Source organism: Peromyscus eremicus, chromosome 9, assembly GCF_949786415.1.
Source record: "Peromyscus eremicus chromosome 9, PerEre_H2_v1, whole genome shotgun sequence".
Lineage (NCBI taxonomy): Eukaryota > Metazoa > Chordata > Mammalia > Rodentia > Cricetidae > Peromyscus > Peromyscus eremicus.
In genome coordinates, this window is record NC_081425.1 from 52,448,351 (window position 1) to 52,581,487 (window position 133,137).

Consider the following 133,137-nt stretch of genomic DNA (forward strand, 5'->3'; position numbering starts at 1 on the left):
ACATGTTCACTAATCCCTGATCGGACCTCGGGTTAAAGTTAAGGTCAGCCTGACCCTCGGGCATACACGACGCTACTTAGGGGAACCATTACGAACCTGCATTGTTCTGCTTCTGAAACCCCAAGGCTTTCTGCTCCCCGATCAAACCGAGAAGCCATGGCAATACACCTTTGCCCCATTTTTGTTAAAAGTTCATATCCTGTCATGCTTGCCAACAGTCACCGCGTCAACGGAAGTACCGCACCTGTATAAACCCGTCTTTACCCGGTCGGGGCCGCCTCTCTAGACTAGTAGTGACAAGATTGCGCGCCTTTGGCCGGGGCCGTGTGGCTCAATAAAAACTTCATATTCATAAAGAGCTCGTCCTGGTCTCCTTTTGGGTAAAAAACAGCCCGGCTAACAGCACTACCTCTATTACAACAACAATTTATTCTCAAGACTGAAGAGATTTTGTGAGACTCTTCAAGACCGCAAAGAAATTAAAGAACAGGGTCTAAGAACCTTTCACTATATATATTTTTTTTGCAGCACCGCTGTCACTGCAGGACACTTGCATAGCTGTCTCTCCTTGTGGGAAGCAGAGGAGTTGGAGATAGACGCTATACTGGAAGCCCGGACAGCCCGGGGTTTCAGGGGAGAGTCGGAATGATGCTGGTTTCCTAAAAGACCTGGCAGGATGTGGATTTTCAGAAGAAAGCGTACACTCCAGAGCAGAGGGCAGGAAGAAAGTGATAAGAAGCATATGTAGTCCTAAAAATGTGTGCACTGTCGCGGACCTTGCGGACCATGTCTGTTTATCGGCTGACATTTTCAGAGAAAGGAGGGGGTGTCTTGGACGTTCGCTTAATGTAAAAGCTCCTGGACTAGGAGCGGTAAACCAGATTCAAGGCTTGAGAACCACCTGCAGCTCCGTAGCCTCAGCCTCACTACCTTAAGCCCAAACCACCTGGGAAGGCGCAATCGGTGGCCTCTCTAGACCACTTCGCCGAACTCTATGGTCGCGGTGCACGCGCAAAACCCTTCCCGTCGCACAAAGGCCATGAAAGGAGGGTTCTGCGCCTGCGTCCTGCGTCTCCCTGGCGAGAACGCCCTCCTCTCCTACGCCTGGTGCAGCGCTACGCCTGCGCCCTGAGGACTTGCGGGACTTTTATCACGCTGGCGGCGGCGGTGACGTGATGGCTGAGGAGGAGGGCGTGAAGGAGCGACGGAAGCCGAGAGGGACCTGGGGCGGAAGGGGACCCGGGCCAGGCTTGTGTTCGGTGCCTTGGCGGGGCTGGGGTTCCGATGTGGTCCCCGGGGCGGGAGGCCCAGGCCCCGACCGGGGGAGACCCGGCGGGCCTCCTGCCGCCCGAGTGGGAGGAGGATGAGGAGCGCATGTCTTTCCTGTTCTCCGCCTTCAAGAGGAGCCGCGAGGTGAACAGCACCGACTGGGACAGCAAGATGGGCTTCTGGGCGCCGTTGGTGCTGAGCCACAGCCGCCGCCAAGGGGTGGTGCGCCTGCGTCTGCGGGACTTGCAGGAGGCCTTCCAGCGCAAGGGCAGTGTCCCTCTGGGGCTGGCCACCGTGCTGCAGGACCTGCTGCGGTGAGGACCCGGGCCGAGCGGGCCGAGCGGGGGGCGGCGCCCCGGGGCGGACGTCAAACCTGCCCTTTGACAGCCCAGACTCAGCGGCCAGGGTTTGTTCAATGGGTGGAGGAGGAGGAGGACGGGGAGGCGGCTCCACGGACGTCTGGAGAGAGAGAGAGAGAGAGAGAGAGAGAGAGAGATCGGGGTCGGGGTGGTTGGAGTGACTGGGAGAGTCGGAATGGTCCAGACGAGAACCACCCTCCTGGCGGCAGAGGAGTCAGCGGCACACTTGGACTGGGATCCCGTTATGCGGTTATTTCAACAGGAACCTCTAGATTTGAATGACCGGTGCAGCAGATCTCCGAGATGGGTACTTTGAACTGAGAAAGAACAGAGCTAAGGAAGGAGTGCTCCTGGGGTTATAGACATCTTGACAAGGGAACTCTGGCACAAGTCATACAATTAGCATGTCCGGGACTGAGACTGTTTGGATCAGAGGACAGCAGAGTTTAACTGGGTATCTGGGGTCCCTAGAAGGGCTTTAGGTGAGAAGCGTGTGTGACAGGTACAGTGTTCAGGTCGTGCTTGAAGAGGTGACATGTCTAATAGATGAATGGTACTTCGTGGTTTCAGATACTGTCATACTCCAGTCTCTGGCCTTTTCAGTAATCCAGGGCAAGGTAATACAGTTCTCCTCATTAAAAATAAGAAACAGAGTGTGCGAGAGATCACGTAACCTACCAGGTTACATGGCTAGAGTAATCCCAGGACTGGTCCCTGGTCTTTGGATTCTAAATCATTTGTGTTTCACACTGCACGTATTATGCCCAGCCCAGACTAGCATTGTGTCTCTTTCAATAAATAAAGAGAAAGTCAAGGAAGGCTGTTGTGTTTAGCGTAATGTTTTCTCAGTAAATGGTCACCCTTCTTTACTTCTGTTCCCAGTACCTTTCATTGCCTGACTTTGACCTAAGAAACCTTTCTGCAGTTCTCTGAGAAAGTGTGCTGTGGAAAAAGTTTTACCAGATGCCTGAAGTGGAAAACAGTTAAGTCAGTGAGGGACGGAGGCACCGAAATGAGCCTCTTGATGCAAAGACAGTCAGGGCCCATGTCCAAATCCTTTAGCACCCTGAAACCTCCTGTCCTGGCTGCTGATCCTTGAAGCTTCCTGGTGTCTTGTCCAGGTTTGTTGTCCACATATCCACAGCTTTGCTTGAGGGCCACACCATTGTGCCCAGATCCCAGCTTTACCATTTTCTAAACTGTGGCCCTGCATAGGTAACATGCCATCTGTAAGCCTTTGACCAATTGTCAAATTACAGTAACAACATTGTGTGGGTTGACTGTGAAAACATGAGGATCTTTATAGCCCTTTAACACAGTGATTACCCAGGGCAAGCAGTTAGTAGACTTGGCTGCTGTTGTTACCACTACCAGGAAATACATCTCACTTCCAGCCTAGCTTAGAGATTGCATAAGACCCTGCTCTGTGTAGCTTTGCTCTCTTCCCGAGGTCCTAACTGTTGCACAGGATTTTCATTTGATTGTTCCCAGGCCCATCGGTAGAAGAAAAAACCTCAGCATGGGCCCAGGGAAGCCTTTTGTGCCTCTATTGTCTTAGTGGGACACTTGGATTTTTGGAGCCAGACAAATTGGGTGTCATCTGGCCCTCTTTACTGTCTTAGTCTCCTCCTTAGTTTACATACTGGTCTATTGTGCAGAGTGGTTAGGAGGCTGAACACTGAGTACAGGTGACACTGCTCTGAGTAGCCGGTGCAAAATAGATAGATAGATGATGATGATGATGATGATGATGATGATAAAATGCCTCTGGGGGTAAAGGGGCAGGTATGGATTAGGACAGGCCATTGCATTACATGTCTCTACATGCCTTTGTCTCTCTTTCTCTGCAGTCGAGGTGAGCTGCAGCGAGAATCAGACTTCATGGCCAGCGTGGACAGCAGCTGGATCTCCTGGGGGGTTGGAGTCTTCCTGCTGAAGCCCCTCAAGTGGACTCTTTCTAACATGCTCGGGGATAACAAAGTTCCAGCTGAGGAGGTGCTCGTGGCTGTGGAGCTGCTTAAGGTGGTTATGCAGAAGGCGGGGCCTGGGTGGCATCAGGTGTGACAGGGTCACCACAAACGTTCTTAGGAACGTTTGCCAAGTAACAGGACTAATGGCTGAGTCTACGTGATGTCTTTTGCAGTGAACTTTTTAGGGTTATGTACTCGTTAGGTTATTTTTATATTTCAAGGGTAGGCTTTGTCTAGGAAATGTCAGTAACAGACAATTCCTGACAGTTGGGGGGATTAATAATAAGCTATAGTTTAGGGTACTCTGCTTTCTCTGGTTTACTGGCAAGAAATTCCCAGAATTTAATTAAGTGACGTATTTATTGTTGACCTTGGGATTGAGCCTAGGCTCTCTGTGCATTGGGCAAGCGCTCTGCTACTGAGCTCTAGCTCAGCCCTCCTTACCAGCTCTGGTTTCCTGCCCTCTGACTGCTCTTTTCCCTCCAGCTCACCAGGGACTTGCTTCTTCTCACTGTCCCCGCTCTTCTGCCTGGATGAGGCCAGCAGGCGCCATCCCTTCCTACTCTGCTGCCCAGTCAGCTTCTTCACGTACTGCCTTCTCCTCCTAGCCCAGGCCACATACTGACTGCAGGACAGATGCCATCTCAGAGCCCTGAGCAGCCACGCTTCTCTCCTGTTCCACACCAGGAGTTGGTGGAATTCCGTAGCTCTCTTGGGACCAGCAGTCCCTTTCTAAAGCAATGGAGTCAGTCTGGTCCTGTGTCATAGAGAAGCGGGCCTAGAGCTCCACAGGGCACAGTACTGATTCTGTGCCACCTGCTGTTACTAAGCAGACGACACTTCATGTTCCATTTGGTGACGTCTGGTTTCAAACATATGATGAGTCCTGTTTTCTCAGAAGTAATGGGCTCCCATTGGTAACGAAGAAAAAGGTGTTTATAGGGAGGAACTTGTAGGGAAACACTGATTTTTTTTCCCAAGGCTAGACGAAGAAATCAACCCAAAACAAAGCAAAACAAAACTTGCCCATGATTTTGGTATTAAAAAGAAAAGGATACAGAGAAGTAGTTTCCTTTCTGTTGACCCATACCTACTTTGGCATAAGTCCCTTTCCCATTTCTATGCTTGTGTACCTGTATGTCCAGATCTCTTTTGTTACTTTAAGTTTTTATTCTATTTATTTATTGGCAGGGGTGGGTTGGGTTGGGGAGCTTACCCTGTTAATGCAAGAGAACACCTTGCAGGAGTAGTCCTCTCCTTCCACCAGGAGGGTCCAGAGATTGAACTCAGGTCCTCAGGCTTGGCTCAACAGCCTTAACATGCTGAGCTATCTCACTGGCCCAGATGATTTTTTTTTCTTCAGTACTGGGAACTGAACCTAGGGTTTTGTGCATGCTACGCAAATGCTCTATCACCCTCAGTCCCCTTTAAAAAAAAGTTAAACAAATTTTCGTTGTATAAAGGTTGTCATGAAATTGTAACAACCTTTGTGCCCAGTTACTCTCCTCTCCACAGAAGGCTCCTCTTGACTTCATCTGGTGGTTGATTGCCTTGTGCGCCCGCCAGCCTTTTCCTCAGTCGTCTTCTTCAGCTGACTTCTCGGAAGTCATTGCTGAGGAACCCTGCCTCGAGCTTCCTGTCAGAATTCGTTAAAAATGATGAGTTATGATAACCTCCCATGTTACCTCCAATCCTGCTTCCCATGTTGTCTCTTACACCAGCTCCCGGGTCCTACTCTTTTTCCTTAAGGACTTCTGCTGTTGTTAACAGAGGCTCCCTAGCACTACTCAGTAAAGTGGTTTTCTGCACCTTCATTGGATCCAAGCTTCCTTTTTCTGTCGTGTTCACAGAATCTCCAAGCGTAGCACCATAGCCAAAAGCATAGCATCATAGATCCAAAGTTCTGAGGAACTTTGCAGGGTTTTCGCAACTATTACAGATCCTTCGTTGTTGGCGTTCTTGATAAAGTCGTTGCAGGGATTTTGAGTGTTCTAATTTCTATGCAGTATTTTTAGTCTTCATCAGCACCTTACAGTCAGCAGCTGGAATGCACCAAAGCAGAGCACAGCATCTCCCAGGCTCCAAACTGCCTTCTCCAGCAGCTGCTCTTGTGGCGCTGAGGGCATCTCTCACTGTCCTTTCAGTCACTTCAGTACCCCATGTCCACCCCCCGCCCCCACCCCGCGCAGTCAGCCATCTGAAAGCCCTGCCAGTCGCTCATCTAGTTTTGCCTTTAGATTCACGAGTTGTGAAGCCGAAAGACTCGTGATTTCTTTAATTTTTTCCAGTGAGCTTTGTTACCTTCTCCTTTCAAAAGCGTAGTAATATTTTCGGTGTCAGTGACCCTCCAAATGTTCTTTTATAGAAAGATTTCTTATTCGTGTTTGTGTATGTGTGAATGCAGATGTGTGCATGCCACAGCACACGTGGCAGTCAGGAGGCCAACTTTTCAGGAGTCAGCTCTCTGCTTTCACCTTGTTTCTCTTGTTTCTGCTGCTGCACTGTGTACACGAATGAGCTTTTGGGTGATTGTGCTCTCTCTCTCTCTCTCTCTCTACACACACACACACACACACACACACACACACACACACACACACCGTTTTCACATAGGTGCTAGGATTACCAATAAGCACTACTGCATCCTTCCTTTTGTAAGTCCTAAGGGTGAACACCTTCAAGATTTGGGGTCAGCTTCTCCTCTTTAATAAACATGGCACTCCAGTAGCTATCTCTTAAAGCTGATCCTTTCTTTTGTTACCAAAAGCCAGAACTATGCCTGCTACAACTTGGGGACCAGCTTTTGGCTGTTTAAAGCCCCTTCATAGCATCTTCAGTGATTGTGCCCGTGAGTCTCTGGTAAGCAGAGGTACAGTGGGCTGATGCTAAACATTTTCTTTTCACTCAGTAGATGATAGGTGTCCTGAAATCCACATTTTGACCTCCTGATGTGTTAGTAAGGTATAGAGAGTATATCTTTGATCAAACTGGATGCCTTTGACAATTTCCAGTTCATGTTCAGTTTTCTCCACCCTGTACTGGGATGATGCCCTTTCTTCCAACCTTTTTTCATTGTATCAAAAATGCTGCTGCCAGTTTGTCTCCGTTTTCAGAAACTGGCAGCCTGAGCAGTTTCTTCAGGGTTACCACAGATTTAGACTTCTTAAGATGTGCAATTACAGTATCAACACCTCCCCTGGTTTCCATGGGTTAGCACCTTTGCTGGATCTCCAAGCATACTTTGGCAGGAGAACATGCCATACCAGTCACAGTAGTTTTGGTGGTGCTGGCCTGGCCATGGTTTGTGACACACACACACACACACACACACACACACACACACACACACACACACACACGGAGCAGGCATCTGGGATAAGTTAGCTCTAATACTTTCACTTTCGAGTCAGTTGGCTTTGTAACAGTCACATTACCCTTTGTTCTTTGGGACTTCTAACTGTCCAGTCATCAGCGTTCTTCACTTTGGACACATTGTAATGACTTGGGCGTAAATGTCTAGTATCTTGAGCACTAAGGCTCAGGCAACTGTACCAAATTCCGTATCTCTGGCACAAGCCCAAGTGAGATAAGGAAAAGGTGTCCTAGATGCTGGGCTTATCTGGGGAAGGACTATGGGAAGGTGAAGCATTTCTGGGGGGTGTGTGTGTGTGTGTGTGTGTGTGTGTGTGTGTGTACACGCTCGCGCGCGTACGCGCTATATACACAGTGTGGCAGGCCATCAGAGGTAAAAGGGACAAACACATTTTTCTTATTAACCCTGCTGCTCTTACTTTCAATTTTCTTTTTTTTAATAGTGTGCGATATACAAAGTTTTCTTTGTTATTGATGTGTGTGTACACGTGTGTGTGTGTGTAGATATGTATCTATTGATGTGTGTACGTGTGTGTGTGTGTGTGTGTGTGTGTGTGTGTGTGTGTGTGTGTAGATATGTATCTGTCATGGTGCATGTGTGGAGGTCAGAGACAACTTTGGAGAGTTGATTCTCTCCCTGCACCTTGTTTGAAGCAGGATTCTTTGGTTTCTGCCCTACTGTGAACTCCAGGCTGCAGTTCTCCTGGAACTGTGTGTTCTGTGAACGTGTTCACGTACCTACTCAATATCGGAGTGCTGGGATCTGGGGTCACAGATGCACACGCTCAGATCTGGCTTTTTCTCGGGTTCCTGATGTCAAGTTCAGGTCATCAGGCTTGCTTTCAACCACTGAGTCATCTCTCTAGACACATTGTATTTCCTTGTTAATGTTTACTACTAACTGAAAAAGCCTGCATGTTTCCTTGTTTATTGTCTGACTGTCCTATTAAAGGGATTCCACGAACTTCAGGATCCTGAAAGATGTCTAGTAATAAATATTTGTTGAATTACGAGTATACACATATATGTACACACCTCCGTTCCATTGTTTTTCTAGAAATAAAATGGCTCCATAGCTTGTTTTTCTTTCCACTTTAATATGTTGGGAGTATCTGGGTCCTACACAGTGTAAGTCTAGTTCATCCTTTTTTGACCGCTGTACAGTAATCTGTACATCTGCCACTGTTTATGCCCTGGTTGCCCCACAAGTGGACTTGAGGTTATTACAGTTTCTCTTGTTTTCTATCTTTGCTAGGCTTGTGCACACACATCTGTGTAGTTTTGTTCCTTCTACATTTTTAGGGTTTGGGGACACAGCTCAGTTGGTTAAGTGTGGACCTGAGTTTGGATCCCTAGCACCCACATAAAAAGCCATGTGCAGAGGCTAGAATGTGTAATCTCAGTGCTGGAAAGCAGAGGTGGGAGGGTCCCTGTGGCTTGCTGGCCAGCCAGTCTAGCTGAATTATACACCTGTCTTGAAAATACAGGGTAGAGAGTGATTGTGGAATATACCAGATGTTATCTCTGGGCTCCACATGCACCCCACACACATACTTACATACATGTGCACACACATGTGAACACATATAATGGTACACACATACGAAATAATTACCTGGGTTTTTGTGGTGTTGAGACAGATTTTCACAGTGTAGTCTACGTTGGTCTCAGTTTGTGGCAATCCTGCCTCAGTCTCTCAAGTGCTAGAATCACAGGCATGAGCTCCTTGCAACATCGTTTACTTTTCAGGACTTTGTACTAATTTTACTTTGATCAAGAGTGTCATAAGGGGGCTGGAGAGATGGCTCAGTGGTTAGGAGCACTGTCTGCTCTGTTAGAGGACCCAGGTTCAATTCCCAGCACCCGCATGGCAGCTCACAACTGTCTGTAACTCCAGCTCCAGGGGATTTAATATCCTCACACAGGCTACTTGCAGGCAAAACACCAATCCTCACAAAATAAAAATAAATCATTTTTTAAAATGTGTCTTAGGAAGGTAACTCCTGCATCCTTGTCAACATTGGATGATGCCAACCTCTTAAACTACTTTCTATCTGTATGTCTGGCACTTTTAAAATTTATCTTTGTATTGCTGGAGATCAAACCCTGAGCCTTGGGCATGCTCGGCAAGCACCCTACCTCTTTGTTATTCCCCGTCTCGTCTCTTTACCTGTCTTGTCATCATGTACATAGGCCCTTGTGCAAATTGCCTATTGCTATGTTTTGCCTGTTTTTATACTGTATTGCCTATTTGTAGGAGTTCTTTATGTTTTGGGGTAGATACTTGTGCATTTGGCATCAAAGATGTAAAATTCTCTGTGTTATGTGTGCTCACACAGGCGTGCACACATGTGGAGGCCAGAGGAGGACGTCGGGTGTCCTGCTCTATCACCCTCTGCCTTATTCCCTTGAGACAGGGTCTCTCACTGAACCTGGAGCTAGGCTGGTGACCAGCAAGCCAAGTGAGCCTCCTGTCTGCCCTAAACAGTGCTGGAGTTACAGATGTCCGCCATGGCCTGCTTTCTCAGTGAGTGCTGGGGTCCGACTCAGGTCCTCAAGCTTGAGCAGCAAATGCTCTTGCCCACTGAGCCACCTCCCCAACCCCAAAGATGGAAATACTGCTCCCTAGATTGTCTGTGTAATTCGTATGTGTGATGTCCTTAAACAAACAAACACCATTCATTTGTGTGTGCCTGAATCCGCGTGCATGAGTATGGATGTGCTCATTATGGGACACATGGACGTCAGAGGACAGGAGTCACTTCTCCCTCCACTGTATGGTCCTGGGGGTGAACTCCTGTGGGCAGACATGGCAGCAAGTGCCTTTACCTGCCGAGCCACCTCGCCAACCGTCATGATGTCTTTTACAGAAGTGTTCGTATTTCTGCAGTGAGAGCATCCAGTTTCCTTTGGAGTACTCATTGTTGGTCTTGCTTGGGAAGACATCTTACGCCTCAAACAGAACTGAATATTGATTCTTTCTCTTTGGTGCTGGGGATTGAACTTGGGGCCTTGTGTGTGCTAAGCAAGTGCCGTACCAGTGTACTGTATCCCTAGCTTCTCTTTTGTTTTACTTTGTGCTTTTATTTTTTTCCATTAAAATTTCAGTTCTTTTTAAAATTTATTTTATTGATTATATTTATTTTATTTATTATATATACAGTGTCCTGTCTTTATGTTTGCCTGCATGCCAGAAGAGGGCATCAGATCCCATTATAGATGGTTGTGAGCCACCATGTGGTTGCTGGGAATTGAACTCAGGACCTCTGGAAGAGCAGCCTGTGCTCTTAACCTCTGAGCCATTTCTCCAGGCCCAAATTTCAGTTCTTGAGAATTTATGTACATGTGGTGAAGGAAAGCCCTTCTTCCCTAGCCTTTTTACTAATGCTATGTACTGAGTCTTGTGTATGTCTGTCACACTGCTCTTGGGAATTGTCGATATGAATGGTGAGTCCTTCTGGGAGGGGCAGTCAGGTCTAACGGGAACTGTAGTCTCTGTCTTGCTAGACTCTTGTGTGCTGTCTTGGATGTGGTTGACCGCTTGCTTCGTATATTGGTTTCTTCCCCTGGATTTGTTCACAGAGAGCTGTGGGTTCTCTTTGGTACCCCCAGACAGTCCTGTGGGTCACCTCACTGTTTCAACATGGGCCTTCCTTCGGTTTGCCACTTTTCCCTGAATCTCCTGTGTTCTCTCACTCACACGTGTGATCTTGACTGCCATCTGTGTGCTGGGGACTTGAGGGCTCTCTTTGCTCTTCTGCAGTCTCCTTTGAACTTGAGGCTTGCACATCTGATTGCCTAGCTTGTCCAAAGTGGAACGTTTGGTGTTTGAGACAGGCTTCTCCTGTGTTCTTCTATGAGTCACCTCAGCCGTAGGCAAGTCCCTTTCTCTGTCAGTCCTTGTTCAGACACCCTGGGCTGCTACTTTTGTCCTCTAAGTTTTGCTGGGATCTAGCTCATCTCTCTGTTTCCTACATGCTCTCCTCTTCAGAGAGGTAGTGATGTCTCTTCTTGCATTAATGGCCTCCCTGCCTCTAACGCTCCTCTTTAGTCCATCCTTTGCCGCTGTTTGCTGGCTCTATGTCAGCCTAGCCATGGCAGTTCCTCCAGTGACTGCCCATCCTCTGCGGAACAAAAAACAGGAGGTGAGATGTTCACACACACACACACACACACACACACACACACACACACACACACGCACGTGAACTCACGCTTCTGTGTCAACATTGCCTGTTGTTCTGTGACACCTCTCTCTACCTCTTTCACTTAGTAATGATTCACCCTTCAACACTGTGATCAATGGCCTTTTGTTTTGCTTCTAAAACCCCTCTGGGTTCCCGTGTCCGAGGGAGAGTGGCATTGTTCCTTGGCACTTGTCTCTTAGTTTTCTCACTGGTGCAGCCTGCCTGTCCCTGCTGTCTGTCCACCACGTGTTTTCCCTCCTGACTCTGCAGGCACACTAACATTCACATCTGCGCTTTTGCACAAATGGAGAAGCCAGGATGGAAAAGGGATTTAGCACCGTCTACTCAGTTCATGTGCAAGAAGCTGAGGATCGTGAGACTGGCAGTTGCAGGGTCCTGGGCTGAGTTGGACGTGAGGTTTGGATCTAGATCATGGATCATCTAGATCCAGTTCCACTTCACCCCTCAGCCTTGTTCCTCCTGTGAGGAGCCTCAGGCCGGGTGGGTGCAGAAATGCACAGCCCAGGTGGACATGCCAACATGGAGCTGGCACTTTGTACATCTTGTTTTATATAGTCATCTGCTCTCCCAAAGTTTAAGAAGTATACAAATTGTTTTCCTTGTGTGTGTGTGTGTGTGTGTGTGTGTGTGTGTGTGTGTGTGTGTGTGTAGAGGCCAGAAATCGACATTGGATGTTGCCTTCAATTGTTCTCCGTCTATATTTTTTTTTACATTATTATTTTTGTGTGTGAGCACACACCCATGTGTGTGTATACCATGGTGTCCCTGTAGGGGTCATGACGATCTATGGACTCAGTTCTCCCCCTCCTCCATGTGATTCCCAGTTGTCAGGCTTGGTGGCAAGTGCCCTTGCCTGCTCAGCCTCTCACTGGCCCCACCTTATTTTTAAGACAGTCTTTCACTGAATTCAGAGCTCACTGTTTGGCTAAGCTGGCTAACCAATGAGCTCTAGCTATCTGCCTGTCTTGGCCACAGTGCTGGGGTTACAGATATGTGCTGCCATGCCTGGCTTTTACCTGGGTGCTGGGCATCCACACTCAAGTCTTCATACTTGCCCAAGAGACACTTTACCAACTGAGCCATCTCCATAGGCTGCTTTTGAAAGCTGACACTGGATGCTGGGTGGGTACTCCCCAGGTCTTTCTTTGTGTACTTATGGCTCTGACACTCAGGGTCAAGGCTTGTGTGTCCTGAGGTGGTAACCAGGACTTTGAATCTCTTTGCCTTCCCTGCAGGAAAAGGCTGAGGAGGTTTATCGCCTGTACCAGAACTCACCCCTCTCCTCCCACCCTGTGGTGGCCCTGTCAGAGCTGAGTACTCTGTGTGCCAACTCCTGCCCAGACGAGAGAACCTTCTACCTGGTGCTGCTGCAGCTGCAGAAGGAGAAGAGAGTCACGGTCTTGGAGCAGAACGGAGAGAAGGTGTGGAAGCGTGCCTGTCTGGGTGTGTGCTGGCCTGTGTGTGTGTGTGTGTGTGTGTGTGTGTGTGTGTGTGTGTGTGTGCGTGTGCATGGACTCCCAGGGACTTCGTCTGCACTCAGATGCCCACCCCAGGCCTGCTTGTGAATTTCACAGCATATGTGGTAGGGACTGCAGTAATCTGTCCCCTTCCCCCAGATTGTGAAGTTTGCCAGGGGACCACATGCCAAAGTGTCTCCTGTCAACGATGTGGATGTTGGGGTCTACCAGCTGATGCAGAGTGAGCAGCTTCTCTCTCGAAAGGTTGAGTCTTTATCCCAAGAATCTGAGAGGTAATCTTTCCTGCCTGGCTGCCCTGGAGCCCCAGCATGAGTGGGTCTCTTCAAAAGAGAAAAAAAAAAAAAAAACAAGGCTAGAATATGTCTCCATCTGTAGAGTGCTTCTCTAGCATGCATGAGGCCATGAGTTTGCCCCCAGCACTGCAAGAAAAGTTATGAACTAATTACACACATACTAGGTACCCCATGTAGAAAACAGAAAATAAAGGAGAAAAATGACTATTGTCCCTCCCGTGATTACAGCTGGTAATACCTTATTTAAGTTCTTCTGAAGCTGGTGTTGTCCACAGGTGGGGAGATAGTAAGGTGGATCTGTGCCTTCACAGGCCTTTGTAAGGATCTCTTGCTCTTCCTTGAGATGCTACTACAGGGATCCTTGAAGGCAGCCATGGACACTTCCCTGAATTAGAGTTCTTCACTCCATCTCTCAGAGAAATAGAGGAGTGTTAGGAGGCTCAAAGGCATGGCCAGGGTCTTTAATGTGTAGGAATCAATCACATGTCTTGCAGTGGAAAGATGTGTATAATTGTCTCACCTTCAGGCCTGGATCCCCTTGCCTTGCCACATAGAGATGCCAATCCTCTGTTGAGACTTGCTCCAGAGACTGGCATGGGTGGTTGGCCATCACTGTGACTGTGGGGTTCAGGGAATTGTTGGCCTTCAGGTCTGAAGCTGCTTTCACTAAGTGCTCTCAGGCATTCTTTGAGACCCTGCCACAGCACACCCTCCTTCATCCATCCTGCATTCCACAGGTGCAAAGAGGAAGCCCGCCGAGCATGCCGAGCTGGAAAGAAGCAGTTGGTAGGTTCCCTTCCTCTGCAGCCTAGGAGTGGCATCCTCCACTGTCAGGGACAGGGGCCCAGCAGTTCAGAGAGAGAGCGGCTTGATTGGGGGTCAGGGTGCATCTGCAGGTGTCTCAGGCACCACAGTTTAATTTATAGGGAGAAGACTGGGATGCTCTTGTGGTTTGAGCAGGGCTGTATGCTTTGCCCTGTGGCCTACCATGTCCCATCCTGATCTGTTTCCATACCCACCAGGCACTGAGGTCTCTCAAGGCCAAGCAGAGGACAGAGAAACGCATTGAGGCCCTGCACGCCAAGCTGGACACTGTTCAAGGCATCCTGGATCGCATCTATGCCTCCCAGACAGACCAGATGGTAGCCACGCCCCTTGGTGCCCTGTGGTCCCAGGCTCCCACACTGCATCTCCCTCCCCTGTGGCCTGCTGTTTCCTGAATCCTGGGTTCTTCCAGAGTGTGGTTGGGTTCCCTTCTCTGTTGGGAAGTTTAGCTTCTATGGGTATAAGGTGAATTGACCTTGGGTGGCCAAAGAACGCCTGAAGCTAGCTTTGGAGATGAAGTACGGTTGTCTATATTTTGGCAAGTGTTGCATAGGTAACTTGGTCTTCTCTTTAGGTTTTTAATGCTTACCAAGCTGGTGTGGGAGCCTTGAAACTCTCCATGAAGGACGTCACAGTGGAGAAGGCAGAGAGCCTTGTGGACCAGATCCAGGAGGTACAGGGGCCTGGGAGGGTCCATGAGAAAGGAGTTGTAGAGAACATGGTTGACCTGGCTTTGTGCCTAAGAGGAACCGTTCCTTGATTGTCGGATCTCTGAGACCCTGAACATTTTCCCTTCAGAGCTTTGTGTTTGTCCCTTACAGCTGTGTGACACGCAGGATGAAGTTTCTCAGACTCTGGCTGGCGGGGTAACCAATGGTTTAGGTGAGTTGACAAGGACACTCTCCCCTCCTTTCTGAGAGACCTCACTTCCTGGAACAGGACAGGTCTGATCATGAGCTTGGCCCTCTGTGGGGCTCACCTGCTTGGGTGGTTGGAGGGAGTTGACGTTACCTCCCAGATAGTGGTTCTGAGGGTCTTTTGTACTCTAGCATCCATACTGACAAAGCATCACACTGGCAGTCCTCAGGGCAAAGGGAAGCAGGACCCGATTCCTGGGGTCAGTGGACTGTACCCAGCAGACAGCCCAGCTCTGCCTGTAGAGAAAGAATATTTGCCTGAGGGTACCCTTTGCCTCCTGACTAATGTGACTGCCAACCCACAGAGGGGCTGCTGGGCTGTGTAGTTGAGCTGTGCTGGGCACATGGGTTCATCTCTTTCTTTCTGGGGTTGACATGCCATCTCCCTCCCAGATTTTGACAGTGAGGAACTGGAGAAGGAGTTGGACATCCTCCTTCAGGACACCACCAAAGAACCTTTGGACCTGCCCGACAACCCCCGTGAGACGCTTTATACCAACAGTGTGCCTAAGCCTAGGATCTTGGATGCTGAACTTGAAGCTGAACTTGAGAAACTGTCCTTATCAGAAGGAGGTACGGAGCTGTTTCCCATAGATCCTGGACATGTGACTGGGTGACAGAGGAGCCAGGCACAGAATGGATAGATTCCTCCCAAGAACTCAGTGTGCCTGCATTCCAAAGCCTGGCAAGGGCGGGGTGGTGATGTACGTGGAGACCCAGTTGCTGAAGCTCTGGGATGCTCTGGTCGTAGGACTTCCCATTGAAGGTTGTCATTGCTTTTTGCAGGTTTGCAGGTCCCGAGCAGTAAATCTCCGAAAAGGCAACTGGAGCCGACTCTCTAAAGCCATTGCAGGGACTCAAGGGAAGGACCCTCGTGTAACAGAGGGACGACAGCCTTGTGTGTACATAGTTATTTAATGAGAACCACTGAGGAGTTGTGAAGAGGAGGAAAGCACCACTCCTGACAGGACAGATCCGGCTCCTGGAAGCCATGCTGTGAAGCTCCCAGCTGCTGCCGTGGACCTCCTTCTCGTCTTTCTAGTGCCACAATTTATACAGTCCCGTGTGTGACCTTCGTCGTCGTCTCTGATAGCCTGCAGTTCCCGCCCTTGGCTCCGTTAGGTTTGTCTTCACCCGCCAGCTTCGTGCCGGCCAGTGGAGGTGAAAGGTCCGCAGCTCTGCCCACCACAGCCAGCCCTGTCTTCCGCTGCTGAGGTCTTTAAAACCAAGTTTTGTTATCTGCGGTGCCATTTCAGCAGCTCCCCTGCCCTCTGCTTGTTGGAATTAAGAGTGAGAGACCTGACAGCTGATGTCTGGAGAAATCTCGTCCACAAGATGTTTCTCACATGCTTTGTCAAATTCTCTGGGTGTCCATGCTCTGAGTGGTTCAGGGTCATGGCAGTTGCGGGGGTGGCTTGTGTCGTTGGGGGCCATAACCTCTTCCATCTTAGGCAGATGCAGATCTGCTGATGGGGATGGGGAAGGGTTAATCTCTCTTTTGAACCTGAGCAGGAGAAACCCAAGTCAACCACAGGCCCCACGGTGTAAAAGAAGCTAAGTTTTGCTTTGGCCCCATCATAAATTACATGTGTTTTCTGGAACAGGCCACGTGGTGCCACATTCCCTGTTTCTTGAGCCTGACACTCGCTGCAGGCCCCTCCCTGTTAGGATCTGGAAAGCGGTTTACCTCTGTCCAGCACTCAGGGCAGGGGGCCTGAGCCAGGATGTGCAATAGGAGGAGGTGACCCTGACCTGCTGCATCTGCTGTGTGCTGCCACCGGCCCAGCTCTGCCCTGTACCTGCCCTGCTCTGCCCTGCACCTGCCCTGCACCTGCCTCCTGCAGGCGCATCTTCTTTCTGTGAACTGCAGGGCAGGCAGGAAAGGGTAGGTCCGAATGCTCGGATGGCAGCGTGGAGAGAAAACTGACGGCCACACTGCCAGCCTGCTGTCCAGGACGATGACTGCCTGGATCTCTTTGCACTGCCCCTCCTGCTTGAGGTAGCACAGAGCAGAGGGGAGGACTTTGCTTCCGGCCAGGAGCACGAATCACTGTTCAGCGAGTCTCTCCCACTCAGCTTTGGCGGACGGAAATATTGGGGGTGAAGAAAAACAATCACTATTTTTTCTTTTTTAATCTGGTAAATAATTAAAAGAGAAAAACACTAGGTTTTGTTGTCTATTCTTTAGGTTGTGTCAATTTTCTTTCTTTCTTTTTTTTTTTTTTTTTGATAGGTCTCATGTAGCTGAGACTGGCCTTGAATTCTTGAAGTGCTGGGATCACAGCTGTGTAGCACCATACACAGCAGGTTATATCATTGTGTCAATGTCTTGTTCCTTCCTATCTCCCAGAGTCCCACACATATCCACACTTAGGCTCTTTTCCACCCTGAGCCCCTGAAAAATGTGGAGCAGCTGAGTAGTAGGGACTGAGCTGCAAGGAATCCTGTCTCCGTCCAGCCCTGAACTGTATTTCTGGTTGTACTGTCTCCCGGGTTCTGTTCTCCAAACTGAGAATGACCCTGCACATGTGATCGTTCCACCCTGTAGTTCTCTGCCCGTTCTGTGCATGCTGTCTGCTGTGTCTGTGGAGGAAGGAGGCTTTGAGGCTGAGAGCAGTCAGCAACAGTGGGTCTGTAGCTCCGGCTGACGGCAGGTGAGCCAGCCAGGAAAAGGTGTAAGGTGCGTTAGCCCAAGAAGCCTCAGGATCAGTTCTGCACTATTTGTTGTGTGTCTCCGCACCTCGGGCGGGCCTGCAGCCCCAGAGTGAGTCTGGTCAGCTGGCACTGATTGAGTCTGGTCAGCTGGCACTGATTGACGAGGGATGCAGAGAGGTAGGGTGGAGCCGATGGAACTCCTGGAAGGGCCTGCATTTGGTGAGCCCTGCTACATGGTTTTGTGTTGCTCTTTGTCTCTGTTGTCTGAGCTACTGAGTTACCCACCCAGCACCTGCCATGGGAAGGCCAGAGCACTAGGGCACAGTTTATCTTCGCTGTTCTCAGTGTGCTGCTGGCCCTGCCCCTGGGCTGTGGCACCTAACCACCCTGTGCCAGCGGGACCGCTTCCAACATCCAGTGGACTTAGGCCTCGGTCTGGCGGTCTTCTGCTTAGCAAGGCTTGCCAGGCTTCTGTCTCTTTCCTAGGCTGTAGTAGAAATAGCCAACTTCAGCCGGAGTGTCCCACTGCAGGGACACACCTACCGTCCCCTCTCTAGTGTGTTGAAATTAGAGCACGACAAGTTACGGGCTGTGTGACATTGGCCTCTTTTTTATTTTTTAATTACGTAGGAGTGGGTATGTACACGAGTGCGGGTACCCATTGAGGCCAGAAACATTTGATTCCCCTAAGCTAGAGTTACAGCTAGTTGTGAGCCACCTGACGTGGGTGCTGGGAACTGAACTTGGGTCCTCTGGGAGAGCACTACATGCTTCTAACTGCTGAGCCATCTCTCAGCTCCTTCCTACCTTAGTTTCTGCATCTGCAAAGTGGATGTCAGAAGTACCAGCCACCACCTAGCCTGTGTCAAGAGTAAATGAGCCGAATGAGGCCGGGCACAGCGTGCCAGGTATTGGGAAAACGAGTTCATGGCTGGCACCAAATTGGAGATCCTCCTGCCTTGATCTCCTAAGTGTTGGGATTACAGGCAAGTAACACCGCACACTGTTTACTCTGGTCCTTTAAGAAGGCCTAGAACTCAGGCTAGGCTGGGCCAGTGGTCTCCTAGAAACTGAGGAACAACAGCAACAATAAACAATTGGGGTTTTGATGATACCTACAGAAGATAATCAGGTAGAGCAGGGAAGGGTGGATTCTTCATTGGCTTCTCCCTGTGGCCCCTCTGTCTTTTCCAGCCCTTCCTTTCCCTCTTTTAGCCTTTCTCTGCGGCCTTCACTGTCTCGGCTGTTGTATTCTGAGTGTGAAATGTCCTCTCCCCCCCCCCCCCCACACACACACACACAGGTCCCTCTCTGAACACTTGGTGCCCAGCGGACAATGCTGGCCTGACAGACTGTGTGACCTATGGGAGATGGCGTCTCCTGGAGGAAATGGGTCTTTAGGGGTGGCCCTTGTGGTTTTCAGTCCAGCCCCACTTCTGGCTTTTTGTCTGCTTTCCGACTGTGACCTGCTTCCCACATTTCTGCTACCAAGCCTTCCCTGCCGTGATGAACGTGTCCCTTCTTAAACCCTTCCCCCCTAGGCTTCTTGTTGATGCGCAGAGGCACTTGATTGCAGCGAAGGGAAGAGAATGAGTAATCCACTCTGCCACACACCCCACCCCACCCCGTTTCTGGGGAACATCTCTTGCTTACAAGTATTCATAACTGGTTTTCTTGGATTTGGGGATTAAAAAAGTATTCTACCATCAATACTGATTTTTAAGATTGATTTTGTGTACGTGTGTATGTGCATGCCGCAGTCCACAGCAGAGATCAGAAGACAGTTTGGGACAGTCAGTCTTTTCCTTCTGTGGTGTGGGTCCCAGCAATCAAACTCTAGCTGTCAGACTTGGCAGCAAATACCTCTACCCACTGAGCCATCTCTTGAGACTTCAGTGGTAATTTAGTTTCCTACACACACACACACAACACCACACCCCAACAGAACCCTTCCACACACACCTCACAAATACACCACTCAAACACTGCAACACCCTTGCATGAACAGGTACACACACCGCACACAATCTCATCAAATTCTTCAAGTTACTTGTTTCTATTCCCACTGTGTGTGTGTGTGTGTGTGTGTGTGTGTGTGTGTGTGAGAGAGAGAGAGAGAGAGAGAGAGAGAGAGAGAGAGAGAGAGAGAGAGAGAGAACTTGTGAAGAACAAAGGTGAAACAAGTTCTTCCTCAATCACTCTACTTTTTTTTTTTTTTAAGATTTATTCATAGCCAGGTGGTGATGGTAGCACCTTTAATCCCATCACTCAAGGCCGAGGCAGGTGGATCTCAGTGAGTTCAAGGCCAGCCTAGTCTACAGAGTGAGTTCCAGGACAGGTAGGGCTACAAAAAGAAACCCTGTCTCAAAAAAAAAATGTTTTAATTATTCATTTTGTGTTATACCTAAGTGTTTTGCCAGCATGGATGTCTGTGCACCACATTCATGCCAAATGCCCAAGGAGGTCAGAAGAGGACATTGAATCCCCCGGAACTGGAGTTATGAATGGTTGTGAGCTGACATGTGGATGCTGGGAACAGAACCTAGGTCCACTGGAAGAGCAGCCAATGCTCTGAATTGCTAAGCCATCTCTCCAGCCCCTCCACCTTATTTTTGGAGACAAGGTCTGTCATTGGACTTGCAGCTCTCTGATTCAGGGAACCTGTCCTGCTAGTGAGAGCCTGGTAGCATCCTGTCTCTACCCCAAACCCCACCCTCCCCCTGTTGGGATTACAGACATGCTTAGCATGTGGGTTCTAGAGGTCCAAGCTTCGGTTCTTGCGTTTATCCAGCGAGTACTTTACCAAATGAGCTGTCTCTCTGGCCTCTCCCTGCCTTTTATGAAGTCTCTGAGATTTAATCACGGGGCCTACACTCTAACCACCAAAGGTTCTTTGTATACCAAAGTCTGACACTAACCTAGAACTTTAGGGGTTAAACTTCTGCATGAAGCAGGCCATGGTGGTGCATGCCTTTTTCCCTAGCACTCGGGGAGGCAGAGGCCTATGGATCTCTGAGTTTGAGGCCAGCCTGGTTTATAGAGTGAGTTCCAGGACAAGCCAGGGCTACATAGAGAAACCATGTCTCAAAAAAGCCAAAAAACAAACCATTAAGCTCTTATATTAGTCAGGTGTGGTGGTGCATGTCTTTAGGAAGCAGAGGCAGGAAGATCTGTGCATGTTCGAGGCCTGCCTGGTCTACAGAGCACACGCCAAACCAGCCGGGGCTACACAGTGAGACCCTGTTTCAAAAAACAAACAACAACAACAATAAAACAACCCAAACTCCTCCTGCATGAATTTAAAGGAGTAAGACATTTTCAAGCTATAGCACTAAGTCATAAGTATCCCCACCAAGGAGGCCATCATTAGATTCTTATTGGTGAATCAAAAATGAGAATGGCTCATAATTTATCACAGGAGAAGGAGGAGAAAAGTAGAGAAAGGCACCAGGCCAGGAGGAGAGAACTTTGCTTTTTCCCATGGTGGCTAGTTCACTTTCATCTTTGAATAAATTGACTAGGCCACTAGGAAAAAAATTGCGGCTATTTATGGATTTTGCCAAAAGGTTTGGGAGATGAGCTTTGTGTGACATGTGGAAGGTGTCTCCACGCTACAGTGCTTTGTCCCCTCCACCTTAGGCCAAGCGAGAGTGCCCTGTTGGTTTCCATGTGGCTGCAGATTTGAGACTGCCTATCAACACCGCAGCTTATAGAATTTTCTGGTGTTAACATGTATTTCCTTTAAAATTCCACAGACATTATTCCATTTTCTTCTGGCATGTGAATTGCTAGAGAAATATACAAGGCACTTCATTTTCTCCTCTTTGGCTTCTACCTAGAGCATTAGACACATATTTGTTGGTGGTTGGTTTTTTTTGTTTTTGTTTTTGTTTTTTAACTTTTTTGGCTCTTTTGGGGAGGCTGCCACATGGAGGCTTATTATTTTCTTATGAATGCCCAGCCTTAGCTTGGCTTATTTCTAGCCAGCTTTCCTTAACTTAAATTATCCCATCTACCTTTTGCCCCTAGGCTTTTTCCTTTTCTTACTTCTATGTATCCTACTTTCACTCTTACTCTGTGGCTGGCTGCGTGGCTGCGTGGCTGTGTGTGTGGCTGTGTGGCTATGTGGCTGCGTGGCTGTGTGTGTGGCTGTGTGGCTGTGTGGCTGCGTGGCTGTGTGTGTGGCTGTGTGGCTGCGTGGCTGCGTGGCTGTGTGTGTGGCTGTGTGGCTATGTGGCTGTGTGGCTGCGTGGCTGCGTGGCTGTGTCTGTGGCTGTGTGGCTATGTGGCTGGCCCCTAGCGTCCTCCTCTCTTTGGTCTCTTGCTCCTCTTCTAATTTATTCTCTCTGCCTGCCAGCCCCACCTATCCTGTCTCCTGCCTTACTATTGGCCATTCAGCTCTTTATTAGATCAATCAGGTGTTTTAGGCAGGCAAAGTAACACAGCTTCACAGAGTTAAACAGATGCAACATAAAAGAGTGCAACACATCTTTGCATCATTAAACAATTGTTCCACATCATAAACAAATGTAACACATCTTAATATAATATTCTACAACACATATATGTTATATATTACTTTACAATCAGAGGCAACCTTTAAAATAATTATTTTATTTTTAACTATGTGTATTTGCACATATGTGCACATGTGTGGTACATGTGCTTATGAAGGCCAGAGATCCCTGGAACTGGAGTTACAGGCAGTTGTGAGCAGTCTAATGTGGGTGCTGGGACCTGAAGTAAGGTTCTCTGGAAGTGCTCTTACCCACTGAGTCATCTCTTCAATCCCAAAGGAAATATTTTTTTTTAGCATAATCTGCATCAGCCATTAGTTTATTTATTTTCTGGAACATCTGTTGTTGTTGTTGATGTTGCTGTTGTTATATGAGCTTTGGCGGTATATTTTGTGAACCTGATGTTTGGTGCTTTCAGATTTAGAACTTGGTGGATTGACTCTTTAACCAGATGTATAATTCCTCTGTGTTACATAGGAAGGGCCTGGACCTTACTCCTACCTTCTTCTCTGATACCGCTCCAGTAGGGGACCAAGGGGTGGAGTGCAACCCCATATAGCTTGGATTCAGTCCTTAATCTTTCAATCATGCTTCCTATTTTGGGTAAAATTCTAGAATATTCTCTCTCTCTCTCTCTCTCACCAGATTCACCCAATTTTACCGAATTTTTGGCTTCTATGCCTTACTCTTGGTCACTGTGTTAAAACTCTAAAGGTGTTAGGTTTTTATTTTTATTCTTATTTATTTATTTATTTATTTATTTATTTATTTATTTATTTATTTATTTATTTATTTATTTATTTATTTTTGCTTTTGGAGACAGGGTTTCCTCTCTTGAGCCTTGGCTGTCCTGAAACTCACTCTGTAGATCAGGCTGGCCTCAAACTCAGAGAGATCCAGCTGCCTCTGTCTCCCAAGTGCTGGAATTAAAGGCGTACGCCGCCGCCGCCGCCGCCGCCGCCGCCACCACCACCACCACCACCTTCACCACCACCACCCAGCTCAGATGCTGAGTCTTAATCATAGCATGTCTATAAGCTATGGTTTGGCAAGCAGGCTAGATCTGGATTTTTGACACTCAACTCTAATCCGAGTTTTAGTGACTACTGCACCCAGTTGCCTATGTGGAACACATCTTGTCAGTGGGGTGTCTCTATGCGACAAGAGGTCTTTGAAGATCTCTCGTGGAAGGAGGAGGAAAGATTCAGCGCTTAGAAACTTAACAAAACATATGTGTGTGATTGTTTTGTCTGCCTGTATGTCTATGCACCACCTGGTGCCCGTGGAGTACAGAAAAGGGTGTTGGGTCGAGAGGAATTGGTGTTACCCTGGTTCTAAGCCACCATGTGGGCGCTGGGAACTGAACCTGGGTCTCCTCAAGAGCAGTAAGTGCTCTTAACAGCTCAGCCATCTTTCCAGCCCTTTAAAAAACAAACAACAAAAAACCCCATGTATTTACTTATTTGCATGTGTGTCTTGCGCGTGTCCACGTGCTGGTGTCACTGGGAATGGAACCCCGAGAGCAGTACACCCTCTTCACCCCTAAACCATCTCCCCAGCTCCAGCTTCCCTTTTCCTTCCTCTTTGTCCCTCGGTTAGGTACCTGGCCAAGAGAATCTAAAATTAGAAATATATAATGCCACCACTATCTAGCGTGTAGTAGTTGTTCGCAAGTTTCTGGTGAATTTCATTGGTTCGAAAAGAAAAAGGAAATAACTGACTTTGGAATCAGAACCACTTTTGACTTGTGTAACTCCAGAGAAGTCATTTCACCCCTTTGGGTCTCCATTTTCCCAAAAGTATAATCACTTAGTCCTGTCTTTGCGGGGGAAGTCCTATGACTCTGGCTTACTCCAGCCCCACCTCTAAACAAGACAAGAACACGCCCCTCTGCGGCAATGCGATACCTCCTCCCGGCCGCACGATGGCGCTGAGCCCGCTGGAGAGCAGGGGGGCGGGGGACCCTGAGCGCGGCGGCCACTTTCCGGACGGCCGCGGTGAGTGAGTGCTGCGGGGGTTGGGGGTTCCCTCCTGGGTCCCCTGATCGCGGCTGAGAAGGGCGTCTGGGTGTCGCGGGGCAGTTTCAGTGGGCTGCGCCCGATAACTGGAAAACCCAGGCAAGGCGGCGCAGGGAGCAGGGGACCCAGCCTGGCCCTGGACGTGAGCGCCCTCGGCCCCGCACTCACGCGCCTCCTCATCGGGCTCCGCAGTGGCCAGGGATTCAAAAGTCGCCAAAGTCCTTGCCGCACGGACACTTGGGGCTGTGGGCGGTCTCCGGGCTTATATTCTTATCCCGGCCTTGTTCATTGCCCCTACAGGCTCTGCCATCTGTCACCCTGGCCCTTCTCTGCTTGGACGGTGTCTTCCTCTCCTCGGCCGAAAATGACTTTGTCCACCGGGTCCAGGAGGAGCTGGATCGCTTCCTGCTGCAGAAGCAGCTATCCAAGTACGGGGAACAAGGGGGCGGCTTTAATATTAGGGAGGGCAGGGTTTGCCCCTCCCCCAGGTTCTGTGCCCAGGTAACTGGCTGGTCCACTGGCCAGGCCCTGCCTGACCTGAGCCTTTACCCTCTGCCGCCTTGTCCAGCCACATCTTTCCTTTGTATCCGAGCGTCATCCCACTCAAGCAGAAGTACCCATCCTCTTCGGAATGATGGGAACTGTAGCTCCCTGAGATCTACTTTGCAATTAGGCGGGGACGGGTTTGGGCACAGTGAGCCTGGTGTGAAGCTAACCATAAACCTGGGAGTGGCGTCCGTGGGAATCAGGCCCAGAAACTGGACCCGCAGCTCCAGCTTCGGCTTAATACTCCATTTGGTCTCTTCCCAGGGTCCTTCTTTTCCCCCCAGTCTCCAGCCGACTGCGGTACCTGATCCATAGAACAGCAGAAACTTTTGATCTCTTGAGCAGCTTCTCTGTTGGGGAGGGCTGGAAGAGGAGGACAGTCGTCTGTCACCTGGACATCAGGTGTGTTATCCTACCGCTGGAGGTGTGTTATCCAATTGCTGGAGGGTTCCCAGCAGTTGGTGTGTGTGTGTGTGTGTGTGTATGTGTGTGTGTGTGTGTGTGTGTGTGTGTGTGTGTGATGGTTGGGCTAACTAGCTAGCCCGGGAGGGCAGAACTTGGCAGGACCCAGGGCCAGGAACCCCCAGTTGTATGAAGTTAGGGTTGCCTTTTGCTTCATCGGGGGTGCCCTGACTTGGCTAAATCAGCTGCTGTTCATGTTGGGTCAAAGGGAAGAGAGTGCACACAAGCAGTGGGACCAGTAAGGGTGGGTCTGTACCCCTCTCTTTGTGAGCACGTGGTGCAGAGAGACCTTGCTTCAGGGGAAGAACCTCAGCCTGTAGTCATCCCTATTCCCGTGTGCATCTCACAGGATGGACATCTTATCATTGTGACTCTGAACCTAATAACAGCTCCTAAATGCAAATATTAGCCATCTCTTGTGTGTAACCAAAGATTCAGCACCCACTGATTTGATTGTAGTGTTCATAAGGAAGATCCTTTGAGTGTGCCAGGGATGGCGTTGTTTGACTTTGCCACAATGCCTTGTAAGAGTTTTATTCATTTATTTATTTTTGAGGGTCATTTTGGTTGTGACCTTTGCTTAATGCTGACTTGCCAGTGTCGACCCAGACATGCTCTGAAGCTTCTGTCCCTACTCCAGGGTACCCAGTTCAGATGGCCCCTCTGGGCCCTGCCGCCCTCCTGCCTCCCATCCCAACAAGTACCGTGGTCCTCGGTACACCTCACATCAAGGAGCAGCTGCTGGTCCCCGAGGTGCTCCTGCTGGCAGGTGGCATCGAGGACGGAAGCCGGACCAGCCTTTGTATGTGCCCCGGGTGCGACGAAGGCAAGATGAACCGGTAGCACCCTCCGTCCCAGGCCTCAAGGGAGAAGACCCAGCTGGTGGAGTTTCAGAAGAGCCTAGAGGGGCTGGGGACCCTGAAGCTGATCGGGGAGTCCCTATGTTGGTGACTCAGGGAACAGAGCTCCAGAAGAGCCTGGATTCAGGCTATGCAAATGATTCACAGCTGGAGCTGGGTGACTCTGAGTCCTCTGAGAATCCTTCTGAGAAGGAACAAGGGGTAGAGACAGTCCTGCAGCAGGGGTCCAGCCCACAGCTGGCCGTGGAGGAGGAAAATAGGAGTCATCTGGTGCAGAGCCTGGTGGACCAAGAGGAGGAAAAGGGAGAGGGAAAGAAGAGAGAGATGGTGGGTGAGGAAGAAGAGGAGGTAGGCAAGCAGAAAGGGATGGTGGATGAGGAGGAAGAGAGGATGGATGAGCAGAAAGGGAAGGTGGATGAAGAGGAAGAGAAGATGGATGAGCAGAAAGGGATGGTGCATGAGGAGGAAGAGAAGATGGATGAGCAGAAAGGGAAGGTGGATGAGGAGGAAGAGAAGATGGATGAGCAGAAAGGGAAGGTGGATGAAGAGGAAGAGAAGATGGATGAGCAGAAAGGGAAGGTGCATGAGGAGGAAGAGAAGATGGATGAAGAAGAAGAAAAAGTGGATGGGGCAGAAGAGGAAGAGGATGATGACACAGACCATGACGATTCCAGTGAGCTGCTACAGGAGGTGATGAGGCGCTAGAGCCCAGAAAAGGGAGGGCGGAGGTGAGGTGGGTGTGGCCTCAGGTGTGTGGGAGAAGGGCCTTGGGCTGGAAGTGAGGGGGATGTGCTAATGGGATGTTGGTAGAATTGCTCGAGCCTGGGTGTTGGGTGATAGCAGTCCTTTAGGGAACCTGGAGAAGGAACAGTTGTATTTGGGTCCCAGTCCAACCATTTAGGAGATGGTTAAGCAAGTCATTGGCTCTTTAAAGTCGCTTCTTCATAGGAAAAAAAGGGAGTGCATGTATCACAAGGTAGTGGAAATAGTCCTCACAGGTGCCTTGCTCTCTGTTAGAGAAAATCACCCCCTGCCTGGAGCTTTGCCTTAGAACTTTCCTTAGTAGTTTCCTGAGACCATGTGCCTGCCCCGCTTGTTGGCTTTGGATCAGTTGGGATGGGAGGGTGGGTATCTTTGATTTCTGTTTTATGCACAGTCTTTGAGAAGACCACATTTTTAGTAAGGAAACTAAAGATATTGGCTTTGTTCAGCTCTTTTTTTCTACAGACCCTGAAATTTTGGGCAGACTACTTAACTCTGCCCCTCCACGTTTCCATCTTTAAAGAGGGTATATAGAATGCACTTTTCAAGTTTAGGTGAAACAGTGGGCACGGTTGGCAGCCATCTAATGGGGACTCCATAAAACCAAGCACCCTCCCCTAAAACATCCACAATCTGAGGCTCCAAGCTGCCATACCCAGACTCCTGCCGAGCAGACTTCTCCCCCAGAACTATCGGTTTGGAAAGCATCGGTGGGGCCCTGTGTGTCAGAGCTCCCCCTTGCCAAAGGGTCCATTCACTCCCAGATCACAGCCAACCTGACTGAAAAGGAGATTGAGATAGAGAAAATCCACCTGGACACATCCTCCTTCTCAGAAGAGCTACCCGGGGAGAGGGACTTGGCCCACGTGGTGGAGATCTATGACTTTAAGCCAACACTCAAGACGGAGGACCTGCTGGCCACCTTCTCTGAGTTCCAGTGAGTATTAAAGACTGGGAGAAGCTAGGCTAGCCCTTCCCTGCTAGGGATGATTGCCTGCCCCAGAAAGGAAGGCTGAAGGTAGGTGTGGATGTCTGGGCTACTTGCCCTGAGGCAGGTCAGCCTGACGGCCCTGACTGGAGGAGAGGAAAGGTCGGTGTTTGAGCACCTACACTTTCAAAAGCCCTAGACCCGGGCAGAGTCCTGTGTGTGCACACCCTTGCTGGGACCATGAGGCCTTCCATCAGTCTCAGGACATGGCTCTCCATATACCAGGGTCATTGGGTCTACAGTAGTCTGATGGGGGGCACCTGGCTTGAGCGGGTCCGATGTAGCCTGGAGGGATACACTCGGAGACAGGACTTCTTGCCAGCTCTGAGTTCTCATGGATGCAACCTTCTGCCACTTCTCTCTTTCTCTTCTTCTTTTTTTTTTTCTTTGTAATTCGCAGTTTTTTCCTTTGTCTTTGCTTTACCTATGAGGGCTTTCTAAAGCCCCTTTCTGGGGCAGGAGAGATGGCTCAGAGATCACCAGCTGTTCTTACTGAGGACCCAGGCTCAATTCCCAGCATCCACATGACAGCTCACAATCATCTGTAACTCTAGTCCCAGGGGACCTGAAGCTCTTTTCTGACTTCCAAGGGCACCGGGCATGTACGTGGCACAGTTATAAGTGCAGGCAGAACACTCAGATACATAAAACAAGTAAATAAATGCTCAAAGGAATTTTCTATAAAACTCAAGAATCTTACATACTTCAATAACTATCTAAGGGTACATCCTAATATCCTAATAGAAGAGAGCCTTAAGACATGATGACTAAGAGCGCTTGCTGTTCTTGCAGAGGACCTGGGTTTGGGTCCCAGCACCCACATAGTGGCTCAGAATCATTGGTAACTCCAGTTCCAGGAGATCTGTGTGCACCAGGCACGCATGTGGTACACATTTACACATGCAGGCTAAACACTCACGCATAAAATAGATCTAATAAAGGTAAATAAAACCCCTTTATTCCCGGGCCTCCTCTCCGACACTGCTTCCCATCCCGCTGTCCCTTGTCCTCTGCACCTGTGCTGAAGGGACAGCTGAGGGGGTGGCACAGTTTATTTTTTCAGCTGTCTCTCACTCTGTGGCCACACAGGGCCACCACTGACGCCCTGTCAAGTGGGCAGTGCCACTAGAGGAGTAGGGTGGTTCCAGAGCTGCTTCTAGCTTTTCCTGGGCACAGAGTGCATGGTGGTTTCCTGAGAAACAGGGAGAAGGCCACCCAGAGCCACGTCCCCGATGTGCTTGTTTGGACATCTCTCCTCTCCTGCCACATAAGCCTTTTAGCTCTCTTACTCAGAGCCCATGCCCAGCCTGGCTCTGACAGGACCTGGGGAGTCTTCGTCACTCTTTGCTTTGGGCTGGATGAGTCTTCCAGCACTGGCTCGTTCTGTTCTAGACGCTGATGTTTACAGAGTGACAGTGGGTCTTCCTGGAGCTGACTTAATGCTCTGACGAGAAAGCATGCCATGATCCTCTCTAACGAAAGAGATAGCTTTGTCTTAGGGTTTGCGTTGGGAGGGACCTGGCCTTCAGGCTCCAAGGGGAAAGGGTCTTGAGCACCGGCTTTTGTGAGCCCCTGTGTCCTCTCCTCACACAGAGAGAAGGGCTTCAAGATCCAGTGGGTGGATGACACTCACGCCATCGGCATCTTTCCCTGCCAGGCCTCAGGTAAGGTGGTTTCCTGTTGGGCTGTGCTCCTTCTCTGGCCTCCATTGAGAGCAGAGGTGCCTGGGTTCCCTGGGTGGAGGGCCAGCCATGTCTGGGTGGAGACCACCCTCAGCTCATGGCTCAGCTCTCAGCAAGCCTGAACCACAGTCTGGGTGTCGGGTCCTATGGCCTGGGAAACTCAGGAAGTCTATGGCCTTTCCTCTTTCTGTTGGCACCATCAGTAGAGAGGTATTAGGATCAGGGACATTTACTGAACAGGTGGCATGGGCCAAGCCATAGGTTCTTCCCCAAATGGAACGAAAGCATCAGGTGCTATTGCCCTGGGTCACAGGCATGCAGCACAGGGTGCAGGCAGGTGCGTTATCAGTCAGTTTTCGCGTCAGCCTCGGGTGTGAGCCCATCATTCCCCCACCCTCCAGAGTGCCAGGGTCTGTGTTGGAGTATGGGCGTCTCACTGTGGAAGCTGGAGCACCATGCAGCCTCCTCACTGTGACTCAGGACTCCTTGTCCCCTTCAGCCACTGTCCCCTGCTGTCCCTGCCATTCCACTGCCACTTTGGGTGTATTTAGAAATAAGACTCTCCAGTCCTGAACCATGTGTGCACACCAGAGCCGGGAACATCCTACTTAGGTTTGGCCTGGTCCTGGTAAAGTCTAAAGTTGAGGGTGGAGAGGAGCAGAGGGAATGATGGGGAGGGAGCCCCTGGAAGGGAGGTAGGAAATAAGTCCAAGTGGTCAGGGGAACTATGGAAGAATAGGCTCTGGCTGGGTATCTTAGTGAGTTTCTACTGCTGTGGTGAAACACCATGACCAAAGAGCAAGTTAGGGAGGGAAGGGTTTATTTGTCTTACACTTCCACATTGCTGTTCATCACTGAAGGAAGTCAGGACAGGAACTCAAACAGGGCAGGATCCTGGAGGCAGGAGCTGATGCAGAGGCCATGAAGGGCTGCTACTTACTGGCTTGCTTCCCCTAGCTTGCTCTGCCTGCTTTCTTATAGAACTCAGGACCACCAGCCCAGGGGTGGCACCACCCATCATTGATCACTAAATAAGAAAATACCTTACAGCTGGATCTCATGAAGGCATTTCTTCAGCTGAGTCTCCTTCCTCTCTGATGACTCTAGCTTGTGTCAAGTTGACACACAAAACCAGCCAGTATGCTGGGGTAGCCTTGGCTGCCTCCTGGGCCTGTCCTAAACAGTATAGCAAGAGCGGGTCATGCCCTGGCTCAGTTTCTTTGTCCATATAACACACCTGTTGTGTCCCGATGTCATGTGCACCTTGGCTCAATGTGGGGGGGGGGAGGTGCAGGGAGTACTGGTGTCCCTGGAGACCTTGGGGGATAGAAGGAGAGTCTGGTCTAAACTCTGACTTTCCCAGGCAGAGCCTACCCATCTTGCTGTGAGTATCTGAACACTGGGTTGGGGCATCACCTGACATCACAGGCAATGCCCACTACACAGTTCCATAGGGTTATGGGGCACAAGGTGGCACAAGAATCATCCCGGATCTCCCTCCTTTCTCCAGCTGCTGAGGCCCTGGCAAAGGATTTCTCCGTGCTCAAGATCCGGCCGCTCACACAGGGGACAAAGCAGTCCAAGCTGAAAGCCTTGCAGAGACCAAGTAAGGGGAGCCTGTCCCTCCACGGGGAGGCTGTGTGTGCTTTTGTGTTTGGTGTGTCTGCCCTTCTTTATTTCCCTGCGCTTCAAGAGCCTGAGCTACAGCAGCCGGTGAGGCTCAGCTTCCCCTAGGCCTGGAGAGGGGCTAGGGTCAGCTACGCTCACACCTTCCTCTGGCCCTTGATCTAGGAAAAGCCCCGTCTGCCTTCTAGAGGGCCGGGAAGACTGTCCCTGGAAGGGTAAAAAGTGCTTGGGCCTTGGGATCAGCCCCAGATGGGACCTTGATTGTTACTTACCTCAGTTTACCTCGGGCGAGTCACTTGCACAGGAGCTAGATGTCACCTGTTGGCTCCCTCCCTTCCCTCTTCCAGAAAGCAGGGTGGGGGCTCTCAAAGGTCAGTTTCTATGACAGCGAAGCTGGTACCAGCAGACTGGGCCCAGGGGAGGTCTGCCAGAGCCATCCATGCCACTGTGAATGGTGACATGGATGTCCTAGACTTCTTAGAAACAATGAATATCCCATCTTTATGTCCAGTGGTCCAGGTGTCCTGTCCTGAGTGTTTCTTCCCAAAGGGCCTCACAGAACAAGGGGATACAGGGTTAGTTCCTCCTCAGCCCCACTGTACGGATGAACCCGGTTGACAGGAGAGGTCGGTTTGTGTCAGGTCCCACAGGGAGGCAGAAATCCAGGCCTAGGGCCTTCCTGGGGCCCTCTCACAGGCATCTGACTGCTGTGGGCACAGCTGGGCTCCAGCCTCTGCTCCATACCATTAGCCATGGGCTGACCCTCACCTGGCTTTCAAGGCTGCCCCGTCACCCAGAGGAGAGACATCCCTGGCCTTGAATCCAAGTCCCACCCACTGGGTCTTCCTTTCAGAGCTTCTGCGGCTAGTGAAGGAGAGGCCACAGACAGACTCAGCCGTGGCCCGCAGGCTGGTGGCCCGGGCCTTGGGGCTCCAACACAACAGAAAGAAAGAACTGCCTGCTGCCCAGAGTCTCCTGCCGTCTTGAGGCCCCAGACCCAGCTGTCCGAACTAGGCTGGGCCCCAACACCACACACGCCTTTACAGACCCAAGGACAGCCCCCGGCCCCCCCCCACTGGAGCTGCGGTGGGGCACGCATGGCAGGCTTTTGTTGATCTGGTCCCAGAAATTGAGAAGAAATAAAAATGTAAAGTTGTATTGCTCACATCCAAGTGTGCTCTTGCGGGACACTAGAGGGTGCTGTTCCATCTCTTACTGTGGGTCTGCGGTTCCTGAACAGCAGGTCACCTTGCCTAGAGGATCCCATCTTAACTTGGGGGCATTTGTGCACAGGTGTGGCCCCGTTTGGGGAGTAGGTGGTACTTGCCCCTTGCCACCTGCCCAGATTCCCCCATTTCAGGAACCCCAGCTTGCCATCTTGTGCTGTGGGTGTAGCAGTGCTTGGGTGTTAGTTACTTGTGGATGTGGATTCCAAAAGGGCTCCTTACAAAAGTGAGCTCGAACAAAGCAGAGAGGCGAGACTTGAGTGCATGCTGAGTGTTCCCCTCAGAAATGGGCCCAGGGGCGTCCTTGTAGGACAGACAGTGCTCTCCTCTCTGGAGTCTTGGGTGTAGTATTGGAGGCACCGTGGCGCACTGTGGAGTTTGGGGTCATGGCTGATCTCGGGTTTGCTGGGGTCAGCACACTTAACACAGGAGAGCCTAGGGAGGGCTGGAGCCCTGCTCCGCTAGTGCACTGTCTTCCTTGGGAAACTGCCCTATGACAAGCCGTCCTGCCCGTTTCTGGCACATTGCTGTGTCCTTATCCAAGTTTCAGTGAACAGCAAGCGTTGACGACGGGCCACAGCTGGCCTCTGCTGCTGTTCACGTCTCTCAGATTGCTTCTCGGGGCTGCAGCCTGTACTGAGAGAGCCCTCCACATCACAGAGAACTTTGGAAGACATGGGGACACTGAAAGTGTGAAACTGAATATGTACGACACTCCTAGATGTATGTAGGAAGCTGTGGGCCCAGGGGCAGTGGTTCAAATGAAACCTAGGTACGAATAAGGACATTTCGCTCCAGCCTGCGAGTATGTATGTGTGGTGAGGTGGATTTGGTGAGCACAACGTAGGATCCAGTTGATAGCACAGCTGAACTGGTAACTTACGACCAACACTCTTCCGCGAACCCAGTAACATGGAGCCAGCTGACCGTGGATTGACCCATGAGCCCAAATGAACATTTTCCTCCTTGCACATTGTTTCTCTAGGATATTGGTCACAACAACAAAACACTTGCACAACAGTTACACAGGTAGAGACGAGAATGGTGTTACATATTAGTGTTGTGTGAAGGCCAACTTTTATCATCAGCTTGACTGGATCTGGAGTCCCATGGGAGACACATTTCCGGGTGTGTCTGTTAGGGCATTTCCAACTGAGGAGGGGAGACCCACCCTGAACACGGGTAGCACCATCCCATGTGTTGGGGGCCCAGACTGAAGGAAAGGGGGAAGGTCACGTGAGTGTTGGCCTTCTCTTTTCCTAGTCCATTGAGATCTGAGCAAGCAGCTCCTTGCTCCCGTTGCTATAGCTTTAAACTGCTCCTGCCCTCAAACCATGTGCCTAATCCTTCCTCCCCTGTGTTCCTCTGTTGGGTATGTGGTTGCAGCAACAAGCAGGGTAACACGAGCTGGACCTGGACCTGTCGTTAGTGGCGCAGCAGGAGACAGCACACTGTTGACATCGGCCTGAAGTCCCCTTCCCCTTAGAGACCTCCAGGTCCTTGACTTTGCTGCAGAGAAGGAATTTGAGATGAGCCAGAATAAAGCAGAGTTAAAGTTTATTTAAAATATTTTAAATATAAATTTAAGTTACAGGGGATAAGAGGTGCTCAGGGAAAGAGTAAGGCACACCCGAGAGCTGGGGTGTGGGCTTCTCGAAGTGTCTTAAGTGTCTTAGTAACTAGCTATACACAGGGGTTTGGAAGCCTTTGGTATTATTGATGGGCTGTTAAGTCCCACTGCCAACCTCTTCCCCTTTTTGATAGTGAGATTATGGGGTGGCTCTAGAGGTGCCTTGGGCAGGACTGTACCCTGATAAGGTGAAACCATGGGTCATGAGGGGTAGCATAAGGATCTTGAGATATGTTTTTTACTGTAAATAGTGCTCCTGGTGAAGTTCTAGGAAACTGTAGGTTTACACCTGGGAAAGGAGAAAGGCCATTTATACTTCCTAATTCCTTGCTATTTTGTCATTCTTACTTGAGATGTCTCTCTATAAAATGAATACTGTCTCTGTATTGGCACCATTCACCATGTTATCTGTGTCCGCGTTCTCAGCTGGCAAGAGCTTCAACCAGACTCAGGTGAAGGGCCCCTCCCACCTGGGTCCCCAGGATGTTCTCTTCCCATCCTGTCTCAGGACCATCCAAATCTTCAGTCATCCCCTAGGAGCCTTGGAATGTATGTCTTGCTATGGTACTTTAAGTTGTGGCTACAGCTGCATAGAATACAGAAGTTGGTTTAACTGGAGGAGGTTGTGATAGGTAACCTTGACTGTCACCCAGGTGGGATTTAGAACACCTCTGGGTGGGTCGATGAGGGTGCTTCCAGAAGAGGTTTACCTGAAGAGGGAAGGCCCACGCTAACACTAGTAGCACCATTCCTTGGGCCGGGGTTGTAGGCTGAATACAAAAGTGAAAGCAGCCAGGCGGTGGTGGCACATGCCTTTAATCCCAGCACTCGGGAGGCAGAGCCAGGCAGATCTCTGTGAGTTCGAGGCCAGCCTGGTCTCCAGAGTGAGATCCAGGACAGGCACCAAAACTACACAGAGAAACCCTGTCTCGAAGAAAAAAAAAAAAAAAAAGAGTGTGTGGGGGGGAGCAAATGGAGCACCAGCATTCACCATTCCGCTTCCTGACTGTGGATACAATGTGACCAGCTGCCTCCTGCACCTGCCACCCTGCCTTTCCCATGATGGATTGCAGTCTCAAACTATAAGCCCAAATTCACCTTCCCTCAAACTGCTCTTGTCAAGTATTTTCTCATAGCAATGAGAAGAGTAACTAATACAAGATTAGTACTGTGAGTGGGAACACTGATGTGATAAGCATGGCCATGGAGTTCTTGAGCTATGGGAACAGGTTTGAGGGGGGACTCTGGGAGATCCTGGAACTTCGGGCCTGAAAAAAAAAAAAAAAGCCCCCAGAGTGCTGAGAACAGAGCTGAATGGATTATTCTGGTGGGAGTTTGGAAGACCAGAATGCCAAGAGAAATGTGGACACTGGAGGCCTGCTACCTGAGGTTTCAATGGGGCCCTGGGACTAGCTGAGTCTCTGGAACTGAGCTAGAAGCCAACCATGTTATACCCTGGCAAGAATCCAGCTGCAGTCTGCCTGTGCGCCGAGCACTTGAGCGGATCTTGAGAGCGATGGGCTAATTTGTTTGGCGGAGGACATTTTAAGACGGGATAGCAGTCAGGCTGTGGTATGGCTCTGCTCGTGGCTCTTATTCAGGCTCACTGTAAAAAAGGAGCAAGTGGAGCAGAAAGAGACAGGCAGAGGTGCAGTTTGGTAAGCAAAGAACACACAGAAGTTTAAGGCAGCTGAGAAAGGGGGGTGCTGAGAAAGCCACTATGATCGTTAAGGAGCACATTCCCTACATGTGTGAAGTCCTGGGTTTCATGCCCAGCACTCTGGAGGTGGAAGCAGGAGGAGCAGAAGTTCAAGGTCATCCTCAGCTATCTAGTGAGTTTGAAACCAGACACGGGCATGCTCCTGCCACAAGGCCTTCTTTGCCACGACGACACACCGGGTCCTCCCACCACGAAGGCCAAAACAGAGCCTTCCCTCCTTGAGTTGATCTTGTCAAGAAGTTTGTACAATGAGGAGAAAAAAAAAAAAAAAAACACTTAATACAGAGGTCTCGATATTCAAGTTTTCCAGAAATGACCTAAGAAGGGGGAAAATGGAATCCGGCTCGACCACCTCTGCGGTTGCTGAGTTCACACCTGCCACCTCTCCAGGAGAAAATGGCCCATCTATGCAGAGCGTGGTGATGTCGCACTTAGGATATACCAAAACTTGGATGGGATCAGCTGCTCATAGCTTGCCATCCAGTTCCCACAGCCATGTGCCACAGCCCCTGCCTCTGAGGCCTCAGGACAGGGACACACAGCCGTGCCTGGTAAATGAAGGAGCACCTTTGTTCTCAGCTAGACCTGGCTAGCCGCGAGATGGCAATTGGTATTCCCCGCCAGGAGACACTGTCACCTGAACTCAGTAGGTGACCATTAAGTCACTTTTCTTTCTTTTGTCTTTTGTCTTTCTTTTTCTTTTGTTGAGACAGAAGCTCGGTCTAATGTCTGGAGTAGAAATCTCGTGGCAATCCTCCTGCCTCAGCCTGAGTGCAGGGATTACAGGCATGAGCCATCATGCCTGGCCCCAGGTCTTCTTTACTGCACAGAGAGCTGATTATTTAGAAGTCCGCTGAAGTGTTCAAACTTCTGCTCAGTCTCCTCACTGAAGGCTCCACCTGGAGAGCAGGAAGTCAAGGAGACCCAGAATTAGGTACATGCTCAGCTGTGGCCCTACTGAGCACTCGCCAGGATGGTACTAGTGAGCTCTAGGGCCAGGGACTCAGCAGGCACTGTGCCAAACTTAGGGCGTTTAAAAAAACACACAGTGCCACCAGGAATGAGGCCTGTCGCATGCCAACAGAGGCAAAAACTGCTTTCCTTCTTGTTCCCCAAGGAAAACGCTCTTCATTGGTGACGAGGCAGGAGAGTGCTTCCCAGCAAAACTCGGTACACAGAGCCCATGAACTGATGCCTACGTAGCTGGGGTCACGGGACCAGTGGGTTGATGGCCTTAGCTCCAGCCCTTACATAGACCTGGGGTCTGCCTTGCTGGGCCCACCAGTTCCGTACCATCCTCTCTCCTTTGCCAGGGCTGGCTGCGAATACTCAATCCCCACCCAGGCCTTCATGCATCTCTGGCTTGCTTTCTGAACTAGGAATTTGATGCTGGCTCCACTCCCAGCTTCTCCCAGATTAGCTGCCTCTGGTGCCCGGAGAAAGTAGGGCAGCTGTGTCCTGTGCTCTAGCCTCTGGAGGAGGGTGGGGCCGCCGAGGGAGCTTACCTACGTGACAGTTGTACATCCAGATGCGGTAGCCATCATAGCGGCTCCTGCACTTCATGATGTTGTTAGAGAAGTCTGATTCTGGCACCTCGTAGTTGGGGTTAATGACAACCTGGAGGGAATCAAGTCACAGGACACTGCAACTCCTCTGCTGGCTGTCCTCCACTCCAGGGCAGAGGCTGCAGACCCTTAACAGTATGGCTGGGTCTTCCCTAAGAGAGGCTGTGGCAAAATGAGGCTAACTGGGTCTGACGTCATATCCTGGTCTGGTAGGGGCCATGCCGGAAAGCCTGTGTCTGACCTGCTAACCACAGCCTACCCAGGCCACGTGCATGTGGTACTGTCCATTCAGACAAACTGGCAAATGTCCCTCTCTGAGGTGGCCTGATTTTTCTTTGATTTCTCTTCTCCCTAAATCCTAGTTGTCCCCTCAGCCCTTCCCACTCAACGTGGGTGGATAGCACCTCCCACACTAAGGCCCAGACAGCTCCCTGTCCATTCTAGCATCCCTGAAGGGTGGACATGAGCGCATCCGATTACAACCTGGGCCCAGGGTTGCTCTCAGGGTGGGTGTGGCCCATGTAGGAGCAAGGACTGGGGTGAATTGTGTGGTCTTCGCAGTCCTCCCCATACTCACACCCAAGGTTCTAAAACTCAGAGCATCTGAGGGAAGTGGACTGAGGTCTCTGTATCTGGAGGGGATGAAGCAAGGACCCCAGAGACCCATCTGCCCATCCATCCCTGCCTCTGAGTCTGGGCACCCCTGGCCACTTCCTCCCTTCAGGAGTCCTCTTCCAATCCCTATTGTCTGCCACAGAGGTTAGCTCTCGTGTCCTGTTGACTTACAGTCCAGGGCATCCACAGCTCTGTGTCATCAGAAACACTGGCATACCCCCAAGCCCACCCGTCTGCTAATTGTACCGCTTAGGGGACAAGAACAGGACATAGAGACTTGTGACCTGCATTTGCCTAGCTGTGACATGAGGATACTAACAGGGTCCCTTCACCGGGAGAGTCAATGGGTCGATGCACTTCCTGAGCAGAGGGCTATCCGAGACCATGAAGCACTTTTAGCAGATAGGATGATACACATTCACCCTGCTAAGTGACAGCGAGCTGCCAATAGGAGCCACCAGGCACTGTATGCATGTCCATAGCCATGGAAGTCCACTCTTTAAATCACAGCGCTCTGCTCCCAGGCCTGCTGTGGTTCTGGGTTTGGCTTGAGGCTAGAAAGTGCTTGGCTGTCTACTTTTTAGAGCTGCTGATACCCGGGGACCCTTTCAAAGCACCCTGTGGTTACTTCTCCGCAGGTGTTGGCTCTTCAAGGGAGTGTCTAGGAGTAGGGATTGTGGGCTAGACCATGGGCTGGTTGGATTCCCCACTAGGAAGGCTTTCAAGGCAGAACAACCCATTTCTGGTCACACACGTTGCCACCCAATAGGGCAAGCGCTGGGAAACGCAACACATGGGGATATGTGGAAATGAAGCCTCTGTAGGCAGGAATGCAGCCATGTGCCAGGAGAAAACTGGGATACAGTGTTGCTCTCCCCTGCCACATGGGCCTGGCCGGAGTGTGCCACAACTGTCTGCAGGAAGGCGGAAGCCAGGGCTCCCTGGCTCTTCCTCAGGGCAGGGTAGTTGGAAGCCTTCACAAAACAGTCTCCTGGCCAGGGTGTCCTTAGCTGGACTTCCTAGCCTTACAGACTCATTTGTGTGCAGGGAGATGGCCCTTTTGCAGATCCTCCTGGGGAAGGAAAAAAATCACACAGTTTCAGGATAACACAACTGCTTTCAGCCTTAATAGAACAGACCAAAGCAAGGTGTGAAGTCCAGAGGAAATCAGTACGGTGGCTGTAGGGGAAGCCTGAGATGTGGGTTGCTTCAGAGTTCATGGACCCACTTCCTGGTTCAAAGTAGCTCACACATGTATTTTGATTTCAAGCTCATGAGGTTAATTGAATTATATATGACTGTCTGTATATCTTGGGTTCCATTATGGGCTCCCAACATGCCCTGCAGGCTCATATCCTTCAGGCCCATATGCCTCATGTATAATGATTGACAGATAAGATGGTCTCTGAGTGAGACACCCTGCCTGGCCTCATGGATCTTACTTCTGGACACCCACAAGAAAGCTAATGCAGTTGCTTCTCTTTCTCCCAGCATCCCTGGGTTCTGCCCACTCACCTGGAACAGGTAGTCTCCAGGGGGCACGTCGGTGATGTCTATCCATTGGCAGTCAATGTCATGACGGTACATGTCCCAGCAGCCCATGGTGATACCTTGTTCTCCAAAGTTGGCACACTCATAACTCTTCTGAATGTCTGTAGGTGGGCAGAGAAGAGCATCGCCATGCATCTATGGTCCCCGCCTCACCTCTTCTAGTCCCCAAGCCCCCCAGCCCTGTTCCATCCCATCCTTCCCATGTGGGCTTCTGATACCTTCCCATTTCAACAGAACCCTCTCACTCAATTCCCTGTCTACATGCCAGCATTCCCTGCAAGCCCGGCTCGAGGTCTTCTCCTCCACAAAGTGCTCCCTGACCAATCTGGACTATGCTGGCATTCCTGTGAAATCCTCGGCCTGGGGTAGGGATGAGTGTCATGACCTGAGACATCTGTAATGTTTACTGTTTATCTTAACATGAGGTCCTCTCTTCTTCTCTAGACCATCAGCAACTGGACTCTGGGTTCATATCTAATCTGTCTTCTTGGTCCTTCATAGATTGTCTGTACACTGTAGGTGTTCAAAACCTCTTTTCTATGTGATTTCATGATGTCGGCAGTGGGGCACGCCAGCGTCTAGAACCTCATATGAGCAACAGGTAGAGGACAGGTATCTGTCCTGAAAGGGTCCTTGGTGTGTGAGAGTGGCAGGTGTCCTATCAGGCAATCACGGTGAGGTGTGATGACCTACCTGAGGTAGGACCACAATGATATGTGCATGGTGGTCAGGGAGAGGAGCTGGGAACATGACAGGGCTCTATACTGATATGGGAGAAGAACTTGGTATTGGGACCCTAGGGAGAATGTTCTGTGGCAAGCAGAGAGGCAGAGGCATGTGAGTCAGGTTCAAGTGACCAGACCTCACCTGGAAGCCATGCAGCCCTCTCCTTGCCAGCGAGAACAACTCTGGGGGACAGATGACATCAGAACCACTTCCCCAGCCCGAATGTGTAGCCACTGAAGGCCCCAAGAGTTGGCAAATAAAGACCACGTGGATACCCAGCAGTGGCCAGAGTAACATGGAGAGGTGCGTGGCCTGGCCTCCATCCAGACGGACTGTGTTCAAATCCACTGGGAGCGCCCAAAGTTCTGTGAAGCCCCAACCTTCCCCTTCAAACATACCTCCCTCACACTCTGTGTCCTCCAAGCAGAAGCTGGCCTTGTGGCCCTCAGCCACCTTGGTGCCGTTGAGGCTCAGCAGGTCATAGTAAGTGAATACCTCCATGCTGTGGTAGTGCCTGGGAGTCAGAAACAGGGCCCAATGTCAGTGTCTGGAACCACGGCTGCCTAGAAGCAGCTTCCTAGCTGGTGAGTTGCCTCTGGAGAACCCCCAGGTAGCAGGGCCAAGGGTGGCAGGGACAGGAATGAAGAGGGAACTGAGAGATGGGAAGACCAAGGCGAAGACAGTAACTTCTGGGCAGGGGTGTCAGACATCTTCCCACGCCTTGATTCCCTCATCGGGAGTGGGGATGAACTAACTAAATGGGTGGAATGTTGTGGGTGTCCGTGAGTCCAGCTGACAGCCCAGTGTCTGGTGTTTAATCGGCTCAGTACAACAAGCTTTTTAATACGCAGGGACCTTCCTGAGGGCCCAGCTGGCTCTCAGCCCACTCCCTCATGGAATCTTTCCCAGATTTGCCATATGTCTAACAAATGCCCATGTATTAAAAGCTTCTTTCCTGTGGGGGGCGCTGTTGGGACACTATGGACTATTTGGAGGCACAGCCTATAACAGTCTTAGGTGATTGGAAGCATGCCCTCAAAAGGGATTTCAGGTCCACAAGTCTCTTTCTTTCTCTGCTTCCTGGATTCAGGTGTGTTTGTCCCTATGCACGTCCCCACATAGATGTCTACCATCTGCTGCCCTTGGACACCATGGCTTTGAACCTTCAAAACTGTGAGCTAAACAAACCTTTCTAAATTAGTTTCCTCAGATATTTTTTTTTTACTAACATAAAACTATTAGAGCAGACTAATTTTTAAGATCACATTTTTTAAAAGTAGGAATAGAGAAGGAAGGAAGGAGATAAAAGGGGTGGGGTGGCAATCACAGGGAAACAGGAATCACTAAGATATAGGGCACGTGCCCAGAGAAGAGCACACATGTACCCGAGTGATGTGTGTGCACTCTGGTGCGGGAGAGGAGGCCTGGCCTTGGCCTAAGAGCCCTGGGAAGGGAGCAGTAAGCCCACGCTCCTCAAAATGAGCCAATCAAACAGGAAGGGGAAGGGCTAGGAGGTTTCTGGAGAGTGCGTGGTTCTCAGGGAGGGGCTTTCTGGAGAGTGGGTGGTTCTCAGGGAGGGGCTTTCTGGAGAGTGGGTGGTTCTCAGGGAGGGGCATGGCAGCAGCTCGGGAAAGCACATCTCTGGGGTTCTAGAAGGGAGCGTGTACAAGCCGGGTGCAGTTAGCTCCCTCGGCTGATAGTTTACGGCAGTCCATGCCATCACTTGAGAGAAATTGAGAACAGATGTGCTGAAGAGTGACGCATCTGGTTCAGGAATAACAGGGGAAGCGGTGCTACTGAGGGCAGCTGAGGGGATTCCAGAATCATCCATTATGCAGGCCTAGAACAAAAGATAGCAGGCTGGCCTTCCCCTTGTCTCCACCTGCCCTGTGTGGGTCGTACCTGCAACTATTCTAACACACTCATCTCCACCATTGCAGGGATATCTAGTAAAGGAAGCCTCTTAAGGCACTGTAGGGGCAGAAGCTCTGGCTTTGTTTATGCCCAGCCCAAGTTTCCTCTTTGGTAAAGCAAGAATATTATTGCCAGCTTCTGGGGTGATGTAAGGACCAAATAATATAAATGACAGAGCTGGGGCTGCAGCTCGATTGTTGGAATGCTTGCCTGGCACGCAGGACGCCTTTGGTTCGATCCCCAGTACCACATAAACTAGCCATGGCAGCCTGTGAACCCAGCACTGAGGGGGTGGAGACGAGGGGATCAGAAGTTCACGGTCATCTTCAGTTGCATGAGTGCGTTTGAGGCCAACCCAGGTGCAGGAGAACCCGTCTCAAAGAAAAATAAATAAAAGGATAGAGACATAAAAGAACCCAAATGAGGCCGTAACAAAGGATGTTCTCAGTGTTGGCCATGTCCTTATCGTGGCTCCGCCCACCCGCAGTCACCGCTGCAGAGTCAAGGCTCCTGGGGTCCTGTCACCCAGCCTGACTATTGGTGTAGCAGCCTGGAGCATCCTCCACCGTGTGTGCAGGAGAGAGGAGGGCCATGGAAAGGGTTTCCAGAGAGGAAATTAGAGGCTCTTTTCTTCCTCCCAAGTTTGTTCATGCTATATAAATAATGTCAGAAGTTGCTAAGTCGGGCTTCCCCAGGTCATTCATGTTTCTGGTAAAATGGCACTGGGCCAGGGCCAGCGGACAGCCCTTACAAGGAACATTTTGTAGCGGATGAGGTGATGACTTTGAGGGAGTCTATTTTGGCTCCCTGCAGGGAGCGGATGAGACATGAGGTCTGACTCACGGAATGAAAAATGTCTGCTCTCTCAGAGAGGGGCTTATGTGACTTGCTGACCGGCTGGAAAGATCGCAGGGAAGTACGTTTATGTTCCGTTGTCTAAACAGAGTTTAGAGGGAGCCACAGACGGGCTGTTGTGAAGCGGCCTCTTGTAGTCAGACCTCCTTCAGTCTGGGCCTGGGTCTTTTCTAGCTGCAGTTTTCTTCCTGGGAGGAAGCCATAGGCTTCACGGCCCCCTGCTTCTTGCTGATTGCTGTCCTGGAGCGTGTCTGCTTTATCTCCTGGACACCCTTGAAGGCCACATGTCTCTCCTAGGTCCGAGGTAGACGTGAGATCCATCTAACCTCCCACAGGCCTCCACCCAGGAGACAATGATGGGTGCCAGGAAGGCAGGAGGGAGAGTCTTGGGCAACACAGTGGCCCTCTTAGCAGCTCAGAGTCTAAGGGTAGACTGAGCCCCGGGGTGGGCGTTGGAAATTGCAGACATGAGAAGAAATTCCAGAATACTAAAAAAGGGAGTGTGGCCTGGTGCTTCGTAGAATTCTTATATTTGCTTGTTTGATTTTCCTTCCTGTGGTGCTAGGAATACTCGGTGCTCTACCACTGAGCTACCCCACTGTTTTTCTTGAGACAGGGACAGACTATGAGTGAGTCCAGTGGCCGTGGACTCACCATGTGGCCCCAAATTCATTATCCTGCCTACTGAATGCTGGGATACCAGGTATAGGCTACCATGCACAGCTTTTGAGGTCCTTATAATCTAGATAAAATGAAAGTTGGTCTTTTCCCGTAGGATTCCAGGGCTCTGTGTCCTGAGAGCTGGCACTCCTCTGGGGCTATGTCATGCCGGATGAACACGTAGATGGAAGACAGACACAGCATGATCACAGGAGGCTGTACATGTCTTGACGTACTGTCACGACAGATTGAGGAAGACGCACTTGGGTGTTTTCCAATCCTATCAAGGACTGCCATAAAAGACAGGGGTCCTTCTATGGGCTCTAGCTTGCCATCCACATGTGTCAGGCCTACTGACTGGTGAGATGAGGGGCCTCTAACTGGTTCAGAGGCCTCATTGCAGCCGTGGATTCTGACCCTGTCGGTGGAGGGGGCTACTAGGCACATGGTGGAGGCAGGCTGGACAGACACACCCCTTCTGCATCTGTGCAATTCCTGAACCCAGGGCCTACAGCCTGTGCTGGGGCCCATTCCTCTGTTCCTCCAGCTCCCTCCACCCCACCCCACCCTGCCCTGGGATTCCCCAAGAAGGGAAGGGCAAGCCCCCAGGATACAGCTGACTGCATCGAGGGTACTGATACCAAGGGCGCCATAAATGCGTCTAAGAGCACTGATCTTTGTGTTTCAGTTCGTGTCTTCAAGAGTATAGTTAGCTCTGCTCCTCAATGTAGCATTAATGAATGTGGAAGTGGCCAGTTCCCCATTCACATTTATCTGAGCCAGGGCTCTCTCTCTCTTGCTTGGCTTCATTCATGGCTTCAGAATTTCCGTAAACCTGCTGAAATGGAATGTCAGTTCTTTCAGAAGCAACTTTCTTGAGTTGAGGAAGGGCCAGGCCAGCTCTCAGGAGCCTCTGCAAGGGGCCCAAGAAGAGCTAACTTCATCTCCCTTGGAAGGTCTTTCCAATGAACCTGAAGAGTACCAGACAGTTTCATGTTTGTAATCCCAGAAGTTTGGAACTGGGGGAAGGAAGATTGGGAGTTCAAGGGCAGCTTTTGCTAGATAGGGAATCACAAAACCAGTGAGCCTGGAGACGTCACCTGGAGCTCTGGAGACTGAGTGTACGTGTGGGGCTCATGAAGTTCCTTGGATCGCGGTCATAGAATACCTGTGCCTACAGTGTCTGTCTCTCATCAAAACTGTGTCATGCTATGTTTAGTTAAGGTATGGGGCCGATCCCTGGGCACAAGGACAGAAGAAGGACTGTACCAAGGTCACTGACCAAGGGCACAATACAAGTGAGAGAACAACCTTGAGGACGTTACCTTCATGTCCAAATGACAAGAAACCAGGGGTGCCCCAAAAAAGGGTCATATGTTTTGCCCATGTTCTTCTCCACCCTCCCCTCCCAAACCATTGATGGGAACATTTGTAGGCAAAGGAGAAAAGAGACCCCAGGAAAAGTGGGGAGGGAGAGTCAGAGTCCCTGGGACTCCAGATCATAACACTGCCATGATGTCACCATATGGCTGTTCTTAGAGTGGAGACTGATGTCTCTGAGGGTAAGCATATGGCACTAGAGCTTCCTACCATGCAATCTTGGGTGGGCCACCATATGCAGGGCTGGGATGCAATTACCGTCCACTTATAGACCCATAGGCAGCACCAGCCCCTGCTGTCCTGGCTTCCCACCACGTGGTCTCTAAGGGAAACCAGGCACTGAGACTGCCATGGCTTTAATTCTACTCCAGTTTGTACCCTGGCAAAGACGAAGTGATTCCTCGGGCTTCGGGGTATTTACAGCACTCAGCAAGCCGTTTCAAAGGAAAATCAGAAACTGAAGTGGGATCATAGCATTTTCTTTTGGAATAGGCTGTACAACCCTATCCTCAAACTGATTTAAATGTGAGTGGGTCATGAGTTATGGCATGAAAAAGAAGCAAAACACAGGAAGGTGTCTGATGAAAGTCTGGAAGAGCTAACAGGGAGAGCAGCACATTTGAGAGCGGACGGGCCTGGCTGAGACCCCTGATCTGTAACTCCTGACGCTAGCTCGGGCAGTTGTATGGAATTCAATGACCTGTTCATCGGAATGGCCGAATGTGAGTGCATGTGCCTCTGATGTGATTGCAGTGTTAGAGCTGGATGGAAGCCTAGAAGGACCTCCCCCGGCTCTGATGCACAGACCTGTGGGGGTCCTACTGAAGTGCAGATGGGGTCACTGGTCTGCAGCTCTGGCACTCAGCATGCCCAGATCTCGCTGTAATGGTAGACACACCCATCCAGGGGCCTCACTTTGAAAGGCAGGGATCTAGTGCAAACATTTCCTGTCATAGATAGAATATTTGAGAGAACGGATCTACTAGGAGTTCGTGGACCTTTAGAAGAGGGATTCCCGGTAGGAGGAATAGCAGCTTCTTTTCCAACAGTGTGCCTACAGTGTCCTCGACCTGCCCAGACTGAGGACAAAAAGTGACCAGGTAGTGACAGCGGAGTCTGGGTTGGATTACAAGTCAAGAAGAGCAAAGGAATCATAGGGAGGGAAGAGGTCCTGGTGGCTTCCATAGGCCCTGGGGGCACTGGCTCTAGGACTTCCCACTGTTCTTCTGTCCTGACCCAGTCTATGCAGCACCTGGATCACAGCCACAGATGAGCTGGAAGGGAGCCCAGAAGTCCCAGCAATGTGGCCCAGTTGGCCTAATGTCAGGCTGCTGGTCAGGGACTTAGGCTTAGCAGGCCTAGACCAGTTGTCATGACTCTGAGTCCTGGAGCTTCTATTTCCACACCCCTAGTCTTCCTAGAGATATTAAAAACACCGACTAAGGAGGACGACCAAGGGAGATTTGAAATGGCAGTGGGGGAGGGGACTCATTAAAAGTACAACCACGTGTATGCAAATACCATAATGAAACCCATTACTTTGTAGGCTAACTTTAAAATTTAATTTAAAAAAAACCTCACACTGGTATGCAAAACATATTTCTGTATGGACAGAAGGCCCAAGGCTGCAGACCGGAAAGTTCCCTCTAGAGTACAAGTGTACTGTGCATGCCCTTAGAAACTGCTGACCGAAGGCCCCTGGAGGACCCTGGCACTCAGATCAGCATGTCGCCTAGGGTCAAAAGCACTGGAGCCGAGAGGCAGGGACCCAGCCAGTGAGCTGGGAGTGGAGAATGGCTTCCAGAGACATAGATTACTCGTCTGCCTAGATCTTGGATCGTTGGCCTTCCTGAGGTGACTCTGGCATTCTAGATCCCTGGTCTGGCTACTGAAGAACACCAGGCTGGGTAACTGACTGACCAAGGGAGGCAGGGCCTACCTGTGGCAGTCATGCCAAATCCACGCGTGGCGGCCATTCTTGGGGCGGAAGTCGGACTGGCCGTTGTTGTGGATCTGGGAGGAGAAGCGGAGAAGGCGACGGTAGCCTGTGGTGGGGTTGGTGTGGACGGCGGAGGCCGAGAGACAGTTCTCCTCCATGGCGCACTGCAGCAGGAACATGGGCCTGTCCTCTAGGTAGGCAGTCTGTTGCACAATCTCGGCGTTAAGCACCAGGTCAGGTGCGGCTAGGGAAGACAGACATGGGTCACAGACGGGGAACCCCTTCCGTGGGCACCCCTGAGAAAAGTGCCATCACTCTGCACACGTCCTTCTGAAGCTGGCCTAGGCCTCCTCCATGTTACCTTCCAGTCACCCCCAATTATACTCTCTCTTTTCCAGAAGTCTTCTGGACACTCCCCTTCAGTTCCCAGTGTGGGTGGGCAAATGGCTGACACACAGATGGGTGACAGACACCCAAGGGCTCCTTAGATCATTCTCTCTACTTTCAAGCCCCTCAGACTTCCCATAATAAAAAAACCAGAACAATAATGAAGGAGACACTACTCACCCTTGGTGTGACTCTCTCACTCTCCCAGCATGCATTCGGATTTATGGCCTACTAATGCCGTTCCCCCCAAAATGCATCTTGACTATTGATGTCTAAATACTGCCACATTCATGTTATGGTTGTGTAATATTTAATTCACTACCTGCTTCTGTATTTTAGGGAGGCGATGCCTTGGCTAACTAGAATTTTTCAATTAAAGAAAAGTCTGTGATCAACATGCTATAGTCAAACTGCACCTAAATTGTGTGGTGTGTGTGTGTGTGTGTGTGTGTGTGTGTGTTTTCTTTAGAATATATCTCTAGCAGAGACATTTCCAGGAGAAAAAGCAGCATGACTATAAAACTTTGATGCACATTGCCAAACTGCCTTCTCACAAGTTTTTCCTGTTTCCTTTCATCACAGCATGGCATAGAGTTTGTGCAGAAAGGATGCTGTCCACGTTGTTGGGGGTGGAGGAAGGAGGCCTCTTTCTACAGATGTGAACTGCAGGGCTCCCGTGAAACATGGGCTTAAAGCATGTACTTCAGAAAACAGTTCACAGCAACGTCCTAGGCCTAACTTCAAAAACTGGGGGTTGAGACTCTCCATATGAAGTTGTGTAAGTGAATGCGGAGGGTCTTGAAAATTTGGGAAACAGTGAAAGGATTCTGAATACACAATGGCTGAAAATTAATTCGAAAATCAAATGCCTAATGAGGCTGAGGTGTTTCTGGCAGTGCCTCCCCATGTTGCATTGCGTGACTTCACCACAGCCTTGGTTCTGAACACACAGCACAGCATGCACACTTTGCATTGTACATGTCACATGTGCAACACCAACAAACACTGCCCCAAACACCTCAACTCATATTCAAGATTTCCATATGTTATGATTTACAGTGCTTTTACTGTACACAAGCGTTTTCCGTTCTTGGAGAAACATGGTTCAAGTATGGGAAACAAAGACTTCTAATATTTTCCTCCCAGCATTCCTTTGCAAATAAATGTAACATCGGCACATCTTCAGTTGTATTGTGTTAGAGTGTCCCTTTTCAAAAAGTGCTGCTTGAGATGCTGACTTGAATTTCATTTTTTAAAAAAAATGTTGAAAGATTTTTGGTTTGGGATTAGAATAGATTTTTAATCACCTCTGAAATGGCCCTAAACATATGTCTGTTGTTTTGTATTATGTATTTATGCAAATGGTGTTCTTAGCATTAACAATTATAATATTAAATTATTGATCAACTCTTTTTTTTTTTTTTTTTGGTTTTTTGAGACAGGGTTTCTCTGTGTAGCTTTGCGCCTTTCCTGGGACTCACTTGGTAGCCCAGGCTGGCCTCGAACTCACAGAGATCCGCCTGGCTCTGCCTCCCGAGTGCTGGGATTAAAGGCGTGCGCCACCACCGCCCGGCTTATTGATCAACTCTTATTCATCAAGATTTATTTCTTTATGCAAAAATAGAAACTACACCCTAACTAATATAAAAGCTAGATATCACACATATAACTTGGCACAAGCTAGAGTCATTTGAAAGAGGGAACCTCAATTGAGAAAATGCCCCACCAAATTGGCCTGTGGACAAGCCTTTGGAGGGTGCATTTTCTTGGCTGATAATTGATATGGGAGGGCCCAGCTCATTGTGAGTGGTGCCACCCTGGGCTGGTGGTTCTGGGTTCTATAAGAAAGCAGGCTGAGCAAGCCATGGGGAGCAAGTCGGTAAGCAGCACCCCTCCATGGTCTCTGCTTCAATTCTTGCCTCCTGGTCCCTGCCTTATTTCTGGCCTGGCTTCCTCTCATGCCCAATAAATAAATCCTCTCATGCACAAGCTGCTTTTGGTCATAGCAATAGAAACCCTAACTATGCAAATTTAATTTCATCTTTAATAAATGGTAAAATTATATGCATACAAAATAACTGTTGTAAAATAAATGTGTGATTTATTATCAGCAAATATTTGATTTGTGTACCTATTTTATACACCTATATAATTAAAGTCATGTAAAAATGTCTCAGGCATCTTGAGCGGAAAGGTTTAAGAATATTGGTCCTCTAGGACTGATTTCCAATAGATGCAGAAATCTCATTTTCTGATTGTTGCATGTTATACTGGTTGATTATCAGCTTGACAGAACCTTCAATAACCTGAGAAGGTAGTCTCAGCTGAGAGATTCCCTAGATTAGATTGGCCAGTGACCATGTCTGTCAGGGATTGTCTTTTTGTTAATTGGTCCAGCCCATTGTGGGTGGTACCATTCTCTGAGTAGGACTGTATGAGAGTAAAAGTGTTGACAGAAAGCAAGCAAGCAGGCAGCATGTGTACTTTGCCTCTTTCTGCTCTTGACCATGGTTGTGATGCTTTAAGTTCCTGCCTTGATTTCACTACAATATTAGAGTATAAACTGGAACTATGTACCGAATGAACACTTTCCTCCTATGTGACTTTTCATCAGGATATTTTATCCCAGCAACAGGAATGAAACCAGAGCATCGATAAGTATCTCAAGAGAGTATGGTCTGGAGGAGAACTCTAGCATTTACCTCTCTCTGCTTCCAGATTGTGGATATAATGTGACCAGCTTGCCTCCTAGTCCCTGCTCCTGATGGACTGTATCCTCAAACTATCAGCCAAAATAAACTGTTCCTTTCTTAAGTTGCTTTTATCAGGCATTTGATGCTTGTGGTAGTTTGAATGTCATTGGCCCCCACAAACTCATAGGGCATGGCACTATTAGGAGCTGTGGCTTTGTTGCAGTAGGTATGGCTTTGTTGGAGGAAGTATGTCACTGTGGAGGTGGGCTATGAGGTCTCATATATGCTCAAGCCACGCTCACTATCTCAGTTCACTTCCTGCTGCCTGCATGTCAAGATGTAAAACTCTCAGCTCCTTCTACAGCACCATGTCTGCCTGCACTCCGCCATGTTCCACCATGATGATAATGGGCCGAACCTCTGAACTGTAAGCCAGCCCCAATTAATTGTTTTCCTTTATAAGAGTTGCTGTGGCCATGGCGTCTCTTCACAGCAGTAGAAACCCTAACTAAGACAGTACTAAAAATGAGAAAAGTAACTGATAGACACGCCTTAACCTAACCCTTCCCTGTTTCCTCTTTACCATGTCATCAGCCAGGTCCTGTGCTTGGGGAATAGCTTCATTTGTCCCCTTTGACCCAGAATCCTCTGTGCTTTCCTCTCCTGAGCACACACTGTGAAACCCCAGAGTCTTGGGAAGAGTAACCGATGGTTCCCTGAACTCCCTAGAACCCGGAACAGGTGGCAAGAGTGAGAGGCAGCCCTTAGAAAGTCTTACTTTCTGAGCAGGCGACTCCAGCACCGAACCGCACCCCACCCTCAGGGCAGGTCACCTCCTCATCGTGGTGGCAGTGTGCCAGGGAAAGCTCTGTCCCCGAGCACTTCACTCCACTCATGACCACTTGGTTGGTGAAGACATTTCCATGCCAGTACCAGGTCTCCTGGAGAAATCAACCAAAGAAGTCATTAGTATGTCACCTTGTCAACTTCTGGCTTCACAAAGCCCTCAAGGTTTTATGATCCCATTTTTCAGATGGAGACAGATGAGGCTCAGAGAGCCATTTATCTCAGCCATGCAGTTAGCTGGTGACGGAATGAGTGAACATCTACAACTAACCCTGGGTTTGCAGGATCGGAGACATCCATTCACATATGCCAATAATTAGCTGTCTTATAAAAGTCAACTTCTGGATTTAATTATAGGAAAAGCATTTTATAGGATGCTGACTGAGGAGCCCCAGGTTGATGATGCTGAGATTGATTAAGGTCTTTCTAGCAACAGAACTTCAAAACACTGTTAGCATATACTCTTATAGCTCAAGAACTTTCTAGTAGAGAAAATGGGGTGGGGAGAGGTGGGGACAGGTAAAGAGCTTGCAAGAGAACATAAGATCCTGTGCTCCTGAAGTTTCCAGGGTTTATTTATATGTCAGCTTGGCTCAGCAACAATACCCAGATAGTTGTTAAAATTCAATTCTAGATGTTTCTGTGAAGTAGTTTTTAGATAAGATTAACATCAATATCAGTTGATTTGAGTAAGGCAAACTGTACTGTATCATCAGGAATAGGCTCCGTTCAGTCAGTTGAAAACCTTACAAGGAAAAAAGACAGAGGTCCCTTTGTGAACAGGGATTCTATCCTGGTGCTGGGTGCTCCCCACATTCCTCAAAGACTCAATTCCATCCCTCTACAAACAACATACAGGGCACTTCAGACTCAGCCCTCGGCCCATGGAGAACCCCAACATGCAGACTGGAGGGGCCCACAGACAGCAGTAAGTGACTCAGAGGGGTCCAACCTGCAACCAGTGGGCCACAGGAGATCGCAACAAGCCCCCCCCCATAACTGTGGAGGCTGTTTAACACAAAACCAAAAACTTACTTAAAACATTATGAGTTTTCTCTGTAATGTTTTTGCAACTGGAAGGCACAGTGTGAACTTTGTGGATAACAACACTGTGTCACAATGTAAACAACTGGACACCCCTGGAGCCCATTCTGTAGCTGGAAACAGATTGGGATAGGAGAGACTTGCTCCAGGCCTTGGGGCTGTCAAGGAAGGAACTATGGCAAGAATGAGGTCTCTTGCCTTGGTCCAGGGTTTGCTTGCTTGTGTCCCTTCTTAGTGGCTGGGGAAAGTTAGTTTGATGAGAAGAGCTGAGTGATGATGGGAAAGGCCAGGCTGGATGGAGGGTGGGCTAGGCTGTGAGGCTAGAGCCACTTACCTGGAAGGCGTTGCTGGCAAAGCCCAGGCCTAGCTGCCGGCAGACCACCATGGCCTCCACAATGCCCCAGTTCTGGCCACATACAGTCCCCCACACAAGGGACCCGTTTCTCTCTGTCAGCACCTCCACTCGGCCCTCATAGGGGTTGCGGCCTCCATTCAGGCGCAGCTGTGGATAGCAAGAAACATGGTCATGAGGATGGATGGGAGGCTGTCTCCATATTGCCGTTAGTTCCAAGCCAGGTGGTCCTATCTCGCTACCTTTGGATTCAGAGCATCCTTAAGAGTCCCCTGTGTGTCAAATTATAACAATTATGCCAGCATGAACTCAGTGAGGTCTCACCCAGGTGTGTGTTCACCCATCCTGAACACCACTCTTTCAGTAATGTGCCTTCCAAGAAGTGACATGAATTATGTGTGTAGCATCTGGATTCGGCTGGATCCGCTTACTCACTCAGAGATACTAGGTACCACTGACCATTCACAGAGTCTCTCACTGTGCCTCTTTTCTCCCAGTGATAGAAGAAATGAAGCTTCCCTGTAGCTGGACAAACAGGCCCCAGAGCCTTGTGGATGCTAGGCAAACACTACCAACTAAACCACATCCCAGATCTCTTTCCGTAATGCTTATGCATAAGCCCCAATGCTGTTCGCTCTGCTTGGAGGTGTGGTCTCGAAGGGGACAATTAAGGTCACATAAGACCATATGGGAATGTTATAATTTAACCAGACTAGATGTCTTTATAAGGAGAAAAGAGACCCTGGGGATGTAACAGGCACAGAAAGAGGTTGCATAAGGACAATAAGAAGGTGGCTGGAAACGGGTCAGAACAGAGAAACCCCAGAAGACACCAAGCCGAGCAACGCCTTGGCTTGGCTGTATTCTCCTGGCAGACCCAGGAAGAAACCAGACCCATCGGTGAGGCTGATGGTATTTCGTTTTGTCAGCAGAAGCAGACCTATGGTGAGAAAACTCAGATGCTTTGCTTCTCCCGGCACAGTGGCTGGCACACTTGGGGACCCCACGCCTGGCCATGCTGTGCCTGGCTGGCCATCACAACAAACATAATCCCTCCTGCATTGGGGTTGAGCTCAGACAGCATAGCCTCGAACCTGGGCCTTTGGAAAGGTGAGAGATGTTGGCAGTGGCAACTCAGCACTTCTGTGGCGATAACCAGGCATCTGGCCTGGCTAAGCTCTATCTACTGACCCTCGAAAGCTTCTGGAAAGCCTCGTTTCTTTGGCTGAGGTCTATCATGTCACTGAGCTTTGACTCATCTGGAGGATGACTCAGCACACTGGGACTTAGGGCTGGCCATGGGTGGCAGCGTTAACAGGGTTCCCTTAGAATACCTCTGGCAGCTCCAGATGGCAGATTTCCCTGTGTGTGCATTCCTGCTCACCCGCAAGGAATGCACAGCTCAGCTGCTGGCTGCTGGGTTCCCACCTATGGCCCAGTTAAGGATGGTGAATTGCTTCAGGAGTGCCTTGGTGCTCTGGTGTCAAGGTCAAGGAGTGCTGTCTAAGCAGGAGCCCGGCACATCTGGTGCCATGGTGTGTCTGTTTTGATAGCATACAATGTCAGCTCTAGGACATATGTCACACAGCACCCGATGAATTTAAGGCACAGTGGAGAGTATTGTGGAGGAAATCCAGGGTGTTTTTGTAGCATTGGCTAGACTTCCTGAAGGACAAGGAGGTGGGGGATCCTTCTCTGTGAAGAAGGTCACCAAGCTTTAAAGCCTGCCTCAGGAAGGGTGGAGTTTGTCTCGGGTTACAGTTCTGCTGACTCCCTTCAGTTTCTTCCGTTTACACACTGCTGTCTACGCTACGTTGGCACAGTGCTCTGCAGACCTGCCAGCCATCCATGTGGTGTCTCTGGGTCCTCGCAGAGAACCTACGCCAAGGGCGTCAGAGGTGTGGTAGACCCTGAGTCCCTTGTCAAAAACTCTGAGCTGCCCCTGTACCACATGCCTAGTCCCAAAGCAAGGGATCCCACAGGGAGAGGTCGGATACCTGCCACACCAAGAGTGGCATCTGCGTGTTGGTTCATTTGTCACACTTAGAAATGCTGGCTGGCAACGACAGTGACAGTGGCGGAGCCAGTGTCAAGGGTTCATCCTAGAGCACCCTTGATACCTCAGAGAGTCCTTCAGAGCAAGGCCACCTGGTTTGTATTCTCTGGGGCCTCAGCATCACAGGTCCCTCCGGGCATCCCACCTCCTCACCTTTTTCTGGAAGCCCATGAAGGGAATGTTGCATCGCACACCAGCATCCTCCTCGTGGTTGCAGCCCTGCGACTCTGTGTTGAGTTTGCAGTCTATGATGGACTTCTCGGTCCCCGTGCACTGGACCTCGTTGAGGTGGATGGGCCCAATCCCTAGGAAAGGAAAGAAGATGGGTGCTATACATTCACCTGGAAGAAGTTTCCTGGAACAGGCAAGAAAGACCCTAGAAATCAGACTCTGCCTCTTCTGTCTTCAAAACTCTCCCAACAACAGCCCCTTCTCCCGGGAGAGAACTGGGGGTGCATATTTTGTCATAAGTGCAAATAAAATTCACTACTAAACTGCTATGGGACCTTGGTCAGATCACTTAGTATTACGGTTTGGATATAAAATGTTGCCCACAAGCTCCTGAGTTTGAATGCTGGTGGCACTGTTTTGGAAAGCGTGTGAAAACTTTAGAAGATGGAGCCTTGCTGGAAGAAGTGAGTCATGGGGGAGTGGGCTTTGGGGGTTTGAAGGCCAGGTACTACTTCCTGTCCATTATTTCCTTTCTGACTTCAGATGGATGCGATGTGACCTGCTGCCTCATGCTCTGGCCACCATGCCTTTCCCGCCATGAAGGACTATATCCTTTCTTAAATAAACTAGGCCCAAATAAATCTTTTGCTTAAGTTGCTTCTTGTCAAGTATTTGGTCACATCAATGGGGACAGTAACTCATACACTCAGCCTCCCTGATCACTGGGTCTCTCTCTTTAATAAATGAGTCAGATTAGATGATGTTACCTTTACCCTGCAGCTACCATAGTTTTAGGCATTTAGGAGTCTGAAAGTTGTAACTATGGCTGTACCTGTAAAGTCCCTGCAGGAAACAGGTAGCCTATACAAACTAGGAGGTCTGAGTTAGAAGGGGCCGGGGAGCATTTTAAAATACAGTCAAGGCTGGGATGTTGGGAGTGTACATCACAGGGTACGTGAGAACTCAGGGCTAATAATACTGGGGCTTGGACACACCCCGTGAATGAGAGAAGAGAGAAGACCCCTGAAAACAGTTGTTACCCTCCGTGAAGGGACACCCCTCTGGTTGCCTCCAGTTCTCACCAGTATCCTGTGTTGGCCAAACTCAACTGTGCCTTGAGTCGCTAGGCATCGTGGGTGAGGGTGGAGAGTGAACCCGGAAGGGCAGACAGGAGACATGCTGCAGGCGACATGGAGATGGTGCTGGGAAGCTTGTTTTTCTGGAGCTGGGATAATGTGAGGCTCAGACTGGAGAAAAAGGGTCCTCAGGCCCTTCTGCACATACCTGGCAATCTCTGTCTTAAGAATGGTGAACTTCTTGAAGAGTCATCTGGCTTTGCCTCTCTTCTCCAGCTGTTTCTCCACAGCCCCCCCTCCCCCCCACACACACACCAGGAAATGGCACCTCCTAGCACCCATGGCATTGTTGGAACCCCAAGATCATCTCTGGGGTTCCTCCAACCCGGAAAACCCATCCTCCATCCCAGACAACCCACCCATCACATTCTGCTCACTCATTTTCTCAAATCTGGATGCTTGGTTCCTATCCCCCATTTCCCAAGCCATAACAATTTCTTCTCCTGTGGACAATGACCAAATGACCTTTGGCCTCCCTCTCTGCCCTATTCCAGTATCTTCCCCCACATAAAACCCCATGGGGGTTTAAAATTCATGTTTAATGCCTCCAATGGCTTCTCAATGCCCTTAGGGAGTGGTGTCCATGACCCAATGGCACCAGATGGTCTTGGGAGCCTTGCACTATATGGCCTCCCACTCATGTCCCAGCTTGGCCTACGCCTCCCACCTCAGTCGCACGCACGAACCTTAGGCTCCTCCCACCTCAGCCCCAGGAATCTTAGGCTCCTCCCACCTCAGCCACAGGAACCTTAGGCTCCTCCCACCTCAGCCCCAGGAACCTTAGGCTCCTCCCACCTCAGTCACAGAGCTCTTAGGCTCCTCCCACCTCAGCCACAGGAATCTTAGGCTCCTCCCAGATAAGCCACAGGGATCTGGATTCTGTCACAGAGCCAAGTGTTTCTTCCTCTACCTGGCCCACTCTCCCTCTCTCAGCCCACCCACAGACATCCATCCATCCTTCATTTCCCTGGAGAAGCCTCTCTGGTCCTCACTTCAGCCTGTCAGTGTTGCATCCAGTCCTGTAGTACACAGCCTTGAGCACTCTGCTTTAACTGCTTCCCCGAAGTCTTTCCCGCAGGAGGGCAGGGACTCCATGTTTTCCTTTGGAATATTCCCAGCCAGTGCCTGGAAAGGCAGGAAATGCCCCCACAGTGTCCACACAGATGCAGCTGACATTACTGAGCACCTGTGACTTATCAGCCTCAATGCCATGGGTTATGGACTGAGGAGGCAGAGTCTGCCCTGGAAAGTTCCCAGTGCCTGGGCAAGGCAGGAGTCACATGGAGACTTATGACGTAGGTAGTCAGAAATAAAGATGGAGATGGCCGCAGGTTCTTACAGCCTAGGAGGGTCTTTGGCCCTATTAGGTGAGCAGAGTGTCTAGAGACAGCCACCATCTAGCTGTTCTGAGGCCAAGAAACTGACTTCTAGGAGGAAAGTGCTAAGTTTCTGCTTCCTTAGAAATTTATAAATGAGTAAGTTTCCAATTTCTTGCAATTTTATACATTAGGAAAAATACTTCATGAAAAATTGCTGGAAGATTTGCAAGGATTCAAAGTACAAAGGCTCAGACAAAATACTGAGCAAGCCATAGGACTAGGGCTTCTCTTATAAATTTGAGAGTGATGACGGAGAGGTGGCCTCGGTGGATGTACACCATGTATTGGATCCCAAACATCCGTCCTAATTCACATAACCTCACAACAACCCACTGTGGCATGTGCGGCAGGCGGCCACATGTGCTTCTTGCTGTGCACAAAAGGCCTTTGCAGCCACTTCTGCACTGCCCTGCCCACTACCCAGGCGCCGGGCCACTCAAAACACAGCCAGGGCGAGTACACGGGCTATAAGCCTAGACTACAGGAAGAATGATGAAGCTGCGTTATGAAAATGCAAGCAATCTCGCGAACAGCTCTTCTACCAACTACACGTTAAAAATCATAGTATTCTGCATATACTGGGTCGAACAAAATAGATTGTTAGAGTTAACTTCACCTTCAATTCTTTTTCATGTAGCTACTAGAAAATTCAAAATTACCTATATGACTATGTTTCTGCTGGAAAGCATTGGTCTGCAGAGTAGGAGTGATTTACCAAGCGTCTGTTTAGTTGACCATACCTGTTCAACTGGAGTATGCCCCCGCTTCCTGGGGTGCCTCCCTCCCTCAGTCCCTCCCTGGACATCTCTGGAGCAGTACCTGCTGGGCACAGACTCTAAGGACAGGAGCTAAGGCACACAGGCCTATTCCCTCACACTTGGTTCAGTTGTCAGGGAAAGTGCATGTGTTGGCAGACAGCTGGGACTTTTGGGGGTGTGGCGGGTGTGTGTGTGTGTGTGTGTGTGTGTGTGTGTGTGTGTGTGTGCTGAAGTACAGAAAGAAGAGCCTGCCATAACCTGAACATCCATTCTGGTGACACTGGAGACAGACAGAGCCCCACACACCACCTATCCAGCCACCTTGTTTTACAGTGAAGAATCTCAGGACCAGCAGGTTCTTCAAGGTCACAGACAAATAAGTAGCCAGGCCAGGGTGAGGACTCAGCCTCTGCCCTTTCACAGCCCATGGGTTTGGGTGTGGTTTCTTGTTCCATCGGCTAGAGCCAGGACTGAGGAGCTGACCCTATCTGCTCTGGGGCATGTCTGTGAATGTGGTACTTTTCCTCTCCTGACCGCTCTCGTCATCTCCCCAACGTGGCAGAAGGCAGATACATCTTCCATGGTGCCTTGAAGGCCAACATCAAAGGCACCCAAGACCGCCTCTTCCTAGAATTCCTCAGGCACTTGTAAACCTTTGGCCGCTCTGGGCGGTGAAAAAAATTAGGTCATACAGCAGTCACTCATTACACATGGAATGTCCATGTCATCGAGTGCTTGTTTATGCCTCAGGATGAGTGACTGTGGTCCTGTGGACCTCAGGAAAGCACAGACCATGTTGATCACCCACCAGAGTGGACTGTGGAAACCCTGAGGAGCCTGACTTCACTGGGACCTAAGAAGAATGGGTTGTTGTGTGGCAGAGCAGAGACTTCCAGGCAACACAATATGCTGCTGCGACGTCTGCCCCAAACCACCTACCCTTTAGTACGCACTTGGAACATTTGCACAAGAAAGGATCAAATGTCATCAGGACTAGTCAAGGAGGGAGGTAGCATCCAAAAAGGAAGTGAAAATCTTAAGAGGAAACTTGAGCCTCAGAATGTCCGTCAACTATTAGGGTTCCCCGAGCCTCAAATTCCTCATATGATGGACCAGAGAAACTGAGTTCCTCTCCAGCAGGGCAGGTCTATGACCCTAAGACTTTCCTCAGTTCATTCCCTGGGGAGCTGGGGGCGTGGCACACTGCAGGACAGTCAAGCAGATGAGTGGATGAGCTGCACTGTTAGGGTATGAGAGTTCTGCATTCCTTAACTGAGCTGGAGATGAAGTTCAACCAGCAGAGAGAGCCACTGATGTAGTGTTCAGGGCCTGGGTGAGTGGGGGCTGTTTCTTCTTTCAGGCTGCAACCAGTGACCTCACCAGACTCCTTTCCATGGGATGATGGCTCCATTTGCAAGAGTATGGGTTTCCTCTCACCGCCTAGGGCAGTGGTCCTCAACCTTCCTGATGCTGCGACCCTTTAATACAGTTCCTCGTGTTGTGGTGCCACCCTCAAGTCATACAATTATTTCATTGCTACTTCATAACTGTAATTGTGCTACTGTTAAGGAATCGTAATATAAATATCTGATATGCAGGATATCTGATATGTGACCTCCCCAGAGGGGCCATGACACACAAGTTGAGAACCATTGCCTAGGACATCCCACCGCTGCCTGTAGCCCAAGCCCCATTATAGCAGCCTCTCTACGTACTGGTCAGTGCTGAACAGAGTCCCAGAAAAGACCAAAACTTTCTCCCCTCGAACACAGTTCTGCACAGAGGAGCTGAGCAGTCAGGAGGCTGCTTGGTCTTGGGAAAGTCTCCTGACGGACCAGGGTTTTCAAGGCTGAGTGGTTTTCACGGACTCACCCAGGAGAGGTTGTGAACTCTGTTCTGTGATCAAGGAGACGGCACCGCTCCCAGAGTTCCCCTACGAAATGCCTCCCGTACTTCTGTTCTCGACTCACACAAACGAACTGCTCGGGACACTTGATGAAAACTAGCCTCCTTCTCCTGACGTCAGAGAGGGCTCCCATGGCTCCTTTCTCTGCTGTCAGGAGCCCAGTATTGGCAAGGCTGCACCAGGGTGGAAATGCAAGGTGACGGGTGGTTGGTTCTTTTGTGTGCAGCCGCACTTGGTGGATTCTGGGGTCCTTTCCCGGTGGAAGGACCTGGGATTCTGGCTTTCCCACTGGAGCAGCTGAGAGTACGGAGCAGGGAGTTGGAGGCCTGGGCTGGTGCGCCCACTAGTTGCTGGTTTATCATCTCCCTTTGCTGTCCATCCTTTCTCTAGGTGGCAGTTCCAAATCCATCAGATGGGGATTTGGTGTTCTCTAAGGATCTGCCTTGGGGGGTGGGGGTGGGACGGTGGGGAGGGGTGTTCCAGGATTCCCTAATGGTTGAGCTGCTGCCAGGAGGGAGCAGAGTAAGTTGACCTTGAGGGGGATCATGGCCCCCAGCAGGGCCTAGGTTCCTAGGGCCATATTGCCCCAGGGGAGAGACTCCCACCTTCCGCTCCTCCGTTCCTTACCTTGCCCCAGCCTGGAGCCCGTGACGGCCTCTTTAGCAGTCCCGAAGCCCAGCTCTCGGCAGACCACACTGGCAGATACCAGGTCCCACTTGTCATCACAGACGGTTCCCCATTCTCCATTCTTGAGCACCTCCACTCGGCCCTCCCCGACCTGGGCTCCACCTCTCAGCCGCACCAAGGGTTGCTGGAGAGACACATGGTCCTGCTGAGTGCAGAAGTGACACACATCCTTGGAGCTGCCACTGCTCCACTCCCTTCTGTCCCCCACCGCCGTGGCCCTGCCACATCCCCATAGCTCAGAGTCTGAAAGTGCTCAACCTGTTGGGGGTCGGGTGGCAAAAGTTTCCTGTGTAGCTTCTCTATCCTGGACCACTAGGAAGGCCAGCCAAGACCCGCACTGGCTCATCACCCCTTCCCAGGCTTGGCTCCTAGATTCCACCATCAGCTGCATCCTTCTACCCCCAGCTCTGAAGCCTCCCAGCATTTAGAGCTACAGAAGGAAGCTTCTACCGCCCAAGTCCACAGGTTCCAAGTGACTCTGTTTTCCGTTGCTCACAATAGAGCTTTACAGTCTAGCCCTGCAGGGAGACTCCTTGGCGGGAAGCCTAATGCAAGCAGTAATCCTGCTCCTAAGGAGAGGGAGGCAAGAGGGAGGCCACAGGAAGTGGCAAGATAGAGTGAAAACATGAGGCCTTATCAGGTAAGACAGACCTAATCAGGACATTACTGGGAGGCTGCAAGGGATAGGGTCTTCCTAGTTAAGACTAAGCGCCATCCAAGTCCAGAAGACGCAGCCTGTCCAGACACTGAGAGGGCAGAGAGGGTGGAGATGGTAGTTTAAATGCCCCTTATCTTACCCACTGTCTGGAAGCCTCAGCCCCCTTCTGCAACTTCTGGAATTACACAGGAGTCAGACCCATTCCCTGCCAGCTCATGAAGCCTGAGGATTATGTCTTAAAGGATGGGAGCTGGCTTCACCTGTCTACACAGGCTGCTTTGCCTCAGTTTTTATGCATGTGTACAAAGCTGTGTTTGCATGCTCAGTGTGTGTGTGTGTGTGTGTGTGTGTGTGTGTGTGTGTGTAAGTCTGCAAGGCTCTGAGTCACTGGAGGGCAGTGAAGCCACTGTAGCCAGACCCCAGACCCCAGACCCGAGACCTTGTTCTACTGTGACTTCTTATGTAGTCCTCAGCCTGTGCCTTCGTTCAGGCCGTGCACTACTGATGGTCAGGAAGAGGCAAGCTTGCCCGAAGTGGGTATGCTTTAAGCATTCAAGCCCTCTGCCACCTTGAGGAACAAGGCACCAAGTTCGAGCCTCTCTCTCTACTCTCTTGCTTCCCCACAATGACACCTTGGGGCTAGCCTACTGTGACACCACCCACATTCACAGACTCCCCCCCCCCCCGCCCCCCCGCCGGGACTGCTCAGCCTGGCACTGGTGGGAAAAGCAAAGAGTGGGTGAGTGCAAAACGCTCAGTGACTTCCGAAGCAGCTTCAGTTCTTACTTTAGAGAGCAGAGCACAGTGAGCAAAGCCACTGGCTACAGCCTCTGCTTTCAACAGAAACGTGACCTCCTTCCCAGGCTCGTGAGTGGGATGCAGGGGCATCCTCACACTCACGTGGAGCCGCCATCCTGACCACAGCTGGATGGAGATAGAATATCAGATAGCCTGGCCACAGACCCTGGCTGTGGCCAGGTAGTGATCCAGCTGGCCATGGAGTGAAGACAGAAACCAAGGAAACTATGAGGTCAGCCTCCCACTTCGTTCACTGGTTTGGTATGAACTTGACTCCTTCGCTTTACACAGCACAGCCGAGAACTCCAAAACAGTAGGCTCTGGAACTCTGGATGACGGGGAAAGCTGGGGGCAGGGTACAGGGAGGAGGCAGGATGAGGCCTGCAGAACAAAGGACAGGGAGAGTGAGGGTTCAGGACGGGGGCAGTTTGGGGCCCAGAAATAGCACTGACCAGCTGTACCCGTGACACAGGGCTACAGGTGTCTGACAAAGAAGTCACATCTCTGCACTTCCAAGGCACTTTGAGGGGACTGTGAAGGTCAGGCTTACTGTTTCCCAGAGATGCCAGTAAACTAGGAGGTCCCTCTAAATAATCCCCACAGACGGGGCTGGGCTCCCAGCATGCATTTCGCTCCTCTCACTGACAACTAGGACTTTCATTCAAACACCCCCCAGCACCCCTCAGGGTTATCGCCACTTCCTTCCCTCTGATTTCCTATCTCCGTGGGGCACCGCAGAAGCAGATGAGGAAAAGCATGGAAGTGAAGGGAGTGGAGACTTAGTGCTCGGGAGGCATTTCTACGGTTCACCAAGTGCCCCCCTCTGCAGGCTTCTTCCTCCCCCACTCCTTTCCCCTGGCGTGAACTCACTCTGCCAACATGATTCTACTGAGGTTTTAAATGGCCCGTGGACTCAGCCCATGATGGAGGCATTATCAGGCCTGGGACTCGACATCTGATCTATTGTGTATCTTCCCTCTTTTCATGTGCTGTCCCCATGCAGTGGTCCTGTATTAGCAATTTCCAGAACACACACACACACACACACACACACACACACACACCCCTCAAACGTCCAATACCCAACAACACATATGCATCCCAAACACACACATAGACACATCTCCAGTACATACATATCCCCAACACACACACACACACACAGGAGGAGGGGAGGGAGGAAGGGAAGGAGGGAGGGGGAGGAAAGAGAGAGAAAGAGACAGAGAGAGAGAGAGAGAGAGAGAGAGAGAGAGAGAGAGAGAGAGAGAAGGAACAGGACTGTTCAGTGGATACTATATATATATATATATATATATATATATATATATATATATATATATATATATATATATCTTGTGGAGGGAAGACAGAATGCAGACCCTTTCTTTTTCAGAGGGTCAGTCTGCCCTGTTTGGTCATTCACCTGTTCTGGGGAATCAGTCAGTTAAAATGGAGGATCTACTTCATATGGGACGACCCCTCCACCCCAAGCCCAATTACTCTCACAGTGGTTCTCAACCTTCCTAATGCTGCAATTGTTTACCACAGCTCCTCTACCGGGCAGTGGTGGTGCACATCTTCAATCCCAGCACTTGGGAGGCAGAGGCAGGTGGATCTCTGTCAGTTCAAGGCCAGCCTGGTCTATAGAATGAGTTCTAGGATAGCCAAAGCTACACAGAGAAACTGTCTCACCAAACAAACAAACAAACAAACAAACAAACAAAAACCCAATTAACAACAAAAAATATAGTTCCTCATGTTGTGGTGACCCCCAACGATAAAATTATTTTGTTTCTACTTCACAACTGTAATTTGGCTCTGGTTATGAATTGTAATGTAAATATCTGATATGCAGGATATCTGGTATGACCTTTGGAGTTCGCAACCCACAGTTGAGAACCACTGCTTTATGCAAACCAATGAGTGATTACTATCATGTAATGTGGCCAGTGGATGGATGACTTGGGAGTGATAATGGCAGGCTTTCTAACCAGTGAAAGCTTCTGGCAGTTAGCCTTTCATTTGTGAAATAAACCAAAACGGGTTAGAAACAACACAGCTGATATCATGTGCCTTGGAGAGCTGCATCCTACCTCCTATAGCTCCAGAGTCCTGTATGCTTTTCCCTTCAGGAATTTAATAGGAGCATAAGGTCCCTGGCTGGCTACTCCATATCACTTGCTCATGCTGGGCTAATGAACAGAGTACAGGAGCCTGTGCTGGCCAAGAATGGATGCTTTCCTTGTGTGAAGAGCCACAGATAGGGCTCTGACTTTAACGGAGGCAGCAGCAATGGTGGTCTCAGCTGGGGCCAGCTCTCTTCTATTCCCTTTCTAATCATGACCTCTGCCAGTGGTCAAGTGCCCAGTCCTTACCTCTGGCTTGTATGCTTTCCGGAACCTTGAGGGCCCATCAGGAGTGAAGATCTGGCTAGGCACACAACTGACCACAGCTGGCTGACCATTCTCACAGGTGGCATTCTTCACAAGGTCCCTGGACACTGGAGGGCCCAGCTTGCAGCTGGAGATGTGAGCTTCCGTCCCCGTACAGTTCATAGAAAATTTCCAGTAGCGCAGCTTCCTCTTCAAGGCAAAGGTTCTGCAGGGAAAGGAAGAGCTGGGCAACCAGGGCATCCCAGCAGCCACCTGCTCCCTCCTTTTGTAACTAGCAGATCCAGTTCCCAGAACCCAGTCTCCAACCTGCTGGATGCACCACCACTCTGGGCTTCATTTTTCTTTTTAACAGTTAGAGAATCATAGTTTATAAAAGCCCTTTCCTTAAAGAAACAGCCAACTAATAAGATAACTAAACCAGTCCCATGAAAATAGCATCAGCCCATTCAGGGACAGAGCTCTTACAACCTAACCACCTCTTGAAGGCACCACTTCTTAATACTGTTAACGACATCGCAACTTGTAGTAGAGGGGGGTAGTCAAGCCACAGCCTTACTGTAATGGTGGGTGAAGGTTAGGGGCTGGGGCTGCTGGAGGAAGAACTATGCCGGGTGAGGCAATGGCCCATGGCCGGAGCTCTGGTGCCAGGAGAAAGACCCACCTCCTAGAGCAAAGACATCGCCCAGGTCTGGTAACCAGCACCCACAGCTAAATCTACATTTGCATATTTCCTGGCTTGGGCTCCACCTTTCCTTTTGCAACACTGTTGTGGGAAAGTTAAAGATTCAGATGAGAATTTCTCTCTCCTCAGTTTTGGTTAAAACTGTAACAAAATCGGTTACTCTCTCAACGCAGGTGAGTATTCAGACGAATAGGAAGGGTTTGCAGCCAGGAGTTACCACAACAATTAAATGAACAAACGCTTGCAAAGCGCTTAACCCTGTGCACAGATCTTGCAAAGCGCTTAACCCTGTGCACAGATCACGGGGAGATCTTGTTTGAAATGAATAAAAATTGGAGTCGTGTTGTGGCTTGAATGTGAAGTGTCCCCCCCCCACCAGGCTGGCGTGTTTAAACATTTGGATCCCTGCTGGTGGCACTGTTTGGAGAGGCTGTGAAATTTTAAGGAGGTGGGGCCTTGCCGGAGGAAGCTGGTCTCTGCAGGACGGACAGAGTTATAACCTGGACTCTCTTCTCCGCTTTCTCTGCTCCTGATCCACAAGGATGTGAGGAGCCCCAGCTGCACACACCTGCCATCATGACCTCCACCATGACCTCCACCACCACGACAGACTGTAACCTCGCAAAATGTCAGAAAAAAATATTCTTCCTTGAGTTGCATCAGTTAGGTATTTTGTCACAGTGACAAGGAAAGTTAACTGGAGGACAGAGAGATGGCTCAGTGGCTAAGAACATGTACAGCTTTGTAGAGGACCCAAGTTTGGTTCCTAGCAGCCCACCTGTAACTTCAGCTCTAGGGGGAAATCTGAGGTCTCTGCAGGTATGCACACACACACGCACACGCGCGCGCACACACACACACACACACACATACACACACACAACTTTAAAAGAAAGAAAGTAAGAAAATGGCTAAAGGAGAAAAAAAAAAAAGCAACAAAGGGAAGGACCCATAGGCTTAAGCACTGGCTTCTCTTCCAGAGGACCCAGGTTCAATTCCCATCACCCACATGGCAGCTCACAACTGTCTGTAACTCCAGTTCCAGGGGATCCAACACCTTCCCACGGACATACATACAGGCAAAACACCAATGCACATAAAATAAAAATAAATACAATCTTTAAATTACATTTGAGGGGGATCCTTGCTGAAGTGATGAGGACCATTTGATGGAAGATTAGGCTATGAAAAATAGTGGAGTTTAAAGAGGGTATGTGAGGGGGGTCACTGGAGAGATGGCTCAGTGGTTAAGAGCACTGGCTGTTCTTCCAGAGGACCTGGGTTCAATTCCCAGAACCCACATGGCAGCTCACAACTGTCTGTCACTCCAGTTTCAGGGGCTCTGATGCCAGTACACATAAAATTACAAATTAAAAAAAAAAAAAAAAAGGTATGTGGGGAGGACACCCGTCCTCTGAAGCTGTCCAGCTTCAGAGCCTGTGTACTTGATTCTACTTGGCAGGACTCAGTGAGGTGCTTGAGGGACCCAACAGCACAGCTGCCCTCTACCTCGGTAGAGGAGGTTATCTGGGCAGGAGACCCCAGGAGGGACAAATGTGAAGCCTTGTCCTTACTGGTCCAGCTTCCTCAGAAACATCTGCTTTGTCTTGAGGTGAATGGCATGTGAAGACAGAGGAAGAACAAATTCTTTAGATGTCTTATTGTCTCCCCTTTACCAAAATTTGTGTCTTGGAACAATTCGAGTGTAGCTGTGGGTACAAACACTCCAAATCTAAAATACAGACTTTATTGGGATGTGTGTTCACCACAGTGACATCATACTGTAGAGATGTCCATGAGGGGGCTGTTAAGAATTCCAGAGCAGCTACCCCCTCCCCACTTCCTGTAAGGCCCCTTGCTCTGAGAAACCTCACTTCCCTTCCAAATATGTGCAGAAAATACACCCAGGGGAACACGAGCGTTTCAGGTCAGAGTACACTGTAACCCACCGCCGGCTTGGGAAATTCCATCTGTTTACAGCTGTGAACACCACCCTCACTTCCCCAGCACACAGGGCTGCCTCAGACCCGCTCCAGTCTTCCCCCAGACAGCTCTGCTTCTGTCTTACATCAGCTCTCTGGAATGTGCCGCCCACCAGGACCCTCCCTCCACAGGCCTCCAGCAGCCAGAGCACCACCCCACCCCCATCCTCATTTACTCTCACGGTGGCTGAGCCGGCCCTAGAGAAGCAGAGATGAGGTGAGGGGGGAGGAAGCACAGCCGCCCCCAGGCCTGGACATGAGAGGGATGACTAAGGTTGGGGACGGCCTTCTGCCAAGTTGGAAGTCAGCAGGGCTGTAGCAGCTCAAGAGCTGGAGTCACTCTAGAAGCATAGAGTCCCAGTGGCTCTCCCCAGCTAAGGGAAAGCTACGTTTTGTGAGAGTCCGCCAGGAGCTCAGTGTGTCTCTTCTAACTACACTTTCTAACCCTGGAGTAATCATCCAAGGAAAGAATTGACGTTTATTGGGTCCACATGAGAAGAACTTTAGTTAATACTCCACCATAGCCCTCCTTGGACTAGTGAGCCACACATACACTATACTCCGGGATAGTTCAGATTATTCCTTCCTTCCTGACACATAGCCATCCAGGTAAAGGGTCCCTTTGGAGAGAGAAGGGAGAGAAGTAGTACAAGGTTTTGGCAAGGTACCCAGGTCCTTCCTCGGGGCGGGGGGAGGGGGGCACATACTTCCCTTTTGCTCTGGAGTTCTGGGTCTGTAAACTGACCCAAGTCTTAGAATTGATTAAGAGAGTGTGATAGCCCATTGCTATTATTCGGGTTAGACCTCTCACCTGACCTAAGGCTTATCTGTTGGGACAACCAGGGAAGAGTTTAGTCAACCTCTGGTCTCTCCTCCGAGAGCATCATAATTAACTGAATAACTCCAAAGATTTTGAGTACTCATAATCAATCAGCTGAGCAACTCTGAACCTGTGAGTACCCAGCAGCCCAGCAGCCTAGCAGTTAGCAAGGGGAGCCGGCTCCAGAGAAACAATGGAGAGCTTCTGAGAAAGAAGGGCCTTGGGTGATGACTTAGCCATGAGAAGGTCCACTAGGGGCCTCAGATTAACAGGGAGACAGCTGCAGACAGACTGAGGACTGCGTTGACCACATTTTTCCCCCTTAGAGCCTCAGGCCTCACAGGACCCATTTGTAAAATGATTGAAGAGAGACAAGCAAAAGGCTACTAGGAGCTTTTAATCCAGGGACCAGGTTTATCTGTGTAGTCATCTCTGATCAGGACCCACAGAGAACCATGCCTGGGGCCATCCCCGTTCCAGCCCTACTGAACTAGTATCAATCCCAGAAGGTAAGAGGTGCTTGGTGGAGACTGGGTGAGAAGTTGGATGGGGAAACTGTCCCTGGAGCCTATCTTGGCTGTCCTGTAGGCTATATTAGAGGGTGACCCAACAAACTAAGGAATGGTCGGTGGCCTTGAGGCCAGTACCTAATTCTCTGCTCTCTTCCACTCTAGCTCTTGCTAGTTCAATCCCAGCAATGCTATCAAGACTCAAAAGCATTCCTTCCTCTTTGAGGCACACGTGGAAAAGTTTCGGTACCCTCCCACCCGTTTGGGGGCAAAGTGGAAGAGGTTCTGGTTCCAGCAACTTCAGTTGGCTGTCTCACACATACACAGAGCTCTGGAGGCAGAAGCCAAAGCAGAGACCTTCGGAGGAATGCTTACTTTCCATGGCTTGCTCAGCCTGCTTCCTTATAAAACATAAGACCATCTTCCCAGAGCTGGTACTGCCCACAGTGGGCGTGGCCTTTCCACATCAATCATTAAGCAAGAAAATGCTTCTCAGACATGCCCTGATGGGAGTCTGACAGAGATGGGGGAAGGAAGAAGGGGAGGGGGGGGCTGGTAAGAGCTAGTCTAAAAGGAAGTCTCTAGTAATCTCCCCCAGGGCAAGACCACCCTGAGCCATATCACCCGCCAACCATTTCTTAAGTCAACGCTATCCTTGCCCAACCTGTGTATTGCCTGCCCTTCTACAGCCTATACGTTTCCCAGTGGCTGCTGGAACTGATGGTGGGGTTTCCCTGGGCTGGGGTGCTTTGTGCTTTACTGGGTCAGCCTTTCTATGTGCTATTCTCGGTCCATCGTCTAGCTTGCTTCCCACAGGAGTGTGAGTTTCTCAAAGCAAGGCTAAGCAGGCGGTGAAATAGCCCGTTACCAGGCCAGGCACTGACCCCACCAGGAAACCCCGCCCCCGCTGGCCCTGCCCACTTACTTGTAGGCTTTGGGGTTGTAGGTTTTCTCGGCAGGGAAGCCAAACATGCCACAGACCACGTGGGAGTTCTTGGCCGTCCAGTGCTTATCGCAGATCTGCTTCCAGGTCTTGCCCTCTTTCACCTCCACGTAGCCCTCCGTCACAGGCTTGCGATGGCGGAAGGCGGAAAGGATGGGCCGGATCCGGATGTCTTCCACCTGTATGTTTAGGCTCTGTGAAGAAGGAGATGTGGAAGGACAGGGGTTGTGATAGGAGTCTGGCTGTGGACAGGTGCCAAATGGCAATTACTTCCTCAGGGACCACAGGCTGAGTTCTGCTGGCCTGCCTCCCTCCAAGCTCTGCAGCGGGCCCCCAAGCACTCCCGATGGGCATGTGGCACTGTTACCAACTGCTGTACATTGGGAGTCAGTGTGGCAACAGGCACCAAGGATGACTTGGAATGCTCAAAGAAGTCTTGAGGGGCCCCCCAAACTTCCCCTTTTCCTGCAAAAAAACAAAAACAAAAATGTGGAGAGCCTCGGCTTTAAATATAAAAGCATAAGAGAGATAGTATTCTTTGACTTTTCATAATCTCAAAATAATCTGGATTTTTACATTTTACTCCAAAGTGTGTGCAAACATACCAACGAATATGTATGTGTATGTGTCCGTGTGTGCTGGTAAGACGGAGTTTCACGCAGGTGAGCCCCCGGCCTCTTCAAGCTACTGATGTCGCCTTGCACACTACCTCACATCATTCCTCCTGTTAAAGCCCCAGAGGCCCTGCTTGCAGGAGAAGAAGCAAAGCCATCCAGTGGTGAGCACGTCATGTGCAGGGGAGCCTCAAACCCAGGGAGCTGTGAGCTAAATAGGGCTGGGGGGTGATTATTTGGCTGTGACAAGGCAAGATTCCGAATGTCTTAGAAAGCCGCCTTCTAATCTTTCTGGGTCAGTGGGAGGAGAGGTTTGGGTTTGGGTTGAGAGGGACTCATTGGCAGGACTCTGCTGAAGGAAGAAGAAGAAGGCTGGAGGGGAGAGTGGGAGGAGGTGCCTACTCCTGGATATTCCCCTGTTCCCCGACACTCCATTGGAACACCTTTGTGTGAAGAAGTGAGGTCTGTAGAGACCGAATGAGAGAAATGACCAGAGGGCGGTGTCCCCAGAGTCACACTGACCCTTATCATGCTTCTCCAAGGCATGGCCCATCCAGAACCTCTCACTTCCTGCCCCCCTCCCTGTCCCACTGGAGACAGTACCGAATCTTGCAACAATCCCTAAAGAAGCCCCTGCCTCCCTCCATCTGCCACAGGACTGGCCACAGGGAGTCCTGTCTAAAGCACTGATCTGTGCTTGATCCTCAGCTGGCTCCTTTTCGTCTCGCACACACAGATGTCTTAGTTAGAGACGTCCGAGATCTTTCCTGGCTGATTCCAGCGATCCCTCCCTCCCTAATTGATGTCCCCAGCTCCAAATTGACCCTCAGATACTACGAAGCACAGCACGTAATAGCAACAGCTGTGAACAGTGGTTAGCAGCGAGGAACTCTACGCCAAGCCTTTTACCTAATCCTTAAGCACAATAATGTGGTTTATTGCTACTGTCTACAATTTACAGATGAAAAGGCTAGTAATTCGACTTTCTTCCTCAGACCACCCTCAGGTGCCGTGTGAGACACACCCTGAGCAAGGCCAGGGAGGGAGAGGCGGGGCTGGTGAGCGCCAAGCTGGAAGGAAGACTCTGGTGACCCAGGAGCCCTGCCTGTCCAGCCAGGATGCAAATGAATCAGAGATTGAACAGAGTCATTATTTGGGTGCCCAGGGATTAACGTCTTCTGCCACAGGCTTCAGAGTCCAAAGCCAGGACCTACTCCACAGGTCCTGCAAGGCAGTGGAAAGTATGTGGCCGGGAATAATGACACTTGGCCCTAGTTCCCTCCACGCAGAGCGGAAGGAAAGCTGCCTGGGCAGGATTATGTTTTCCAGACTGGATCCTTTACAGCCCTCATTGGCCCACAGGACCCGTGCCACCTAGACACATGGGCAGCGATGAGCCAAGAAGTGGCCCGAGGTCTCATCCAAGCCCACGGGCCAGCACCCCCCCCTCTTCCACAGCAGGAGGCCCCTGGCATCCAGTGTGGATACATCATGCCCAGAAGGAAAGTTACGGCTGCTCCACTCCTCCACGGCAGGCACAGCTGACATAATTCCATTCACCGACCTTCCACTGGCTGTCAGCAAGTCGCACAAGCTTGTGGATGGGAGCTGTGACCTCTAGCATGGTACTATAGAAGGGACCTTATGCCTGAGAAGGGACCTGCACAGGACATGAGGCCACAAACTGCCATACCTGTCCAAACATTTGTCTCCGTTCTTTCCTTGATGTAGGACAGGATACGGCCCGTTGGCAGACCTGTGGGCCTCAGGATAGGGCTAGCCTGGGGTTAGCTTTGGCTATCACTGTCTTCAGTTCTCTCCCAGTCCAGCCAGTTTCTGTGCGATGCATGCATATGTGCATAATGGTATATGTGTACGTGTGTGTGTGTGTGTGTGTGTGTGTGTGTGTGTGTGTGGTATGCGCATCTCTGTGCACCTATGCATCCATGAATTTGAACCTGTCTTTGTGTATCTGGGAGCCAGTACTATGTCTATATACTGTGTCTACGTATGTGCGTACAAGACGTGTATATGTTGGCAAGGATGTCTGTGTCATGTGGGTCTTTGTTCATATATGTTCATGGTGGTATATGAGGGTCTCTGTGTGTCTTTGCATGTGTGGAATGTGTACCTGAGGGATGGAGAGGGGAGAAACGGATTCAATCCCCACAACACTTAAGGAAAGAAAGCAGTCAGAATGGGCTTTGCACTCGTTCTCCTGAGGTAGAACACCTGTCTTTACCTGTGGAAGCAAGTCCTTCTTTTGGGAGGCACTAGGGTGGTTTGAATGAGAATGGCCTCACAGGCTCCTAGGTTTGAATACTTGGTCCTCACTTGGGGGAACCATCTGGGAAGGATTAGGAGGTGTGGCCTCCATGGCGGAGGTGTGTCACTAGGGGCACGCTTTGAGGTTTCCAAAGACTCCTGCCCTTCCCATTGTACCTCATGGGAGCTCTCAGCTGTTCCTGCTGTCACACCTTTACTCTGCCATCATGGACTCTGACCCTCTGGAACCATAAGCCTAGGTAAGCACTGTCTTTTAAAAGTAACTAAGATAGGCACCATCCATTTCATTCACTCATTCATTTATTCACTCAACAAAATACAGTCTGCTGTCCATGGTGTTGCCAGACTTCTCCACACCTCTGTTCCCTGTTTCTTCTTTGATGACAACCATAGTCGAAGGCCATTACTAGTCAAGTGTCAGCCGGCTGCACTTGAGGCTCTGTGAACAGAACCTTTCATCTATTGCCTTCTCCAACTACCACACCACCGACAAGATGACTAACAGTACACCCCTGTTTATTGGTTAAAAACATGAGAAAACTCGGTGAGGCTGAGCAACTTGTTCAAGTTCACAGATTTATTAATAAGCAGGTCAAACTGAAAATGGAACTGTCTCTAAGCCAGGTACCAGGCTTAGTGACCACTGGCTCCTGAGGGGGCCTCTGTTTTCATGTCCCTTTCTTGCCAATATAGAAGTGACTCTAATGCTGGGGATCCCCGACTCTGACTTCTGGGTGGCCCCCTCAGGGCTGCCTGGCACTGTGCATATTAGAAGTTCAAGACAGTCCCCAGAAGGACTGTGAGTCAGAGGACAGTGGACATGAAGGGTGAGCTGCTCTTGTCCTCAGGCCAGGAGGAAGTGGCAGGCAAGCGTTGGTGGCACGTACTCAGGACTCATGCGAGTTCAGCAGCGCTCCAGGTCCTGGGAGACCTCAGGGTTAGAAAGCACATGCCTGCATGCACGGCCTCCCTCCTACTTCACTGCTGTGGAATCCCTCCATAACCACAAGTGCTTGGATTTTCTTTTTCCCAGAACTTGGGCTCTCAAAGAGGTTTGTTTGAAATACCAAAGTGGACAGAATTTTAAATGTAGATTTGTTAAAATTTTGTTGCATTTATGTGTGTGTGTGTGTGTGTGTGTGTGTGTGTGTGTGTGTGTGTAGAACATGTACATGAGTGTGAATGCCACAGCATGCATGCCACAGCACATGTGTAGAAGATAGAGGATAACCTTAAGGACTGAACTCAGGTCATCAGGCTTTAGGCAAGCGCCTTTACAAACGGGCCATCTTGATGATCCAATTTTGTAGATTAAAATGAAGCCCAGGAACCCAGAAGCCTGTCAAGCACCTAGAATGTCTTCAATTCTAACTAACATTTCCCAGAATGTTGGTCCTCTTGCCAAAAACAATAGTGTCCCAAGGCTCCAGTGAGCTCTCCTTCCAGGGTCTTGCAGAACCCCCTTCCCTGTCCCACACAGAACTAATCTCTTACCCTTCAGGGAGGCCCCATGAGTGACTAACAGGCACTCTCAGGAGAGGAAACCAAGATATAATGAGGTCAGGAGCCTGCCATGCTATAGCTGCTGGGCTGCTGGGACACAAGGAAAGGGATGGCCAGGCTTATGCCTCAATGCCATTGAGCAGGCACAGCATCTGCTGGTGACTTGTAAATCATGGAATGTGGCAGTCTGGGATCTCTGCCGGTGAGGAGTCACCCATTTTGAAAGGCTAGTTAGAGATTGCCTCAGGGTATGATGCAAGGAGAGGCACACAGCTTGCAGCCAGCTCCTTTCCGGAGTGACTAGAAACTCTGCAGCGAGCAAATGGCCTCTCTCAAGGCATCAGAACCAGGCAGACCTTAGCCAGCTGCCTTACCTCTTCCTTCTATTTTAGAAGCCATAATTTAAGCTCTTACTGGAAGTCACCCTGGGGCTGCAGATGGAGTGGAGGAAATGTCATTACACCAGCATACTCCTGGCACGTACCATTGGTTGGTAAAGCCAGATCACTTGGTCTGTCCTCCACTGCTAATGAGTTTCTAATCTTGCTTGGAAGGCCCACAGCATACCTTATTTGACTATTCCTTTTGAAGCAGGTAGTCACATTCAGACTCATCTCCCTGACCTTTCTCATCACCTTATACCACACAACCCAGATGCCCACAATTCTTCCTTAGACAGACAGAGCCATCAAGTGAGTCCCACCTGCCAGCTTTGCAGACATAGTTCCTTCATCCTTTCTTCTACTCTCTCTTCTTCACTCCAACGGCCCATTTGGCCCTGGCCACACCTCTTCTTGTCTATTGATTTCCCATCTACACTTCGGTAGCCCAAACAAGTATGCAGGGCAACTGTGGATATTTAAACAGGCCATTCAAATTCTACCACCCCTAGATGTCTTCTCAGATCTGGTCCAGTCCATAGTCAGTCTCTGGTCCAGTGCATGGCCACATTCATTCACAATGACCACAGTGGACTACTCATACCTTCCTGTGTCTCTCCAAGCCACTGGCTTCAGCCATTCCCTGCCATTCTCCCCAGCCCATGCCTGTCAGGGTCAAAGAGCTATTGATTGCTTGATTGATTCATACATACATTTATCACTTCATATGTGTTTATAGAGTAGTACTATGTCCCGGACCCTTCATAAGAACCTGCGATGCACAAGTCAGCTAGCCATGCACGCTGTTTGCTGTCATATGGCTTTTCATAGAGACAGGTGTTATTACATTCTCCACGAAGCACCCTCTCTACATATCTCTTCAGTGTTTAAGAAAATCTATTTGAATGAGTGTGTACATGTGTTCGTGCACGTTTACTGCCAAGTGTGTGAAAGCCAGAGGTTGGTGCCTGGTATCTTCAGACTCCATCTTACTTTTGGGGGACAGAGTCTCTCACTGAACCTGAAACTTGCTGATTCAGCTATAACATTGGGCCAGCAAGATCCAGGGACTCTTCTGTCTCCACCGTCCAGCATGGAATTATAAACATGGGCTGCCATGTCTTTTTTTTTTTTTTTTTTTTTTTTAATGTGGGTGCTGGGGATCAAGCCTGGGTCTTCACACTTGTGAGACAAGTACTTGCTGGCGGAGCCATCTCTCCAGCATGCCTCAAATGTCTCACCCACTTAGTTTTGACTTTTTTTTGCAATTCTTTCCGCGTCTGTTTCTGATGACCTCATGTAGTCCTTGGCTTATACTGACCACTCTGTATTGATTTCTCTCTTTCCATGTGATTTTTATCACCCAACTGAATCATAGCTGTGCCTCATTCTTTATAGGTCTGGTGGTAGAGGCCTGTGATCCTAATACTCAGGAGACTGAGGCAGGGCGATTGTAAGTTCAAGGCCTGTTCGGGTTTTAAAGAGAGTTCAAAGCCAGCCTGAGCAACTGACCCTGTCTAAAAAGGAAAATTTTAACAAGGAAGGGGAGGAGAAGGAGGAAGAGGAGGAGGAGGAGGAGGAGGAGGAGGAGGAGGAGGAAGAGTGGGAGGCTACTGCCGCAGTAGCCCGACATGTAGTTTAGAGATACAGCACTTGCTTAGCATGTATGAGGACCTCTATAGTAGCAAACAAACAGAAAAACATTTTTTTGAATTAGTCAATGAAAGTTTTTTAAAAAAAAATGTAACAAGGGTGGAACTTAGCTAACTAAACATGTTGGGCACTAAAGCCAAGAAAATCGTTAGACTCTCTTGTCATCTTTGTCTAATGCAAAATAAACAGTCAGGCAGTCCTTGCCTCTTATTACAACACAACACTTCTTGTGGGACCTGTGGACAGACACAGAGAACACCTGCTTCTCTTGTACCTCATCTACTCTTCCCTTAAGATCCTACACACAGGGATGGGGAGGTGGTTCAGTAAAGTGCCCCTGGGAAAGCATAAGCACCCCAGTGTGATTCCCAGAACACATGTATAAAAGCACATGCTGTGAGCCCAGTGTTGAGGAGGTGGAGACAGGGCGAACTGGCCAGACAGCCTAGCCTAACCAGCAAGCCCCACCTGAGAGATTCTGTCCCAAAAAACAGGGTGGACAGTGGCTGATGGGGCACAACATCTGAGGTTGTCCTCTATCCTCCACATGTATGTACACACACGTACACACACACACACACACACACACACACACACACACACACACGCACGCACACACACACACACACACACACACACACACACGTGCGCGCGTGCACACACACCCCTTCATTCTCTTCCCCTCCCAGGATCTGACACACAGTTACCGAGCTGAATTACCCCACAAAATCTGACCCTCAGCACAGGCTTATGTAGATCGGGAAGGTGAGTACTGTCTGTGAATGCTTCTAGACATTTCACAGCAGAAGAATCTGCCTAGAGTATAATTATCCAATGCTCATGATCAAAACAGAAATTCAGAGGTTAAGAAGTTGACAGTAACATTAGAGAATGTTACTGAACACTGACTTCTGACTGGGACAGTGGAACAAAGGGAAAGAAGAAAGGTGCTTCCATGGCATCTTTTTTTCTATCTATCTGTCTGTCTGTCTGTCTACCTATTTTGAGGCAGGATCTCTCTTGCTATGTGGATCAGGCTGGTCTTGAACTCACCATCCTGCTTCAGCTCACTGGGGATTACAGGTGTGCACTACCCTGCCTGGGAATCCATTTCTGTGATTTCCTTTCTTTCTCTTTTTGCAGTACTGGGACTTGAACCTAGGGCCTCAGACCTGCTAAGCAAATGCTTCACCACCAACCTACACCTTTAGTCTTCTTTTTACTTCTCATCATGAATCAGGGTGTCACTAAGTTGCCTAGGCCAGCTTTTGACTCACCCTGTAGCCCAAGACGACTTTAAACTTGCAATCCTCCTCCCTCGACCTGCCAAGCAGCTGGGATCCAAGGCTTGCACCACCCAGCCCTGCTCACTTCTGTGGTTTCCACTCTTCAGCTCTGCTCTGGACTGCACTGGTAGTGAGGAGGGTCCAGCGGGGACGGTGTGGAGAGCTGAACTCATACTGACGCCACTGGAGGAACAAGCCGACTGTCTGTCCGGACCGCCTATAAATCAGGATCTCTGTACTGCCGCTGGAAAACACTTTCATTTTCCAGCCTGGAAGAATGTGAGCAGGTAACAGAGGCTCCTTTAGAGTCTAGGCCAGCCCTGCTGTGGGCAGGAAGCCGGCGAGACACCTGTTCCAGCCACCAACCCCTTGTGGCCCAGCAGCTTCTCTGGCCTTGCCTGGGTTCCGAGGCCACAGACTCAGCAAGTCCTAGGCTGGGCCAGACTGTATGCTACATCATGCCTTTGATTGTACATAACAATCATTACCATGGCAACAAAATGAGTCCTGAAATCGTCTTTCTCCACTGCTAGATGGTAAGCTCACCAAGGGCAAGACTATCCTTCCATCATTCCCTTTCATCCTGGTGCCCAGGGCTCAGTGAAGACACACACGGAGAATGAATGAGCCGATCCCTCTTACAATAGCCTCATGAGGATGGAGAGAGAGATTCAGCGTTCATTTTCCAGCGTGGCTTTTTGTACCTGAACTCTAGAGCAGGTGGCAGAGCCAGCTTGGACTCCACTAGCCTTGCCATACTCATGGCACTAGACTACCGCCCTACCAGCACAGAGAACAGCGCTACATGCCCAGAGTGGGGGTGGCTTTCTCCCACCCAGCTTAGCCCATTCCCAGATGTAAGCTTCCCACCCACCTCCCCTATTAATCTCTTCTCCAGACCACCATTCAATGTAGCAGTCCAATCCACCATGTTCGAGGGTGGAGCATACGCTGCTCATGTGTTCATTCCATCTAAAGCAGAGTACAATGCTTGCACACTCGAACAAGTACAATGCTTGCACACTCGAACAAGCGCAATGCTATTTATCTGTTGCTTCATCACACGGCTCTTTCTACTGGTACCTATGCTCTGCAAAGGGCTGCATGGACAACCAGCCAGAACTGACTTTCCAGATTTGCTGGGATCTGTGCGATTTCAAATATTTGGTTCTGTTTGCCACATAAACACTCTTTGCTCTGCAGACATGGTGACCTATTTTCGGTTGAGAAAACAAGGTACCTTAGAGCTTATTCTCTTGTGTACCTTATGGTGGCCAATAGCCCCAGCTACATAGAGGTTCTCAGTGAACAGAGCACAGACTATGAACACAGAGGAAAGCCCTGCACAGACGATGATCACAGAGGAAGGCCCTATACGTTTTCCTAGGCATGCTTCCAGAGTGGTGGGAAAGAAAGGTACCCCCCAGCTCCAAAGCTCAGCTGTCAGAGGATGCCCAGCTCAGTCCTTTTTACTTCTCTCCTAAGAGGAAGGCACTCAATGTCATTGTCACATTTTCTCTTTCACAGGAATGGTCATTCAACTCTCCTGCAGCTAGCTGGGGAGTCTCGTTTATACAGAATCTTCCAAACTATGCCCAGATGAAAATGGACCCCCTTTTGTAAACCACCCAATGCATCCTGTTCCTCTGCATGGTGCTGGGAAGTGCCCACTGTGCTGAAAGTCTCTCTAGAGACCTTGCCCTGGGCCTCCAGATGCAGGCAGATAAGGCTGTTGCTGGGAGGGAGACTTGGAAAACATCTGGCAGCGACAGTGACTAATAAAAATCTGGATTCTCTGCCCAGTCCCTGTGCTTAAAGAAAACAAGGCTTTTTCAGGCCCTGACACCCATCTTTCCAGAAGAATGTGAGCCTGTAGAGTGGGGGGGATATAAATGACCTTCTCCTGGCTCTACAGCATCCCTCTGTTGACCCCCTCAGGATATCCTGGGCTACCTACGGTTTCAGTTGTGACACTGAAGCTCAGGGAATCCCTCACAGAATAGGCACCATCCCTGGGGGTTTCTAGTCCATCCTGCTCATTTAGATGCCACCACTCCCAGTTTTATGTGGTGCTGGGGATCGAACCCTGGGCTTTGTGTGTACTAGGCAAGCACTCTACCATCCGATCTACATCTCCAACCCCTTATTTGCTTTTTGCAAAAGAGCCCTTAAGAAAAGAGTAGAGAAGGCAGACTCACACATTCCCTGACCTAATAGGCCCTAGCAGAGGCCTTGTAGGAACGAGCATGTGACCTAGGAATTTGCACCAGATGCAGGGTTGCTCCGAAGGACATCTGGATTTGTAATCTCTCTTTATCTAATGCTTTTTCCACCCACCACAGACAGGAAACAGAGTGTCCAGGTTTAAGACGCTTTAAGGTCCAGGGAGGTTTGCCGGGCGCCCTGTTTTCTGGATTTAAAAATATTTGTATTGCACATGTCAGCTTTTGTTCCTACAAATGTTTTGTTTAAAAAAAAAATGTTTTAATGACTGACCCAAGATTCATTTGTCTCTATATTCAGCCGCACGGATGTTTTGTAGTGTGACATCAGGTGATCCGAGAGGAGTCAGCCACTCTAGACACAGTCCCAAATCTGTCTCCACAAGACTAGAACCCAGGCCTTCAGCTATCAGGTCTGACACTGAGGGTCAACAGCAAAATGAGAAGGTACAGTCTACATTAGAAAGAATAGGCACCTGTTCAGTGAGTTTCTGTAGTAAAAAGGTTGTAGAGTCAGTCATTGCCCCAGGGGATGTCTAGAGTGCATGCAGGGGTCTAAGGAGGCAGCTAGTGCAAGTGAAATTCTACCAGTTGCTCCCAGCTTAATGACTCATGCTTCCAGAATCCTTGAGACAAATGAGCTAAGTTGGTGAGTCATTAATAGTGACCAAGAATGTATCATCTATCATAAGTACTTGATAGTCTACAAAGATCTCTCACCAAAATCATCTGATTCTTTTCCCCTGCAGAGTGCTTAGAACTACCCTGTCAATGACAGAGAGGCCACTGCTACCATGGTTACTGACTGTTGACTAACGTCTGGTTGCAGTTTTCAGGAGCCTTGGCATCAAACCTGTAGACTCCTGCTTGGTAGAGTCTTTCTTGTGAGGAAGGGGTTTTTTTCGATCCCCTGGAAAGGGATTTAGTATTGAAAAGTCCCAAGATGCCTCAAGCAGACAGAGAAGTCTGGGAAAGACAATTAAGTAAGATATTATTAGTCACTTTTCTAACTTAAGAAGCAGGACTGAGCTGGGCCGTGGTGGCGCACGCCTTTAATCCCAGCACTCGGGAGGCAGAGCCAGGTGGATCTCTGTGAGTTCGAGGCCAGCCTGGGCTACCAAGTGAGTTCCAGGAAAAGGCGCAAAGCTACACAGAGAAACCCTGTCTCGAAAAACAAAAACAAAAACAAAAACAAACAAACAAACAAAAAAGAAGTAGGACTGATTTTCTAAGCCTAACTATAATCTTAAACACAAACTCTAACCCTAAATGCTAACCCTAACCCCTAACCCTAACCCTAACCCTAACCCTTAAACCCTAACCCAGCGCTAACCCTGAGTTCTTAGGGTGGGGTTTATCAAATCCTAGTTCTAAGAACTAGGCATGCTTCTGGCATTCATTGCTGAGAAGATTTGGTCCAAACTGGTACAGTCTTCTTCCATTCTCTTCTTTGGGGTACCTGGAACACTCTCATGGAGATGCAAGCCTGTGGGGGTCATCTGTAAAACTGTGATCCGCCCTGATCTCCAAACAATCAGTGAAGATGCAAAGTCAATACCTAGCTCGAAGGTCAAGGTTGTGAGGGGCAGAGAAGAGGCCAGGAGTGGGCCTGAGAGCACAACACACATACTACTTGGCATCACACCTCTGTACACGTGTGACACACATACTCCTCAGTGATGCCTATTTGGCGGGTAGATGCCTCTAACATGAGATGAACGCTTTTCCATAGCTTCTGAGGGACAAGGGAGCTTAGAGTTCGGCAATCACCCAACCCCACTCCCTTCTCCATGTAGGAAGCTAATTGCAATACTTTTGGCAGGAGGCCATACAGTTTCTGCCTGGACTCCTCCACCAGTAAGAAGCTCACTGCACACAAGGACAGACAGGTCTATGGTGGGACTCTGCCTCGGCTGAAGCCTGCATCCCATTCATCACCTGCCTCTCTGTCTTAGCTTTCTCTAGGAGTTGGAATAAATAATAAACACTTGTCTCCATGGTAGCACTCCAAATATTTGAAAAGAACCAACAGTGCCTCCCCCAGTATCTCTTCTTGACAGGAAAATCTTCATTCCCTCATAGGATATGGTTTCCAGACTTGTCTCTGTCCTGCGGGCCCTTCCTGTGGGTGACCTAGTTAAGAGATGGACCCAGAACCGAACCAGTGACACAGAAAGTCTATCTGTGCTGCAGTTCACAGTCACCGTAAAAGTAGCCAGATAGCACTATTGACTTACAATGAGCTTTTGGTCCGTCAGCATTTACAGAGATTTAAAAAACAAACAAACAAACAATGCCTTTCACTCACTCCCCCTCGGACTGCACTCTTGTGCCTGATTTCTTGTCCTTACAAACTTGGATATTGGACTGTATAGTCAAAATCCCTTTGACCCCCAAATATAACACACCTTACATTCTGAGTAGATAACTGTCATATTTGGAATCTATTATTTCAAGCTAAGGTGGTTTTCCTAAATCTTCATTTCATAATTTTATATTCTAGCAGTTCCTCCAAATTTGGTATCTTTCAATACTCTTTTTCCAGTCTACATTTTTGGTTTCCAGGCAGATTCCTCAGGCAGGATGCAGAGACAGGAACAGAAGCGTGGGGCCCACCACTAGAGACCATTTGCTGTGTTCACACAAAACTAGTCATCCGCTCATCTAGGGCACCCTTAGTGTCCAGCAATACCATCTAACTGTATTTCCACCAAAGCTATGTCTCATTCACCCACCCACAATGACTTAATAGGGGCCATTTCTTTAGCCAAAAGGAATGCTTCCATGACTTCAGCTATTGACATGAGGCATTTTGGAGAAACTTCCCAGCATCCCACAAGCATCCCGTGTAGGTGGTCTGGGCAGCTGTTGGTCAGACCAGAGCTATGTGTAAGCATGAGCTGTAACCATGAAACCCAGCATACAGGAATCTTCTTGCAACTCAAGGGCTCTCCTTAGGCATCTTGAATCTAGGGCCGATATGACCTACTTTCAGTGGGTATGGAAGGGAGGTCCCAGGAGACAGCTCATTCACTGAAGGTTCCTGTGTGTCTGTGGCTGGACAAGGAAGCCTCACCCTGGCTGTGTCACCACGCTGGTCTGCCCAAAGGAGGCCTTTTAGGAAAATGTGCAGTTCAAAGCCCTGTGCCTGTCATCCAGCCTTTCATAGCAGATGTCTGCTCTGCAGCCCTCTGGGTGGCTGTGAATTCACCAGGACCTGTGCACTTGCCTTTGGCATGAGGCTCCAGCTTTCCTCATGACACACACTTGGTCTCTGCAGCAACTAAGGACGGTATTTTCTCTCTCATGGGAGTCCTCAGATCATGGTGGATACAACTCCCCCCCACAAACATCAAAGCTGAGCGCTATGTTGCTCCTCATCTTGGACTCTCAGCACTTCCAGAATAAGAAAGTTCTTCCCAACATTTTTTTTCCCAGATTGTCTAAGTCTATTCCATTTCACTGGGGTTCTGCTTTGGATGTAACATGTTTATGGCTGGGATAGATCTCAGTTGGTAGAATGGCTAGCACCATGAAGCCCTGGGGGTGGCTCTCTAGCACTATATAAATCCAATATGGTAGTGCATGCCTGGGACCCTAACACCAGGAGATGGAGGTAGGAGAATGAGAAACTGAAGGTCATCATTCTTGGCTACATATTGAGTTTTACGTCAATTCGGAATACCTGAGATCCTGCTCCCACCCCAATTAAGTTAATAAATAAATACATAAATAAACTATGTTACAGCTTAACTCCCCTTCATATGCTAAACACTGTAACTAGCACACTGTAGGAGGTCAGTGAACATTTGCCTGTGGAAGTGCTGCTCACAGAGTCCCTTTTCCAGGATTGTTTATTATTATTATTGTTATTCTGTTGTTGTTGCTATTTTACTAGTAGGAGATGAATCTTAATCTCTCACAACCCCACATCGGCTGGTATTTTGGTCTTTTTTCCTTCTATTTGCACCATTAATATCTTCTTAGCCACAGAGCCCAGACCTTTCTTCTCTCAGCACTCCAAGTGGAGCTTTTAGCCAAGCGCAAGGCCACCGAAGATGCCATACATAAGCTCAGGGTCTGCTGAGGCAGGGCAATGCCATGAAGGAATGAATGTCTGCTCTGTGTGCTTCTCTTCATGGTATCGTTTAATAGTTGATCTTGGGTGTATCTCTGCCTAAGGGAACAGTAATCTCTGGTATGCATTGCTTGGGAGAAGGATATTCAGAAGTGGGAAATTTGTTCACAAGTGGTACATAGAATTCTGTATGTCAGATGCAACAATGATTAAGATGTAGCTTCTGGGGCTGAAGAGATGGTTCAGAGGTTAGGAGCATTGGCTACTCTTCTAAAGGTCCTGAGTTCAATTCCCAGCAACCACATGATTACTCACAGCCATCTATAATGAGATCTAGTGTTCTCCTCTGGCATGCAGGCAGAACACTGTATACATAATAAATAAATAAAATTAAAAAAAGATGTAGCTTCTGTCCTCCAGGAGATTTTGGTCTCGTCAGAGAACGTACAAGTGGGTACTGTTTCCTAAGTGGGCATGGAAAGTTCTGAGACACTGGGTTGCACAAGCCCACTCTCTTCCATGTCAGTTCCATAGAAAAACAAAAGTTGGGTTACTGGTATTCCATACCTGAATTGCACGGTCTCCATGGCACTCTTGTTATCATGAATAAATGGCCATGTTTGAAGATGATGACTAGAAGTGGCCTCACACTCTAGCCAAGGGGAGGATGGGAACTCACTCATGCTTCATGCAGGCTGGACCAGGTCTCAGTGTGTACTGTGTGCTGTGTGCTCTCGGAGCACAGGAGAGAGGAGCAGGACAGTGGGAGTCGCAGAAGGATAACGTCTAGGGCACAGTCTGGGGACGTCTCCTAGAGCCTAAATGGGGGCGATTTCAAGTCTCTTCTCTTTCTAAGATGGCTTGGCAGTTAAGAGCACTTGTTGCTCTTCCAGAAGACTGAGTCAATCCCCAGCACCCACATGGCTGCTCACAACCCTCTGTAACTCCAGTTTCAGGGGATCCAGTGCTCTCTTCTGGCCCCCTTGAGCACCAGGTACGCACATGGTACACAGACATACATGAAAAACACCCGTACACATAATGGTATCCATTCTCCAGAAATCCTTTAACTTGCCCTTGTATCAAGCTGGTATTGATCCCCATATATACCCAGCACTCAACAAGCAGGCAAGACATGTTATACGGAAGAGAGAGAGAGAGAGAGAGAGAGAGAGAGAGAGAGAGAGAGAGAGAGAGAGAGAGAGAGAGAGAATACATTCAAGTGAAGATGCAATTGAGAGCCTGTGGAGGCTGAGTATACACAGGTTCCAGATTCCACATGCACAACAGCATAAAAAGAGAAAAAGCATAGCACTTACCTCTATTTGGTTGATCAATGAATTGTCAAATTTGAACCCAGGAATCCTCTTGTCACTGCACACCACACCAACGTCTTCTGTGTGCTTGCAGTCAGTGACACCCCAGCCATTGGAGGAGCAGGCTGCCAGGGTCGCCTCTTTACCAGTGCAGTGGATATTGTCCAACCAGATGGGTCCTGCAGGAAGTAGAGGAGAGAAAGGAAAGATCCTGTCAGTGCAGATCCAGGTGGCAAGGATGCTAGCGCCTTACACAGAATTCCCCCCAAATTTGGCGGTGTGTGTAGCCATCAATTATTTTTTCTTATGTAAGGGTGTCACACCTAATCTTGGATCACTGGGATTCCCTTGCCAGGACAGGCAGCTGATGTGATCTGAGGAGGTCGTGGTTTGAACACAATTAGGACAGAAATCAGATTTAATCCTGAAAGTCGTGTGGTCTATCAGTTACCTTTCTCAGTGTGTGAGAAAACACCTGACAGAGATGTAAAGGGAGAAAGGTTTACATTGGCTTGTGGTTTATGAAGGGATGCAGTCAATTACAGCGGGGAGGCATGACATCGGGAAACGAGGTGGCTGGTCATATTGTGTCCCCCAGTCAGGAAGCAGAGAGAGGTGAATTCTGGTGCTCAGCTGGCTTCCTGGTTTTTCTTTATATTCAGTTTGGGACCCCAGATGATTGCAGTCTGAGACTCACTGCTCTCCCACAGAGACCTCCTGCTAAGACTGCCTAACTCTTCCTTCTGGCCTGTGCAGAACGCAGGGGCAAAAGTTCTGGATTGTTGCTGTAGCTGCTGCTGCTTCATAGAACCAGCACAGCCCACCCAACCCCAGCCTTCCTGTACCTGCGTGCGTGCGTGCGTGCGTGTGTGTGTGTGTGTGTGTGTGTGTGTGTGTGTTGTGTGTGTGTGTGTGTGTGTGTGTGTGTGTCTGTCTGTCTGTCTGTCTACAAGTCTTCTGTCCTTTCTTCATTCTTTTGTCACTCCAATCAGATTTCCCAGACCACGCCATGCCGGAGGCAGTAGGTTTCGGAGACTAACCTGGGTTCGAATTCTGGTTCAGTCTCTTATAGCTTTGAACCCCAGGTCAAAGCTCCTTTCCTACCCGTAAAATGGAGACAGCAAGTGAGACAAGGGGAGACAAAAACTTGTGAGCTGCCGAGGTGTGGGACGACTCGAGATAGCTCATTGCTGCTCTTTAGTGGCTTTAAAATGGGGACAATGACAAGAGTGTAGGGTTAGTGACACCTACAACACAGGTCAGCCTCACCTGACGCTGCATGTGGGGCAGGTGCCCCCTGGCCACTCACGGTAAAGCTCAGCTGCTCAGGCTGGAGAGATGGCTCAGTGGTTAAGAGCACAGGCTGCTCTTCCAGAGGACTTGGGTTCAAGTCCCAGCACCCACATGGCAGCTCACAACTGTCTCTAACTCCAAGAACTGACACCCTCACATAGACATACATGCAGGCAAAACACCAATGTAAAAAAAAAAATAAAGATAAATAAATTATATGTATATAAAGCTCATCTGCTCTCTAATCAAGGGGTTGCTGTTTTACCGCACATCCACATACATTACCACCTTTACTTTATCAATCCTTGGGGAGACCATTACTCTCTCTTCAAAGACACAGAGCCTGGCTCAGATAGGTCAGCCTCTGAGCACCAAGTCATAGCCTATGAGTCAGTTCTCCAATTAGTGCCTTCTCAATTCCTCTTTTTCACTACACCTGGTTCAGGGACAGGCCATTACACGCAGCCACCATTACACATACAGCAAGGTCACTGTGGAACGTAGCTTTCTTTGTGGTAGTAGAAAATTCTATGTGCAAAGCACTAGAAGGTTAACCATGAGGTGCTATCTCTTGCCATCGGGGTGGTGGTGTGGCTTGGGTGTGAGATGTCCTTGGCAGGCTCCTGTATTTGATCCCTAGCTGATGGCACTGCTTTAGAAGGTTGGGAAACTTTTTGGAGGTGGGGCCTTGATGGAAGGAAGTGAGTCACCGGGGGAGGGCCTTAACATTTTATAGTGTGACCACACACTTCCTGACACACACAATCAGTTTGCTGCTTTCTGTCTGTCAAGATACGAGGGAATATGCCGGATTGGTAGTGCATGTCTTTAATCCCAGCACTTTGGAGGCAGAAGCATGCAGATCTCTGAGTTCGAGGCCAGCCAGCCTGGTCTACATAGTGAGACCTTGTCTCAAAACCAAAAACAAAGGCAAAGCCAAGAAGTGGTGAGGAGTCCCAGGCTGCAGACTCCGGCTACTGTGGCACCACCATAATGGACTTTATCCTACCAAACTGTGAGTCAATACAACCTGTCTTTAGTTAGGATGCTTCTTGACAAACACTTGGTCACAACAAGGAAAGTATCCCATTGTGGGGAGTTACCATCAAAAACACAGGGAAGCCGGGTGGTGGTGGCGCACACCTTTAATCCCAGCACTTGGGAGGCAGAGGCAGGCAGATCTCTGTGAGTTCGAGGCTAGCCTGGACTACAGAGTGAGTTCCATGAAAGGCACAAAGCTACACAGAGAAACCCTGTCTCAAAAAACAAAACAAAACAAACAAAAAACAACAACAACAAAAATCCCCACAGGGAATAGTGAACGCACTGTGCTGGTGAGGACGTGCAGAAACGAAAGCCCGTGTACATCAATGGTACAGATACTGTGGGAAACAGTATGGCGTTCCTCGAAACTCTTTTTTTTTTTTTTTTTGACTAGTTTGTTGTGATGGGGGCCAGTGCTGGGGATAGGTCTCTGGGCCTTGTACAACCACCAAGCTATGTCCTCAGCCTCCAAACTTGAAAGCTATCACATGGTTCAGAATTCCAAAACTGAAGCCAGGTGTAATGGCATACAGCTATAATTACAGCTCCTGAGGAGACTGAGGCAAGAGGATCACAAGTTTGAGGCCAGCCGGGCTACACAGTGAGATCCAGGTCAGCCCAGACAGATATATTCAGACCCATGTCTGTAATCAAAGCACTCAAGCAACTGCCAGAAGTTTGAGGCTAGACCGGGCTACACAGTGAGTTCCAGACTAGCCTGGGCTACAGAGTGAGTCCTTGTCTCAATATATATATAAATTTAAAAGACTCAGGATGTAGCTTGGTGATGAGGTGTCTAGTATCCACAAGGCCCCAGAATAAGAAAGGAAGGGAGGGAGGGAGAGAGGGAGGGAGGGAAGGAAGGAGGGAGGGAGGAAGGAACAGACATGGAAAGCGAGGCCTTGGGGAGGTGTTTACACACCCACATTCACAGCAACACAATTCATAACTGCTAAGAGACAGAAGCAGAGGACATCTGTTGACAAACTGCATACATATAAGGGCAAAACTGTAGGAGGGAAAATTCTGACGCATACTTCAACATACTTCAAACCTTGAGGACATTCTGCTAAGTGGGAAAAGCTGGTCATGAAAGGCCAAATACGGGAAGATTCCTACATAGAGTTCTCAAATTCTGAGAAAACAAGTAGACTAGGAATTGCCAGGGGCTGCAAAAAGGATGGGAGGTGGTTATTTAATGGGTCCAGAGTTTCTGTTTTGGAAGAATGTTCTGGAAATTGGTTGCAAGACAATAGAAACATACTTAACATGACTGAACTGTATATGCACTTCAAATGGTTAAGATGTAAATATCCTCACTATATTTTACTGCAATGAAAAATAAAAATATAAAAAGATGCCAGATGGTTTTCAAATAGTGATTTTGTACACGTGTGTGTGTGTGTGTGTGTGTGTGTGTGTATCTGCATAGACGTGAAAGGTTGCCCACATGTGTGCATGTACATTCATGGAGGCCAGAGCTTGCCATTAGCATGCCTTCCTCTAGTGATCTCTACCTTATTTTTTGCAACAGGGTCACTTCTCTGCACCTGGAGCTCAACAATTCAGCTAGGCTGACTGGCCTTACATCTTAACGGATGGGACTGTCTCTGCCACCTGTGCAGGATTACATAGGTACAGCCTTCATGTTTGGCTTTTATGTGGATGCTAGGGATTCGAACTCAAGTCCTCATACTTGCACAGCACACACTTTGCCCCCCCCCCACTCTCCCACTCCCACCCTGAGCACTACAAAAACCAAAGTAAACCAAGGCCATTTTCCCATAGGTCCTTTTAGAGGCCTGCAGAACAGAAGAGGCTAACAAATCTGTTTATGTCCTGTCTGCCACAGGCTTGGGTGACCTGTGACTCCATCAACTATTAAAACAAACCTTGTCCCCCTTTCTAAAGTCAAAGTGACGTCCAACAGACAGGCTGCCATGAAGACCCAACAAGTTAACAAATGGGCCCAGGGACATGTCCGATCCTCTTTTCCTTCTAAGTAGAAAAGCCAGTGTATTATATGGTTTCCTAGTGGGTGGGAGAGCCAGTGAAAATACTCCCATTATAGAGATTAGAAAACTGATGTGTGAAGCCGAGGTTCTTCCAGGCCAAGCAGGACACGGGGCCAGTCTCCTGATTTGCAAGCCTGACTACAGAGTGTGTACTCTGATGCCTGGCTGGTTGGGGCTCAAAGGACAGAGCTTTGGCCACATTGTGGGAACAATGAGTTGATTGAAAACATCTGGACTGAGGTTTTCCAACCACTTTCCCAATCTGGGCTGGTTTCCAAGCCGTCAGGCTCCACTGAAACGCACGCTTGCTAATAGACGTCTGTTTCTACAGCAAGCTCGTATTTGTTTTACTACATACTAGCAACGGAAGGGCCCCTCCATCTTGCCAGCGAGGCTTCTTCCTCAGAACATTCTGAACTGAGCTGCTGAAGGGCAGACTGTGAAAAGAGGCAGTGCCCTTATTCTATCTGCAGCCAAAGAAGCCACCCTCACTTGGGCATGGAGGACGGCTTAAAATTTTCTGTTTTCCACCCAGTGTGTGTTGTGTATGTAATCTATATTGCACAAAATAATGGGGTTCAGCCAGGTGTGGGGCACATGCCTGTAACTGCAGTTCTAGGAGGCAGAAGCAGGAGGATCACCCATGAGTTTGAGGCCAGTCAGGGCTACCTAGCAATAACCAGTCTCAAAGAGTGAGCTCATGATGACATTCTGGTGCATGCATATCAAGAACTTTGATATTATTCACCCCACTATCTTCTCCTGCCCTTCAGCTCTGCTAATCCCCTCCTCTTCCCAAATAGACTCCCTTCTGCTTTCAAGGCCCTTTTTGGTTGTTTTTGTTTTATTTTGTTTTGTTTTCCAGACAGATTTTCTGTGTAGCCCTGGCTGTCCTGGAACTCATATATAGACCAGATTGGTCTTTAACTCAGAGATCCACCTGCCTCTGGATCTCACTATATAGACCAGGTTGGTCTTGAACTCAGAGATCCACCGCCTCTGCTTCCCGAGTGCTGGGATTAAAGACGTATGCCATCACTGCCTGGTTCAAGTCCCTTTTTTAAAGTCCAGATTTCACGTATGAGAGAAAACATGTTATTTTTCTGGTCAGGCCTGGCTTGCTTCATTTCATATGATGGTCTCCAATTTCATACATTTCCCCCAAAATGACACAATTTTGTTTTTGTGATGGCTGACTAGTATTCCGTTGTGTGTATATGCATTTCCCTCATTCAATCCTCTCTCTTTTTTTTTTTTTTTTATGACAGGAACTCATTATGTAGCTCTGGATGTCCTGGAACTCACTCTGCAGACCAGACTGGCCTTGAACTCATAGAGATCTACCTGCTTCTGCTGCCCAAGTGCTGGGATTAAAGGCGTGTGCCACTCTGTCCAGCTTTCAGGCATTTCTTGATGGATGTCTAGCTTAATTCCATCACTTGGCTACTATGAAAAATTCAGAATATCTTTAAAGGAACTGCATGGACCAGCAAAACATGTGAAATCAGCACCCTGGGGTACCCAGGGAACTGTTACTCAGCAGAACTGCTCTTTCCTGTACCTTTCATGCTCTCTTCTGGGAGTCTTGCTCTCTGTTATGCTTGACCATGATGCTTTCTATTAGATGGAGGACATGCAAGTCTACACTTTGCTTAAGATAGTATCACCACCCATAGTTTTCTTTTTGGTCTGATTTCATGTCAATGTTTTCTCCAATATATCTAGTGCCCATCAGCTAGATTGTCCTGATTCCAACACACCCAGCTTGCATGTCTGCCTGTGGGCAAGTAAGGCGGTTCTAGGCACCTCGGGGACATCTAGATGCTAGGAAAATGGTACTTGGGATGAAGCTCGTATTTGGGACACAAAAAAGCCATTCAATCAGAAGCAAAATTGTTTTACTCTTTCCACTCACTCAAAGAAACCCATCTCCCGATGACAGAAGTATGTAAACAAATTAACCAATGCTTTGGAAGAAGCGGAGCATAAATGAAACAGCGATTGGATGCTGAGTCCTCGGTTTGATCAGGGCAATGGAAGTTATCCAGAGTTAGAACATGCAGGGTCCTCGGCCTTGTCAGTGTTGGTACGGTTGGGTGGAGAGTCCCCACTTTGTTTCAGGTTACTGCGAAAGCCCATCAGAGGGTATGAAATGGGCCAGCTGCCCTCTTTAGAAAGGGCCATGGCTTGCTTGGGCTCAGAGAGGTTTTGGGAGTTGAGACCTGCCTGCAGGTTAGGCTGAAAAACCCAGGGGATTCCTGGTGATTGTCCTATTTTCATTATGACGGCTTGAACCTTAGAGGTGCCTGGAGACTCCAAGAGGGCAGCCTGCTATGGGGTCAGTTACATCGTTCCCAGCCCAACCACAGAGCCTGACTCCCAGGTCAGACTCCACTGGGTGCTACTACCACCAGCAGCCCCGGTCAGGATACTGGCCAGACTCTGGTCATCATACCCTATACTGTTTCATCAACTCTTCTCTGTATTCTCCCACATCAAAGCAGATCAGCCAGCCCATATTTACTTGGTGCACACCACGCACCCAGCGCTAAAATAAAATCTCCACTGAGGCGGATGAAATCTTAAATACACTTATATTTAGTAGTTCTCTCGTGGTGCAAACCAAGTGCCATTTTACATGCACATGGATGGACTCTGTGTGTATGTGTGTGTGTGTGTGTGTGTGTGTGTGTGTGTGTACAAGAGTAGCACATGGGTGTGTGTGTGTGTGTGTGTGTGTGTGTGTGTGTGTGTGTAAACGTTTGTACATGTGCATGTGGAGACCAGAGGACAATCTCAGGGTCTCATTCCTCAGGTGCTGACCACCTGATTTTGTGAGGCAGGTTTTCTTACTGGCCTGAAACTCTCCAAGCATGCTAGAGTGGCTAGCCCATGAGCTCCATGACCTGCCCGTTTCTACTTCCCAGTGCTGGGATCACAAGTACATCCCACCCTGCTCTGCTGCCACCTCCACTTCTTTGTGTGTGTGTGGGGGGGGTGCAGGGGTGGGTAAGGACCAAACTTGGGTCTTCATACGCTCTTTATTGACTGAGCCATCTTCTCATCTCTCAGACGGCTCAACTCTTAAATCCCTTGGCATTGCACTGTTCAGTTCGTCTAGTATCTGTTTCTCCCCATCCTTTCCTTAAACTGCAGCTGTCATAACCCGCAATGGCTTCAGTGTCCACACAGATGGCCTTTAGAAGTTCGGTACTTGCCGGGCGGTGGTGGCGCACGCCTTTAATCCCAGCACTCGGGAGGCTGAACCAGGTGGATCTCTGTGAGTTCGAGGCCAGCCTGGGCTACCAAATGAGTTCCAGGAAAGGCGCAAAGCTACATAGAGAAACCCTGTCTCGAAAAAGAAAAAAAAAAAAAAAAAAAAAAAAAAAGTTCGGTACTCGGTCACATCTTCTTTCTAGAGAGACCCTCTTGTCCTTGGCTCCTGCTGCTCTTCAAGGTCATGGCTCAGCCCTGGTTGTAATCAACAACTGTACCCTCCTCAACCTCCATCTCAACCATCATGTTCTGCAGCTGTATCTCCCACCATCTTTCCAGCACATTCTTGTTAGTATTACTTCAGCCAAGATCCCTACCCATCGGTTAGAGTAGTTTTGCAGGACCCTTCCTTCCTCCTCACGTCTCTCCCTTCCTTATTCAGCATAGACTCTGTAAACCGCCATTTTATTAGCTACCTTTCAAGTCTTCTCCATTCTCCTGAACTTTTGGATTCTTGTCATCCTCCAGTAGCAAAGTCCTACCCAGCAAGTCAACCTGTCCTGCCACCCCCTGCTGGCTTCTGTGGGCAAAGATCCACAGATATCTGATGATAGATTGGCTGCAAATATGATTTAAAAAATAAATCTGTCACTGGGTAAAAGCCACCATTGTTGGAGAGTATTTGTCATAAAATTTTGAGGATACAATAATCTGGAACGGAAAATATAAATCTGACGTAAGCCCTGGATCACTCGGACAGCAGAATAAACAGATGTGGACATATGGACGAACACCGGAAGTTTAGTCAGAGACAGGAAGTGGTTTTAAAGGCCCCAACTAATCAGTCTTGGCTGCTTTGGCTCTCATTGCTGCCAAGTAACCCAGAACAAGCTTTTGGAACATGTGACTCTCAGCATGGGGTCTTAGGCCAGTTCTTCCATAGGAAACTCACCACTGCCTGGAGGTGAGGTATGCAGAAAACAGTACACCTTTCTTCCTGTCATTTCTAGAATAACTGAAAGGAGGGAGGGTTGAAGGGAGTTTAACTTGTCTATCTCACTGTCTCTCCAACCCGCTACAGATTCAGTCACATGCCAAACTTTGAGATCAGCACGTCCTGGGTTAAGTCTGAAATGCTCTGCATTTTTATGCTCACGCAGGAGAGTTTTGTACAGTTATCATGGCATTGACCCTCTGGTCTAGGGAGTGTGGATAGCTCACTCTCATGCCAAGGCCTGTGGTCAACTCAATAGGGGAGCAGGTACTTGATTTACCAACCTGGAGTGGAGGTGCAGCTCCTGAAAGAACACTGCGTGTGTGTGTGTGTGTGTGTGTGTGTGTGTGTGTGTGTGTGTGTGTGTGTGTAAGCCTGTGTGGACACCGGAGGTGTCAGGTACTTTCTTCAACTTGACTTTTTGAGACAGAGTCTTTCACTGAACATGGTGCCCACCAATTGGCTAAGCTGGCTGACCAATGAGCTCCAGGGATCCTCTTGTCTCCACTCCCTCGGCACTGAGGCTTCATGTACATGCCACCATGCCCAGCTTTTATGCAGATGCTAGATAGCCAAACTCAGGTCTTCACGCTTGCATAGCAAGCTCTTTCCCCACAGAGCCATCTCCTAGCCCCAAGAATATCTGTTTGCAAATGATGCCTTTCACCCACACCTGCATTCCCAACTAGGGACACACCAGTTCTTCAAGGGTCCACCTTCCAGATGTCAATCACATGCCACACAACATTCTGCTTAATGATGTACCACCTGTACAACAGAGGTTCTCAGATACCACCCTCTCACCTGGTGACCTCAGAGTTGATTTTGTAAGAATCCTTTATGATGCTACATGATGCTGAAATCACTAACGACTACTCTTTTTTCAGAGCACATCTACACTGCAAAGCTGTATTGTTAGCTCAGCGTGGCTGTGGGCTAAGAGTTGGAGTCATGAAGACCAGCCCTCCCTCAAAATTCTCATAACTTCCCTCTTGTGTGTTTCAAAATTACATTTAATTCTGTGTATGTGTGTTTATCTGTGTGTAGGTGCATGCATGTGACAGCAGGTACCCTCAGAGTCCTCCAGAAGATTCAAACCATCCCTCAACCCCCGTGCTAGTTATAAGCTATTGTGAGCCACCTGAGATGGATGCTGGGAATCAAACTCAGGTCCTCCAGAAAAGCAGCACGTGCCGAGGCCTCTCTCCAGTCTCATTATTTTGTTTTGTTATTGTTGTTTTAGGATAAATTTATTTTTTAACATAAAAGCATGTTAAAGTTAAAAGAGCAAGTTGAAGATTTTTTTAACATAAAAGATTTTTATTTAACATAAAAGCATGTTAAAGTTAAAAGAGCAAGTTGAAGATACGTGTAGTGATGCTCATTTGTAGTCCCAATGGTAGGGAGGCAGAGACAAGGGGATCCCTGAGGCTTGCTGGCTTAACAGCTTAGCCTACTTGATGAGTTCCAGGCCATCAAGAGACCTCAAAACATCAACAACATTATCATCAACAACAACAACAACAACAAAACCTAGTTGAATAAAAGTGCACACACATACACACATGTAGACACAATAAAATAATAATAATGATGATGATCTTAATGTGGGTAGAAATCTAGCCTGTGGAGCCCTTTTGAAAAAGAGTGAAAGCCCTACTTGGAGGGAGAAATCTGGATGCAGGAATGATACTGCAACCCCTAGACACAGAATGTGGCTTAGAGAGATGGGCACAGGCTAAGTTCTCCTACTGACTGAGGTCACTGACCCTCTTGGCTTGCCTGAGATGTATCCTGCTCAAAGCAGGAATAGCCCGGAGAGTTCATGATGGTTGTTCCCTCTATCATTCCCTGGAGGGGCCTCCCACCAGCCTTCCAGCAAGACACCACTTGCAGGGCAAATAGAAAACTCTTAGAAAGTCATGCTTAATAGCAATTACAGCTTTCTTTGCAGGCTAATCAGGGTGTATCCTGGCCTTGCTGTGTAATATATATACACTTAGCTCCACAGCACAGTCTCTTACCTTCTCCTGGGCCGTAGGAGGAGCTGGCAGTCCAGGCCTTGGCTTCCACATAACCCACTTCCCGGCAGACAACGTGGGCAGCATGGATGGAGAAATCATCATCACACACAGTGCCCCACTGGCCTTCATAATAGACCTCCACACGGCCTTCATTATGCTTCCTCTTCTGGCCCGCCAGGCGTACCTGGATCTTGACCACATCAGAGGGCACCTGGTGCTGGTGGTACTCGGGAGCGGGCTGCTGGAAGTACTCAGGGTACTGGAGCTGGTAGGGCCAGCTCTCATACTGTGCCAGGCTCAGGGAGGGCAGGAAGACAAACACAACCAAACAGCCATAGAAGCGTGAGCCAAGAGGCATCTCCATCCTTGTCCTGTGCTGAGAGGAGGTCAGGAGTGGCAGCAGGAACTTTCTGGAAAAAGAGAGAGAGAGAGTCATTAGTCTAGGATAAAGGTTGTAGATACCTGTAAAGTGTTCTGTGATGTCACCTTTCTGGCTTAGCCAACCCATTTCTGCTCCCATTTCATGTTTTGACCACACTGGTGTGAGTTCCCGACGTCAACCACCCATCCTCCTCATCTCTCGAATGCTGTCATCAGTACTCTTAACTAAATTTAAAGAAGACCTTTTCTTTTCCTCCTTACATTTACTAACTTTTCTGTATCTGTGGGGGGGGGGGCATGCATACCATTGTATGGGTGTGCAGGTCACAGGACACCTTGTGGGAGCTGACTCTCTTATTTCACCATGTGGGCCCTGGGGATTGAACTTAGGTCATCAGTCTTGGCAACAAGCTCCTTTACCTGCTGAGCCATCTCACCGGCCCCCTTTCTTTCTATCTTCCTCCTCCCCCAATGGAGAAGTGGGCAGAGTTTAAGGGGACGGATGAAGGATGAAGGCCGCACGCACCCTTGGTTGTCAATAGAGGATAGCCATTACCTCTCAGGGTTTGAAGAGTCTCCCTGAGACACCCGTGGCTTCTAGAACTGAGCACAGTTGAGTGGAAAAGGCTCTCTTTCCTTTTGGATGAGATGGTGGCACCTGGGTTCTTTACTGAAGGGTCTCAGAGCCACTATAGCAACCAGCAGGGAGGAGGCACAGAATACACACAGGATGCTCCTCTCCCCCTGGCTTCTAATCTCTTCCTGGGACCTCTACTAGGAAAACCCAACTCAACACAACCAGACAACCAAGTTAGGAGAGCTGATGGAGAAGTCGGCACCGGCTGGGCTCCTCGGTACAAGGCTGGTAGAGAGGGAGGATAGTGGGCCCCTGAGCTGGGCTCCTGGGGCACAAAGCTGGTAGAGAGGGAGGATAGTGGGGTCCCAAAGGCAAACGCAAGCGTCTCAGAACACCTCCCTACTGTGGACTCCTTCCTTCTCCTCACAGCCCAAGGCCCAGCCCAACCTAAGCCAGCCTCCCCCCAGTCGATCCCTGCTGAGGCAGATTTAGGATCTTCTGGCAATTTCCCAGGGATTTTCAACAAGTCCACTTGGATGGCAAGCTTTTAAGGGCAAAGCTTACATCTTGGTCTTCTCTGGTCTCTCCAGAACAGATTTCAAAGCTTCATAGACATATTTACTAAGTGGGGAGGTGATCTGGCTGCAGGGACTGAAACATGAGTGGGACTTGGGGTCTGAGCGGTCCCCAGTGTATCAGGAAGTCTGACAGGATCCTCTGGGAGCCTGCACAGTTCTCCAGGGCCAGGTGGCCTTGTTCCCAATGGACATGTGTGGGAAGCCTTGCACTGCGCCGTCAGCGTCAGTATCTGAGGTGACCAAGGTGACCTCGGCCTTGGCAGGTATCCTGCAGTTATGAGACTTAGTGCTCTGTTGGCGGAGGGCTGCTGCCACTTCCTTTGAAAATGACCAGAGCGAGCTGGCCATAGTGGCACATCCTTTAATCTCAGAACTTGGGAGGCAGAGGCAGTTGCAGCTCTGTGAGTTTGGGGCCAGCCTGGTCTATATAGTGAGTTCAAGTTCCAGAAGAGCCGGACTCTGTCTCAAAAAAAAAAAAAAAAAAAAAAAAAAAAAAAAAAAAAAAAAAAAAAAAAAAGGCCAAATAATAATAAGAAGAAAATAAGAAAAGAAAAACTAAAAGGATGGAATAAAGAAAGAGGATGAGGTCTGTAGGCAAGTGGAATGCACCCTCAGGGAAATTAGGAGGGCCCTGTAGTGATTTCTTTCCTATTTATAGGGGATGTAGGGTTTTGAGAGCAGACTGCTCCTAACTCACAGAGGAGGGTTGAGGAACCCAGCATCAAGGAGGGCATGTCTGCAGTGGAAAGAGAACAAGTTATAGCCAGATGAACTGAGTGTGAATCCTCATTCTGATATTTATCAGTTATGCAACCTTGGACAAAACAGTTAACTTCCTCGCACATCCACTTCCTCATCTATTAAATGTAGGTCATAATCATTTGCAGCCTACAGAAACGCTCTCAGCACTAACTGAATGGCACCCCGGGAACACTGCGGAAGGAGTATTTGCCAAATGAAAAGTTGTGTTCTTCAAGGTTGTGGGCGTCACAGCCAGTGGGAATCTATCTGTAACTCCAAAGGGAGACCTCGTGTGTTATCCTCAGATAACTCAGAGACTGGGGGATCATGAGAAAAGGACTGTGGGTGTGTCTCAAGGAGGAAGCAGGCTGAGATGTGAGAGCCCAAAAGGCAAAACCAGGAGTGGCAGCTGGAAACTGCAGCGGCCTACACACTTCATCTTAACCATACACGAAGGGGCGGAGAGAGCATAGTCCTTAGTTCAAAGTACTTTTCTATCGAGGGAGGCCTGGCTGACTTAACCTGGGCTGGGGCCACCCAGAGCCAACTGTGCTCTGCCTTGAAGAGAGGCAATCTTTGTACGTTGGTGCTCTGTGTGTTCGCTAAGAGAAAACACCCTGTTATCACCAGAGGCCCGGCAAATCTCATCCTCTGACACTCAAACAGGCCCAGAAAGTGATGGGGTCCCTGCAATGGGGTCCCCAGTCTGCACCTGGCTTATGCATTGACGCCTGCAGCAGAGTGCCTCTAACCCTGCCCCCCAAAGACCACGCTCCTCAAGGAGACCTGGCCAGGTCCTGTTAGGCAAAAACGAAGGTGCTCTCCAGCTGCCTTAAAAATCACATGTTGCTTGGGCTTTACTCTGTTGACCATTAGGCTTTGTGACCGGAACCTCAACCCTGAGGGTTCCCATGAAGCAACATATCTGTTTCTGCTAGCCAGACTCATTTGTATTAGAAAAATCCTGCCACAAACAACTATTAAACAGTAGATAAACATACTGAAAACATGTATTATGCACCGTATCACATTTTGCTCAACAAAAGACCCTGCCTATGAAAATGACCTCATAAGTTTATAATGGAGACAAAAAATTTCCATCACCTGGTAGCACAGTAGCCATCCCAACATCACAGCACACTGCATCCCTGCATTTTTCATGCTTGCTGTGAGGACAGTGGGAATGAACCCACTGATTGCCTTTGTCTAAACGTGCAGTAACGCTAAAGCATAGCACACCGAGGTGATAATGACTTCGCTACTTTACGCCTTGGTTGTATTCTTTGCGTTTTTTGTTTTCTTTTGTTTGGTTTGAGATGTGGTCTGACTCTGTAGCCCAGGCTGAATCAAACTCATGGTGATCCTTCCGCCTCAGCTTCCAAACACTGGGAGTACAGGCGCGAGCCACACACCCACAGTCATGGCTTGTTCCATCACTCCTTTGCCATGAACAACACTGAATGTAAAATGCCATGCTGTGTCACGCCCACAACAGCCTCACACAGCTTGTTTACAAGTCACTGGATTGCATCAAGAGGACACATGGAGGGACTGATGTCCACCATCCAGGTTTGTGAGGGAACATTCTAGGATGTTTAAACAATGCCTGAGTGTCCTGTCCTGTCCATGTCTGGTGCACCCCCTCCCCAAACACACGCCTGTCATTATGTGAAACCTGACAGTGTCAGGCTACTGAGGCTGCATGGGCTCAAAGAGCCAAGGATCCAGAGAGAAAGGATGTACATTGAGATGCACTTACATAGGTCTCTGCTTTTCCCAAGACAGTGCCCAGTAGGTTGGAAAGTTCAGTGAAATTTTCAGTGGCCCTTCAAGGCCTGACGAGATAGAAATCAGAAGGACTGATGATAGAGACAAATTTAGGACACGGAGTGTAAATAGCATGTTCGGAAACCCAAGGAGAGGAGAGGAAGAACGTACAGAGGAAGCATTAAGAGCAATGGTGAAGAATTTTCCGACACTGATGAACAGTAGCAAGACCAAGCAGTGTATTCAGAGAGGAAAGCACCTCTGGGCTACCACAGGGAATGTGGAAAATCAGAGCCTGAGGAAATCTCACACATAGCCGGAAGGGAATGGGCACGCTACATCTGATGACTGTCAGGAAGCCTCTCTACAAAAATGAGGAAGCAAGAAGATAACAAGGTAACATTTTCTAAGGGCTGACAGAGTAACAGCAGTCTATGTGCATGGGGGTCGGGGGTGGGGGGTGGGGATGAAGATGAGAACAGTATTCCTTTTGAAGGCATTCCCCCATAGCCTAACTTCTTTCCACTAGGCTTCATCTCCTAAAGCAGTAGGTCGCCACCCCTCTGGGGGTTGAATGACCCTTTCACAGGGTTTACATATCAGATATTTACATTATGATTCCTAACAGTAGCAAAATTACAGTTATGAAGTAGCAATGAAAATAATTTTATGGTTGGGGGTCAGCACAACATGAGGAACTGTATTAAAGCGTCGTGGCATCAGGAAGCTTGAGAACCGCGGTCCTAAAGGTTCCACTACTTCCCAATAGTAATAAGAACTGAAAACAAAATATATCCTTTTTGAGACTTTAGGAAAGCACTATAGATGCTCCAATTAAAAGGCAAAAGTCACAAAAATAGATTGAACAATACAATCAAACTACACAGTCTTCCAAAAGACTCACCATGGAAAAACGAAGGAAGATACACCATGTGCAGTTCAGCCAAGAGTAAGCTGGTCCAAAGTGAGAGAACACGGGCTCCAGAGCAAGACTACCAGAGCCCAAAGGGAACAGCTAACGAAAGTCAATCTGCCAGGAAGATACAGCTGGGTGATGTGCATGGGTCGTCTCAACATGCATGAAATAAATACCAACAGAAGGAAAAGGAAATCAGGTCCATCGGCCGATCCTCAGCTGCCGTGCAGACTCTCCACACAACACAGCCCTGGCACTGAACCCAGAAACAACGAGATTAACAACTTGACAGTTCACAAGTTTCTGTACTCAACAACTCCACAGGACAGATTCCCTTCAAGGACACACAGATTTGCCAAAATGAACCCCAAGTTGAGTCAACATCAAGTCTCAACACAGTCAATGAAACCGCACACTGGACTGTCTGGCCAAAGGAGAATTTAGCCAGGTACCAAGGCTGAAAACCTAACAAGCATTTGTCTGTTTTGTTTCTAATAACACAGACTGTGGACTCAGTAAATTCTGAAGAAGCTGGAGATGTTGGTAGAGTGCTTACTAATAAGCGCAAAGCCTGGGGTTCAATCCTTAGCATTACAGGTGTCTCAGCACGTGGGAAATGGAGACAAGAGAATTTTGAGTCCAAGATCATTCTCAACTACACAGCAAGCTTGAGGCCAGCCTAGGCTATATAAGACACTTCCAAAACAAGCAAACAGCAACAGAAACATAAAAGGGGAAGTTGTTTTAGATGCTGGCTCTTCTGGCTCAATTCAAGGTCACCTGACAGTGACCTCCACTGTCAAAGTTTAAAGGCTAACACGGGACATCACACGGCAAAGGACATGAGTGTGTGTGTGTGTGTGTGTGTGTGTGTGTGTGTGTGTGTGTGTGTATGTGTGTGTATCTCTTCTTGTCTCATGCCTTCTTCTTTGAAGTCACCAGGATTCAATGAGGGTCCCTACTGTGATGATTTTATCTAATTCTGGTCACTTCCCCAAGACCCCACCTCTGAACACTGAAATCTGGTTCCATTTCTGCTTTAAACATGCAGCAAGGAAGGAATGAATCCTTGGACACACACTTCTAACCATGAAGCTAGAGAATTCCCAGACATTATGACAATGAAATACTGTTCATCCCCTTCCAGGTCACAAGGCTGCATGCACTTATTTGTTTGAATGACTCTCAGACACCCTTCTTCGGTGAGGCCAGGCTCTAAGTGAACAGAACTGTTCTCGGCTGTGGCAGACATGACTCTGACAGCCTAGTGTGGTGCACCTCTAGGGCATCGGTGAATGCCCAAGGGCTGAACTACGTGAGCCTAGGTGATCTGGCTCTGAATTCTGGGATTTTGCTTTGTCTTGTCTTGCTTTTGTCTTTGATGCTTTCCCTTTGGGTTTTTTTTTTTTGGGGGGGGGGATGGTTCTCACTGTGTAGCCCAGGCTGGCCTGGAACTAGAAGCCCTCTTACATCCACCTTCTGAATGCTGACATGCATCAGCACACCCCAGCCACCTAGCTCTTTATGCTTGCTTTCTTTCTTTCTTTCTTTCTTTCTTTCTTTCTTTCTTTCTTTCTTTCTTTCTTTCTTTCTTTCTTTCCTTCCTTCCTTCCTCTCTCTCTCTCTCTCTCTCTCTCTCTCTCTCTCTCTCTCTCTCTCTTTCTTTTGGGAATTAAGAAAGTCAGTGACCTGCCAAAGGTCAAGTTGAGTAATTTGCAACTACACACACACACACACACACACACACACACACACACACACAACTCCTATGTTTCTCAAATAGGAGCTATCCCCCCATTCACAATTTCAGATTGCCATCCTTAATTTCATGGGAAAACATTATGTGGAAAATTCTAAGAATAAACAACTCATTCCTTTTAAATTGTGCAGTTATTTCAAGTAATGTGATGATGAAATCTCATGCTGACCTACACCACGTCCCTCTGCCTCCTCTATCTATGATGTCAATCACCCCTTGGTACACTGTATCTTGTATCTTGGCTGTCTACACCACCCACCCATTCAGTACATTAGTCAGTACATTATCTTATCACTGCTCTGATATTGGACCCATCACAGCCTGAAGTACCGATGTTCAGGTAACCATTGTCTTAGTAGTGATGGCCCCAAAGCACAACAGCACAGAGGCTGGAAGCTCAGATATGAAAGAACAAAGCCACAGTGTGCTTCCTCAGGACAGAGAAGACTCACAAGCTGAGGTGCTAAAAACCTTCCACAAAACTGTGAAGACAGAAGAAAGTTAAGCCAGGACAGTGAAAACCAGCATGGTAAGATGCTTGGAGAAATAGTGTCCTAGTTAGGGTTGTTTCTACACTGTGCTAAACACCAGGACCAAAAGCACCTTGGGGAGGAAAGGGTTTGTTTGTCTTCCACATCCCAGGATACACTCCATCACTGAAGGGAGTCAAAGTAGGAACTCACGCCAAGAATGTGGAGGCAGGGACTGCAGCAGAAGCCATGGAGGGGTGCTGCTTACTGGCTTGCTTCTCATGGCTTGCTCAGTCGGCTTTCTTATATACGATAGCTTAGGGATGGCTCCACCCACAGTGAGCCGGGCCCTGCTACATCATTGAGAAAATGCCCTACAGACATGCCCACAGGTCAATCACATGGAAGGTGACGCCTCCATTGAGGGCCCCTCTTTCCAGGTGAGTCTAGCTTATATCAAGTCGACCAAAAACTAAGAAGCATAAAGAGAGAAAGCAGAGAAGATTCATTGAAATTGTATTGGAGTGTATAATTTTTTATTTCATCGTATGCTGTGAATCTCTTACTAGGTGTGGTAGTTTGAATGTAATTGACCTCCATAAGCTCATTGAGAGTGGCACTATTGGGAGGTGTGGCCCCGTTGAAGTAGGCGTGGCCTTGTTGAAGTGTGTTACTGTGGGGGTGGTCTTTGAGATCTCTTTTGCTCAAGCTTTGCTCAGTGTGACATGTAGAGTCCACTTCCCGTTGCCTGCAAGATGTAGGACTCACGGCCCACTTCCTATTGCCTTCTGACCAAGATGTAGCCAGCACCATATCTGCCTCCATGCCTCCATGCTCCCTGCCATGATGATAACGAACTGAACCTCTGAAACTGTAAGCAATTCACCCCAATTAAATGCTTTCCTTTATAAGAGTTGCCATGGTCATGGTGTCTCTTCACAGCAATAGAAACCATAAGGCATCAAGCTTTAATTTACAAATTAAATTTCATCATTGGAATGCATCCCCAGGGGGAGACAGCATGATCTACGTAGGGGTCCGTGTTTCCTCTGGCTTCACACACCCACTGAGGGTCATCGTCATCTGATGGCACGTCCTAGGCAGGGTTGTCCAACCTTTTGACACTGTCATCTACAAACAGTCTGGACTGCTCATAGCTCTCGTGGGACACCTGTGGTCTGTGGGCTACAGGTTGGACGACCACTGTTGAGAAATAACAAGAACTTTATCCCAAGGAGGAAATCAAGGCACGGAGGCTCAGAAGTTAGGCTGTTCTGGTAGGAAGTATAAGCCAGGATCTGAATGTGGGTCACCAGGTGGCCAAGGCTATGCCCTGCCCTGTGCTCTGTGGCCCTTGTCCCCACTCCAAGGGTTTCAGAGTCTTGGAGATCCTCTAATCTTGTTCCAGGAAGAAATGGGAAAAAATGTGATCTTGTAATTTAAAAAGAGAACTTTTAATTTCTGGCTTTGCACGCCTATAGACTGCTACACCCGGTTCCCCAGACTCCATGGGTGTGTCCCCTACACAGTGCCACATCTTCCCTAGAAAAGGGGCTCTTGGCTTTTTTGCTTCTTCTGCTCCACCGTCACATGTCTGATTCAGCTACTTTTCTCTTCTCTTAAAAATAATTTAAACGTGCTTCTCCCTCTCTGTTGGGAAAGTTATGCATATCAATGATAAAGATCTGAGCAAATGCAAACTGGCAAAAGGGAGGAAAGAAAACATGTCACACAGCTGTTCGGTCGATCGCCATCAAAGCTGCAGCGCTCACTCTCCGTCTTAACTCTGTATCTACTGATTTTAAAAAATTTGAATCACTGCGCATGCCTACAGCCCCCACACCAAGAGTCTGAAAAACCCTGGACTACATAACAAGTTCAAGGCCCCCTTGAGCTACATAGTGAAACACTGTGTCAAAAAAACAAGGGTTGGGGATGTCACCCATGGGTAGAGTGAGTGCTTGCCTGGCATTTGCAAGTCACTGGGTTCAATTGCAGCACTAGGGATTGAAAACCAATTGGAATCCTTTCCTACACATTGCCTTGGAAACTGAGATCTCTTGATCTCTCTTGATCAAGGCTGACCTTGATCTCACAGAGATCCAACTGCCTCTGCCTCCCAAGTGCTGGGATTAAAGGTGTGCGCCACCATGTTCAGCTTGAAAACTGATTTTTTTTTGGGGGGGGGGCGGTTCGAGACAGGGTTTCTCTGTAGCTTTGCGCCTTTCTTGGAACTCGCTTTGTAAACCAGGCTGGCCTCGAACTCACAGAGATCCGCCTGCCTCTGCCTCCCGAGTGCTGGGATTAAAGGTGTGCGCCAACACCACCCGGTGAAAACTGCTTTTTTAAGGCAGGGTGTGGTCTATATAGAAGAGTTTTATGATAGCCAGGGCTACATAGAGAGACCCTGTCTCAAAAAACCACACACACACACACACACACACACACACACACACACACACACACACCTGCTTTTTAATTGAATAGTATATAGCAGACATTACGTCTAATTTTTCTTCTATATAGTTATTTTTTATTATTGTGGTGGTTAATCTTGATGGTGAACTGGACTGAATTGATAGATACCTAAGAATTTAGGAGAGAACACTTCTGCACGTGTGTCTGTGGGGGTGTCCAGAAAGGATGACTTTAAGTGGGGGAGAGGAGTGGCACCAGCCAGTAGGATGTCTCCTGGATGAAGGACAGGAAGTGCCATAGCACAGGTACTATCTGCTTCCTGGCTGCCATGTATGATGCTCTTCTCTGCCATTCCCTTCTCACCATGATGAGCTGACGCCTCTAAAACCACAAACCAAAACAAATCTTCCATCTCTAAAATTGTCTCTCAGGGCTGAAGAGATGGCTCAGTGGTTAAGAGCACTGACTGTTCTTCCAGAGGACCAGGGTTTAAGTCCCGGCACCCTCACAGTTTACAGCTGTCTGTAATTCCAGTACCAGGGACCAGACACCTATGGCAAAACACCAATGCACATAAAATAAAGATAAATAAATTTAAAGTTGTTTTTCTCTAGTATTTTGCCATAGTGACACCAAATTTCAATTATAGAGCATTTATTATAGAGCATTCAGTCATGCAGAGAGACTATAATCCTGCTTCTAAATTTCTTTGCCACTGTATACATGGTTGAAATGAAAATTCACATTACTAAAATGTTGTACAGCCTTGGGATGCATTCCTAAAAGTAAACTAGCTAGGCAAAAAGTATATAAAAAAGCCACCACTTCAACACGCCCTCACAGAAAGACAGTCATTTTTCCGCTGTGGTCAGCACCACGGAGGTTTCCCTGCACTGATAGGCAAACATAATATTTTGCTTTAATTAGCATTGCTTTGGCTACCCAGACTCTTTCTTTGGAGATCATGTCTTTGTGCCCCCCCTTTCCTATTTCCTCACTGCTTTGTATGATTCATCCCTAAGCTGGCCTCCAACCAACCCACAAGAGTGTAAGGTTCCAGGCATCCCAGAAGACCAGACACCCAAAGCAGTGGGGCTGTGCTGACCCCATGTGCTAGGCTCCTCTTTACTTCGAACAGAAGTAGTGATAGTTTCTCGCCTTTTCTGACACCTGAACATAAACCAACAAGGTAAATTCTCCATCTGCTTCTCCAGATACATGGAGACATCTGAAAGGATGGTGGCACCTCTTGTCTTCTTCAGACCTGCTCCATCAGCTCCTGCCAGAAGTCAGGACAAGGGCTTGAGAGGTGACTGGGCAGTTGAGAGCACTTGCTGCTCTTGCAGAAGACCCAAGCTCAATTCCTAGCACCCACATCAGGTGGCTCATAACCGTGTGCAACTTCAGCTCCAAGGGATCTGACGCCCTCTTCTGGCCTCTGAAGGCACAGAGAGAAGAGAGAGAGAGAGAGAGAGAGAGAGAGAGAGAGAGAGAGAGAGAGAGAGAGAGAGAGAGAGACAGAGACAGAGACACAGACAGAGATAGACAGAGACAAAGACAGAGACAGAGAGACACATAAAAATAAAATAATTAAAAGGAAAAAGAAAGGGGTTAGGGAGATGGTACAGGGGCTAAAAAGTGTTTACTGTAAAAGCAAAAGGATCTGAGTCCAAATCCTGATCAGCCACATAAAAGCTGAGCATGGTCATGTATGCCTGTAACCCAAGTATTAGATATAGAGACAGGTGGATCCTGGGTACTCGATGGTCAACCAGCCTAGCCTAGACAGAGGGCTTCAAGTTCGGTTAGAGACTCTGTCTCAAAAAAACAACAACAACAACAAAAAAAAACCATAGAAGGAGACATCCAATTCTTCCCCTGGCCTCAGCATAGATGGGTAGGAGAGGAAAGAGAAGGGAGAGAGACAAGGGGGGTGGGGAGGGAGAGAGGGAGCCTCATCTCTACACTACTGAGAGAGTGGTCAGACCGCAGGAAGAACTATCCTCAGCATCCCTCTGAACTCCTCTGAGGTGTCTCTTCCTATCCAGAGTCTCAGAACACTCCACAGCAGGGAAGTTGCATCATAGACGTCATGGGGATTCTGGAATCCTTGGTCTGTGAGCTGGGGGTGTCGGCCAACTGGGTCAGGCGGACACGGCCGATGACTGCAGACTCCACAGCTCGGTCCACACATACTGAGGTTGTGCAGGCTGTGGGGGTCTGCTCCATAAGACCTTCTTTGAAGAACATCCTACTGAATATCACTTGAGTGATACGTGGGAACTTTGCAGCAGATGCTCTTAACGACTCATCTGGTGGAGCCCGGGAAAGGTCAACATCAGAGGGCTGTGAGCAGCATGACTAAGGACTGAAGTATGTGACTGGCGGAATAAAAAACAGTGACTGCTACAAGGGGGTTGCTCACCACTGTTGTTTATCAGAAAGTGATAAATTTTGTCCCCAGTATTTTCTCACTGGCTTGCAATTAAGCAGTTAAGGATATTCTTACACTACATTCAATCCTCTTGAGAATACAGTGTCCACTAAGCCCTCCTGACCAGAGATGTGGATATATAAGGGCCGTCTGAGAGGTATGTGGAAAAGTATTCACTCACACAGTGGGTCTCAGGGTCCCAGGACTTCTTCAGAAACATCACCTCCCCAAGGCCTTGTACATGAATCTTGTCCAATGGTCAGTGACCACTCAGGCTGTCCCCATATTCTTCCTCCACACACAACAGATCACTGCTGCTTCCCCACTGACAGCAAGCAACATACACAAGGATTTTAGGACCACTTGGGACTGGGTTCAAATTCCATGTCCACTGCTCATTAGCATGAGGAACACCAGGTCTACTTAGGTTTTCTAGTCTTAATAATCCTGTAGACGTAAAAGGATGCATTCTTTTTTTTTTTTTGGTTTCTCGAGACAGGATTTCTCTGTGTAGTTTTGGTGCCTGTCCTGGATCTCACTCTGTAGACCGGGCTGGCCTCGAACTCAGAGATCTGCCTGGCTCTGCCTCCTAAGTGCTGGGATTAAAGGTGTGTGCCACCACTGCCCGGCCAAGGATACATTCTTAAAAACAATCTTTACATGAAAATGAGAAACACCTAGTTCATGAAATTTTTTGTAAAAAGAATCAAGGAAAAAGTTTCTTGAATCTCTGGCCCACCGTTGGTGGTCAAATATGAATAGTTGGTATCTTGGTTCAGGCTGGTGTTAAAATCCTGGTCCCAGTCAAGCTATTCAAATACCAACGACAGTGTGGGTTGATGCTCAGCTATGAACTTCAGAGGGCTGGGTTTAATTTTGAATTTTGATTTCTCCGAGTGTGAATTGAGATAAACCTAGGCAGGTCCTTCTTGATCCAGCTTTTATAAACCATTGTTTAAAAACGAGAAATTCTCTTTTATAGACTATATTATACTGTAGAAGCTCAATTGTCTGTGCTTTATTTATTTTTTTAAATTTATTTACTATGTATACAGTGTTCTGTCTGCATGTATCCCTGCAGGCCAGAAGAGGGCACCAGATCTTATTACAGATGGCTGTGAGCCACCATGTGGTTGTTGGGAATTGAACTCAGGACCTCGGAGGAGCAGCCAGTGCTCTTAACCTCTGAGCCATCTCTCCAGCCCCCTTGTCTGTGCTTTATAAACTAAGGCATTAAACTGTGCCAAAGGCAATGGGACAAAGGACTACAGTCTCCGATAAGACTTTGAAGTAAGGCTACATCAGCCAAGGCCTTCTGCTCTAGGAGAGTTGAGGGAAGGATGAGATCAGAGGGTGAAGGGGACTCTAGATCTTCAATGTGCTCCCATTTCTTGGATGTCTATGAACAGTGCTACTTCAATTGTCCAAACAACAGCACTTTATCTGGCACCCCAGGAACCTTCCAGTATATACCAGAGTCTCTGATTTGATTCCAGAATTGACAATGTACAGATAGTAGGATTTGAAAATCCCTCATGAAGGGAATCTGGGTAAGGTGGTAGACAAGGGGCTGTGAGAGCCAGTGAAGGATGGGAATTGAAATAAAGAAAAATGAACTTTATTCCCAAGAGAGAAATAGAGGAAGATCCTCTGAAACCCATGGAGGAAGTCGAAGAGTAGGGATTCTGGAAAAGAGCAGGAAAAAGATGGCACCGTGTGCTCCATCTTCATGGTTCCCCAGCAAAGTGTTTGGTGTCAAGGATAAAGCCGTCGTTACTAGGCTGCCCAAAAAGAAGATTCTGCCCTATCTTGGAAAACTGAAAGACAAGACAAAACAAAACAAAAACAAAAACAAAGAGATATCCAACCAATAAACGTACAGCTCGCCACACAGAAACGAGTACAACATGGCTCCTCCAAAAGAACCTAACTTAACTTCTGAACTCAAAGAGACTGAAATAGGTAAAATGCCAGACCAATATTTGAAGTTTTCTGGTAAAAATGATCAGTGACCTAGAAGAAGATACAAACAGATGCCTTTAACTCAAGACTTAGACAGGAAAGTTAGAAACAGGAGAAAATCAGCAATATTGATGAAAAAGTCAACACTCCCAACCCAAGCATCTTAGGAGAAGAAAAGGTTTATTTCAACTTAGAGGTTACAGTCCATCCTGGAGGGAAGTCATGACAAGAACCCAAGCAGGATCTTAAAGAAGAAACTGCTTTCTTATACAGCCCAGGATCACCAGCCTAGGGAATGGTGCCACCCACAGTGGGCTGGGCCCTCCTACAACGATTAACAATCAAGGCAACCCCAACGTCCAGCCAGACGTGCCCAGGGATAGGTCTGACCTGGATAATCCCTCATTTGAAGCTCTTCTCTCAGATGACTCTAGGTTGTATCAAGTTGATAGTTAAAGCTAAGTAGGATGGTGTAGGAGGCCTCCTTTTTCTCCAAATCCTCATTAACAAATATATATATATATATATATATGTATATGTATATATATATGTATATATATATATATATTCTCACTTGGGTGACCTAGAATTTCGCTGCACTTTTCATTTGTGTGTGACAAAATGAGCCCCTTCCCCCCACCAAAAAAAAGTTCTTGGCCATTTATATTTCCTCTTTATAAGGATCTGTTCTGACATTCTTTGGACTACTTGTTTTAACCTTTTTGAGTTCTCTCTGTGTTTAGAGGATATTAATAGTGAGATGAACGGAAGGCAAAGTCCACCTCATTCTTTAGGCTGCCTCTTCACTCTGTTGTTTACCTGCTGTACAGGGCCTTGAAAACGTGATGTAATTTCAGCCACCAATTTCTGCCTGCTTCTTGCCGTGTACTTGTGGAGTCCTATCCAGGAAATCCTTGTGTGTTTCCTGAAGCATTTCCCTTGTGTTTTACTCTAATAGTAAAAGTAAGTGTTTAAGTCTTACAAAACTCTCCACTTTGATTTGGGAGTAAGGGGATTGTCGGGTAAGATAAGGACCTAGGTTCATTCTCTTACATGTGGCTATCCTCTTTTCCCCTTTACTGTTATTAGTTACTGTAGAAGCTATTAACAGTGTGTGTGTGTGTGTGTGTCCAAGCTTACCCACGCATATGTGTATGGAAGCCAGAGTTCAACTTCCACCTTACACTTTTAGACAGGGAATCTCATTGAACTTAGAACTTACTGTTTTGATGAGGTAAACTCCCTGGGGAGTGAGCCCCTAGGATCTACCTATAGCCACCTCCCAAACATTGGGGTCACAGGCACAGGCCACCACACCCTTCTTCACACGGCTCAGGTCCTCAGCACGTACGTTACCATGGAGCCAGCTTACCTGATGTATATTTTTAACACTCTACCAAGAAACAGTTGACTAAAGACAAAGTTGTGTTCCGCTGGTCTGCATGTCTGCTTGTATGCCAGCAACATGCTACCATTGTTACTGTGACTCTGGAGTATGCTTTGAAGCCAGGTATTGCTTTTTTGATTAAGTTTCCTTGGCTATTTCAGGCCCTTTGTGTTACTACATGAATTTTTCGGGGCTGCTAAGGAAGCCTGGAGTGAATTTGTAAAGATTAGATGAAGTCCTGAGTGAACGTGCTTTGTTTCACATGGCCACCACCATGTAAAGGACCCCAGTACCTCAGAGAGCAGAATGGCAAAGCCTTCCTCTAGTTGAGTGTGAATGTTGACAGTGTTCAAGTACAAGTGTTTACAAACTATGGACCAGTGTGTGCAAAACCCAGCAACTTCAGCCTCTTCCTCCTAGATAACTGCAACCTGAGACTACTAGAGACCTGCTACAGCTAGTTCCTACTGGTTCTGGTTGTTGAAGGAGTTGGTGCTGCGCCATCAGAGTGAGCAGAGCCCACCTGATCCTGGCTTTTCCATACACGTGTCTGTGTCTGTGCGTCTGTTTTCTTCATTTTCTTATCACCCCAGTTGGGTTTCTAAGATCAAGCTGTGGAGGTCACAGGAAATTTTGTTTTCTAGTTCTGCATAGAGCTACTGTTCGTATTAAAGCCATCCACTATTATATTAATATAGTGCGTACATTTCCCTTGTATGTCTAGTAGTATTTGTTTTGAGAAGACTAGGTGCTCCAATGCTTGGTGCATATAAATTTATTGCTATATTTTTCTTGACAAAAGGTTCCTTTGATCAACGCATAGGAGCGCTCCTCACCTAAGAAGCTGTTTTGTCTTTATGTCTGTTTATTTAATCTACTCTTGCTTCTGGAATTTGTTTGCTTGGGTTGCCATTTTTCATCCATCCATTCTGTTTGTGTCCTCATAGTTTAAGGATGTTTGTTATAGGTATTATCTTACTGGGTCTTCTTTTTTAAATCAGCTCACCTGTGTGAGAATTAAGACTATTTACATCCAGGGTTACTAGTGAAACCTATGTACACCTGTATACTTGGTCCTTACATTTTATTGATTTTTCCTTTAATAGTTTTGATCTATTTTGTTCATTTCTCTCTTTTTTTATTTTGCAGATTTGAGGGTTTATTCCATTGGTAATACTTGAGTCTTTCCTACTTCTCACTGGCATGTTTATTTTTTTAATGGAACTTAAACATATTTTCTATTTATGGTGTTTGTTACATTTTTCTCTTCTTGGTATAGGGTTCTTTCTACCATCTTCTATAATTGTGGTCTACTAGCTTAGCTATGAGTGCCTTTAGTCTAGTCTTGACATAGATCTTTACTTCTCCTTTGACTGTGAGGGACACCCTTGCTGGGTATAATAGTCTTGGTAGTTAATTTCTTTCAGTGCCTGAATATCTCATTCCATGGCCTCTTGGTATTCAGGGTTGCTGCTGAGAATCTGTTAGTCTAGTAAGTTTGCCTTTCTCTGTTACTTGGCATTTCTGTTGAGTATATTGTAAAAAACTCTTTCTTTGTTCTATACTTTTGACGATATAACTATATTTTGTCACAACAAAGTATTGGGGGTTTAAATGTTTCCTGTACTTAGGTGCTCAAATTGTCACCAAGATTTGGACATTTTTCTACTTTTTATTTTATGGAATAGGTTTCTATGCCCTCAGCCTGTAGCTCTCCTTCAAGTATACCAGCAAGCCAAATATTTAATCTTTTAAGGGTACCCCAAAGCTCTCACATGGTCTCTTGCTTTTTCATTATTTCTATCTGTTACTAACTTATTTAAGGTCTTGTCTTCAAGTTCTTATTTTTTCCTTCTTTCTGATCGCCTGTTCCTGAAGCCATCAACTGACTTTTCTGACTCTTTGAGCTCCTCGTTCCTGACTTTCCACTTAATTCTTTTTTCACCTCCTGTCTTGACTATGCAGATGGTCAAATGTCTTCTTCAGACCTACAGCGCCTTCTCAAGTCAACAACCGCTAATCACATCATCTCTCAGTGCACTGAGCACTTCTGAATTTGTTGTTTCACGTTTCATCCCCTTTGATATCTTTGGAATCAGTTACTAAAGAGTTGTAAACACTAGAGGTGTCTTTTTTTCATTTTTTCTTGTATTATTTCTAGGTTAAGAACTGTGCATCTGTTGGGATGGGTATCTTTTATGCTTTTGTGTGACAGCTTTCTTAATGACTTCCTTTTGACAATGTGTCTTGAGGACTCTGGCCTGGGCTTCATCTGAGTAGGATTTCTTGTTCATGTTATAATCTCCAAGGCTATCCTTCCACCATGTTTTTTCCCCATACACCATGACCTGTCATCTGAGCTAAAGTTAGAAAGCAGCATGATACACTTTCCTGTGTGTGGGACCAAGGTGGGCCAGACTGAACTTTCTACAGGCTTCAAGAAATACACTCCATTGGTAAAGATGCCCGTAAAGTGAGTCAAAGGATAGAAAACAGAAACCAAGTAATAAATAATAAATTAATAAATAAGTTGGACAAAGTAGACACAAAATTAATCAGAAGAGAAAAAGAAGGGTACTATATATTAGTAAAGGGAATAATTAATAAAGAAGTAATTTTACTATTTTTAACACTGAGCCATCTCTGCAGCTGATCCTCTGTAAATTCATGATGACTCCTCAAGGCTGCCCTTTGTGTCTGTTCCCATACTCTATTACTAACTAGGATGATGAGGTACACCAGAAAATAAGTACCTTAAATCTCTAGTTATGGAGCACAGTTAAAAAAAATCTTTATCATTTGAGAAAATCGAAACTTTCTTCCAGGATCTGCTCAGGTTTCATTAAACTTTATTATAAAACAAGGAAATGTGTACAGATACAAACTAGGACTCTCACGTGAGCTTTGTGGAAAATATGGAACTAGTGGTACTCTGCGTCTGGACACTGCCATCTGTGCCTGATTTGGGCGTGGACAAATCCCATCCCCCTTGCAAATGACTGCTCTGGGCCATAGCTCCTTTCCCAGAGTGCACTTCTTCCTCAAAGCCTAGGCAGCATCAGCTACTGTTTTGGGGATAGCAATATTAATTCCCAGCCATGCACAGATGAGGGGGAACACATCACATAAAATCATACACTGCATCCAGCCATTAGACTTTTTGGCTTTTCAAACTGTTCTTGTGGAATCTGGTCCTTTTCTGACCCTCACATCTGTCCCTGCCCCCAACAAAGGCTTAGAGCCCTCCTAAAAGAGATTTTTGTAGGCCTCCACTATATGTGACTATATGTAACTGTGTGTGATTCTATGTGATTGTGTGTGACTGTGTGAGATTCTATGTGACTTCTGACTGTATGTGACTGTGTATGACTGTGTGTGACTCTATGTGACTATATGTGACTATGTGCGATTCTATGTGATTGTGTATGACCCTATGTGACTCTATGTGACTATGTGTTATTCTATGTGATTGTGTGTGACTATATGTGACTATGTGTTACTCTATGTGACTGTGTGTGACTGTATGTGACTTGCCTTCTGGTCAGATTACTCATTCTTCACAACACACCTTTATTAATTTTTTAAAAAAGGTTTTTAATTTTTTAAAATTTTATGTACATGGGTGTTTTTCCTGCACGTATGTCTGTGTACCATATGTGTGTCTGATACCCAAAGAGGTCAGAAGAGGGCATTGGATCCCCTGGAACTGGAGTTACAGACAGTTGTGAGCTACCATGTGGGTGGTTGCTGAGAACTGGACCCAGATCCTTAGGAAGAGCAGCAAGTGCTCCTAATCGCTGAGCCATCTCCCCAGTCCATATCTTTATGTCTGGGTTTTGAGCACCCATTCCTATCTGCTGCCTCAGTAACCTCACCACAGGAGAGCAGCGTGGTCCATGCCACTGCTGAACAACAGGGTCAGAGCTCAGCAGAACTGTCACCAACCAGAATATTCTATTTGATATCTCTAGAGATTCAGATTTTGGATCAGGGGCTGAGGTGAGGATTGTCTCCTTCACTGGACTGGGATTCCTGCTGAAGCCAATAGGAGAGATGAATGGTCTGGACTCGGGGCCAAGACTGCATTTCCGAGTGGTGGTCTGGGGCTGTTTCTGGCTACACTGTGGAGGACGACTGTCTTGGGCAGACGAGGTATACTCGGAGCATGAGGCAAGCCCTTGTGACTGCCTCAGACACAGATGGAGACTTTTAGACACCAGACTGGTCTGGGCCTGATTCATTTTGCCCCTGGCCCTGAATTCCACCTCAGTCCTGTCTATTTCTGGTTATACAAATGGAATGCTCAGAGCTCAGTGAGGTGGTGAGAAAGTAGCTATACAAAGCTGAATATTTTTCATCCTTCAAAATGAGGGCTTTGTTGGCCTAATTTGTTGTGACCAGTCAGGGTTCCCCACAGTCCACCTCTGGCTTGAGGTGGACTCTTACTTTGACCAGGATGTTCCCAGGGGAGGTTGAAGGAACAATTTCAAACACTTTCAAATGTGCTTACTGGAAACTCTTGGACTGGATGAAAGGATAAAACCTCCCACCAACCATTATTAACATGGAGGGACCAGGCAGACGGCTCAGTGGGTCAAACGCTTGTTATGCAAACATGAGGATCAGACTTGAGATCATTGGGGCCCACAGGCACAGCAGCCTGTGTCTGTGACCCTGGCACTTGGGGAAGAAGCCCAGGGCTCTGTGCTCAGCCAGCCTGGTTGACATTGTGAACTACAGGATCAATAAGATATCCTGTCTGAAAAAATAAAGTATAGAAGCAATTGAGGACGGCCTTCCAACATCAACGTCTGGCTTCCCCGTGCACTTGCATTGGTGAGCACACCTGCACATAGGTGTGCATACATGTATAACACACACGTAATAATGAAGTGACATACCTCATCTCTCCAGCATGTTCCCCACAGTGAAGGGGTAGGGACACTCACAATCAGATTCAAAGGCCATACAGAAACTCACAAGGCAAGGATGCACACTGGGTTCAAATAGCCAACCTCCATCACTCAAGGTAAAGGGAAGCATGGCTTGGATACAAGATAATACCAAGAAGAACAGGATGCTGGCATCTAAGAGTAGCCTCAGATTCTGCAAATAGAGAAGAGTGATAGGGTCCTTGGGGTGACATAAAAGGTTCAAAGTATCCAGAGTAGTGACTGGCTCATAGCCAATGCTCAGAGGGTGATGACTAATATAATCTCAAATTGGGAACAATCTGGGCAAAATCCAGGAGGAGCATCACTCTATCTATCTACCACTCCATCTGTATTATATTTTTGAAATTAAATTTGTGTTTGTGTGCATGTGTATGGGTGCATATATGTGTGATAGAGCATATGTATATATGCACACATGCATGTTGATGTCAGACGTCAACTTTGGTGTTGTTTCTCAAGGCTCCATCCATATTGGTTTTTGAGATACAGTTTCTCATTGGCCTGAAGTTTTTCAAGTAGCCTAAACTGGCTGGCCAATGAGCCCCAGACATCCACCTGTCTTTGTCAGCACATCACCATGCCCAACTTACCATGCCCAACTTTTTACATGGTTTCATTAGATTATATATGGGATCATAGAGGTCTTATTGTTCATATGGCCTCCTATCAACCACTATTAACATGACACAAAGGAAGCAGGTTTTAACCATCACACACACACACACACACACACACACACACACACACACATACAGACACAGACACACACACCACACACACACACACACACACACACACACACACACACACACCGTATCTTAGAACTAACTAATATCTTGGGACTAATCAGATTGGTCTGACTTTCCATGCCTCTTCAAAGGAGATGGAAGTTCATAAAAAGTAGGCAGGGAGAAATGAGACTGGAGGCCAGGATGATATGCAGACTTGAGAAGCAATCCAGTCATTCCCAACAAGCCTGGCGTCCCCAGGGATGAAACTGACAGTAGACTTCATGCTAATCCCCCAGGGTGGAGTGCTCAGGGTCGGTCTAGGTCACAGTTACGGAGGGGCTCAGCTAGTTGGGGTGAACTGAGTGTGTTAGGTGGAAGATGGTGGGTGTCCTAGTGTGGGGAGTACACAAATCATTTTGGGGAGGGGATGACCCATCAGAAGTGGTGAGGGAGACAGTCCACTGGCTCATTCCCTAAGTGAATTCTTCCCCAGACTCTCTATCTGAGAGAAGGCCTGACCGTCAAACTGAGACTCAGCCTTGGCTTTGTACACTTTGCGCGTCTCCCAGGAGCTGCCAGACCAAGTCCTTGTCTGAGGGTCCGAGGGGCACAGCTTGGTCCAACAGTCCATTGTTTCAGTCTTGTGCTCTTTCCATGATAGCCAAACCCAGAGGGACCAGTAACGGGGCTCACAAGCAGAGACCACAGCCACATCTTCAGCTCTTCTGGAAGTGCCCGGATATGCCAGAGTAGGAGTGCCATGCTGAAACTGGTTAAAAGCCTCAGACCTGGGGTTGTGCAGCCCATGGCAGCCTTGCCTCCCACGAGAGAGCCCAGAGAGCATCGGCAACAGGCACCAAGTGCCACATCAGCGAAGCTGGCTGGGCTCAGTTGCACAAAGCCAGCTGGTACCAAGACTCCAGTGCTCACTCAGGATAATGGCATCTACAGGCTAGTGGCGTGTACCCAAAGGTCTGAAAGTTCGCATTTGTACCGAGCAGAACGGACTTTCTCAGCTACCACTGCTGCCGATCAACATTGAAAGTCTTCTCCTAAGATGATTCTAATAGTCCTCCTGTATCTGTAGTCACAGCCTGGCTCTCAGTGCCAGCTTTAGCAAGCCTCTGTCCTCTTTAGCACCACAAGAACTAGCATCTGCTTGCTTCCCAGAGCTCTCTGGCCATAGGGATTTGCACACATCTCTTCGTACCTGCTTTCACATTTATCTGCCTCTGGCCTTGCCATTCTCTAGAAGACCACACATCCACCTCATGAACACCATGTTCCTATTTAAGGATGTACTCACACATGCACACTTTTAAACATCCCGAGGAACCAGGCCAGCAAGATGGCTCAGGAGGCAAAAGCATTTGCCTTCAACAAGGTTTGTGACTTTAGTTTCAATCCCCAGAACCCACACAATGAAGAAGAGAACTGACTCCTGAAAATTATCCTCTGATTTTTCACGTGTGTGTAGAGGCATGTGCATGCACACACATAAATAGAATACTTTTTAATTCCTAAGAAGTTTACTAAAATTATTAGAATCAGTGAATGAATTCATCAGGGTTATGCAAGATCAATATCCAAAATAATGATATTTCTATATACTATTTATTTATTTATAATTGTGTACCCCTGTGAAGGTCAGAGGAGGGCTTCAGATCCCCTGGAGGTAGCGTTATAGGTAATTGTGAACCGCCTTATGTGAGTACTAAGAACCAAGCTCTTGTTCTCTACAAGAGCAGTACAAAGGCCCTAACTGCTGAGTCTTATCTCCAGCCCCTTCTACCTGCTTTTAATGAGTAAACTAAAAATGAAATGGAGAAAGTAACCCCATTTCCAATAGCATCCATACTATTAATAAAATACTAGAAATAAACCAACAAAAGAAGCACAGACGTTCTGCCCTGAAGATACAAAGTGTTGGTGAAAGAGATTAACGAGCATCTCAACAAACGGCAGAATGTCCCATGTTCATGGACCGGAAGGCTTCCTTTGTAACAACGAGACTACTCCCCATGTTGACCTATCCATCCAACAGTCCTGATCTTAGCTGATATCTTTGTGGACACTGACAGTCAACCATTCCTAAACTACATATGGAATTGCAAGAGATCCCAAGTCATCCAGACAACTCTGAAGAGAACAAAGTTAGAAGACACATGCACGCTCTCTGGTTTCAAACATACTAACAGCCAAGACGATGTGGTTTAAAGACAGACACAGATCAATAGCACAGAATTGAGAATCCCTGAATACACTTGCTCATCTACAGTCAATTGATTTGGATGAGAGTGCTAAGACTATCCAATGCTTTTTCTTTTTTTTTTTTTTTTTTTTTTTTAATTTTTATTTTATAGTTTATGTGTTAGTGCTCTGCTTGCCAGCAGAGGGCATCAGATCTCACTACAGATGCTTGTGAGCCACCATGTGGTTGTTGGGAATTGAACTCAGGACCTCTGGAAGAGCTGTCAATGCTCTTAACCACTGAGCCATCTCTCCTACCTCTATCCAATGCTTTTTCAAAACGTCCTGCTGGGGTTAGGAACATAGAGTACCAGAAACAAGAAGTTCTTTTTTCCCACACTGCTTGCCGAGGAAGGAAGATCCCAACCTATGATCATTAATAAGGTGTAAAATGACTTAACACTGCATTTAAGAAGCAAATAAACATAAGTGATGAAATTCCGAATACCAAAACACTCTGGTGCTACGAACTCTCACTAGACAAAAACAAAATAAACTAAGATGTCTGGGAACTTGAGACTTTAGTGGGGAGACAGAGAGTCCTCTTCCTCTTTCTGTCATAGGAGTTAGGGACATTAGTATGAAAGATGCCAGCAGCCAAAACACTCAGGTGATGCTCAAAGAGCAGTGATTGTCCTCTCCCAAATCCTCCTCTGAGGTCTTTGTTTTTCTAGAAACCAGACACGGTCATTTCCTTCATCCTACTTTTAGACCAAGAAGCCACAGAAGAAGGGCAAAGCTGGTGCTGCCTAGTTGGACAAGGCACGTGTCTTCAACCCGGAGAAGAACACTGCTTTCCTACAGCAAACCCGGCCTTCTTGACTTGGTAGCTCATTATCTCCAGCTCCAAATGATTAATTACAAAGGGTCTTCTGACAGAAAGTGATAAGCTCCAGGTGCAGCAGGCCAAGGGGCCAAGGGAGCTGCTGGCACTCTACGCTGATATTCTAGAAGATTGTTCACCTTTATCCAAGGAATCACCCAGCAACTAGCTACATTGCAAAGACAATGTCTGCATTTCCAAGTTTCCTTAAGGGTAAAATGAATTAAACACTACTCATCTCAGTCTTTAGTGGGACTTTGTAAAGAGTAGATAGAAAAGTGGCTTGAAAGCAATACCATACAATAGGAATACAATACATTATACAAAGCAATGGGATGCAGTTCAACTCCAGAAAGACATTAGAGGAAACTTAACAGGGAAATATAACACAGACTGAGTAATGGGTGATAGTAAAGAATCTTTGTTCACTTTCTTGAGTGTGATAATAGCATCATAGTGATCCAACATTTTCAGGATTGTGTTGATATATGGAGATATATATATATGTACATATATATGGATAAAACCATATGATGTCAAGTCTTGCTTTAAAAAACTGAGAAAAGAAAAAAAGGGACATAATGTAAGTGGGACAAAATGTTGGGACTAATGAGAAGAACGTAACTATTCATAAGTCTCTCAAGTGCATATTTGAACATCTTCGGCATAAAACAACTTAAGTAAACAATGTAGAATTTTCTAGGGCATTAGTCAGCTTTCTGATGATTACATCCACAGCCCAGAAAGTCTGTTTCCCTCACAAAGCTCTTCCCAACTAATCATCCAGAGGTCAGAGGGTTAGGGAAGAGGCCAGGAGAGGCTCCCAGCTGAAAAGAAAAAAGATAAATGGAATTGTCCTAGAAGAATATCCAGGAAAGCTTCAGATTGTCAGGCTCAAGCGTGGGCTTCGTCCTTAGAACTGAATTTTATTTTCTGTGTTGCCACTTAATGTGTAAGTGATTTTACTTTTTCACACAAAGGTCACAGGGGCTCCTGGGCTTCACATATTTTGTCATGGGTTTACCAGATGTTCCAAGGACTAGAGAGTAGGATGAGGGAAAGGCTAGAAAGAAGTCATAATTTTCTCCAAGGTAAGAGCAATCCAGTGAGTCCAGCTCTTATGTGTGAAGTGACCCAGAAAGTGAAGGCATCCTCCCTCAAGCCAGTCCTTGGCCAATTAAGTACACAAGACACCATGCATTACTAATTCTCCAAAGATGACAAATGGGCTGACACACAGCAAGCGGTGATGTAAGGGAGGGCTCCAGCTAAGAGACAGAGGTTCGAGTCCTCAACACTAAACCAGAACTGTCGAACTTAAGCACTTCAATGAGGAAGGGGAAAGTATCCACTGAGCTGATTTGAGCATCTCTTCAACACCATGGACTTAGGAGATAAAACTAATTTGGGCGTGTCTGGCGTCGTGCATCTCTCATCTGAACTTGAGGTTTCCTAACCACATGAGGTAACTCAGTCCCCTACGCCACGCAGTTGCACCCCTCCACCCCTGCAGTCCGTTTTGTTGTGGTTGGTTGATTGGGAGATTTTCAGTATTCTTTGTCGCGGCAGGACAGGGAGTGATGGAGAGAAAGGAATGTTTGCTTCGTTCAATCATTTCTATTGGGTTTGAAAAGAGTCACTTTAGCCAGGCCACCACAACCTATGGCTCTAAGACTTGGGGAAGGTGCAGAACGAGGACCCCAGTAAGGAACAGAGTCCCAGAGTCCGGGTAGGACAGAGGGATCTAAAGGTCTGCGTGTTTGTGGTGCAGGTTTTTTCCTACTGCTCAGTCTCAGATAACGGTGGTGAGAGGTTCCCAGGACGACTTGCGAATGAATACTCGGCGCGGGGACCTTTCTCCCGCTCTGTTCATTAATTTCTGTTCGAGCCTTTCTAGCAGGCTGGGTAAAATACACAGTTGCAAGCTGTGCGCTCTACAGCTGCTGGGCACTAGACCCCACGGTACCCAAAATCACACTCACAGTCACACTTTAGAGTCTTCCCTGCCCCCTCCCCGCCACGAGCTCCGTATATCAAAAGCCAGAACTCTGGCCACCGGCCCAGCCTCCAGACGCCCCTTCCCAACTCTGCACCCTAGAAGGCATCCAGTGTGCGCCCCAAGGTCCCACGCTCTGTCCAGGAACGCCCAGGGTCCCCAGGAGCAAGCACCCAGCTCCTGTGGTAAATTGACCGCCTTCGGGGACCCTCCCAAGGTGGAACTAGGCGGGGCTGCTGGCATGGGGGGGGGGGCGCGGGGGAGAGGGGGGACCTGTCAGCCCGCACGTCCTCCTGCATTCCTGACCGGAGCTGGCCCATGGGAGGAGGAAGAGAGGGGATGGAGTCTGCGTGCTCCCATTAGCCTTCGGGCAGCGAGAGAAAAGGGGGTGACCGGGGTAAGCGCTCTTACTTGGCAGTAGGGCTCCGTGGTGGCCAGGCTGGGACTGGGCTCTCAGCAGTGGCCCCTCTCCATGCTGATCGCCGAGGACCCTCTGAGAAGCGAGGCGAAGCGCGGGCTGCAGCGGGCTACAGTTCTGGGCAGGCTTTCGCCCCCGGGGCTTTTAAAGAGAAACTCGACGCAAACCCCTCCCCCGACCCTCGTTCGCCCCAAAGGCGGCCTCCAGTTTAGCCCGGCCTCCACCCTTTGTTGAACTTCCTCGGCTTATCCCGGGACAGGGAGAGGGGTGGAGTGCGGCCGGGGGAGGGAGGTGGATCTGCATGGGTTGGGTCTGGCCGCGCTGGGGACCGCGCGTTCCAGACAGCGCACTCTTCTCCAGAAGATTCTGCACCCTCTAACATCTCCGCCCTGCATTCAGTTCCCCCAGGGTATGGTTTACCAGGATTAAGGCTTTCGCTGAATCCAGCCTCTTACCTGAAAACTAAAAGTTGAAGTCTGAACTTTCATTCATCTCGCTCCGGTTTCGCGTCCCTTCTCTGGTAGACGATTCTGAACAGCAAACCCAAACTGCTCGCCTTGCAGCCCGAGGATCACATCTGTGCACTGAAGCAAGGCAGAAAAATTGAGACAAGGGCGGGAGAAGAAGCCAGTCTCTGGAATCTGGTTGGGGTTTAAAACTTTATCACAACTGATAAAATTGAAATTGCCTACGGGAATAGTGCAGATCTTCTAAAGGTCCCACAAGCAAGGGGTTAAAAATAAACTAAAAATGAATCAAGCTGGTGTAGAGCCCTGTATCTAAATAACGCCCCTCACAAAACTACCTAGTAACTCTGTTTACAAACGAAAATTCTTCCAAGATAAGGACTGTACCCTAACCAGCTCATAGAGTTTTAATTTGTCAACTTTACTTAAATGCTAAATTTCGCTTAATTTTTAAATCTTGTAAATGGCATCCTTTGAGCAATGCAGTTTAGAGAGCCCCAGGATAATTATGTAGCCGAGGTAAAGGTGCCTAATGAACATCCTTGAATCTAAAGAAAGTGTGTGTGTGTGTGTGTGTGTGTGTGTGTGTGTGTGTGTGTGTTGGAGGCCAGAAATCAACTTTTGGAGTCTTACTAAATCTCCATATTTTTTTCTTTTTTAAAAAATAAAAAATTTTAAATTCTTTGAGTAGTTCGTGAACACATACAATGTATTTTGATCATAATTACTCTCTGCTCTTCTCCCTAACTCCTCCCAGATCCATTCCCTACCTCCCCAGCTTCATTTTCTCTCTGAAATTTGATTTTGACTCAATGAGCCCAATTGGTGCTGCCCATATGTGTGGGTGTGGGGCCTACCAAACAAACCTAAACAAAAATTGACATTCCCTCCCCCAGCAGCCATCAACTCTCAGTAGTTCCTCAGCTAGGGTTAGGGGCTGAATAACCCTTCCCTGCTCCGTGCTGGAAACACAGCTGGTCCTGTGGTGTCCAGCAGACACTGCTTCACCCAGCCCTCCTGACCTCTGACTCAGGATCTTTCCGCCCTCTCTTTTTAGATATTCCCTGAGCTTTGGTGAGGAGGGGGTGTGATACAGATGTCCCATTTATGGCTGAGCACTCCACAGCTGTTTATTCTCTGCACTGCGACCAGTTGTGAGTTTCTGGGTTAACTGTCATCCACTGCACAAAGAAGCTTCTCTTATGGGGTCTAACAGCTGTACTAATCTACGTGTTGAGAGAGATGAATGTCAAGGGCAGTTTGCCATAGCAAAATTATAGCAGTAGGTTCACCTCTGGGGCCTATGAGCTCCCCAGTCATGGATTCTTGGCATTATTTATAGTACCAGGTATGTGTTTTCTCCTGTAGAGTGAGCCATAAATCCAACCAGAAAGCAGTTGGTTACTCTCATAACATTTGTACCACTATTACACCCACCCGTGGACATATCTTGCCAGGCCTTTTCATTGGAGTTCTCAGGGTTCACAGCTGGATAAGACTGTTGTTGACTTTTCTCCCCAGAGAGCCTGCACAGGCCTTCCAATACTATGAAGCCAAGCCATCAGAGAGGAAATGTCATTGTCAGTACCAGCCTGAGTCCTCCATGTCTCTTGACTAAAGTGTGTGGTGGCTTCCCATTTCACTGGAGGTCATGTGAGAGACTTTTCCTGGGAAGATATGACACACACACAATACTTGGTGGCAAACAGGGACCATCAGAACCAAGGAGGAGTTGAGAAGGAGTGGACGCACCACCCCTACAGTGGTTGTTGGGACATCACTTGAATCTGTCCCACTGAGAGTGGAGCATCCCAGGAGGCAGGGCTTCCTTTCTCAGTGTGGCTAAATGACTCCAGCTGCAGTTCAGGCCAAGAACGCATCAGACCCTGAGTAGGATACAGCCAGACAGGCCAGAGCTAAACCAAACAGCTTGGGCTGATCCAACCAAGACCACTAGAGGGAGGAAATGTACAAGCCCCATGGAAAAGCCCCAGGATGAGGATGCCAGACGACTGATACAAATGCTGGGCTCTTTTCCTGCTGTATGAGACCTTGATAACACACTTTTTTAAAAAGCCCCTTAGCATTCCAAGACCAGTTCCCATTCACTTGGAATGGGCCTGTCCAGGGCTGTCCCAAGGTTCCTTTCACAGTCTCCTGTTTGTCATGGAATGATGGCCCAGGACCTTGTTCTACTATCCTGCCTGACCTCTGTAAAATGGTTTCATTACACAGACGGCCTGACAATGCTAACCTCTGAGTGCTTTACAGATTTTAAAAAGCATCTAATGTTCAGGGAGTAACTGACACTTGGTCTTCCAAGTTCAGCATGTTGATGCTGTGTCTCCTCTACTGGTCTCATTCTCGGCCTGTTTCCCTGTTGCCAAAGAAGTAGACGCTTGATGTAGTGTTTAAGGAAAACAGATTTTTCAGGGAGCATCTGAAAGACATACAGGTGCACCTAAAGGAATAAGGATGAGGAATATCCATACAAGATGCAAGGGCCTGGCATAGTTGTAAAGTTCTCAGGAGCATTATGGTCTGATGTATAATATTATATTATATTTATTATATATAATACATAACCATATATATAATACATATAAACCCTGACTGGGTTACTTTAAGACTTCTACAACAGCCAGTGTCTGTAAATGTAAAAGAGTTTCAGGTATATTTGGATTCCTAAGATATTGGTGGATTTCCATACCCCACCTTACCCAAGTTGTCTGTCTTCTGTATAACTTGACAAAGACAGGTTCTATGTGGGATCAGGACAAAGTGTCAAGAGATGTTTGAGCCAGCTACGATCCTTGTAAGACAGGCTAAAGAGTCATGTGCCCCCAATACTCTAGTAGGGACAACAGATCTGAAAATGACACATACATAATTCAACTTGCCCCGTAAGGGACTGGCAAACAGACTATAAGGGGCCTATGCCTATCAGTGAAGGATGCAAATGTGCCCTCACCTATGAGGCCTCTTACAAGCACTTCTTTGCCAGCGAACAACAGGGAAAGCCACCATCAAGGGTCTCACCCAACTGAGTGTTAAGTATGGGGACCATAGAAAATTGACAAGGACTTGGGTAATCATTTCACCAACCCTGATGTGCAGAACTGGGCTGAAGACAGACAATGTGCAATGGTTCTTCCACCTACCTTACAGTCATACTAGCAGGGGGTTAATTGAAAAAAAAATGAATTATTAAATCAGCAAAGGAACTGGAGAGGGCTGAGCAGGTAAGAGTGCTCACTGCCCTCTTGGAGGACCAGAGTTCGGTTCTCAGCACCCACGGCTATAACTCCAGCTCTAGGGAATTAATTCCTCTGACCTCCACCGGCACCTGCACCCACATGTGCATACCACACACAAACATATAATTAATATTAAATAATAACAGAAAAACATCCAAAGGGCTTAAGCTTAACTGCACAAGTGGGAAGGGGTACTCCAGAGGTTATATGGCTGTTAGATAAAAACCCCAGCACTAAAAGTGGGTTACTTCTATACTTGGCCAGGAAGGCCCCTCAGGCCCCATAAACTATGAAGCATTTCCACTACCATCAGTTGTGTTCCAGAACCAAACAGAAAGACCCTAGTGATGAAGACACCATATACTTTGGTTACAGGACATGCGAAAATAAAGCAGGGATTGAGCTGACTTTCATGGCGTCCTATGCAAGTGCTATGTGGACTGCTGCAGGAAGAATGGTCAGTCAGTAACAATCCTGCTCAGGCACGCATCTTGTGTGTTGCCGTACTGAAATGCCAGGCAAGCTGTCCCTGCTTGGACAGTAGTGGCATGACGATAATGACTACAACCTGCTGTGGGATAATGCAGAGACTTCCGCCTACAACAACCAGCAGCTTTTTTGACTGGGTTTGAGACTCCACAGCAGGGAGTTCCCATCTGGTACTGCAAGCCCAGACAAAGCCCTGTGACTGGGGAGACCATAGGCCTCTTGGGGGATGATTGCTATTATTGATCACACTGTTGCTGTCTGCTGCAATCCATCATGGAAGGAAACTTCCTTTCGCCATGGATGGTATACTGCAGAGACTCATGACCACTGGTGGGTTACTGTCTCGAGTGTTACTTGACTGAGGAGGGCCCTGCCCACTGTGGGTGCCATTCCCTAGGCAGGGAGTGCTGAGCTGGATAAGAAAGCTAGCCGAGCTTGAGCCTGTGAGTGAGACAGCTGCTAACAGATTCCTCCGTGGTTTCTGCTTCAAGCTCTTGCTTGAGTTCCTGCCCTGCCCTCCCCAATGACGGATGTCTCCTCTAGGCTGAAATAGCCCTTGCTTTCAATAGTTGCTTTGGGTCAGGATATTTTATCAAAGTAACTGAAAGGAAACTGTAACAGGTGGGGAAGCTCCTGAGACTCAGGAAGTAAACAAACTTCATAAGTCCTGGGACCAAAATTTGCAAGATTCAGGAGCCCATGAGCGATCCCCCTCCCCAGCTCCCACCTACCCCCCCACTCACCCCCCACTACCCCCACCCCACTCAAGGTTCTGGAAGCAGAAAACAACTGCCTGCGGAAAAGACTCCACTCTGGCAAAGGAGGAAGAGACAGTACCGATGACTGAGGTCACCTTCAGTTAGACTGAAACTCCACACATGCTCATGCTTTTCTAGAAGCACCCTTTGGGAGGAATCATCCCAAGAGTTTTCTCATAGCTGGTTCCGTCCGTCCCCTTAGACAGTTCTACAGACTTATCATCACTTTCCCACTCCACTTACCTAACAAACCATTGCAGTGGCTTCCTGTCCCACAGCAGGGGCCACTGCCAGGGCCACTCTTCACCCTGCCATCACTGCTGTCCCCACCAAGTTTGAGCACTCGCTGCTCCTTCAGAGGACCCAAGTTTGGCTTCTAGCGCTCACCTTAAGTGGCCCATGACCTTCCGGAACTGTGGCTCCAGGGGGATCCAATGCTGCTGGCCTCCACAGGAACGTGTAGACTCATGTCTACATCCACACAGACCAATACAATGCACATCATTAAACATAATTTTAAAATTAAATTTAAAAATGAAGTAAGCTGGTTTACTTGTTTTGCTTATTTGAAAGAATTTCCTGGAGCTGAAGAGATGGATCAGTGGTTAGAGCACCGGCTGCTCTTACAGAGGACCAAGTTTCAATTCCTAGCACCCACGTGGTGGCTCACAATGATTGATAACTCTAGTTCCAAAGGATCCAATGCCCTCTTCCGGTCTTCATGGGCATCGGGTATGCATGTGGTGCATAAAATACCAAAGCAAAACAATCATACTCATAAAGTTAGATAAACAAATCTTTTAAAAACTCTCCTTTGAAAATGAAACTGCTAGGTGGCTGCATGAGCTACCTTATTTAGATTAGGGATATATGGTTAAACTCAACATTGCAAATATTCTAGCCCTAAATCAACACGGTTTATTATTTTTAACATCCTCGTTGGCAATGTCTTTATTAAAGCAAACACTATTTTTGTAGGCAATTTTGATTGTATCAGTTGTGGTAAGGTTTCACACTCCCGTACAGATTCTGAGGAGCGGCTTCCCATGGTCCCTTAATTTTTCCTCTCCTATGGTGACTCACTCTGACCTGCCCCCAGTGTGAACCCCAGAGCCAGGAATGTTATTATGTCTTTTTGAACAATGTCCACCCTCCCACTCATTGGATCTTTAATCCCATGAGTGCAGGGCTTGCTAACCCTGACCCTGACATGAAGCAAAGGACCTTAGAGGTCACAGGATCCCAAACCTTTCCTTTACAAAGGAGAAAGCTGCTCCACAGAGGGAAGAGAGGCTTGTTTCATCTGTCATAGGCAGCAGCATGGTGGGAAACAGCCCGGAAGAGCCCGGGCGCTGAGGCCTGTAACCTGAGGCCTTCCTTTCTGCTTTCCCCCTTCTCTGTCACCTCTATAAACCCAGTCCTTGACTCCTCAATGTTTATGAGAAAGTTTTCCTAAGGAGACCCCACCACGACACACACACAAACCCATGCTCCTACTTACCCCAAATAGAACGCCCACAACAAAACAAAGTAATGATTGCGCCAAAGTCCAACTTGGTGAGCCAATGAGTGTTATTGGGGTTAATGGTTGATGTGGGAGGGCCCAGCCAATTCGGGCAGTGCTACCCCTGGGCAGCTGGCCCTGGACTATATGAGAAAGCGGGCTGAGCAAGCCATGGAGAGTGAGCATAATTCCACTCTGGTTCCTGCTTCAGTTCCTGACTCCATGGTCCTGCTTTGAGCTCCTGCTCTGATCTCCTTCATTGATGGACTGTGATATGGAAGTATACACCAAATAGATCCTTTCCTCCCCAGGTGGTTTTCAACAGAAACAAACCAAGACAGAGGTGCTGCCTACTGCGGCTTGTGTCTGTTTGATGTCCACATACTGCTACTGCTGAAAGTGTTACTGCCCCAAGTGCTGGGGTCTGTGAGGAGCAGTAGGCTCAGGCCAGAGTCACAGAGCCAGGCTGCTGCAGGCAGCAGCCTGAAAGGTACTTTTCTTTTCTTTCTTTTTTTTTTTTCTTTTTTTGGTTTTTCAAGACAGGGTTTTTCTGTATAGCTTTGCGCTTTTCCTGGAACTCACTCTGCAGCCCAGGCTGGCCTTGAACTCACAAAGATCCACCTGGCTCTGCCTCCTGAGAGCTGGGATTAAAGGCATGCGCCACCACCACCCGACTGTGAAAGATCCTTTTCAAAGGCCACACTATTCAGGCAAAGATGGGATTCTTGGCTTCACTGCAGGATGAGCTAGTATGAGGCTGAGCCGGAATTTATTAAGAAGAGATTTTGGAGGACCAGCAAGACAGCTGAGTGGGTAATGATGCCTGCTGCTAAGCCTGCTGACCTGAGTTAGAGCCCCACATGGTGAAAGGAGAAAACTGACTCCTACAAGTTGTTCTCTGACCTCCCTAACAGATGCCATTACATGTGCATGCTCACTAAATACAAACACTAAGTAAATATTAGAGATTGAAGTTGAATGTCAAGGTCAGGGTTAGCAAGCTCCACACTCATGGGATTAAACAATACCTAGACTAGAAAGGAAGGCATTCAGGGAAAGAATAACACACACCCAAATTCGGAAGTATGCTGTGAGCTTCTCAGGAAAGAGTCACATCTGAAATGTCCTGGAAGTAGCTATATATACAATTTCAGTGGCTCTCAAATTATACTTTTTTTTTTTTTTTTGAGACAAGTCTTACTATGTAGTGCTGGCTGACCTGGAATTCACAGAGATCCACCTGCCTCTGTCTTCTCAGTGTTGGGATTAAAGGTGTGCACACCGTGCTAGGTCTTCTCAAGTTACATATTGAAGGCTTGCTAAGGGACTTTCTATTGTCTCATTTTTAATAAATAAGATTGTAGAGTGGCTCCAGAGGTGCCTTGGATAGATCTGCAATCTATGGATCATACAGGGATTAAGGTATGTCTTTGACGGCAAGCGAGATTCCTTGTAAGATTCCCGGAAATATTTGTGGCTTAGAAAGGAGAAAAGCCATACTCCATCATGTACATGTGAGCCTGAAGCAGGGTTTATGGCTACTTCAGCGTCCTTATCTGAAACATCTCTATCCCAAAGGAATGTTATCTCTACATAGGCAGCCTTCACAGAACTGTTTCCCAGGCTGGACTCTCAGCTGGTGGGAGGCTGGGAGCGGACTCCAGGGCAGTGTTTCTCACCCTTCCTAATGCTTGAATACAGTCCCTCGTGTTGCGGGGACCCCCAGCCATAAAATGATTTCATTGCTACTTCACAACTCTAATTTTGCTGCTGTTATGAATTGTAATGTAAATATCTGATATGCAGGATATCTGATATGCGACCCCTGTGAAAGGGGTGATTTGAACCCCAAAGGGGTCATGGCACACATGTTGAGAAGCACTGCTCTAGGGTGAGACGCAACTTTTTTTCCCCCTTTCCATTTTCCTTCTCTTTCTGTCCTGACACAGGCCCACTGGAGGTTGGAATTGGGAGTGAAAAGCTCCCAGTCTGAGTGCCTATAGCCAGGAATCTCTGGCATCTAAGGCCCTTGGTTCTCAGGGCTTAAAGCTGTCTGCCCCTGTGTCTACCAGTCCAGCCACTAGATCTTGGGCACACAAGGGGGTTCTAATGCCCCTCCACACTATCTTCCTATTAACCTCTGCAGCCACCCTGGGAGCCAGCAGCATGCTCTGCACCTCACACAGGTAATCAGTGTTTGTGATGGGCACCAGATCAAACTGAACATATAAACCTCTAAGACACGACACAAGTAGGAATGGCTTTATTGGTGTTGTTATTGATCCCCCAGCTCCTAAGGATGAAGTAAGAGGTTTAAGTTCATACAACTGAATATCTTCATGTGCTCTGGTTGTTAATATAAAAGGAGATCAAGCAAGCAACTATGCAAACATTGGTCCACACATTTGGGAAAGAGATTTGGAAATGTCTATCAGTGAGGGGTATCTGCCTCATCTGGCCTTGGGGAGGGCATCATGGTCAGTTATATCACATATCCCATGTTGGACATCTAACCAGCCCTGTGATCTGGTTTCCATGTTTCTCGTGATCACAAATCTGCCAATCTAGCACAGTGCCTTTTAGTTGAGTACTGATTGAGAATGAAGAGGCTGCGCCCTCTAGTGGCTGGATCCTTGCTCAACAATGAGCAATTGCTCTCCTGGCTACAGTAGAAAAAGGTATCAAGAAAATTGTTCTTAAAACTACTGTTCGGCTCCTGATAACATTTGCAAAAGAGAATTGGTTTAGCGGACAAGATTTTATGCTCTGTTAAGACAACTACTCTTGTGTTCTGCTGATTTTGTTGGGCTTTGTCTTAACCAAGCCAAGGTTCATTTAATTGTGTATGTCAAAGCCTTCAATGTCCACATTATAAACATCTATTGCTTGAAGGTGGCCCTGGTAGATTGAATGCCCTATTGTTGCACGTGTGTTTCCAGGGGAGAAATGCTTTGGCAACCTCACCACCCCCACAGTCATTTCTTTACAATTATTCAGTTAGTTTTGTATTGTTACTATAAAGCTTTGTTGTCTGTGAACTACTGTCACCATAAAGCTTTGTGACTGCCGTGGACTTTCTGCAGAAGTGCAACTCTGACAAAATAACACAAGCAGCACGTCTTGGGGATGTTAGGACATCACCTATAGGGCAGCAATAACTCATCGAATAGAGCAACACGGTTACAGCTGGATCTGTGATTCTAGTGACACACGCCTTCATAGGTGGGAGAAGAGAGGTGTTACAGTACCCTCACCTGAGATTCCAGCCATGACTTCTTCCTACTGCCCACCCTAGCTGCAAGTGATCCTGAGAGATGCTGGAGTACATAGGAAATGGAAGGTTGACCGAAAGGAGACTCCATGATGCAGCTTCCATGAGGTCATCATCCATGATGGGGTGAGACTTTGGGGTGATGTAGCTGTTGGGGGAGGGGTCATCATGTTCTTGAAAATAACCCCATACCAGTCCTCTCTAAGTAAGCCACAGGTTTACTGAGTTGAACTTGGAAGGAACTGCCTGCCATTAGTTCCCTATCTAGGTGAACGGATGTTAGCTTGTGTATCCCTAGGAAAGTTAATGCAACAATTTGACGCACAAATGTGGGGCATGAAAACCAATGATGAGTTTGGGAGGACCGATTCCATGGCCCTTGTTGTGGGTAGTAAGGAAGGCATGTGATTGAGGCTGAACTATCTGAGGGTGTAGGGTTTGCAGGGGCAATCCTGAATGGGCTGTTTCCCCACTGTGGTATGGACTAGTGTGCCTTCATACGACAGCAATGGTCGCTTGGGCCTTGCTATGGGTAATGTGTAACTGAAGCTGAGCCATGTGATGGTGGAGTGTCCATGGGAAGAATCCCAGGGTGACTGTTTCCTTCTTTGCGGTGTGGAGCCGGGTGTCTTCTTGAGGAGTGGGTCTGTGGTGTGAGTGCAGGGACACCCTGCAGTGGTGAAAGGACTTGAGAATACATTGCAGTCCCTGTTGTGGCAGTTGCATAGCTGTTGCTATGGATAATAAGACATGCAGCTGAGACCAACATAATTTTACTCCAAAATGTTGTGCCTGAAGGAGAAAACTGTACTACCACACTGTCCTGGTTAGCTGCAGTTGTCAACTTGATACAGCCTAGAGCCTCCTGAAGAAGGGGTCTCAATGGAGGGACTGCCTAGATCAGACTGGCCTATGGGCATGTCTGTGGGGGGTTGTGTTGATGGTTAATTGATGCAGGAGGACCCGGCCCACTGTGGGCGACACCATTCCCTGCACAGGTGGCCTTTGGCTGTATAAGAAATTCAGCTAAGCATGACCCTGTGCAAGCCAGCCAGCAACGTTCCTCCATGGTCCCTGCTGCACCTTAGCCTGGAGTGAGTTCCTTACAGGAAATGCTTTACAGACTAGCAAGCAGGCCTGCCTTCAAGTCCCTGCCTCGAGTCCCCGCCCTGACTCCCCTCGATGGACTGACTGTGACCTGGAAGTGGAAGCACAAATAAATCCTTTCCTCCCCTCAGTTGCTTTTGGTCGTGTTGTTTGCCACAGCGATAGAAGGAAGCTAGAACACACACCGAAGTGTCTGTGACTAGACGTGTGCAGCGCCACACACATGAACTTCATCTAAATATCATGCAGGAGGTGGCAGAGTAAAAACCATGCAAGTTTATACATGCCAAGTACCTGGTTAGTACTTTTATGCAGTGTGCATTGAGACTAGCCACGTGCAAAGCACCTGGTTAGTACTTTTATGCAGTGCACATCGAGACTAGCCACGTGCAAAGCAGCCAGCCAAGCTTTTGACATTTCCCTTGCGATCATCAGTGCCATTTAGACAACAAAACTGCTATTTGCAAAGTCTTGCTTCTTTAAAATCTGGCCCACGTGTATCTGCCTCCACTAAATAGGATTTTGTTGTATATACGAACCGGTTCAACTTATTCCAGACCCTCTGATTTCTGCCATCTCTGAGACACAGTTGAAGCAGGGAGAGGCTATGAGAGCCTTTCTACCAAGAGAGATGGGCTGGCATCTAGCAGGGTCCACGCTCTGGGTTGCAGGCCAGCTAACCTCAGGGTTCTCCAGGGTATGCCAGCAGCTTGCCCAGGTGGCTCAGGGTTGGCTGAGGACAGCGTCTGGCTCTTGCATTCCAGCTGCTGGTATTTATGAGCCTGCTCTGTGCCCAGAGCCAGCTCAGCACCACAGGAGAGGCAGGAGGTTATAAATCCTGTGCTGCCGTGGGGCCCTGCTCCTTTGATTTCTGAGATCAGATGAAATCAGACCTGTTCTAAGTGCTGCAGCCAAGCATGAGCTTCACAGCTGTGCTACCTGAAGTGGCCATCAGTCTGCTAGAATCTCGGAACAGGGCGGACATAAAGAGGAAACTGCCAAGCTTCTG

General features: G+C 48.3%; 3 protein-coding genes across 3 annotated transcripts; 2 read left to right on the top strand and 1 right to left on the bottom strand.

The window, feature by feature from the left end:
• The first annotated feature begins 1,201 nt into the window (after positions 1 to 1,201).
• On the top strand, positions 1,202 to 16,481 carry Chmp7 (charged multivesicular body protein 7). Its single transcript, XM_059273392.1, has 10 exons — positions 1,202 to 1,583; positions 3,479 to 3,650; positions 12,414 to 12,599; positions 12,795 to 12,928; positions 13,687 to 13,735; positions 13,972 to 14,091; positions 14,349 to 14,447; positions 14,596 to 14,656; positions 15,085 to 15,264; positions 15,478 to 16,481. The coding sequence occupies exons 1-10, from the start codon at positions 1,285 to 1,287 to the stop codon at positions 15,531 to 15,533; spliced, it is 1,356 nt and encodes a 451-aa protein (XP_059129375.1). The 5' UTR covers positions 1,202 to 1,284; the 3' UTR covers positions 15,534 to 16,481.
• A 1,909-nt stretch (positions 16,482 to 18,390) lies between these two features.
• Positions 18,391 to 31,972, top strand: R3hcc1 (R3H domain and coiled-coil containing 1). The gene is made up of 8 exons (XM_059273391.1): positions 18,391 to 18,478; positions 24,182 to 24,309; positions 24,692 to 24,829; positions 25,530 to 26,439; positions 27,276 to 27,448; positions 29,093 to 29,163; positions 30,692 to 30,787; positions 31,661 to 31,972. Exons 1-8 carry the CDS (start codon positions 18,455 to 18,457, stop codon positions 31,792 to 31,794), a joined length of 1,674 nt encoding a protein of 557 aa, XP_059129374.1. The 5' UTR covers positions 18,391 to 18,454; the 3' UTR covers positions 31,795 to 31,972.
• A 4,076-nt stretch (positions 31,973 to 36,048) lies between these two features.
• Positions 36,049 to 121,488, bottom strand: Loxl2 (lysyl oxidase like 2). Its single transcript, XM_059273393.1, has 14 exons — positions 121,269 to 121,488; positions 94,713 to 95,122; positions 84,130 to 84,305; positions 68,771 to 68,982; positions 63,835 to 64,057; positions 59,944 to 60,127; positions 54,120 to 54,271; positions 51,893 to 52,060; positions 50,447 to 50,609; positions 46,589 to 46,832; positions 40,239 to 40,354; positions 39,079 to 39,215; positions 36,889 to 37,000; positions 36,049 to 36,282 (listed from the first exon to the last, which is right to left on the bottom strand). Exons 2-14 carry the CDS (start codon positions 95,074 to 95,076, stop codon positions 36,203 to 36,205), a joined length of 2,331 nt encoding a protein of 776 aa, XP_059129376.1. The 5' UTR covers positions 95,077 to 95,122; positions 121,269 to 121,488; the 3' UTR covers positions 36,049 to 36,202.
• Positions 121,489 to 133,137: the final 11,649 nt, after the last annotated feature.

Coding starts and splice junctions, on each gene's coding strand:
- Loxl2 (XM_059273393.1), bottom strand. CDS start 95,076: ATGGAGATGCCTCTTGGCTCACGCTTCTATGGCTGTTTGGTTGTGTTT. Junction 60,128..63,834: donor GGAAAGCATACAAGCCAGAG/GTAAGGACTGGG, acceptor GTGTCTCTCCAG/CAACCCTTGGTGCGGCTGAG. Junction 46,833..50,446: donor TGGAGTCGCCTGCTCAGAAA/GTAAGACTTTCT, acceptor TGTCTTCCCTAG/CCGCACCTGACCTGGTGCTT.
- R3hcc1 (XM_059273391.1), top strand. CDS start 18,455: ATGATACCTACAGAAGATAATCAG. Junction 18,479..24,181: donor TACCTACAGAAGATAATCAG/GTAGAGCAGGGA, acceptor TTGCCCCTACAG/GCTCTGCCATCTGTCACCCT. Junction 24,310..24,691: donor CTGCAGAAGCAGCTATCCAA/GTACGGGGAACA, acceptor GTCTCTTCCCAG/GGTCCTTCTTTTCCCCCCAG.
- Chmp7 (XM_059273392.1), top strand. CDS start 1,285: ATGTGGTCCCCGGGGCGGGAGGCCCAGGCCCCGACCGGGGGAGACCCG. Junction 12,600..12,794: donor TGGAGCAGAACGGAGAGAAG/GTGTGGAAGCGT, acceptor CCCTTCCCCCAG/ATTGTGAAGTTTGCCAGGGG. Junction 12,929..13,686: donor TTATCCCAAGAATCTGAGAG/GTAATCTTTCCT, acceptor TGCATTCCACAG/GTGCAAAGAGGAAGCCCGCC.